Raw genomic sequence first — 144,179 nt, forward strand, 5'->3', positions numbered from 1 at the left:
AATGTCCTGTTTTAGCATGGAAGCAGTATTTTGCCGTGGAAAGAATAATGGATTAAGATTTAAATCTGGGGTCTGCTCTGATTTTTCTTACCAATTTATCTTGTCATCTTGGACAAGATACTCACCTCTCAGCCTTCATTTTCCCCACCTTTAAAATGGGGGAATAATTCTGTCCCTGTCTCTGTTGGAGGTGGAGAGGGATCAGGGGAAATAGTGTTTGTGAAAGTGCTTTGGAAACTTAAAGAAGTACCATACAAATGTACGATAATGGTTTATAAGATCAGCATGCGTATTTTCCTCCTTCCTCTTCTTCTTGGCCCAAGGGAAGGGACATGTCTGACCGGTGAGCCACGTCCGTCATCCCAACCAGTGAGATGTGTGTGTGTGTGTGTGTGTGTGTGTGTGTGTGTGTGTTTGGGGAGGACGGCAGTAAAGTCCCTGGATGGATGGATGGAGGAGGGGGCAAGTAGTGACTCCTCTTTATAGGACGGTACCCCAGCAGAAAGGCTAGGTGGGACCTGATTTAAATATTCCCGAGCAGGGGGTCTGTTGTGAAGCGTGAAGAGGGGTCAGCTGTCCGGACAGGGAAAGACTGGGACAGGGTGGAGGGCTGGTGATGAGGACAGCATCTCCCTCCCTCCCTCCCTCCCTCCTTCTCCCCCCTCCCCTACTGGCCGCAGCTCGGCTCCCTCCGCCCCGCGGGGAGTCCGGCCCCCGCCAGTCTCCGCCCCCCTCCCCATTCCGGGCTCCTCTTTGATGCACCGCCGCGGCCCAATGGGCGCGCGGAGGAGGCGTCGGACTGGGGGCTTAGCGCAAGGAGGCGTCAATCAGGCAGCCGCGGGGCTGGAGGGAGCTCGTCCTGGTACCGCCTCTATCTTTGGGAGAAAGAGGGAGAGAGAGGGAGAGGAGAAGAGAGGAGAGGAGAGGGCAGGAGAGGAGAGGACAGGAGAGGAGAAGCCGGGCGGGGAGACTGGGCCAAGGGCCGGGACACATGGATTAACCAGGCGCCCTCTCGGGCCGGTGTCCGCCCAGCCGCACCATGGGCAAACTTCACTCCAAACACGGTCAGTGTCTCCCGCAACCCCCGGCCCCCGGCCCCGGGTACTGGGCTCGGGCTCGGGCTGGGGCTCCCTCTCCTCCTCCTTCTCCTCCTCCTCCACCTCCTTTTCCTTCTCCTTCTCTTCTTCCTCCTCTTCCTCTTCTCCCTGCCCTGCCCTGCCCTGCCCTGCCCAGCCCTGCCCAGCCCAGCCCAGCCCGCCGAGCCGCGATCGCTAACTCTCTCCCTCTCCCTTTCTTTCCTGCTCCCGCCCGCCGCCTCGGATCTGCCCAGCTGCCGTGTGTAAGCGCAGGGAGAGCCCCGAAGGTAGGGATGATGGCTCCCCGCCCTGGGGCAAACTTTCTGACCCACCTCCTTTCTCTGGGTCTTTCCCCTCCCGCCCCCCTTCCCTGCTCTTCTCTCAGCCCACCCTCCTCCCCTCCTCCTGCTCCGCCACCACCGCCTCCGCCGCCTTCAGCTTTCAGCTCCCGGGGCCGCTCCGGCCTCAGCCCCTCTCCGCGCTGTCCTCCAACCTGTCCCAGCTCTCGTCCCGGACCCTGCAGTCTAGTTGTCTATTACTCTGCCTTTCTCTGACTTCGATTCCTTTCTTTTTTCTGCTTGTCAACTCTGGTCTTTCGCCCCATCTTTCCCCTTTCCTCCAGGTCATCCCTGTTCCTCCCTCTGCACTCCTCTTGCTGCTAAGCTACTCTCATCTCTCATCTTCTTGTCAGTTTTTTTTCCCCTGTATCCCTTTCTCTTTCTCCCTCTTCTCCTTGTTCTTACTCTCTTCTCTCCTGTTCTTTCTTCTGTCCTTTCTCCTTTTGCCCTCGTTTTCTTTTCTCGATTTCTTACTTCTCTTTTCTTCACATTCTCCTTGTTCTTCTCTTTCTCTTAGTCCCCTTTACCTTTTCCCTCTCCCCGACTCCTGCTCCCTGCCTCCCTGAATAACTTTAGGGGTCATGTTCTGCTTTGGGGGTTGGGAGAGGGTGGAGGGAGATGTTGGGGTTAGGGTCTCAAAAACGGACTGTGCTATGTCCTAGGTGACAGCTTCGCAGTGAACGCCTCCTGGGCTAGGAAGGGAATCGAGGACTGGATCGGGAAGCAACGCTACCCCAGCAGTGGCCCAGGATCCCGGCAGCCCCGGGTGGTGGGCGGCTTCTCCGGCAGCACCCGGGTACGGACCCCTTCCCCCCCCCCCCCTCGGTGTCCTAGAATCCTTGCTGCTCTGCTGAATCTTTTCTTTCTTTCTTCCGCTTCTTCCTTCTGTCTAATTAAGTAGTGTGATGCCCATTCCTAGCTCACCTCCTTTCTGTTTCGTTAGTCTTCAAAAGGGGATTCTGGTTTCATAAATGTGCCCAGGATCCATCTCTTCCTTTCCACTGCCCCCACCCCACCCAAGCATATATTCTCTCTCTCTCTCTCTCTCTCTCTCTCTCTCTCTCTCTCTCTCTCTCTCTCTCTCTCTCTCTTCCCTCCCTTTTCTCTGTCTCTCTGTCTCTCTCACCCTCTCCCTGCTTCTAACTGTGGGGAGTGATGCTGATTGTCATGGGAAATGGTAACTAGCTCCAACCCCTTCAGCTCCCCGGGACAGTTGAGTTGGCACTAAGTCTCCCTTCTTGAGATGGCATACAGAGGGGGCCCAGAAAAAGCAAGGAGGAAAACATATTTCTCAAATTTTAAGTTATCTGGGGACAAGAATGACTTCCTATTTCTCTTCTGGAGATACCTCAGAGACATCCTCCCCCTCCTTGCTGAAGAGAAGGAGTCTCAGTCTTGGTCATGGGCTAGACAGAAGAAACAGAGTAGAGCCAGGGGGTTATTCCTGAAGGAGTCCAGGTCAAGAGTCAGGGGGCCACATTAGACCCTGCTTTTGTGCTTGGTATGCATGGAGAGGGATGGGGGTGGTGGTTGTCTGTTTCACCTGCTATAATATGTATGCATGAAGGAGGGGGAAGAGTTCAGAAATAGGATTGGAGAGGAGTTGGGGCAGTTTCCCAATGGCAACAGCTGTTGGTGCAGAGGTCAAGGCTGGGCTGGTGGACTCTGGGGCTCCTGGTGAAGAAAGCACTGTGGGGCTGCTTACTGTAGTGGGAGGAGGCTAAAGAAGAAGAAAGCTTCATCCCAGTCCCCCTGGGGGGATCTGACTCTCCCACACTTTTCTGTTTTATAAAGCAGCATGGAGTCACATTTGTGTTCTCTGGGTTTTTCCTTTCTTTTTGGTCTTGGTTAAAGCTGCCATTTGGAACTGTTTAGACACTACAGCAGTGAGTTACTGGTCATTTTGGGCAGCATTTCACAGAGTCCTTTTTTCCAGGGAGATTCCTAGTGGGTAAAGGAAGGTTTCCTGGTTTCTTCTTTAAGGTTAATAGGGCATGTGCCAGGTCATACATCTAGTTAACTGAGAAATGACTGTCTTCTGGAATACTCTTGCTTTTGTTCTAGGCCCTGGGGAGTTAGAGCTCCTTCTGTGAGATTTACTGGTAAAGTCATTCTTCTCCCTTGTGGATGAATTTCTAAGGTTTCTTGGTGAAGGATCATTCCTAGCTGAGTAAGTGGTTTTGTGGAGTTGTCTGCTAGGGAGAGACAGTGTAGTTCGGGGTCTGGTAGTGACTGGAGTTCATGGATGTCCTGCAAGTTATATGACTCCACATGTGGGTTTCAAATGATCTGCGTGCAACTCAGGCAGCCCAGAGGATCAAAAGATGAATGAAGTTTTTGATGTGACATTTAATTTTTTTCCCTCTTTCTTAAAGGGGGAACAATCAAACTGGCAGGTTGGATTTGCCATCCTTACCAGCTGGTAGGGAGGCTTGTCCAGGTGGTTGAGGAGGGGAAAGGGAAAGAATTATTCTTTGTAAGTGGTAGGGTTTTTTTTGTGTGTGTGTGGTGGTGATGAGGAAGGGTTGGTCAGATGTGGCCATAATGGACAAGTAGAACTTCAAGGGGAGGAAGCTTAACTTGGGAAGAGATTTGTGCACTGACCTTCAGGTCTCCAGGAGGAGCTGCTGCCTTTTCATTAAACTACTGACACCCATCTGCCCACTAGGGAACTATCCTGATCTTAGATATTTCATTAGCCTATATGCTGTGCTGGGATTAGTGATATTAACAAAAGGATATCCCAGGCCCTCCTCATCCTAGTATTTAAGCCACTTAAAAACAACAACAACAACAACAAATTAAAATGACTTGGTGTGTCTTTATGAATGAATTCATTTTACAATCCAAGACAAAGAAATATACTTATCATCTAACTAGGTACACTGCTGGTTCCTTTTTTTTTTTTTTAAACAAAGTGTCATGTATTTAGAATTAAAAAAAAAAAGACAGCAAGCTACACTCTCCTAGAATGGGAAATTTAAAAGTAGTAATAGCTTAATTCATTTGAAATTTATCTTCAAAGCCATAATAAATATTATCCCTCCTTTAAAATATCTGGGTCCCTCTGGTTTCCAAATTGAGACTGATGGGGTAGTTAGGAAGTGAGACAAAGGAAAAAAATCTGTAATTATGAATTAAATAATTGAGTTCTCCACAAAGGGAGTGTAAGCCTTTTTAAAAAACTGTCATTGGGAAAAGTGGAAAAGAGTCTGCTGGAGGCCCCTGCTTAACTCCAACTCTGCCTGTGGCTTTTGGCAAGTTCACTTAACCTTTTTGCCTTTTTATCCCTCCCAGATGAAGAATGGGGAAGGATGGTACTTACCTCCCTCTCTTGGGAGCATTGTGAGGAGTAATTAATGTTTGTTCAAAGCACTTTTGAAGATGAAAAGCACTAAGATACCAGTAGCAAATGTTATGAAGCAGGCTGCCCTTGATTCCAGGATGAGGGCTCCTACCATCAAAGAGAGATGATGGGAAGAGAACAGGAGTCTTTCCTAAGGGGTATTTTGCCTGTTCTAAGGATACTATTTAGTGGAGAGAGTCAGGATTGAATTCTAATCTAGGAATTGTTACTCATTTACTGAGTTTGAGTGAATCTACTTTAACCTCTTGGAGCCTCAGTTTCTATATCTGTAAAATGGGCTTAATAATGTTTTTTTTTTTCCCATTTATAGGGTTGCCTTGAGGATCAAATAAGAGAGTAGAGAATGTGAACATCCTCTGTTAATATGGATTTTTGGTATTGTTTTAAACCAGAATTTACTTTGAATTTCTTACCACCTAAATGTCTTTCATTTAATTATTGGAATACAAATAAGTGTGGGGTTTAAAGAGTGATGGTTGAGCTGATTATTTTATCTGTGATCATGGGCCAGAGGGAGGTCTTTGTACTTTAGGATTCAAATTGTCTTTGTAGTGAGAATGGTGTCATGAGGTACACGAGAAGATGTAGTGAGCTCATTCACTGAGTCTTTTCCCCATTGTCACCCTTCTTTGGACACTCTGGAGAGCTTGTCTGTCTGCCCTTCTTGGATGGAGTCAATACTTAAAGCAATACATATGTCAGCTAGTTGGTCAATAAACATTTATTAAGCACCTGTCATGTGCTAAGAACTGTGCAAAGTTCTAAGATATAAAGGTAGGCAAATGATATATGCTATTTTCCAAGAGTTAACAATCTGGTAGAGAAATCCATATGGGAAGAATATAACTAAACAAGCTCTGTAGAGGACAAATTGGAAATAATCAACAGAGAAGATAATAGAATTAAAAAAAATTAATAAAAGTATGGCAGGTTCCTGAAATATAGCCTCTGGGCATGTTACTGAGCATGCAGTAAATATGTTGAATCCAAAGAATATTTCTCTGCCTTCAACTAACTTGCAACTGAAGGAGGTTGTGTATTGTGAAAGAAACAGCCTAGAGAGGAATCAGGAGACCTAGGCTTTTGGTCTTGGTCCTGCCATTTATTTGTCTAAAGTGACTTTGGATGAGTCATTTATCCTCTAAGAAATGACTTATCATTTGAAATTGTATGCTTCTTGAGGATAGAAACTACTTATAATCCACCATTGTATCCTTCTCAGTGCCTTCTACTTAGTAGATGCTCAGTAATTGTTTGAAAAAAATGTACCTGAGTTTTTCTAACTATAGAATGGGAATAACCTGTTTTGCTAACTTGATGGGTTGTGAGGATAATTTTTAAAAATCCCTTATACTTTTATAACACTTAGTCATTTACAAAGGACTTTCATGTCTATGATCTCATTTGGTCCTTGCAACAATCCCATGGACTAGCCAGGGCAGGGATTATTACCTGCCTTTTACAGATGTAGAAACTGAAGTTCAGAGAAGGACCAAAAGTTACTCAGTCACATGATTAATAGGTGGCAGAGCCAAGGCTAGAAATTAAGTTTTTTGCCCTCCTAGGTTAGTGTTTTTATTCACTGCTTCTACTTTGATCTTTGAAAGGTTAAAAGGTGAGAGAAACAAAAATATAAGAAGCTCTAGAAGGCCTTGGTAATTTTTCATTATAAGTAAAATTAATAAATATTTGCTAAACATGAAGAAAAAAAATGATTTTTTCCCTTTATGAAATCTCAGCCAAGTTGGAGAAGACTTTGTGCATATGCATCTTTATGCTTCTTAAATTGCACATTTTGAAGGTGTTACTTTCTGCTGTCATTTGGTCTGACAAGGGAAAGGTATACACACTGGCTGAAAGTATAGACTAAGAAAAGTCTAAGCAGGGAGTTCAAACTTTGATGCCAGGAAGGCAGGGTAATTTAATTAGTGGTATACCTAGCACATTTTGACAGTTCTGGTTTGGGGAGATTATAGTGTGCTCATTCCCAATCAGAGTGTCTATGGAAGTATTAGTGCCATAGTGATGAGATTAGAGAGTTGGCTGGGACTGCTGCTGAGAGCTGGATTCCTGGGGAATTATGTTTGAATGATACCAGTTGGTACAATTAAAAGCTACAATGTAGTTGCCATATGGAAAGTGTTAGGTGTCCTTATGTGGTTTCAAAGCAGTGTGCTGGAGGTGGACTTGACATTTGAAGAAAAGCATAAATTGACTATTTGGTGTCATGAAAAAAAAAAAAGTTGATTTGTTTGGTGCTGATGGAAGATTCAGGAGTGAATAGCTCAGGGCCCAGATACATGGCATCTTTTTCTGAGCCAGCTAGGTGTGTTTCCTGCTACTCCCAAGGGACCTCAGCTTGGTCTTCTCACCCAACCCAGTAATTCATTCCATCTCTGGAAATAGTCTGACCAGGCAGTTTGGAAGTGGAGAAAAAACTGTATTTAGAGGTAAAAGACCTAGGTTCAAATATTGATGCTGATTGTTGTTAACTGTATTGTGAGCCTGGGTGAGTAGTTTCTCCTCTCTGAGCCTCAGTTTCTTGACCTGTAAAATGAAGAGGTTGAAGTAGAATCTGTAGCATCCCTTTAAGATTTAATATTTCTTTGGCTGGAATGAAAGGAAAGTGGAGAGAGGAGATTTTTAAAACAGGAGACTGAGCTGGGGGTGAGGGTGGGGGATAGGTGATGGTTATGTTATCCAGCTGTTTGTTTTCTTAAGAAGGTAAAATCGCTCTGCATAGGTGATTTACTTTTACAGTAGGAGGAGGAGTAGAGGAAGGGGAAGACAGATGTCAAATTTTTTCTGTTTCCTTTTTGAGATGTTCTGGCCACATGTTCTCTGGTGATTTCTGATTCAGTCTGAAAGAGAGTATCTCTTCCAGCCTTTGAAATATTTCCTTTTCCAAGATGGAACCTCCCTTCTTGGTGGATTTGGACATATGGAATGTTCTTCAATAACAGAATTTTCCTCTGTAATTTTTTTTTAAAGTGAGACCTATAATAAGACCCAAGAAGAACAAAGCAAGTAGGTATTTTTCAAAAACTTCAGATATCACTCATTACCCTGGAAGTAACTTGGGTGATTTTTGTTTTGCCCAATTGAGGTTGGTAAAGTGGGACAGCAGGAAGAATTAATAATCAGGGACATTGTAAAAATATATAATTTCTCAAATTTTAGTTTTAGAAGAAATATTCAGGGAAAAAAGGAACATTTGCACACTGGGAGCTTTAAAAGAAAAGAAATCTGTTCTCTAGGTTCTGTACTGTGGGACTATGTCCACCTAAGGTTAAAGGCAGTAAAAGACATGGCTAGGGTAGGAAACTAAATAGCAAATACCTGCTCTGATAGGGTCTCTGCCTTCTTTATTTTGATTTTCTTTTAAAATAATCATTTACAACAAAAGTATAATTATCTTTCCTTTCAGAGGGATCACCTTATATTCAGAAGAGTTTAGAAATTCTGCTTGAGACAGCAGGTGGTTAGAAAGATGACCAGTGAAACCTTCTCTTCCCATCAAAAAATTACAGTTCTTGGAACTTGGATATGAAGAAGAGATCAATATGGAACACTTAAATCCTCTCCCAAATTCATAGACCTATGTTAGAAGCTTAGTCCAATCCCAAAGGCCAGAAAAGTTAACTATCCTGACTAACATCTCACAGAGAGCAAATCCAAGAGGTGAAACTTGAATCCAGCTCCCTCCACTAAAAACCTAGAGCCTTTCTATACTACTGCTGTACTATATTTCCTCCGCTCTTTTCCCTCCTCACCCCCATACAATCTCTTGCTCAATGTCTATGTTTCTCTTACATTCCTACTCACTCTGAATTACATATCTCTTAAGACCTATTTATTCATTCATTAGACATTCATTCAGGATAGTGCAAGACATCAGTTAATATTTCCTATTATTGCAGAATGATGGATAACACAGGGGTTCCTGCTTTTCAGTAGAGGAGGAGAATTAGGTTTGCGAGTGTGGAGGGGACTTGAGTGACTTTGTAAAAGAGTAAGGGGATGACAAGAACAATGTATGTTTTTTTAAAAAAAAGTTTTTCTGAAAAATAGTCTGAGCTTCCCTTCTGTCAAGTACATGCTCTGAACTTTGAGCTTTTTTTTTTTTTTTTTTTTTTTTTAAAGCTTTGGTAGTGATGACATTAATATATTAACAGGCTTCCAAAGGTGCACCTCTCTGATGGGTGATTGTGATACAGTGCCCTGTATTTGTGAATATTAACCAGACAATTTCAGTTTTTACAAGAAATTTATATATGTATGTGTGCATATATATATATATTTATAATCTGACCTTCCTGCTACCTCCCTCAATTGAGCAAAAAAATTAAAAGATAAAACCCTCATCATAAACAAAACAAATTCCCACATGGGTCATCCTCCCCAGTGTATATTTTCTTCTGTATTTTAATTTGTCACCTTTCTGACATGAGGTGGGCTGGCATGTTTCATCTTTAGACTAATGGATTTGTGATTGATCATTGTACTGACTAGAGTTCCAAAATCTTTCAAAGTTGTTTGTCTCTGTAATATTATTGTCACTTATAAATTGTTCTTCCATGCACTTTATTTTACATCAATTAATAGACTCCCAGTTTCCTCTGAAACTGACTATATCATCATTTTGGATGTCACAATTTATTTAGTCATTCCCTGATAGGAGGACAGCCCTTTAGTGTCCAGTTTTAGGCTACTATAAGTAATTTTATACATGTAGGTTCTTTTCTCTTTCCATGATCTTTTTGTAACATAGTTCTGATAGTGGTATTACCAGGCTAAAGAATATACACAATTCAATGACTTTTGGGGCAAGTTGCTTTCTAGGATTTAAAACCAGATGATTTCCAAGAATCAACCATGATATAGTTCTGGCTGATATCACTTTATTCTCCCTCATATGAGACCATTGAGGCAGTCAACTCTTGGATGCCCATTGCCCACAGCAATGTAATAGGAATAGAAAGATTTCTGAATGAAATAATAGGTATCCATTGCTTTCTGGGGAGCTACTTCTGATCTCCCTTATGTTTAAAAGTATGGGAAAAACAGTTTGTTTCTTAGGGGGCTACTGACCCAGGGGAATGGAATGGACCACAATACTTTGGCTGATTACTCCCAAGGGCAGCTCTATGTTTAATGCCGAAGCTCACTATGATCTGTCTTGCCCTTAGGTTGATTTTCTATACCCATTTGTGGGAGGGGAAAAGAAAGAGAAAGACATATTCAACTGTATCAATGTAGCAGTATCAAGAATACTGATTATATATAGGAAGTCTGTGATCGCAAAAGAAAATCATCAGTTTCAGAACATGGTCTTGACTTAAGCATTTCTATTCCCACTCAGAATATTGTAGTTTTAGTTTTGTAGTTTTGTAGTTTTAGAGAGTGCTTTTGTTTTGGAACTTTTCAAGTTGCTTGGAATTTTGCTCTCATTTTGCCTGCTTTCCAACACAGGCTTTGCCTCCTTTCCTCCCCCTCTTTTTCTCCTCCTCCCTCCCTTCTTTCTTCATCCATCTTTCTCTTAAGAAGGGAAAAATTCAGAATCTTGCAAACAGAATATCTATCATTCCAGCCAAAGGAGAACTGAGGCAATAACCCAAAATATCCTGGAAGAAATTCTAAAAAGCACTGAAGAATTCAGTCGTTTAATCTAGAGGAAGGTCTTTGATGTCATCCTGTTAAGTTTATGCTGGGACCTGGCCTGTTTCTTTATGATTAGCTTCTGACTCTCTGTATGAAAAGTGGATCAAGTCATTTCAGAGGTTTGAGGAAAAAGTCTGATCACTCCCCAAAGTGCGTGCCTGGAGGCTGTGGCTTCTCAGCCAAGCTTAGGTGGGGTGGAGAGCCCTTTCAAAACATGCCCTTCTAGAAACATAAATAATTCTTTGATAATTTCCTGGGAAAAGTGGAGGGGGCTGTTTATTCACAGCTCCTTTAATTTTGCTTTGCTAATAAACCCTGAAGGTTGTCTCTACTTAAGCCATCTTTATTTTCAGAAAGACAGCTTACAAAACTCCTCAACTCTGGATGGGCTTGGAGTGGGGGGGGGGGGAGGAGGGTGGCCTGCAATGGTGCTTTGGCTGTTGTTTGTTATTAAGAGAACTTTGGGGGATTGGCCTGAGTTACATTTGCGTAATTGGAAGACAGTCAAAACTCACAGGCTTTTCCTACATGCTTTGCCATGTGGGCCAGGGAGTGTATGAGGGGCACTGTAAGGGTGGTCCCTCCCTAAGAATCTACCTCATGGACTTGAAACCTGGATCCTGGGAAATGGATAAATTCTTCATGTGATCATCTTAAAGCCAAGCCAGTCCTTTCTCGGGACCTCAATTTTTCCATCTGTAAAATGGGGATAATGCTTGAATTAGTGTTGGGATAAGAAACTTTAGTTTTTTAATGTTGTCCCGTATTATTCTTGTCCATATTTCCCTATACACTACGCACATAGTATTTAGGGAATGAAATAATAAATATGAAAATCCTTTGGAAGAAGAAAAAAAAAACACTGGATAAATAATGGATTTAAGATTCCAATGCCTGCTTGTCCACTTGACTCCAGTGAACGTGTCAGTCGAGAATATCAGTGTCTGTGTGCCTTAGGGCAGATAGGTCAAGTCACTTCCCTTCTCTGGGCCTCCATTCCCCCATTTGCAACACCACGGGCTTGCCCTGGATAATCTGAGATGCATTCCAGTGCTCAAGTTATGTGATTCTAGGAATGGTTTCAGCCCTGCCATGGGAGTCCCACAGATGGGGTCGGCTCCCCCTGCTGGTCTCTCAGAAGTACTGCTCAGTTCTGGAGAGGACCAAGGGACCGGGGACCAACTGAGAATTGGAGGAGACCTTAGAGCCCCTTCATTTTAGAGTGGGAGATTTGAGGCTCCCAGAGGTTGTGATTTGCTGCAGTTAGACAGGATGTGTATGCGAGTGCCAAAGCCAGGATTTGGACCAACAGCCTCAGACTTCACATCCAACATTCTTTCCACTGCTTTGCAGCGAAATGAGACTTCTTGAGGGTCATTTTCATCCATTCCAGTAATAGTTCCTGAAAGACTGTGTGAGAGAGCCCTTAGAATTTAATCAGGTCCCCCCTAACTTGGTTAGCCATTCAGTTATTTTTTATGTATGGGGAAGCAGCATAGTTTGGTGGAAAGAGAACTAACTGGACTCAGAGAACCTAAGTTCATGTCCCACCTTTGACAGCATGTGCTTTTTTGGGCAAGTGACTTAGTTTGCCTCAGTTTCTTTATCTGTAACATGAAGGGGTGAGCAGAGTGATTTTTAAGGTCCCTTTCAGCTTTAGCTCTTCTGTTCCTATGAGCTACCAGGGTGCTAAGTTGCCTGGTATTCAAGTTATGCATTAAAGTTTAGAGCCATAATAACTACTGTTCTTTATAGGAGAGAAAAAAAAATAAATTGAATGTTATAAAACTGGAGTTAGCCAAATCCTTCAGCGTCTTATCAAAAGAACAAAACAAAAACAAACAAACCAACCTGAAAGATTAGATAATTTAATGCTAGAAAGGGATGTTAGAAGTCATCAAGTTCAATTTTCTTATCTTATAGATGAAGAAACTGAGACCCTGAGAGAGTACATGACTTAAATAGCCATGCTGGGATTTGAAGCCAGGTCTCCCAATTCCAAATCCTGTGTTCTTTCTACACTCCATGTGGCCTTGTCGATTTGAACCTTTGAGGTTCTAATTTTTGAGTATTTAGGGGAGAAGAAAGTATCACAGAGACGGCTTGTCCACATGGATTCATGGAACACTGAAACCTCATTCACACAGGGCGATTCTTTCTCGGACGTTTCATTGAAGTAGGGATGACTCCTGCTTCTGGGCTTTTGTGGCAAAGAAACTACCCCACACATGAGAAAAGTGTTAAGTAAGCAGTTCCCTGGCTCCATTTGGCCAGGCGCTGTGCACGGGGAATCCCTCTGTTCCTCTTTCACTGAGTTCCATTACTGGGATGGAAAGAGAGAATATAAAGGCTCACCTTGTTAGCTCTTGCAGTGGGCCCCCATCCACCAGCACACCACAGGTGAGTGCAGAGGGAGTGGTGCAGAAAGCGTCTCATCCCACAGCCTCACAAATGTGCTCAGACCAGAGGATGTTTTTGTAACTTCAAAGGTCTGGGAGGGCTGGCTAGGTGCCTTGCAGGCTAAGCTCAGGAGCCCTGATGCCTCTCAGCTCACGGTGTGTTCAAACCATGTGTGATTTGGAGCTATGTGGCATTTTCTTTAAACAACGCAGACTTGGTTTCAAACAGGAACTGGATCTTTGGCCAGTAAGCACCACATTTTAGATGGGCAGTCAATTTTCATTTGACCCTGAAGAAGTCTGGTCTCCACTTTTTCTCAAAATCATTTAAAAGAGACATCAAAAGCAACAGATGATTTAAGAAAACAACAAATTTATGCCAAACACAAAACAAAACAGCCTTTTAGATCTCCATTCTCTGATGCTTTCTCCCAGCCTTGGCCACTCCTTCTGAAGCTTAAGCTGAAAGGCAAATTTATGCTGATGATTTCTCTTAGATTATCATTGTTCTTTTTATCTTAACTTATAATATCTGTTCTGTTTTATATATATAATCTTAGATATACATGTAATATAATATATATAATAATAATATAATAATTTGCTCTATTGTTACATATTTTAAAGGATCTCTATCTCTCCTGGGCTAGAAAGGCAGGGATTATTAATGGGCCCAGTCCCAGCACTGATAACCATGGGAGCATTTACTTTTTTGTTTCTGAGCTGGGCTGATTCACCCTTTCTTAGGTACCCTGGAAGACTGCTGTTCTCTGGGGGCTTACTGTTTTAATGCCAAAAAATAAGCATATACCTTATCAACATAGCCCATTGCAGCTGAAAACTCTTCAACGCAAGATATTTTCCACCCTTAGTCTTCCTGGAAAGTGAGATCATAGGTATGTGCCATCACTCCTGTCCTTGTCAACTTTAGCTCTGCCCAGTTTCTCATTACTTATAGTGTGACTTCATTCAGGCAATCATTTTTCTGGGTCTTAGTTTATTCATCTTCACAATGAAAAGTTAAACAAAACGATCACTAGGATTTTTTACAACTTGAACAGACTATGATTTGACTCATTTGTTGAATACCTAGGGTATTCATCATAGGTGGTTTATGGTATCAAAGGCATTACCAGAATTAAGCAAATGGAAAATTTTCAAGGATACTTAGAGGAAAATAGGCCCAGATGTGTACTACATTATTTTTTTGCAGGTGGTTCTGTAGCCTTGTGAATAAGCTTATCATCTACCAACACACATTAATTCCTAACCATTCTCTTTTTCTCTAAGAAATATCATTTTAAATTTTTTGACAAGCATTTATTAAGGGCCTACTGTCTGCTATGCATTATACTCAGGGACTTGTATCCTGAATGCATGGTTTGAGATTGGAGAGAGCAAGTATGAGGATGAGGATGACAATCTATATGTAGTTAAGCAAATACAAAGTAATTTTTTTGTGGGGAAGATCATTAAATGATGGGAGGGAATAACTCAAGGATTGTAAGGTTGTATGAGTACTCTTATGAGAAAACAGGGCTAGAAAGATAAAGGTAAAAATATTTAGGAGCCATTTATTATTAACATGAATAATTGAGTTTATGTATGTGTGTGTGTATGTGTATTAATAAGTATGTACATGTGAAAGCAGGGGAATATGGATTAGGTCTGACTAATATTCCATGTAGCTGCATAGCTAATAAATGTCACATCTGAGTCTCTTGAATACAACAAAATCTGGTTGCATGAATTTGGATAGAATGAAGAATGTAATTTTGAGGAGACTTGACATGATTTAAGTGATATGAGGAACTCCCAATGTGGATATTTCCTTCCTTTTTTACATATCAGTAACTTGTCTATAATTTATTATTTTAGAGGATTTTCTGGAACATTGAGAAGGCAAGTGATTTGAACCCAGTACTGTTGTTCCTAATGCCGGCTCTCTCTCTCCAAAACTCCATTGTTTCTTATGTTTTCAACATGTCTGCTAACTCCTCAAAGTCTTAAACAACCAGATACTTAACATTTGCTGCATTTTAATAGAGTCAGGCTTGGGCAAGTTTGGGAGACTTTTAAGTTTCCTAGTGAATAGCCACAGTCTTACTTTCCTGTTATAGCATGGGTTTGTCTAATGCACGGCCACCAACATCTTAGTGCATAGAAAGACCTCAATTCTCTCCCTTTTCTACTTCGAATCTTAAGTGAATATTTAGGTGCCATTTATTATTAACATGAATAATTTAGTTTATGTGTATGTGTGTGTGTGTATACATATATGAATAAATATGTACACGTGAAAGCAGGGAAATATGGATTAGGTTTAACTAATATTCCAGTTGAAGTCTTTGACTTTGAATCCCAGCAGGCATAATTTCATTCAGTGATATAACATGTTGAACTCATTGAACCATGTTGTTTTGTAGTGCAAAGGGTGGTTGCTGCATCTGCATTGAGACTAGTCAAAGAAACTGGATTCAAATCCTGACTCCAACACTTAACTGAGTGTGTATGGACAAATCATTTTACTTCTCAGAAACTCAGTTTCCTCATCTGTAAAATATAGACAATACTCCTTATGCACCATACATCAAATGGTTGTTGTGAGGAAATTGCTTTGCATGCTTTAAATTTTATAGAAACAGCCTGGACACCACATTTTTAGGAAAGAAGCTGTAAGAAAGCCATTGATGTCCAGAGGTGGGCATGATGAATTTCTTTTGATGATGAAGTCCTTTGAGTTTATGTCATGAAGATTGGATGGAAGGATCTGGAAATATTTAGCCTTAATTTCTGAGGGCAGAGAATAATTTTAAAGCAATTTTATTTTTCTATTGTTTCCATTTATATTGTTATATTCATTAAGTATTATTGTTTTCCTATTTCTGTTTAATTTAATTTGTGTCTTATGCTTCTTTGTGTTCATACTATTACTTCAGTTACATTCCGTTCTATTCACTACTTGTTTCACCATTCCCCATTCAGTCATCATCTACCTCCCTGCCCCACCCCTTAGTTTTTTACTTCTATAAAAAGTAGTTCTATTAATATTTTGGTGTACATGGGGCCTTTCATCATGTCTTTGACTTTCTTACTTCCTTGGGTGTGTTGTGTGTGTATGTATGCTTATGACAGACATTTTAGTCACTTTCTTAGCATAATTTCAAATTACTTCCAGAATGGTTGAATCAATTCACAATTCCACCAACAAGGCACTTTTAAAAAGGATTTCTATTGAGGTATATGTTGAACTATATAGTCACTGAGTTACTTTTCCTCTCTGAAATTGTTTTAATAATAGGAGACATTATTAATGAATGTTTAAATGGAATATATCTTATTTAAAAGTCAAACAACAGATACCTCATTTAAAAGTCAAAGTGTTAAAATTTATTAGAAGTTTGGCTCATCTTATAGAAAAGGCAATCAATGTCATGGATCTCTTTTTCTTTTGGGAGATGGATGCTCCTTTGAATGCTCTGTCAACTGAGGACCCAAAAGGCATAGACAGGAATGTAGTGAGAAATCATGTCAGCTGTAAAGTGATGTAAGGGAAATGATTCAATTCAGAGTATGTAGCCTGAGTTCTCCAGTCTTTAAGGTGTTTCACTTTGAAATTTCAAGTTTCTATTCTTAAATCAACGTCATTTACTTCTAAAAAGAGAGTAATTGAGTCATAATGTAGATGAGCCATTTTCTCTCAATCTACTAGAGTCTAACATTGATGAGGTGAGGGGCAGTGTTTATCTGAACTTTTTATCTTCTTTATATTGAATGAATGAATAAATGAGTCAGGTGGACAATTTCATTGACTAGGTGTTTGAAGTGACCTGTACAGAGATCACCTGTGGGAATGATCTCAAGGAAAGATGAGATACTATTCACTCCCTTCTGTGAGTTAGTCAATCAGAAGAAATATTTGTATTTTTTCTTGGAGGGGTAGGGTGGAATGGGGGAAGCCTCCTAGACTAAATCACGCTGCATTTAAGCTTTGTTGTGGCACTCACTAAATTAGCTTTTTTTAATTTCTAGAAATTAGGGTGAATTCACATTTCTCAAAGATAATGAAAAAGAAATGGCAAAATATTCTTATTGGTTTGATTATCTGACTTTTTAGTCTGAGTTACTGGAATGAAGGGTATCACTATGAAATATTTTTTTTTCTTGTCATGTTAGAGGAAGTAGATGAATCTGTTGTATTGAAACCAGCAACAGATGTGAAACAGCTGTGTTGCCATGTAGCTGCTAGTCAAATAACATGGCATATTTGGTCCATGTGGACACAGCCCACAAGATTAATTGCTTTAGAAGAGTTGTTGAAAGCATTCATCTTTGTCTTCTTGGTAAGATTGACTTAGTTTTAAACTAAGGTATTTGCTAATCCCTGCACCTGTGCTCTTGATCCAGTTCCTCTCCTGCATCCTCTGGGAATTTGCCTTCTTAAATCATGCCTTCTCTCACTTAGCATCTTCAGTTTTCTCTTTTTTGTAAATGTCTTCCTCTTTAACTTCAAACAATGCACAGGTTCCTTATCCTTTGAAGACCTTTGCTTAATACTGCTATTATTACAAGCTACTGTCCTTTTTTCTTCTTTTTGTATAAATTGCCAAACTCCTTGAAGTGGTCCATACTAGAGGTTTCAAACAGATGGCCACCTATGTAACTATACTCAGCAACACTCCTGAGTGTGGCCAGGACCAAATTAAAATGTAATGGGAAATGTTAAATAAAATAAATAAGAATATATATAAAACAGAAATAACATTACATTTTAAAAGTAAGTCATGGAGATCTTTATATGTAAGTTCGTGCCCATTTCTATTATGTTTGACATCACTGGTCTATACTATCCCTACTGTCTTCATTTTCATTGGCCTCCACAGATTCACTTTTCACCTGCTTCAATCTGGCATCCATCCTCTGCTCTTTACTCAAATTGTTCTCTCAAATGCCCCTCTAGTTGCTGCTGAATATTTTATATTTTCCATTTTCTTTTCTTTTTAAAATTTTGTCTACAGGTTTTTATCAAAGCTTTTTAATTTTAATTTTTTAAAATTAAAATTAAAAGTTTTTAATTTTAATTTTCCTAAAACATTACCATTATTATGTTGTTTCTGCTCCAAGACCTTCAGTGACTTCCCATGAATCACACATAAAGGCCAAACTCCTTAGCTTGATATTCAAGGCTTTTGGCAGTCTTGTTCCATGACTTATCTTAATTAGCCAATCCTTTTTATAATTTTCCTTCTCATCCTTCACCTCAAGATTGACTTTATTTTTCTACTTCTGTGCTGTTTTCCTCTGGTTAGAATGACTTTTCCTGTCTTTTCTATTTGTCCAAATTCTAACCATTCTTTGATGCTCAACTCAAGTCTTGTCTTCTCTGTGACTTTCTCAGACCACCGCAACTGTGGTCTTACCCTTGTTGGTAATGACTTAGGCATGTTTCTATGTGGCTATTTTACATGTATATCTTGTCTTCCCAGTAGGGCTGTAGAGTCCTTGAGATTGAAGATGGGTCTCATAACTAATCTTATGTTCCACCCATTGCTTGGGCCAGGACTGGACACAAAGCATATGCTTAACGGTTGCTTGTTAAATGAATCCTTTATTTGTAATCATCCATCATAGACCCATAGAATGCCAGAACTGAAGGAGAATTTAAATATTTTGGAGCTGAACTTTCTTGTTTTTGGAAAGTCTCAGAGACTCTTTTTCTCTCATGTGGTAAATTCTATTGTCAGAAACTCCTTATAACTTGGGACCATAAAGCTTTTCTTTGTGTTTTTTTCCCTTGAAGAATGAATTTACATTTTCAGAGATTCAATTCACATTGTCATTCTTTACCTTGTGTGTACTTATTTGTGTCTATTTTATATTCCTATGATAGAAGGTACACTTCTTGAAGGCAGGGGCTGTTACATTGTTTTCTTTTTGAACCTCTACAATTTAAAACAGTATCATGCAGATAGTGAGTCCTTAAATGTTTGTTGAATTGACTTGCCCTATTGACTACTTAATCTAATCTAAATCCAATTAAAACTTCTTAAGTGCTTATTACAAGATAACTATGCTAAGCATTAGAGATACTTAGCTCCTTTTCCCTCATTAGTACCTTGAAGTTGGGGCTTTTAGGTCTCAGAAATTGGTAGTTTCAGAAATTAGTATTGTACATATGTATCTTTTTTCCATAATCATTGACAAGATCAGAAGAGAATTTGGACTTTAATGTTCATTAGGATCTTTCTGCAATTATGAGTTGTTTGATCCTAGTAATATTATACACACATATAAGAAGTTGTTGGTTAGGCAAGTTGATATAAGGGAAAAGACATACTTCAGTGTACTCCTCAATGGTTAAGCACCATTTCTGTGTTGTTAGTCAATCAGTAAACATTTATTATTATGTACCAGACCCTGCGGTTACCAAGAAAGATCAAAGACAGCCCCTGCTCTCATAGGGTTCAGATTCTAATGGAGAAGATAGTGTAAAAACAATTTCCAAACAAGCTGTCTATGGGATAAATCTGAAATCAATAGAGGGAAGGCACCAGAATTAAGGGGGAATCAGGAAAGTCTTGTAGAATCTAAGATTTTAGCTGTCATTATTGAAACCCACTTTTCGGAAGAAAATTGGGTTTTAGGTGTGGTTTGTCCTAAGCACTATGTGGTTTTTGCAAGCAACCTGGTTGGCGGTAGTCATTGCTTGAGGATGGGATGAAATTTCTCCATAGTGAGGCCAGATTAGAAGGTCTGTTTGATGAAAAAGGTTCCAGAAGAGCCTGGGAGTTTTCAACTTTTTAATTTATTACTTTGCCCTTGAAACTCCAGGTCCAGCAAATGCTTCTTGTAAATGATAGTCCTTAAGGCAGGTACACCCCATCTAGGTCACTGGCTCTCTTCAGAAAATGAAGACAAACAAAATCAGGAGTGAATTTTGAAATGGGAGACATTTGTCCTGAGCCACATAATGGGCAAACATTCCCCTTAGTTTGTTCAGGATCCTCAGAGTTCTTCCCCATTATGTAGCCCAGAATCTGCATAGCCAACAAAATACTCTGACCTGGATATTTTTGTAGTAGATGGTTTTTAGAGCAGAGCTCTGGGACACTTTCCCCTTTCACTTCCTGCTGCCCTCTTCCCCCACCCCCCTCTCAGCATTTGCTAAATATCTCCTCTGAGCAGTCCTTAGATTGAGGGTGACATCCAGCCAGGAAAGAGATGAGTCCTTTCTACTTTCCATACCCAGCTGTTCTTTAAAGGAAACCCCTTCAGAAGAAATGTTAGGGTAAATTAATAGGTGAATGAAAGCTTGTATTTGTTCTCCATCTCCCAAATTCACACAATAAAGTAGGAGGGGGAGAAGGGGCAGGTAAAATAAGAGCAATCTTGCAGGTAAGTTAGATTTAAAGGATCACAGTTCTTAGATATTGGACTAGTTTCAAGGTACACTGTCTAAAATAAAAATACTTCATGGCACTATTCTTATCAAATCCTCATGTGCTCTCTTTTCTTTGAACTCATATAAAGCTCTCATTGCCTGTACCATTCAGGTTGTTACTAAAATATGTCTGATTCATCTGATATTTAACTTGTGTTTTTTGTTTTTTTTAGATTTTTATATTTGTGTATCTCATCTTCCAACTGTAATTATATTCATTAACATTGGGACGACCAACAAACATTTAGTTAGGCACCTGTTACTAATGCAAGGTATTGTGCTGGCAATACTTAGACAAAACAAGACATCCCCTATTTATCACTGAGCTATACTTTTTTCTCTTCTCCATATGCTCCAACATTTAGTAAATGTTCTAGGAGGTTGGTTGAATAGATAGAATAACGAAAGTGTCTCTTTGGCTTTCATAAAATAAGGAGGGATTAATTTTGCCCACTTTATAGATGGAGAAATTGAGACCTGGGGACATTTAGTAGACTGAGCTCCTTGGAGATTTAAAAAAATATATTATTATTATTATTTTTAATGTACTAAAGGCTCAATACAATAACTGGCAGTAATAATAGAGATTCAACCAATGGGGTCATTGGCAGGAAGAAACTCCCTTTGCAGATCAGCTACAACTTACAGTCTTGGAGATTTGCTTGGAGCACGAAGAAGTTAGGTGATTTGTACATGGTTCTAAAGCTAGCATGTATCTGAACCTGAGGCTAGCTCTTTGTCCGATGGCCAAGATTGCCTCTGAGAAATAATAGGTGCTTAATAGGTGGTTGTTGTGTGGACTTAAATCCAATGTGGCAGTTTTATAACTGGAGGGTTGGGACTCTTGGGAATCCTATCATCTCCAGCTTTGATATCATGGCACCAGGACCACATTTCAGGGAACAAACGGTGGTGATGTGGTTCATTCTGACCAGGGCAGTGGCCAGAACCTGATCTGGTCACACCTAGAACGAAGTTGGCTTAGCCAGTGCCCAAGCTAGACATTGCTTGACTGCCGCAGTGGCCAGATACTAAATCTGTGGTGGTAAGTATTGTTTTAGTGTAAGCGAGAAGCAGTGGCTTATTTTAAGCTTATTACAACATTAGCCCCCAGTGGGTAACAGTAAATTAATCATGGCATTAAGAGGGGAATGTCTGGGGTAGACATGACTTCATGAGCTTGTCATAAAGTCTGAGCCTGCCATATTTCACTTTCTAAGGTTTTCAATTCTGAGAAAGGGGACCGCAGATAGAGTTATTAAGTTTTATTAGAAATATTTTTACTGAGAAGAAGGTAGCTTTACGGTGAGGCTAGGAAAGCCAGTAGCTTCCAGAGAAGAGCAAAGGATTCTTTAGTTTCCTATTTTGTGGGATAAAAATATTATTTTATGGTACCTATTTCTTATTGAATGGTTTAAGAAATTGTATCCATTTTTCTGGACCTAGAAGAATGGTTTACCCTGCTTTGAATCTATTCTGACATGGGTGATGGGATGCTTTCTGGCCCCATACCTTCCTGAGAAAATTAGAACCAGCAGTAATAATAATCTTTTACATTTTCATGATGCTTTGGAGTTTACAAAGTAGTTTTATATTCATTATGTCACTTTTGACCCTCAGTATGATGAAACAGGCAAATCAGGGATTATTTTCCCCATTTTATGGGCGAGAAAAATCAAACCTAGATAAAGTGACTTTACACAAGATCATAATACTAGTAAATGATGGAGTTAAGGTCAGGATCCAAACCATATTGTTAGCGCATGGAATTACCTTTATTTCTCTCCATGTTCTTCAGTCTTGGAGGGGTAATAGAGTGGCAGTTAAGTATCAAAGAAAAGATTGCTTTCAGTGTGTACCCAGTGGATAATTTGAACTAAACACTAAGTGTAATACAATTTGCAATTCAAATTCAATAAACACTTATTGAGTCCATACTACATTTAAGGCACCATGCTCTGTGCTAGGAAGGAGAAATGAGTGTACTGTATTTCATGAATACACTTTTAAAAATGCAAAGGGCTAGATAAATGTAAATTGCAAGGTATTATTATCACTTTGTGTGGTGTCTAAGGAGCTGGACTCTTTCCCCCATCTTCACCTTCTTTGCACAATTCAGGTCCTACCATTTGGCTTTAGGTTGTTTCCATTCTAACAAATCCCTAGGCTCACATTGGCTCACATTCAGAGGTGTGCTAGTAAATGTTTAATAACCAGCACACACACCACACACACACACACACACACACACACAGTTGGTAAGAAACACTTTTAAGTTTAGCCTGAAAATTATTGACATTTTCCCTATCACTTTTTTAAGTTGAGACAATAACAAAATAGTAAATCAAACCCCTGATTTACTGATTTTCAAGGTGAAAATGCTCTTCTGAAAATTCTACCTTGGCTTAGCTGGTATGAGCTGGCTCTAGCCCAACACTGCCACATTCTGTTAGGAGGTTATGGTTGCACATAGACAAGTAAAAAGAGAATTTGAGAAGGGAAGCAGTGACAACCCCTGGTGGGGCAGCAGTCTGAAGGAGGAGATCCCACCACTGCCGAAGGTTGTTGGGAGTTAAGAGTTTTAAGAGATGGAGATGTGGCTGGAGGGTGCACTGGGCTAGAATGGAATGTTCAAAGGCAAAGAGGTGGGAAATTGCTACATTTAGGAAAAAAAAAAAAAAAGCTAATAAGCCAGTTTGGTTGAAACATTAAGTGTATAAAGTGAGTGAGAGAGGGTACATGGTTTTGTAACTAGTTAGCATGTTCTGGAGTTTCTGCCAAGTCCTTAGATTAGTTTGGAGGCAAAAAAAAATTATAGAATCTGTGTGACTCTGTCTCTATCTCTCTGTGTCTCTCTCTGCCTGTCTCTTTGTTTCTTTCCCTGTTTCCCTGTCTCTTTCTCCTGGTCTTCCTGTGTCCCCTCTCTTTCTGTCTTTCTGTCTCTATATTTCTCTATCCCTGTCTCTGTCTCGCTGTGTGTTTGTCTGTCTCATTCTCTGTCTCTCTCTCTCTCCTTTCATCTTTTGGCAACTTCTTTGCCTCTCAAGATGCTCTGTCATCTTTCTTTTAAATTGTTCTTTGAGCCTATATTGAGGGCTAGAAACTAGAGACAGTATGTAGAAGGGATGGACTGAAGGCCTTTGTTCTTCTGGAAATTAGTGGGGAATTTGTGGGGGGAAGGCCTTGTTCATATGCAAGGAGGGCTGCTTTGACTCCTTTCTGATTAAGACTGTTCTCTGCTCCACTCTCTCCCGCCTGGGATGGAGAATGCTTGCCAAAAGTTTTGTTTGTGTCTGTTAGCAGAAATCCGCCTGATAAGGCTAAGTCATTATTGCTGTCTTTTTTGCTTTTGACCATAAACCCTTTCAAGTTGGGCAGTTGGAGACAGCTGATTTATTTGGTTCTTTTTTCCTCCATTATTTAGAATGTGAATAAGAGTTTATCTTGTGCCTTTGAGATCCATAGCATTAGCTTTGGACTGTCATCCAAGTTTATAGAACAGTCTAGAGCCCAGACCCTTCTGGTAAACACTTTGCAAAGCTGGATTCCTCCGGTGTTATGGTTTGTGGGTTTGGCATCCGATGCTTTTAATAATGAAGATAGATTGGACTCTTCCAAGAAGACTAGTGCAGATGGGCCTTATTTTAGACATCTTAGTATGCAAAAATTGGATAGAACTCACTGCCACAAATAAATTGGGGAGCAGTTGCTTATATGACAGGTTTCTTCACTTTCCAAAAAAGAATTATTTTTATGCTTTAAATGGATGACATACAACTTCTCACGACTTCATCAGTGGTGTTTATTAGGCACCTAATGTGTGCCCAGTACCATATGATTTTGATGTCCCATGAAGCTGGATTTTGCCTGGCAGTTTCTTTTTTGAATGAGGAATAGTTCTTCCTCTACTCCCCCCTGAGCTCTGCTGGGATTTAAGGATAACTTTTGTTCCCAGGAGCAAGCTGGTTTCCAAGGCTTGAGTTTAGCTCTGAATTTCCTGGTGGTACACTGATACTCTTCTCCTCTTTGCTCCTATCAAAGAAAACCAAGTTTTGTATTGGGGGTAAACTCTGGGAGCTTCCTATTTATTATGATTTGGCCAGGTTGAGACAATTGTATTCACGCTATCTTTTAGCCCCTTTGAAGTTTCCCAATTCTTTGACTCTGCTTAGAGACTCCCGACCACAGTCTTCTAATAATAATAATAAGAAAATTTCCTGTTTGGAAACCTTGGCCAGGAAGACTAAAAAATTAAGACTTCTTCAGTTGGGGAGAAAGGAAAAAGAGAGAGAAAGCTGGGGGAAGAAGTATACTGGGGTTAACCGAAAAATAGAATCAAATTGTTAAGAGTTGGGAAGGATCAAGGAGACAAAGATGATGATGGTAATGATCATAGTTCATTTTTCTGTTTTTCTTTAAGGCTTATTTTAAAGTAATTCTCAGAATGACCGCATGTCATTTCTATAATAACGATTGTTATATTCAAAGTTTCCTTCCCTTTTCTTTTGATTTCTAGAACCAGACTTTACCTTTTTGCATTAATGGCTGCCCATGACAAGAGTAAGTGATTTGTTATGGTCTTCCTTGGTTTACTCTAAACACCTTCAAAAACGTCCCCCAAGTTCAAGAGCTCATTTATCTAAGACAGGAGGCTGTTTGCAACTATTTGGGAAGAACTCTGGACAAGGCCTTTAGCTCCCTGCTTCTTCAGCAAGTTGTATGGAATGGAAAAGCAACTCTGTAACTCAGTTTCCCCACCTGTAAACTTGGATCTGCCAATCATCAAGTATGGAGATCCTCCTTTCATCCTTCCCTGGAAGTTATGAGGAAAAAACGTTGCAAAGAAATTGTAATTTTAGAAGGCCCCATTGATGGGACGCTCGAACATTCCTGGTTGCCTTGGAATGCCCCCCAAATCTAACCAACAATCTCTGCCAAACTTTCTTGCCACAGGCCACGGCCCCTGAAGAAATTTGGCCATAGGAGGAAAGCCTAGCTCTAAATATGTCTTTTCAGAATACCCATCATCTGTAAGAAATGGCTGGATTTCACTTCCTACCCCATAACACCTGTTGTCATTAAAGCTTTGGACTACAGGCAGAGAACTTGTATCTTAGTTTCTTCTTCAATAGAATAAGGGACTTAGGCTGATGATCTCTAGTTTTAAATTTCAGGTCCCTACCAAATGTAGTCTCTCAGTGTTTCCAGGTAGCTTCTGGTTTATCCCAAACTGAGTGGGTTACCTAGGATACCTGCTGCCAGTAATTAATTCTTCTGAGGGCCTGGGCTGGAGTGTTTCTGGGTGGGGCTGGATCTGTCTAAGGCTTTGTTCCGGCCTAATTTGGGCTGACTTGACCTAGACTCTTTATCATTAAAATCCAGATGAACTGAGGCTTTAAAGTGCCGAAGGAGGGGGAGTTTGAGGTTTGTTGTTATTGTCTTCTTCCTGGTCCCTTTGATCTGCTTGTCTTTTGGAGTGTGTTGGCTCCTTCCTAGTACTTATCTCTTGTTCTTGCAAAAAGCATAAATACCGGATGCCCAGACTATTATGCTTGAATTTGATGTGCTTTGGCTGTGTTTAGGAAGAGATAGCTTAGAGGCTCTCAACTGGCCGCTCCCAGGCCCTTTTCCCCTCCCTGGGACTCTGATTTTGTGATTCTTTCTCCTGGCCTAAGACTTCTCAAAGGTCACAATATTCAGGGGTTGCTAAGTAGTCCCTGGACTCTATTTTGTTTCCTTCAGGAGTACGACCCTTAAAAGAAAGAGAAATGCAAGTTTTCCTTCAAAAGTATTCCAATAGGCTATCTAGAAACCTCTATTTACATTTAGAAGCCTGGAGTTGTGAACTGGCTGGGGCTTTAGAGATCATCAGCTTAAGTAAGTCCCTTCTGCTGTTGAAAAGAAACTAAGATACATAGAAACAAGTTCTTTGCTTGTGGTCCAAAGGCAAGTAATTCAGCCAAGATTCAAATCTGGGTCTGTTGACTCTGGATCTCCTTGACTATACTATCTTCCTAACAATACAATTATTAGCAGATTAAGTCTAATTCCCAGTCTCACCCGACCTGTTTCTTTTTTATGTCTTAAAACTCCAGGCTAGCTGATACTTAAAAGGATCATGTGAGTTAGAAAAATCTTGGAAATAGTCTATAGTTCAATCCTATCCTTCTACAGATGGGGAAATTGAGACCAGGAGAAAAGTAATGAATTGCTTACATCTGGCAGAGGTGACTGTTTAACACCTTCACTTCCAACGAATTTTTAGGACTTTTGGACTGAGTCGTGGGTTACTTGATCCCTAAAAAGATTAAGTGATTGACTTCTTTGTCCCTACACATTCACGACTGAGACCTCAGGATCTCAGATTTAGTTCTTCCTCCATGCTAGACCTAATTTATGTATTATTATTTATTCTCAGGAATTTGGTTATCACTGATCAGCGGATTATCTCTCTGATAGTCAGCAATATTTGTAGAACTATCCTAAGGCCAGAAGGCTTTAGAATCTTTGACAGAGATTGTTAGAACAAAAACATTGTAAGGTCTGGAGACATCATCATTGCTATTTTTCCCCTAGAAGCTGTATCCCATCATTACTACAGGATGACCCATAACCTCCTTCATCTTTTTGGCTTTTAAAGCTTCCTACCTATGTGATTTTTGTCCTCTCCAGTGTCCTAAAGGTCACCCTTTGCTCCAACTTTGGCTGGTTTCTTTGCTTTTCTTGGTCATGTTTATTCCAGTTTTAGACTTTTCTCCTTTCTATTTATTCTCTCTTCCTTGATACTCAAATTCTGTTCATTCTTCAGTCCTTATAGCTCTGGCCTCGATTGTGAGACATTGGGCAAATCACTTAATTTCCCTGAGTTTCAGTCCCTCCTCTGTGAAGAGATAGGTTCAGGTTGGATGTTCTGTGCCCAAAGTATCTGTTATTTTTAAATCCTGCTCTTGTCTTGAAGCCTTCCCTGACCCATAGGCTCTGCTGATTTTTCTTTTCCATAGATCCCTTTTGTACTACCATGTATAGTACATGTTTTACTTTTGGTTACAAAGTACTTTGTGTTTTTTTTTTTTATTATTCATAGAAACAAAAGATAATTTGATTTAGAGCTGAAGAGACCTGATTTGTAAGTGAGAAAACCTGAGACTTTACTCATGCTTCCACAGATAATAAGTGTCAGAGGCAGGTTTCAAACTTTAGTCTTGCTTGTATCTTCTTGGTCAAATCACTATCTATTAGATCTTGCTACTTTAATATTGACCTAAAGTTCTGGTCAAAAAGCTAAGTCAACAAGCATTTATTAACCATATACTGGGTATGGGGCCTTGGGCTTAAGATTGGAGATACAAGAAAAAGCAAAAACAGTCCTATTCTTAAAAACCTCACTTTCTAATTGGGGGAGACAACAGGCAAATGATTATTTATGTAAAATATGTAGGTGGAGTGAATTGGAGGCAGTCAAAGATGGAAGGCAAGAAGGTCTTTTTGCAGAAGGCAAAAATTTGGGTTGAAATTAGAAGTAAGCCAGGAGGAAGAGGGTGGAGTTCCAGGGATGGAGCTGCAGGTTCTACTAGGGAAGAAACCCTGAGGTAGGAGATGTTCAAGGAACTGTGGGAAGGCCAAAATCTGTGGAGGACTCCAAAGTGTAAAAAGGCTGGGCTGGAATGGTAGGAATAGGCTGTCTGCCCTTAACTTGTTTTGCATGAATAGGCTTTGGTTTCCATGCTAAAATAGCGGCAGTAGCAATACTATTCTACCAGCCTCTTTGGTTTGTTTTGAGAATCAAATTCTGGGAGAAAATGGGCTTTTAAAAAGCGAAAATGTGTTGGAGGGATGGAAGGTGGTGGTTATAAATTGGTCAGAGCCTTTCACTATTGGACCTTTTTCTAATGTGTCAAAATGGCTTGGAGGGGATTCCCGAGACTCTCGGTTATGCTTGGAGGGGACCCCCGAGGCTCTCAATTACCATCTGTGGAGTTAAATGCGCCACCCAAAAGATTAAGTAAGAGTCTTGAGATAGATCTGCTGAGGTTGGAAAGCTCCTCACAAAAATTCTGAGTTTTGGGGTCAGTTTTTGAAACCATTTATCCAGGTGTTTATGAGAATTCATCCCATATTGATGAAATCACCCACCTTCAGAAGCTTTCACGCCTTCCCCTTGCCTCCTCAACTGGATTGCCGGCACAGAATGGGCAGGATTGGGTGGAGACTTCTTCAGGCTTCTCCACAGCGTATTTAGCAGAGACATATGCTTTGTTAAAGACTTGTTGAATTTTTATTGAATTTCTCTGCACAGCATCTAGCAAAAGCCTGAGGAGGCGAAAACTTGGCTGAGCTTGATTCAGTGGCTAAGCAAAGCTTGTTCATCTATCCCCAGGAACGGAATTTATTTTTCCTCGGCTCTTTGGTTGTGGGGTTGTCCCTTTGGGGGTGAGGGGGGCGGTTAGGGCAAGCTGGAGGTAAGGGAGAGGAGAAAAAAAAAGGTCTTGGTTTCTTCTCTTCCCCACTGCTGATGGCAGGAGGCCCAGACACATAGTCAACTGACAGTCCAGTTTAGAGGCCTCTCTGCAGCCCTGGCCTTAATTGATCTTGTCTGAGTTAATTAACTGATGTGTTTGTAGGCTTACTTTGGAAGAGAGCAGACTGGAAAGGCCTGTGATGGTGTGGGCCAGCAATGAGGGCTTCCTCCCTCCCAGCCTGCCCCTCTCGGTGCAGAACCCTCCACTTTGGAGACTGCTGGATTTTTTTTTTTTGGCACTTACTGAGCAAATGGCTTTTTTGCCGCCTTTTCTTCTAGGATCTGTTGGGGGTGGGGGGGAGGGGAAAGAGTTAAAAAGCACCAAAGTTTGAACAGTAAGAACGTATACATAAAACCAAGCTATTTCCACGTGGAGAACATGAAATGCAATTTAAGAACACCCAAGTTTTAAACTTCCTTTCCTTAGAATTTATGGGTGCTTCGGAAACTTTTTTTTCTCTTTTCCTTTATATATCAGAATGTGTTCGGGGCATTCTTTAAAAGCATAACCCTGGTGCTTTTCACAGCTTGATTTAATGCAGCTTCCATGTGTCTTGAATACAATAGTAACTTCTGAAAGCAATATTTCTTCAGAGAGCAGTAAAGTTGTTTCTTCACGACACCAGTAAGTTGATTTTTTTTTTTTGCCAAGAAGTATATTGTAAGATTTATTACATTCTCCATTGCCCTCCCCCCAATAACCTAGATTTTAACTAGAGGTAAAGGAAGCTTGCTCAGAAAATGCTCTTTAACTAGGGGTCAGGCAGATACAAAGGAAAAAAAAATCCTTTGGGAGAATATTGGGACGGAGATTCACAGGCCCTAGGGAAAGCCTATTTCCCCCACCTCCTACCCCCCAGCAGGCATTTCTTAAGTATTTGTTTCATAGATTTGGAACATGCTTCAGGCTTTGAGTTTCTGGAGAATTTAAAAACGAACCATGTGGTAAGTTAACTGTATTTTTTTTCAGGGGGTGAAGAGGTATGAGAAATTAACTTTTCTGCAAGAGGAATATTTTCCCCATTCCCCTTTAAATTCTAGCCAAGCTGGCTAAACTCAACCTTTCTTCTGTCTTTGTGCATTTGCACACTAGAAATACTCTTCCTTTGCCCTGCTCCTCTTCCAGTTTTTGACTTCCTTTTACACCTGGTCCAGGATATATTTCCTTTAACAAACCTTTCCCAATTCCCCTTGTGTTTATATTTTTTCTCTCTTCAAAATATCTTGTATTTCCTTCAGTTTCCAATCTCCCAGTAGAATGTAAGCTTCCTGGGGGTAGGGCATTATTTACTGGTTTGGATTTTTTTTTTTTTTCCTTCCTAATGGCCTCCTACCACATCTTCCTTGTAGGAAGCATTAGGCAAATACTTTGATAGTGATTTCTCTGTATTTGGCATCTCTGTTCTATTTACCCAGAAGTGTTAATTTTGTATTAACAAATATTGCTGCAGCAATATTTTCTGCCTATGAATAGCATAGATATATATCCACTGTTCTTTCTTTGCTGTATGGTAATGGTAAACAACATGGAACAGTAGAAGAGTACTGGTTCTAAGGTCACAAGACTTGAGTTCAAATGCCACCTCTGGAATTTATTGCCTGTATGATCTCGATATTCAGTCATTTCAGTCATGTCTGGCTTCACAACTCCATGTGGGATTTTCTTGGCAAAAGATAATGGAGTAGTTCACTATTTCCTTTTTTCTCCAGCTCATTTGACATTTGAGGAAACAGAGGCAAACAAGGTTAAGTGACTTGCCTAGGATCACATGGCTAATAAATGTTGGCGTTCAGATTTCAACTCAGGAAGATAAGTTTTCCTGATTCCAGGCCCCATACTCTATCCACTGTACACATGTAGCCTTGTGACCTTAAGAAATCATTTATCTGCTTTGGAACTCAATTTTCTCATTTATAAAATAAATGAGTTGAATTAGTTAGCCTAAAATATTTATTAAGGTACCTTTCTACATGATTGCTAAAGTCCTTTCTCAGTCTAGAGCTGAAATCTTATGGTGTGAGTCATAGCAAAGAATCTCTGCAAAGGACTAGGGGAGCAGAATTTGTCTCAGGAACATTCAGAACCCTACAATGCCCACAGTGCAGGTAAGGGTGAGTTGGGAGAGTTTAAGTCATTGACTATTATGTCATTCGGGTTTACTTCAGAATGGCTTATAGATTTCCTAGCCACCTTTTCCAAAAGATGGAATGGACACATGTCCAGAATGTGGCCCTCACCCCTTTTCAGGGAGCTCTCCCCTGCAAGGCTAAAACTCCATGACTAGCAGTATTGTTTTCATTTCTTAGCAACGTCTATGAAAAAGCACCCATTGATAACAGCAACAATCAACAATCTTCTAGACAATTTATATTGAGACATGAAGCCCCCATTCTGCTTCTCCTACTCCTCCAAAAAAAGGCCTAAAACACTTAAAGAATAACAATATCTGTTTCTAATATTAATAATTTATGACTAAGAAAGAGGTCAGGGACAAAGTTGGGTTTCTTATAAGAGTCTTCCCATGTAGATTGTAAAAACACTGCTTTTAGTCATGAGTAAATAGCTTGATTTAAACAGGGGGAGACCCAGTCAGGATAAAGAGAACTAGATTTGGGGCTAGATCCATAAAAAAGATGTTCATTTATGTGTCACTCACAATGGGACTTGGTTTACAAGGCAGCTTCTGTCTGCGGTCTGCATCGTGGGTGATCTCCTCATTCAACTGATTGGTTTCTTGAAGGCCCATTTTTACTGCACTGTGTCCCTATCTCTAACTGCTATTTTTTGTGGGAGAGGAGTGGGAATAGGGGATAGATTCTTCTTGTCCTCTGGAGGATCTGTTATTGCCTATGATTATTTGTTAGAAGGGTCTGGCTTTGAGGTAGGAGGACCTATGTTCCAAATCCTGCCTTAGACACTTACAAACTGTGGACAAGTCACTTAACCCCTGTTTACCTCAGTTTTCTCATATGTCAAATGAAATGGAGGAAATAACAAACTACTCTAGTGTCTTTGCAAAAAAAAAAAAAAAAGAAAAGAAATAAAAACCAAACAAACCCCAAATGGGATCACAGAGAGTCAGCCATGACTAAATAACAACAAATTATAGCTTCCCCTTACTTTTGCCATCTCTGGCTTCCCTAAGAATGTCTATTAAAGAGCAGGTTCTATTTTTTTTTCCATTTTGAGAAATGGGTAGGGCCCTCTGGAGAGAGAGAGAAAATTCATTTGGTTGTTTTCTACTTTGTTGAGAACTCTCTCTGTCCCAGGGCAGAACTGGGCATGTGTTCTATGGAATAATAACTCTGCCCTCTGGATTCTAGAAGCCTTGCATCAAATGGATGTATTGATCCCTTTCATGAGTTTGAAAATGCCTGTAAAGCCTCCTGCAGGCCTCTAGTCTTCTAGGATAACTTTCGAACCAAGAGAGCTTTGGGGATGGTAGATAAATGTGTATTTCCAGGCAGACAGGATGAAAACAGACCTTGCAAGGTTTAAGAACCCTTCCTTATACAATGTGCTTTGTATGCATTCCTCATTTAAAATAAGATAGCTTCATGGTAGGTCCCAGGAAGAGATAAGCAAAATAAAGGATGCACGGCCTCAGAGAGGAATACAGATGGTGTATCGGAGAGAGTGCTCTTTGTGTATGTAAGTAGGTGTGCATGTGTCTGTCTGTGTATGGATGTACTACCGGGCTATATGAGACCACGTCGGCATTTCTAGTTTCACCCCTGTGCCTCAGTTTCCTCATTTGTAAACTGAAGTTAATACATTTCCTACCTTCTCTGTTCACTGGCTTCTTATCTAATAAGAGAATGGCCATGAATAGAAATCACTTTGAAAAGTAAATTTTTTTTAAAAATCAGGAATTATTTTTTGTTCACTGTCCACAGCTTTTCCATCATATTGAATTGTATTCCTTCTTGGAAGTCCAGGGATCAAGGACTGGAGATTTTTCTAGTCCAACCCTCTGATGGGGCAATAGACCTAGTGAGGGAAAGGCACTGATTTGCTAAATGCAAGACTAGAATCCAGAACCCCATTGTTTTCACCGCATCCGCGAATTCCTTTCTTCTCTTGGGCATTTTGTGTGTCATATTCCACTGACTTCTTTCTTTCTCCCCTGTCTCTCTGTGTCTGTCTGCCTCTTCCTCTTGGTCTCTCTTTTCAAGTATTTATTGCGTGACCCCGTGCTAGTGCCATGGGGAGTGCCAGGATGAACAAGAGAGGAAACTTTAATCCCATGGGAGTTCAGGCTTCTGTGAGCTCCCAGTAACCATTCCCCTTGATGCCGTGGGGCTCCTGTGGACCATTATAAAGATACTTGGAATGAGGCAGTTGGTTAACCAGTGTAATCGGTTGCTATCAACTGGGGCTGTGATCATATGTACTTTGTGGGTTTCCGCAGAACTGAGAATTTACTTTCCTGACCAGGAGGGCGATCCTGATACGGTGGAGCAGATGTGGTCAATAATCTGCGCGCAGCCTTCGGGAGCCCGGTGTGGGCAGCCTGGCGATGTGTGTGTCAGCGTGGGCTTTATAAATATTATCCTTAATGTGCGAAGTACACCAGGATCCCGGGCACTAAGTGAATGCGAGGTCCTGAGAGGGTTATTACTGTGTTCTAATTACCTTAATGTGTGGACACACATTTGAATAACTTGTTAGAAGCTCACTTTGAGCTGGCTTTGTTGATAACTATAAGCTGTGTTTACAGTAAAGTTTATTTATTGCACAACATAATTAGACACTGGGTAACTTTTATGCCCAGCCTCATTACTGTGACATAATACTGCACATTGACCACATGATGGCTTTGATGTGAGGAGTTCTATTGGATCCCTCAGAGAAGACCTAAGCTGCCTCTGTGTTGAAGGATGTCTTAGCTAATTAGTCTATTAGAGCTTATGGGCTACAGATTGTGAATTCAGAGCCATCTGCTAATTAAGTCTTGAATGTGATTTTAGTTAAACTATTAAGGCTTTGTCCCAGGGCTGTCCTTGTTACACAGATCCCCCAGGCCCTTGTGGGCAATTTCAGCCAGGAAAAAATTTGATCTTCGTCCTGGGGGAGTGCTGAATTTCTGGCACCGGGGGGATGAGAGCGGGGAGTTGGTGACAGCAGGTAAGGCTGAGCCTTGGAAGCTGTTGTTCGGGGTCTGGGAGGGCTACATCTCCAGCGTGTGTGCACTTTATCTCTCTGTACATAAGCAGACACCTCACAGTTAATCCAGGTCTGCTGGTGGTCTGCAAATGTCTTCCAGGCGACCCAAAGCTGGCCTCTTATATTAGGCTTATAACTTGATGGTGTCTGTACTTTGTCGGTGGAGGTAGTGTCATTTTTGGATAATTCAGCTGCTTAATGCCTTGCTGGTATCCCATCAGAAGCAGCCTCTTGTTTCTGGTGAGTGTTTTGTTTTTCAGGGGGTTTTGGGTCAAATAAGAATGGGAAAGATAGCTGGTGGTGGTGTCTTTTCTCTTATCCAAGGGGTTAATGGGCAGAAAATCTTTTTCAAGAATTACTATATAAATATGATAAAAGTTGGATTTGTTGGGAGAGAGGAACTCTTTGCCCTCATATTTGACTAATGTGTTCTAGAGCCTCCTCCTAAAGCGAATTCATCAGAAAAATGAATCCGGAAAATGTCTGAGTGTTTACTTGGATACGATGCACCAGCCTGGGGGAACATCAATATGGGATGAGATCCTTGCCCTCAGTGAGTCTGGAAGTTAGCTTCATGACAGCACAGTTCTCCCAAACATTCATGATGAGGATTTGGGGGAGTACTTTAGAACCGTGGTCAGGATTAGAACTTAGATCTCCTGACTATACAATGCTCTTTGCAGTACAGATATTTTGCGGATATTGCAGGTTTGGTTCTAGACCACCGCAATAAAGGGATATTGCAATAAAGCAAGTCACACCAATTTTTTGGTTTTCCAGTACATAAAATAGTTAACACTATATTGTAGTCTTTTAAGCATGCTTTAGTATTATGCCTAAAAAATGTGCATACTTTAATTAAAAATACTGTCTTGCTGAAAAAAACAATGCTAACCATCATCTGGGTCCTAATCTTTTTGCTTAATGAAAGCTCTTTCCTCAATATTTGTGGCTGCTGATCGGTTGCAGAGATGGCTGCTGAAGGTGGGGCAGCTGTTTCAGTTTCTTAAAATAAGATACAAGTGAAGTTTGCCACATCACTTGATTCTTCTTTTCACTTGAACTCTTAAGAGTCCTTCGTAGAGTTGTTAACTAGCTTAACTTCAACATTGTTGTGTCTCAAGGAATAGGAGGGAGAGAGATGAGGAGCAGTCTTCTCAATTAAGTTCATCATCTTATATGGCTTCAGTTTGTGGAGCCCCAAAATAGTAAGATCAGAGATCACCAATCACAGATCATCTTATCAAAGAGAAAGTTGGAAAGATTAGCAAAATTATCAAAATGTGACACAGAGACACAGTGTGAGCATGTAATGTTGCAAAAATGGTGCCAGTAGATTTCAGGGTGACTACAAACCTTCCATTTATTAAAAACACAGTATCTGTGAAGTGTCATCAAGTGAATCACAATGAAATGAGGTAAACCTGTATGTTATATTGTGTTATTATCCTATGTCAGGAGTTCTTAACCTATGAACTATGAACCTGTTTTCTTAATATTTTGATAACTATTTCAATATTATTAGCTTCATTTGTGCTCCTGTGTTAATTATTTAATTATTCTTAGACGGGGTCTGTAGATAGCACCAGACAGCTAGAGAAGTTGATAACTATCCTACGTATTTATGTGGGATTGCTTCTCCAGGATCTCCACAGTGTCCTTGGACAAAGGTATGGAAAGCTAGAAAGATGGAGTGCTGGCTTGTATTATTCTGTGGAAGAGAAGCAGTTGTCATTCCTACAGACTTAATAGCTTTCGGTCCTTAGGAGCAGAAGATTACAGGCAGAATGGGTTGGATATGAGATCTCTGTTGTGATGGTATGGCCTAAGACTGGGCCTTTCAAAGAAGGGCTTTGAGTACTCATTGTTCTGCAAGTACATTTTTTTTTTTTAATGGTTTCTGTATTTCATGCCCACTGAAAGTAATTGGGAAATAAAGTTCTCGTTAACTGTGTTGTTCCCTTGCAAACCAGCCAAGTCCACGGGGAATTAGAGGTTTAGAAGTGGGAGATGGGACGTGCTCAGAGTGGTTACCCACATCGCAGCGAGTGGCTATCCACAGTGGAGGGGCTCGCCAACATGGGATGCGGGCATTTTCCCCACATCCTGAGAGATACCACGGACATGGGGAAGTAGTCCCAACTTCTGCTCGGTTACAGTGGGTGGATAGAAGGATCTTGACCCCAAATTCCACAGGTGATAAGGACGGGAGTCTGGTGCTGCTTCCAACTCCACTTTCTTCTTCCCTACATTCTTGGGGGATAACCTTGCCCCCAGCCTTATCTTTCATTTCTTTTTGTCCTGTTGCTCTCTGCGTATTCAGTCCCAGGAATCTGCTGTGTTCTCTTCCATTCAGAATCTCTGACGTGGGCTAAATTGAGAAAAGCTGCGTACAGAATGATAGCTTTAAATCTACAGGGACGTTAGAATTCATCTCTTCCCCTTGCTCCATCTTTGGAGTAAGGTAGTACAGAAAATAAGAGTTTAGGGCTCAGGAAGATGAGTCTTAGATACTTACTAGCTGTGTTTTCCTGGGCAGGTTATTCAATCTCTCTGCCTCAGGTTTCTCAACTGTAAAATGGGAATAATAATATCATTGTGAGTTATAAATGAGATACAGTAGCAGGCGCATAGTAGGCTGTTAATAAGTTCTTGTTTCCTTTGTTAATTTATTGAGGAAAATTTGTTATTGTTCGATCATTTCAGTTATACTTGACTGTGAATCCATTTGAGATTTTTTTTTGGCAAAGATACTGGAGTGATTTGCCATTTCTTTCTCTATGTCATTTGACATGGGAAGAAATTGAGGCAAATAGGATTAAGTGATTAGCCCAGGGTCACCCAGCTAATAAATGTTTGAGGCCAGATTTAAATTCAAGAAGGTGTTTTCCTAACTCCAGACTTAGTGCTCTAGCCATTGCACCATTTAGTTGCTCAACTGAGGAAGAAAGGGAGGACATAAAAGGCTTTTTCTCACATAGGATTGATCACACAAATAGAACTGGAATATAGATGTGTTTAGTTTTAAGACAAAAGTTATCTACCTTCAAAAAATGTGAACTTAGCAAAAAAAAAAATCAGAGGAGGATGATTTTTCAAACATTAAACACCTTTTGTAGTTTTGGAAGGAGCCCCATCTGGAATTATCTCCCTCCAAAGTTGATTTCCCCTTGATAATATCAGTAAAAGATGGTTTTCCAGGTTTAAGGTAATTGTTTTAATGATATGACTCACTAGGTCATGAGACAATCCATTTCATTGGTGGTAATTGTGCTTAGCAATGATTTTCCTTCTATTAGTCAAAACTGGTCTTAATATCAGCTATTTAGAGGCATCTAGGTGGTAATAATACTGGTGAAGCACTGCGTACAATACCTGGCACATAGTAGAAATGCTTGTTTCTTTTGGTATTAATAAAGATAATCTCTACTTCTTATGGGTACATCTAGAGGGATAGTAGTTATGAAAAGTTGGATGAATAATTTTGTAGCAAAGCAAATTGTACTTTAGGAGTAATAAATCTCTAAAAAATAAATTCTGTTAGGAATATTTTTATAAAATAAAGGAACCATAGAGAAGGTGGGTCAGACCAGATATGATTTTTGTCTTCAAATGTAGAAGAAGTAGGTTTATTCTGTGAAACTCCCAGAAGATAAAACCAGGATTAGTGAGCAAGTAAGTAAAAATAATATTTATATAGTGCTTACTATGTGCTAGGTACTATACCAAGCACTTTAAAAATATTATGTAAAATATTTGCAAATATTATCTTATTTCATCTTACAACAACTCCAGGAGGTGGGTACTATTACTCACTATTACCCATTTTACAGTTGAGGAAACAGAGGCAAACAAGGTCATATATCTAGTAAGTATCTGAGGCTAAATTTATACTTTCAATCTTCCTGATTCCAGGTCTGGTGTTCTATCCCCACATCCCTAGAGGCTTCAAAAGACACAGTTGCATTTTAGCACTTCAAGAAGAGGATTGTAATAAGAGATATAAAAAAAAACCAGTGTTTTGACAGCAATTTTGTTGGATTGTAAACTTTATTCCTGTTTTCTCCCTACTCGCTATTATTTTTCATTTAAATATGTACTGGTTCCCCAGTTTATGTAAATGCAGAAGGTGACTTAAGCAGGGTAGCAAGAAATCTTTCTCTCTATATAATCTTGTTTATAAATGGTTGCTACTTTCATTAATCTTTGAAAAGATGAAAATCCATACCTTCTTCTGGAGAAATAAAAAGTTCAAAATCTATGTCTTAGTACTTTTCCATCAGTGTTTCCCAGCTACAGTCTCCTGGATAGACCAGCATTGATTCATTGACCCACCACCATAGCACTAAACTTTTCCTACTCAAAGTTTTAAAGAGTAAAGAATTTGCAGGCAGAAGACCAGGAAATGGAAAACAAGATATACATATCATATACATACATGCATATTTATATATAAGAGGGGATGAGGAAAAGGTGTTGAAATCAAAACTGGACAGAAGTATGCCCTAATTTTGCGTTTAATTTATTCATATTAGAGGTGTTTGCTCAGTCAGGATGGAGGAAGTATTTTAAAAGTAGTATAAGAGGGAAAATTCTTCAGGCTCTTTGAGAACTTGGGGTTGCTTTTTAAAATAGTCTTGAATATTGGTATGGGACTGGCAGCGAGCCAGCAAGAAGAAGAGGACTTGAAAGTTATCCCCACTCCCAACTTCACTGCTCTTTGCCTTCCCAAAGACAATCTAGCTTCATCTTCAACAGTGAGGGCTCTAAGACAGAATTCTGCTGTATTCTTCAGTGTACAGAATTTCAGAGCTGAAAGATCTTAGGATGTAGAGAGAACACAAAATACCAGACATGGAAAGCACCTTAGAGGTCATCGGGTCAAAGCTTTTCATTTTAGAGAGCCTCAGAGGTCCAGTGGTTTGCCTAAGATCACACAGCAAGTCAGTAGCAAAGCCTGGACTTCCAATGTAGTTTAAAGTTCAAAGTTGTAAGGGAAGTGCTTTGTAAACTTTAATGTGCCATGTAAATGTGAATAATGATTATTATAATTATTAGTTAATTTTATTGAGTAAAATATTTAAGAGAGAGAAAGAGAGAGAGAGACAGACAGAGACAGACATTAAAATTGAATGTTTGTGGTTGGGAGAGAGTCAAGGGACTGAGAGTCAGAGTCAGAGAAAAGGGTGTCCAGGATGAAAGAAGCAGGTTGAAATGTTTTAAGTTTATAAACTTTTTTTTTTTTTAAGGCAATTAGGGTTAAGTGTCTTGCTCAGCTAGTACATATTTGAAGCTAGATTTGAACTCAGATTTTTCTGACTCCAGGACCTGTGCTACACCTGCTGGGCCACCTAGCTGCCCCAAGTTTATACACCTTTAAGAAATAAACAGACTAGTAGATCATTGAAATTTAGAGCTAGAAAGGCATCTTGGGTTCAAGACTCTTACTTTATGGAGAAGGCAGGAAAGAAAGAATTGAGCAGGAACAGTTTAATGGTGTGGTGGTGGGTTAGTGAACTAATGCTGGTCTGTCTAGGAGACCAGGGGCTGGGAAACACTGATGGAAAAGGATCAAGACATAAATTCTGAACTTTTTATATTCTCCTGGGGAAAGTGTGGCCTTTCATCTTTTCAAGGGTTAATGAAAATAGAAACCATTTATAAATAAGTTATTTAAGTCCCGATGCCAGCTCCTTTTCGTATAAATAAGGACTGCTCTTTCTTCTACGAAGTTTAATTTAGTCTGTCCAGATCTGCCCAAACTCCATCTGATATTGTATGGTAAGGCTAAAAGAAGCAAGGGAGAAATTGAAGGGAGCTGCTTATGTATTTTGGTCCAGCTGAAGGCTACTGGATTTATTATTAGGATTAAGAGAGGGGCTGGACTTCTTCAGATTAACTGAATTGGCCCAGAGTGCATGAGAAGAGAGATGGAGATTTTAGAACCATTTTAGGAGATGCTGTTAGGCTGGATTGAGTCATAGATAAGACCCCTCTATCCCTTTCCTCTTAGGAGTGGAAGGTTGGCAAATTCTAAGATGGCTAAGGAAGGGTTTTTGTGTTTTAGGATGACCTTCTCTGAGTCGAAGATTCAAATTTTTTTGTTCCCTTGGGGTGTTAAGTCTTTGTGGACTCCTGCTGTGTACTTCAGTAAGAAAAAAGTTGCATTTGATGCCTGAGAGCCTGGGTTCAGATGCTGGAGCTGGTCTTTTATTTGACTCTCAGTTCTACTATTTAACTGCTTTTGTGTTCTGGGACAAAATTGTTTCCATGCCAGTGCTACAGCTTCCTTCCACATCTGTGAAATGGAAACTTCGATTAGATGTCTTTGAAAGTTTTGCTTAGCTATAAATCCTAAGATGCTAGCATCTTAAAACTTCCATGGCACTTAACTATGTGTGCTATTTATTTTGGCATTTGTTGCTGCATTACTTTGCTTTCATTTCTCTTTTGTCTCTCCAAAATCTCTCTTGGATATTTTAGAATCGCCAAGATTCTAAAATCTTGAGGACCAAAATCTTGTCTTATATCTCCTACAGGTCCTTATCCAGGAATTTGTATCTAATAGGTAAATCAGGATGGAGGTTCCTTCTATGCCCCTGGTATTCTGACTAACTATCCTACACTTTGGATGCAAAGATGTAATGACTTAGGAAAGGGAGAAATCAAATTGAGAATCCTTTAACTCTCCACCCTTATCTAAAACTTATGGTGAAAGAGCTCTGGGGTACTTAGAATCAGGAGTATTCTCTCTGCTTACCACAGATTGGACTTAGGGGAACCCCACAATCAATGGTAGGAATGTGTTAATGAACAGATTAAGAAATTGTGGCATTTTTAAAAATACCTTTTACATTCTTTTCATTTAAAATTTTGAATTCCAAATTCCCTTCTTCCCAGCCCCTTTCCCACCCACTGAGAAGGTAGGTAATATGATATCCACTATACATGTGAAATTATGCAAAACATATTTTCATTTTAGCCATATTTTAAAAAAGAAGAAAAACAAGGTGAGAAAATATAATTCAATTTGTACTTAGAATTCATCAGTTCTCTCTCTGGAGGTAGGTAGCATTTTTTTCCATCACGAATTGTTTGTAATTATCATTATTACCACCTTGCTATTATTGTGCACAATGATTTCCCAGTTCTTCTCACTTCACTTTGTGTGTTGATGACATTTTGAGGTAGTGTACTTAGAAGGAAGATTCTTGTGTGTTTCTAAGTGTCCTTGTGATGCAGGGAGAAAGTGAAGAAAACCACCCAGCATAATAGGAGAACCCCAGTGACAAGCTTCTGGGAAGGTGTAAGTTGCTCAGGACTGGTGGATTGGTGGGCATGGATGACTAAAGCCTGCATCCTTGAGGGCGAATGACCACATTGATGAAATAAACGATTAGTTTGAGTATTTAAACACTGAATTTGGAATCAGGAGCCTTGATTTGGAATCCTCTTTGCTTTTTTACTATTCCCTCTGACCTTGGATTTGCCTACTAGGGACTACACTTGCAATTTCACGGGTATCAGGGAAAAATCCTCATCAGGAAACATTCTCTCCCTATTCAGGTTGGCACCTTCTCTGCAAGTTCTAGTCTTAGAGGGTGTCTAGAGCAGGACTTTTAAAACTGTTTCCACTTAAAGTGACCCCTTTTTACCTGAGAAATATTTACATGACCCCTGGTATCTAAGTAGATTAAATAGGTATACAAATGCAATACTTACTAATAATAAATCATAATTTCGTGACTCTTACCTTCAGTTACATGACCCCATGTGGCGTGTCAGCCCACAGTTTAAGAGCTCTGAGAGCAAAGTGACCTGAACCGCATAACCAGTGTGTGTCAGAGCTGGGAAGGGAAGGCAGATTATGTTGGCTGGGAGCCTGACTGGCCCTTCTGCCAAGCTGCTTTTTAAACTGAGAAGGCTGGATTAGACAATCCTGAGAAGGCTGGATTAGACAATCTCTAGTATTCCGAATCACAAGATGTGATGACTTTACCCTGCAGGGAAACCTTTTAGAATCTTAGAATGTTCAAACTGGAAGGGCTTTCTGAGGGCATCTTAGAGATGAGGGATGAGGCTTCTGTCTGAGAGGCGAGCTGATCACTGGAATCTCCCTTCGTCTTTATCTTGTATGGCTGGCTAGCCACATCACTTTTTTGGGACTCGGTTCCCACACGTCTAGGTTTGGACTAGCGACTCTCTAAGGTCCCTGCCTGCTAGGACTAGGACTGTTGGTAAATCATCTGTTTGTCTCGATTTCCTTCACTATAAAATGGGGATAATAATAGCACCTGCCTCTAGGGTGGTTATGAGGGGATAATAATTATAAAATGCCTGGTCAGGAGTAGGTGCTATATAAAGGCTTATTTCCTCCTCCCTTTGGTGTCATGTAGAAATAATAATTGACAAGTGGGACTTCTTGACTGTCCACCTCAGCTTCTCTGCTGGACCTCTTGTTGTTGGGTTCCCAGCTGCCTTTCTCTTCCCTTTTAGTAGGTGTGCCTCCTACTATGTCCACAAGGCAGCCATGCTATTAATTAGAATGGCCCATAACCACAGAATGCCATATGCTCGGGGCTTCAGACTTGGGGGAAACTTAGGGAGGGCTGTTAAAAATAGCCCCCACCATCTGATCTGCCCCTTTGAAGACAGTCTGAAGCTTTTTAGCCTCTTGTTGGCTATATATAGCTAGAATTAGTTTTCTTCCCTCAGCATTCCCATCAGTGTGGATTAAAGGAGAGGGACAGGAATCCAGTTCTCAACCAACCAGACTGCCCTTAGGGTAGGTGTGGAGAAAGCAGCAGCAAAAGACGGTGAGGATAGAAAAAAGGGGAAAGGTGATGTGCCCTCTCTCTATTATTAAAGCAGATCAGAGGGATGAGGAGGAGTGTGAGAGACAGAAACAGAGGTTCCACCCTTACCTTCCTAGCCTGATATTGTCAAAATGAAAATGGAATTCAGCCAAGACAACAAGTATTTATTAAGCACTTATTAGTATCAGGCTTTGTGTTAAATAAGGTTACAAATATAAGCCCTCCTTCCCCCCCTCTCCCCCCCCCCCCAAAAAAAAAAAGAACAATTCCTTTCTTCAAGGAGCTTATATTTTACTGGAGAAAGACATATTTAAGGGAACTGAAAAACATGGAGTGGAAGGAAGGAAGTAACCTTGTTAAAGACTGGGAAATCAAAAGTAGAGTTGGGAGAGGAATGAAGGCTGGCTGACCTGGTTCCCTCCCTTAAAATGAAGTCCTTAAGAAGAATTCACCAATGGCAATGGGGGCTGGAATATCCAAGGAATGTCCCAGGGTGAGAAGGCTATAATGGAGGTTGGATGATCCAGGGCAGAGGAGGTCGTAGATACTGAGACATTGTGACTATCTACAGAAAATTAGGAGAGCCAAGAGGAAAGAGGAGAGGAAGAATTTCCTGGATTGGGCTGGGACTCAAGGCATTGTTTAGTCAAACTTTCAGCCAGACAGCCTCTGCTTAAACACCTTCAGTGATGGATTTATATCTCAGCTCTGCTGTTGACAGTGGGCAAGTTGCTTTATTTTTCTGAGATTTCATTATCTCATGAGGAAATTGAATTAGATGATCTGTGTTGTTCCTTCCAGTTCTAACCCTAGTAGCCCATGTGCTTGGTCTTCATGAATTGCCATGAGCAAAATATTTCACCACTTGATGATCATTTTTCTGATGTTTCTCTAAACTCTTCAAATTGAATTAGGCGGGGTAATGGGCAGATAGTGTAGCCTATTGTCCTGCCCCCACTTTCCAGATTGCTGGGGACTGCCAGAGCTCGGGGATATTGCCATAGCTTCCGAGAGCCCCAGGGTCTCCTTCACTCCTTGGTGAAGCATCTTGATGGTGCACATAGGTAAATATGAGCGGATCAATTGAATGGTAGTGGGATGGAGAGAAGCAAGCTGAGCCCTGTGAGGGAGGGATCCCGGTATTCTGGGAAGTCTCTTGGGAAAATCAAAAGGGTGTTATGGAGTCTGATGGCCAAATACGCCCTGTGATAAGTTTCAAGCAGTGCAGATTGAGGAGCAACTCTAATTTGTCTAGGTTTAGAGCCCTGTCTCCATAGCCAGATGTGATACTGTGGGAGTCTGTCTGACAGGTTCGATTACCCAGCTTTGCTCTCTGCCTGGGGTTTTGTACTGACACTGCCCCCAGCCTATGGGCTTTTAGCCACCTCTTCAGAGCAGGAATGAAGCCTTGGAAGGGAATGTTGGCCACAGATGTTCTGGTCAGGGAGGAGGCATTCAAATGCCCCATAAATTCATTCCTTTCTCTGAAGTATTCTTATCTTTGAAAATATGGAGACCACAGAAAGTCCCCCAGGTTTCCCTGTCAGGCTCTGAAGGTAGATGCCAGCTGTCTTGAGTGGACACAGCTAAAGGCAGCTAAAATGTCCGGCTTCTTAGATACTTGCTCCAGGTTTAGAAGCCTCTCAGGAGAAATTTTCTGTGGGGCCTGGTGGAAACTTGGTTTTGCCTGGAGAGGATGCTCAGTAGATAGCTGACTGACTAAAAGTGGGACTGTCCTTATCCTTGTCCCCCAAACTGCCCTCATTAGAAACTGATGTGGAGAAGACTTCTGGAAATCTTGAGAAATTTACTTTCATTTTTCTTTCTGTTGATCAGATTAACAACTATTTACTGAGTCTTTTCCATCTAATCTACTTCAAGGCACTGAATGGGAGATGGTAATAATGGTGATGGCTAATATTTATTTAGCACTTTAAAATTTGTGAAGCACTTTACAAATATTATCTCATTTGATTCTCACAACCGCTCTGGGAGATAAATGCTGTTATTATTCCCTTTTCACAGATGAGAAAAATAAGGCCACAAAGGGTAAGGGTAAGCCCAAAGGTACACAGTAAGTATCTGGGCTGGGATTCATTTTAACTTCAATTGTAGTATTTTATCCACTATATCACCAAAGAATGCCTTGATATGTAGGAATAATCATTGTTTTTATTCAGCGGAGCTCCCTGTCTAGTTGGGGAGTTTAATTCAAAATATATTTGTTAAAAGTTCCTGTTATATTTAAGTTATTATATACTAGATGCTGAAAATGTATAGATTTTTTTTTTTTTTTAAAGGGAACACTCCTTCTCAAAGAGGTTATATTTTATGGTGAAATAACACAGTGAATCCAGATAAATATAATGCACACCAAATTGCAATAAACTGAAAGGAGGGATTGAAATAAAATGCTCTAGGAAAATTGAGAAGGAAAAACACTTTTGGCCAGCAGTGGAAAGGAATTACAGAAGATTCATGGAGGAGGTGATTCCTGAGCTGAGTCCTGGATTCTCTAAATAGTTCACATAGTATAGGAATTAATTGTTCTTTACATGTTTGGTAGAATTCACTTGTGAATCCATCTGGCCTTGGGGATTTTTTTTTTTTTCTTACAGAATTCATTGATGGCTTGTTCAACTTCTTTTTCTAAGCTGGGATAATTTCAGTTCTATTTCTTCTTCTGTTAAGCTGGACAATTTATATTTTTTTTAATAAATGTTCATTCATTTTGCTTAGACTGTCGGATTTATTGGTATGTAGTTGGGCAAAATAGCTCCTAATAATTGCTTTGATTTCCTATAAATTGGTGGGAAATTCACTCTTAATTTTTGATACTGATTATTTATTTTTCTTCTTTCTTTTTTAAAACAAATTAGCCAATGAGTTATATATATATTTTCTCCCATAAACCAACTCCTTATTTTATTAATTCAATATTTTTTTCCTTTAAATTTTTTCAATCTCTCCTTTAATTTTTCAAGCTTTCCAATTTGGTGTTTAATTGAGGATTTAAAATTTGTTCTTTTTCTAAGTTTTTTAGTTTTATCTCCAGTTTGCTGATCTATTCTTTCTCTATTTTAATGATGTGAATGTTTAGAGATATACATTTTTTCCCCAAAGCTTTGGCTATATCCCCTAAATTTTAGTATGTTGTCTCATTATTGTAATTCTCTTTATTGAAGATATTGATTGTTTGTGTGATTTATTCATTGGACCATGCATTCTTTAGAATTAGATTATTTAGTTTCCAAGTAATTTTTAATTTCTTTCCATTGAATTGAATATTGAATTTTTATTTGCATTGAATTGAATATAATTTTTATTGCATTATGATCTGAAAAGGATGCATTAAATATTTCTGCCTTTCTGCATTTGATTATGAAGTTTTTATACCCTAATACATAGTCAATTTTTGTGTAGATGCTGTATACCACTAAGAAAAGGTATATTCCTTTCTATCCTCATTTAATTTCTCCAGAGGTTTATCATATCTACATTTTCTAAAATTCTATTTATATCCTTAACTTCTTTTTTTCTTGTTTATTTTTATTGCTTATAGTTTATTTTTTTATTAGATTATCTTGTTCTGAAAGGAGAAAGTTGAGGTCCCCCACTAGTAAAGTTTCACTGTCTATTTCCTCTTGTAGCTCATTTAATATCTTTAAAAATTTGGGTACTATGCCATTTGGTACATATATGTTTAGTATTGCTATTACTTCACTGTCTGTAGTATCTTGACAAATGACTTGTCAAAGAAGTAAGGAAGAAGCGTGTTCCAGTCATAGCTGCCTTAGACGTGAGTGATAAGGCAAAGAATTTGATGGAACAGCTAATGGTTCACCTTGAGTAGAATGTTAAGTATTTAGGGCATAATATAAAATAAGTCTGGAAAAGGTAGATTTAGAGCAAGACTATGGAGGATCCTAATTGCTAGTCTAAGGAGGGTATATATTTTATCCTGGGAGCAGCAGAAAGTTTTGGGTTTTGTTTTGTTTTGTTTTTTGACGGTGAGAAGCTCAGACTTTTGCTTTAAGAAAATTATTTTGACATCTGATTGGATGATGATTAGAGAGGGAAGAGACTAGGAGTACAATTAGGAAAATTGTTCCTAATTGCAATTGAACTAATTGGTCTAATTGTAATAACCAGGCAAGAAGTGATGAGGGGCGAAATTAGTATAGCAAGTGAGTAAAAAGAGGGAAAGAAATGTCAGAGATGTTATGAAGCTAGAATTGATAGGACCTGATGGCAGATTAGAAGGAAAGGGAATAATCAGAGATACTCCTGTTGTAGTAAGCTTCAAGCAAGTGTGACTACTATGGCACTCTGAAGAAATATGGAATTTGGAAGAGAAAAAGAGTTAATGGGGAAGAGGATGGATTGTGGGACTTTTTGTGTTGACATTTATACATAGAAAACAACCAGAAAACAATTCATAAGAGAATAAAATTGAGGCCTAAAATGTATGGCCTGGACTATAACCTATAAGTCTGTAGGAAAAGGGAGATAATTAAGGAGTGAGATATTTGAGGAGGACATTTAATTCAATCTAGCAAGCATTTATGAAGCATACACAATATGTAGAAAACTGTATTAGGGATGAAGATCCCCAAACAAAGCAGCTCCTGTTCTCATTCTACTATGGGTAGGAGGATAAGGGAGAGACACAACATGTTCACAAGTAAATGACTACAAAATCTATTAAAACAAGTAAATCTGTTTACTCACCAGAATCTGACCCAGAGTCTATTGTTGGCAATTTCGAGAAATTCATTTCCATTTTTCTTCTCATTAGATTGCCAACTGTTTACTAGATCTTTTTTTTTTTTTTTAAATTAAATCTACCCCAAAGCACTCAATGGGAGATAATGCTGTTTATGATAAGTAATATTTACTTAGCACTTTAAAATTTGTGGAATACAAAAGAGGTCAGAAACACAACTAGAAGAATCAGGAAAGCATCTTAAGGGAAGTGACATTTCACTTCAGTTTTGATGGACTAGAGGTACTGGGAAGTAGAGGTAAAGTAGGAGACCGTTTCAGGGACCTGTGTATTAGTTTGAGGCAGGAGCTAAAATATGTATAAAAGCAGGAAGTAGATCAGTTTGTCAGGAATGTAGAAGGCTTGGGGGAGTAACAGGAAGTCAACTTAGAAAGCTAGTTTGGAGCCAAACTATGAAGAAGAATTTGTATTTTAGCTTAGCAACAGTAGGAAGCCACTCAACTCCTTGAGCCAGAGGAATGGCCTGGCGGGCCCTGTGCTTTAGGAATAATAATTTGGTGGCTACGCAGAAGATGCCCGAGAATGAGGGGTGGGGAGGTCAGAGGTAAGGAGGTCATTCTGACTGCTGTGGCAGGACTTGAACAAGGACAGGTTGGGGGACTTGCTCAGATTCGTTTCTGCACTTGGACTAGGAGGCTCACATTTGTGATTTTTATCATGAAGAGATCACTCTGGTGAGGAGATTCTCTCTGCTAAGGCTGATCAGCAACCATAGTGCAATTTGCCCTTGGAGAACTGCCCAAAGAGCTGAGATGAGTATATGACTTGTACAGGGTCATTTAACAGTCTTGCTCTGAGACTGGAAGTGAATAAGGGCATTTCGACATCCTAGATGGTTCTCTATTTGCCACCCAGCCTAGCTCTTCGTAGAATGGGAACCTAATAAGTGATAAATGAAGGAGGGATGAGATTTTGTGGTATGATGCAACAAATGCAGGAAGTATAGAGGACTGCTGGCTCTCACATGGTATTACCAGCCGTGTGGCCAAAGACAAATCACAGCCTTTCTGAGCCCCCATTTCCTCACCTATAAAATGGAGATAATAATGTTTTCATGATTTTCCTCTTAGGGTTGTTGTGAAGAATGGGTGTCTTAAACTTTAATATCTCTCAAGAACAGAATGGGTTGTCATTAGGGATTTTGTAGTCATGAATGATTGACAAGTTTGTGTTTTATTTGATTGGAATGAGGGAGCCATTGTGGGTTCCTGAACAAGAGGAAGGAAGAAACAGTTCAGGGGGAAAATCATTCAGGCAGTTCATAGAGCATGGATTAGAATAGAAAGAAAGTGGAGGCAGCTTTGACTACTGACATTTAGTGGGTGGGTCTTTTGCCTACAATATGGCTCTGGGATAGTACAAGTCTGTGTGTGTGTGTGTGTGTGTGTGTGTGTGTGTGTGTGTGTATGTGTGCCTTAGCCACTGGTGTGCCCCCTTCCACCTGCTGCATCTGCATATTGGGCAGTGGCTTGGCATAAACCCCATGGACAGAGTTGGCAGGGGCCAGTGTTTTGAGGTCAAGCCAGAACTCAATACTGAAATAGACAGTAGGCTCCCATCCAGTCATTGTTGGCCCCGGATCAATGAAAACTGTCCTTCGTCCAGTAAATCAGTGGTATGTGGGTTTAGTTCTGTATATTGTCCTGGTGTCACGGTGACTCAGAGAAGAGAACATTATCAACATGTCATCAAGTCTGCTGGGAGCAGACTTTAAAATGATTTTCTCACTTCTCTCTCTTTCTTCCTCCTCCTGGATTCTTAGTCATCTTCTTAAGTTTCCCTCAGATCAGATTTGTGAGACAGAACAGAAAGAATTTTTGTGGGTTTTTCGTTTTTGTTTTTTTATTTTTTTTTTTTTTGCTATGTTGTTCAATTCAAAACTTCTCAGCTTGCTTTCTGTGCCCAGCCCTATGCTGTGAGGAAGACAGAAAAAGGAGCTCATAGTATGTTTAGGGGAGAAGAGACAAATAATTAAAGTCACAGTTAAATAATAGTAGCAATTATTATTGTATTTAATTCAGATAACTCCTGGATTTGTTAAGTGCTTAATAAAGTTTGCTTGACTCAGACCTTCACATATTAGGAAGGACTTTGCAAAATTGTAATAAGTGTGAAAAAATTAGAAAGGGAATGGAGACCATGCCATATGAGTATTGATTGAAGAAGTTTTGCCTTTATGGCTTTAACCAAAGCAAGTTACACATAGCCCATGCCTTCTAAAGTAGACTAGACTGATGTGAGAGAAAACATTTTGTGTGAAAAAGACCTGGTGATTTCCATGGAATGCAGGCTCAATATAAGTCAACTTATGGGATAGTAACTAAAAAAGAAATGTAATGCTATCATAAGCTGTTCTGAGAGACACTGTGTTCAGAATGAGGACATGGGTAGTTCTATTGCTTGTCTTTGTCACACCTTATCTGGAATATCATGTTCAATTTGGGGTATCATGTTTTGAAGATGTTAACAAATAGGAATACACATTGGAGGGCAGCTTGGATGGTGATATAAGGATCTCTGTGAAAAACTTTCTTTTAAGTATTTAAAAGGGCTTCCAGATGGAAGGATTAGCTTCAGATGCCTTGGCTCCAAAGATTAAATGAAAGTTGCTGAGAAGGTAGATCTAGCCAAGCTATTGAGAAAGACTTGCTAACAATTAGAGTTGTCCACAAGCAAAGTGGAGTGATTCAGGAAGAAACGAGTTTCCCCATCCTGGAAAGTCTTTAAGCAAAAGTTAAAGAGGTACTGTGGAGGAGAATCTTCTTTAGGAACAGGTTGCATTAGATGGCCTCTGGAGGGTCCTTCCATCTCTGAAAGTTTGATATTCTGTGGAGCTGTCCAAAAGTTGAAGGTGCTGCCTCTGGAGATGAGAAGTTCCTGGTCCCTGGAAGTGTTCAAACTGAGACCAGAGATTATTTGTCAGGAGTGTTGTAAAGGAAATATCTGTTTAGTGCCTTGTTATATAAGATGACTTTCAAATGGTCTTCTAAGTCCCAGAATCTGTGATTTGTGTGGTTCTTCTAGTAAAATGACAAAATGAATCTATACAAATAATAACTTTTAAGAGAGAAGATCAGATCAAAATGGATTAGGATTATTGGAAATGATTTCTTTGATAAATTAATTTTTAGTTGTTCCTTGAAGCATGTAGTGTTTGGTTAGGTGGAAAGTAAGGAGGATAGCAGCTCAGGTTGGGAAATAGTTGTTAAAAATGATTAAAGGGAAACATTTTGGTCCCTGACTTCCTGCCAAATGTGACTCATCTGGTATCTGGCTTGAAAAAATAAAGAGATATTGAAAATTTACTATGTAACAGGCACTGTGTAAAATACTAGGGGGCAGAAATTCAAGTAATCAATACTGCCCTTACTCTTAAGGAGTTTATGTTCAAAAAGGGTAAACAAGATGTAAAAGACAACTGGAAGTGGTGGTAAGGGGGATAGCATTGTGTAGTAGATATAAGTGAAGAAAACTCACCTGTCAGAGACCTGGACAGTTCAGATGGAGGGATGGGAGACCAAGGTTCCTTGGGGCAAGAGAGAGAAGGATCACTAGAGGGGGACCAGCAAAGTGAAGAAGATAATCCTTTACTCTCTATTTTCAGGGATTGGCTCCTACCTGAAAAATTTTCATTCTGTTGTCAAGCTTATGATTCTGATTTTTGACACCAAAGCAGCTAAGTGACAGAATGGATAGGGCGCTAGGACTGGAGTCAGGAAGACCCTAAATCTGGCCTCAGAGACTTGCTAGCTATGTGACCCTGGACAATCCACTTGTCCAGTGTGTGCCTCAGTTTCCTTAACTGTAAAATGAGGATAATAATAGTGCCTATCTCCAAAGTGCCTCGTAGTAGACAGTATATGAATGTGAGCAGGCACACTCACATATATTATACATACATGATAAATTTATACACATACACCCACACATGTATGTATATGCACATGTATGTATATATGCACATACATGCATAATAAACATTTATATGAAAGCTATTATTATCATGGGAGTTGGGTGGAAATCCACTGGAGCAGGTAGGAGGCCCAGTGCTTTTATTCATTGGATTCTCTGGAATCAGAGACATCTGAGTTCAAATCTGATATTCACTAACTATATGACCCCTGGACATGTCACTGTTTGCCCCAATTTCATCATTTGTAAAATAGGGGTAATAGTACTCACCTCCCAGGATGGTTGTGAGGCTCAAATGAGATAATTGTGTAATTACATAGGAAAGTACCTGATCCATAGTAACCGCCATATTAAGTGTAGTTATTTTTAATAGTAGTAGCTTTGCTTTTTATTTTTGCTCATTTTCCTTGAGTTACTGCGGACAAGGAATTCATCACTTAGTGGGTGGTGGGCTGTTGCTGAGTCCCTTCACACTTAGTAAGAATGGCTTTTGGTCTGTTATTGAGACCTCACAAGAGGTTCGTGGGGTTCTTTAGCTTGCTGGAATCTGCCTGAGGTTGTGTTCTAAGGCACAATCTTTAAGAATCTGGGATCTCACTTCCATTCCATTATGAGGTATCAAAGCAGGAGATCTGTGGCCAATCACATAGTGAGATCAAGGGATGGAAGAGAGCATGAATGTTATATTAAAATAGTAAAAGTCCCAGAAAAAACTGGGTAGATCCTTAAGTGTCTTGAATTTAGAGTTGACTTGGTCCTTAGAGATCTCTTAATCCAACAGATCTTAAACTGAGGCCAGTGAACTTGTTTCCGTAATATTTTCATAGCTCTATTTCAATATTATTGATTTCCTTAGTAATCCTATGTATATCATTTTACGCATTTAAAAGCATTCTGAGGAGGGGTTCCCTAGACTTCACCAGTCTGGCAAAGAGGTCCATAGATCCCCCCAAAATTAAGAATCCCTGAGCTTGTCAACCGCCCTCATTTTATAGCTAAGGGAACTGAAGCCCAGAAAAGCTAAATTGCCCAAGAACACACAGCTAATAAGTGGTTGAATTTATAGAGTGATAGGGTCAGTCTTTGACTCCCAAATCAGTGCTTTTTCCACTGCCTTACAAGGATTTGTGAAAGAACATGACCAAGAATCACATAGGATAAGAAGGTGTGGACAGGTTTGCTATCTGTATTGATGGAGAGAGTGCCCACATGGATGAGGTCACCAAACTGTTGAATTATGTTTTCCTTGGGATGGGGAAGACATTGAGTCATTTGTTCCTTGTCTGTGGGCAAAAGCTTTGAGGCAGGCTTTTTGGACCATTCACCATCCATCAGCTCTCATGTGCACTCCTATTGGTACGCCCTCTCCAAACTCTATCTGGATCTCTTCCGTTGCACGCTTAGTAACTTGATTGAGTAAGCTCCCCCACTGACCTACGAAGGTTGATTGGACTTCTTGTGCCCACTAACGGCCAGGGAAGCAGTTGGGGGTGCCAGCAGTGCCAGCTTCCTTCGGCTGAGCACGTGCGGTGTATTAGATTTCTCCAAAGACTGGTTGGCGCACAGGGATGGTGAGCCAAGGACCAGGACTGAGACAGGCTCAGTGGGGAATAGACAGCTGGCTCCAAAGGCCCCCAACAGCCTCTGTGGAGCCTTTTTTTAATCTCTGGTACAAATTCCCAGCCAGTGCTTCGACTACTTGGAAAGGGGGGGGATGGTCTGATTGTGTGACTGGCACATCTTTAGGACTTTCTGACTCTCCCCATTTGGAGGTATATTTCTCTGAAATAAACTTCTTTTTGGAAGGTGCACTTTGGAGACACATGCCTCCCCTGGGGTGCCCTAAGTGACTTTCTTGCTTTGGAGCCCCATGCTTGCCAGATGGGGTTTCTGGAATCAAAGCTATGTCTGAGTTACATGACCACAAAAAAGGATCCCGCCAACTCTCAGGCTTCCTGTGTGTTTACAACTGGAAGAAATGAGAAGCAGACCTGACTTTTGGCAGCAGCCAGGAGCAAGGTCCCCTTTCTTGGCCATTGCTGTAGGTTTGGTAAAGGAAGCAGTTTGAGGGTGCAATGACATTTAGGAACTTTTGACCACTTAGTCCCAGGATCTGAGAACAATTCAAACAATTTGTTATGTTTGTGTGATGCAGGAGATCACCTGCATCACACATGTCAGAGGCAGCCCCTTGGCTCAACATAATTTCTAGTTACCAATCCCCCTCTTTGTGGCATAAACAAAGATTAATTCACCAGTATGGTACCTCACTCTCAAAGGGTTGCTAATCCCGAGTGTATATGGTGTCTTTATAACTTTCAAAAAGGTGAACAACATTGTAAAATTAATGCCATTTGTTCCTCTAGATATCCCTTTGGGACAGGTAGGAGCAAATATGATTCAATCCTAGTAAAGGGAAGTTATTTCAAGACTAGAGCTACAATTAGAACCCTACATCTTAAGGGCCCTTACTTATTACTCTATTAAAAACAAAACAAAACAAAACAGTATACAGGCCTTATTAAACTTTCTACTTGTGACCCATTTTCACCTGAGAAACTTTTACATGACCCCCAGGTACATAGGCATATGAAATAGATATACAAATCAAACATTTACTGATAATAAATCATTATTTCATAACCCCCACATTCAGTTACAGGACCCCATATAGAATTGCAAACCACAGTTTAAGAATTTGGGCTATATCATACTGCTTCAGTCCCAGACCCCAATTTTCCTTAATTTTTTTTAAAAAAAGAGATTTATAAATAACTAAACTCTTTATATATGTAAACTGTTTATTTTCTTAATCTAGATAAAGTTTCATTTTGGTTAGTCGGGGTACATTTGGGTCAGTGTGAAGTTTTCAAGGAATGTCTCTTTTAACTCCCATTTCACAATTTCGCTTTCCCCCATTCTCCACTGTTCTTTTGCTTACCCAGAAAATGATCCTGGTCAACTCATTCACACCAAAGTGTTAGTAATATAATATTTTACCCTGAGAGTTTGTTTTAAAAAAGGATCTTACTGGATGAAGTGTTCATTCCAGAGAAATATATCTCTAACAGTGGAATTTCAAGAACTAGAACAGGCTGCTAGGAGAACTATTTGGAGGACATTGTAAGGGTGGATTTCTTCACAACACCAATGTGAAGTTGTCTAAATATTATTATATCCATTTTACATATGAGGAACTATAGTTTCAGAGAGGTAAGTGGTCACACAGCTAGTAAGGGAAGCAACTTGGACCTGCTGTATTTGGCATCAGAGGTCGCAAGTTCCAAAGCTAATTCTTCCACTATATAACCCTAGGCAAACCACTTAAATGCTAAAGCCTCAGGTTCTTCATCTATAAAATAAGGGAATGGGAACTCTTGATTCCTTATTCAGGGTTCTTTCCACTTGACTGCTGCTCCAGCTCTATCTTGCTGTAGTCTTTAAAAATTTTCTTTTTTATGATGATAGGATCATAGATTTAAAGCCACAGGAGAACTTAAAGATCTTCTAGGCTACAGAGATATCAGATTCTAGCTGAGTGTCTATTCAGGTTTAAAATGTAATTGGGAATGTTTAATCAAATAAATGAAAACACAATACAACATAGACAATATTAATTTGTGTTTTATGTGGCCAGCGGGGGTCCATTTCTATTTGAATTTGATCTAGTCCCACTTCCTTATTTTGCAGATAAGGAAATTGGGAAGTTAAGGCAATGGCCCAAGTCATCAATGGCAGAGGTGGAGTGATTCTTAGCACTTCTGACTCTAAGTAGTGTGTCTTTTCCAGATTACCATGCTGTCTCCTAAATTTGTTCTAATTCACAGAGTACTGTGGCAATGATGGATGAGAGAAATGTCTCAAGGTGGGAGGAAGCTGTGGTGAGGGTAGAGAGGTCCATAGAGATACCATTCCTCATGGGCAGCTGGTAAGCTCCTAACTTTCACAAAAGGTGGTAAAAGCTGGGAGTGGAAGGAGCAACCCTGGATGAGGCAGGGCCAAAACTTTTCAGTCTGGTACATCTTGTCTTTGTTAACATTGTCTACCATCCCAGTATTTCCCTCAGAAAGTGAGAACTCCAAAATAGAGGGCTGGAGTTTCCTATTACATCAATTTATTTAAGTTAGAGAAAGCAGCCCAAACCCAAAACTTTTGAAGTTTGAGTTTTATAAACAAATGGAAAAACAGAGCTTAAGTCAAGTATATCAGGCTTGTGGGAGGCAGCCAGTTAAGCCATCCCTCTGTATCCATACAGGACCAAAAGGCACTCTTTCCTCAGCTCAGGATTATATTTGGACTATAGAGGCTCTTGAGTTGAGCCAGGGGCTTCAAGATGGAGGAGAAGAAATGTTTTCCATTTCTCTAGATTAGTGATTCTTTGAATTATGTTCTCTGCCTGAGAGTCTTCAGAGGCCTGTCACTTTCCTCTGGGTCTAGTTTTCTCTTGCAAAATGAGGGGGTTTGAGGGGACATCTTGATGAGAAGAACACTGTGTTCAGATTCAGAGGGCCAGGCCCAGAGTGACCTCAGAGGCCTCTAATCTACCTCTTCTCCCAGCCACTCAGATCTTATCTTGTGCAAATCATCTCACCTCCCTAGATCTCCATTCTCTCCTCTGTAAAATAAACAGCCAGATGATACAGTGGATAGATGAAATCAGGAAGGTCTGAGTTTAAATCCAGCCTCAAACTTTTATATAGCTGCCATGTCATTTAATTTCTGTCTACCTCAGTTTCTCCATCTGAGGGAGAGGGGAGGGATAAAAGAATAGCATCTACCTCCCTGGGCTTTTGTCAGAATAAAATGAGATAAATATTTGGGAAATATTCTGCAAACCTTGAAGTGCTAAATGAATGCAATGTATTACTACAACTACTATTACTACCACTACCACTACTACTATTATTACTACTTCTACTACTACTAGTTCTACCAGTACTACTACTATCACTACTACCCTACCTTACCACCACCACCATGTAACCCTAGGAAAGCTACTTGATATCTAAGGGCCTCAGGTTCTTCATCTATAAAATGGGGGAATGGGCACTTGATTTCTAGTCCAGGGTTCTTTCCATTTGACTTCTGTCCCAGATCTTTATCTTGCTCTAATCTTTAATTTTTTTTTTCTTGTGATAATAGGGTCATAGAATTAAAGGCACAGGGAACCTTAGTGATCTTCTGGTCTAGAGATGTCAAATTCTGACATCAGAATCTGGTTTAAACCACCATCACTCCTACTCCAGCTGTCCCTTCTACATTGCAGGGGTTAAGGGCATGGCACCCCTGCCATCTAGAAAATCTGTGTAAAATTTTCTTTCCATCATACCAGAGAAGAAGTCTGAATGTTTTCTTTTTCTTTTATTGTATTTACCTTATTGTAAAATTTGGGTTAAGCATTTGGTCATAGACTCTGTATTACCTGCTAGCTTTCATGCATTGTCTATGGATTCCCCAAAATTCCTCCTCAGTTCCTATTTAATTTCTTATGTCAACCCACAATATAATGAAACTGCAATGGGGAAAGTTGCAATGTGGAAGAGTTAAAATGAGGGAATTAGACTAGGCAGGAAGAAGAGGGGAAGGGAAGGGAGCAAGCATTTATTAAGTGCTTGCTATGTTTCAGGCACTGAATTGAGTGCTTTACAGATATAATCTCATGTCGTCCTCACAACAACATCCTCACAACACCTGGGAAGTGGGTCCTTTTATGATTCCCATATTACATTTGAAGAAACTAAGATAGTGAATAAGTGATTTATGCAGGGTCATGAAGCTAGTTAGTTAGTATCTTAGGCCACATTTGTCTTCCTGACTGCAAGCCCAATGTTCTATCTACTGCAGCCTGAGTTGCCAGGATGAATTCTAAGTCTATCACCCTAATTTCTAAGGTTATTTCCAAATCTTTGTTTGGAGATCCCATAACCATATGATTTTCCTGCAGCTCTAAGATCCAGTACTTTGTGTGTTAGATTCTCTTGGGAATTCAGGCTTCCTTCTTTATCCTCCCTGGGCCCATACTGGCCCTTTTGAAATGCAGAGACAGTATATCACAGGGTACAGGGATTTAATATCACCAGAAGGGAGGCAGAATGCATATCCTGTTATTCTAATGGCAGATTTGGGACCTGTCCTGAGGCAGCCTCCTCAGTGACAGGGACAGCTGATAGAAGCCTTGCTTGCCTCGGTGATCAAAGTCACATAAAAAGCACTTCTGTCTCCTTATGTTATCAGGAATTCCTTCTCTGGGGCTTTGTTTCTTGCACAAGGGGAAACCAGCCCCCTAGGAGAATACTTTTTTTTTTTTTTTTTGATGAGGGGGGAGAAACTCCAGAAGGTGCACACATCAGGCAGCTGGTTGTTGATCAGCTCACTTGAACACTTAATCGGGTTGGTTAGGCTAATATAGTGCAAACAGAAGTGCCCCTGGCCTTTGATCAGTGAAGTGGTCCTGGCCACAGCCTTGTCTTTGGAGAGGACTCATCCCCTGCTTCCTTTCATCAGTAGCCGGTGTTTGCTGTGACTGTTGAGCTGATGAGAAACACAGATGCTCATCTTGGATGAAGGGTGGGAGCGGTATGTGAGGAGGAAAGAAAATATGAGAGAGAGTAGGAAAAAAGAGAATGCAGGAGAGGAAAGGGAAGAAGGATGGAGAGAATGTGAGAGAGGGGAGACAGGAAGGAGAGAATGTGAGAGGAGAGGGAGGAAGGAAAGAGAATGTAAGAGGGGGAGATAGAAGGGAGAGAATGTGAGAAGAGAAAGTGGGAGAATGATCATAGGAAAAGAAGAGAGAAGGAGAAGGAGGAAGGAAGAAGAGAATGTGAGAGAGGGAAGATATAACATTTATTAAGGATCTGCTGTGTGTCAGGTCCTGTACTAGGTGGTGGGAATACACACACACATTTCTTCCTATTTTACTGGGGGAGACAATGTGCATATATATATGTAAATATGAAACACATATAAGCAGACACAAGGTACCTTGTAGAAACAGGAGAGGGTGAGAGGAAGAAAAACCTCCTGCAGAAGGTAGATCTTGAGCAGAATCCTGAAGGAGATCAGGTATTCTAAGAGGTAGAGGCTAGGGGAGGGGAGACTCATTTGAGACATAGGGGATAGCCACTACAGAGGTATGGAAGAAAAGATGGAACATCATGTATGAGGAGCAACAAGGAAGCCACTATGTCTGGACATAAAGTGAGAGGAGGCGGAGCAATGTGTAAGAAGACTAGAAAGGCAGAAAGGATTTGGGTTGTGAAGACCTTTAAATGCCAAGGGAACAGTTTATATTTGACCACTGAGGACATACAGGAATCCTGGAATTTATTGGGTAGAAACATATGATCTTGTAATCTCTCACATTCTCTCCTTCCCTCTTTCCTCTCCTCTGACATTCTCTTTTCTTGTGATCAGAGGCCATCTGTCTAACCCTGAACAAGTATGGCTGTCAAATGTCAAACAGCCTTTGCTTTAAAACTTATAATGTAGTGCCGTCCACTTGGGAAACACTTGAATATGTTAGGAGACTTTTCTTGTATTAAGCCTAAATCTTCCTCTTTCCCTCTTCTCCAAATGGCTTGGAGTGTTACCTTTTGGGAAGTTGGGGGAGAAATAAAACAAATCTAATAACTCTTCTATAGAACAGCCTTTCAATGCTTTAAGACAGTTTTCATGCCTATCCCAAGTCTTCTCCAGGATGTTGTGTTCTTTCAACTGATGCTCCTGGTGAATGGTCTCTAGTTCTTTGACTTTCCTGATGATCTTTCTCTGGACACATTGAGGCCTCTTTATGTCCAACCTACGAGGTGGTACTGAGAACTGAATGCAGTTCTCTAGGTGGAATTTAACAGAAGACAGGGGATCTCAGCTGTACCTCAAGAGCTATCATGTTATGGGAAAGGCCACAAGATTGATGTTTTGCTGGGAACTGATTCTCTTATGGTACCAACTCATCCTCTAGCTTGTATTATAGTTGTATATTAGTATAAATTTTATTTTCCCTTCTGGATTGTAAGATTCCCTGAGGGGATAGGACTATGGGAGCCAAAAGCCATCTAGTTCAACCAATGAGGAAATTGAGACTGAGAGAGAGAAAATGATGTGTCAAATGACACATAGATAGTAAATGGCATAAGTGGGATTTGTACTCACTTTCTCTGACTATAGAGCCAATGCTTTTTTTTTTTAATAATAGTTTTTTATTTTAAAAAATATATGCAGAGATCATTTTCAACATTCACCCCTACAAAACTTTGTGTTCCAAATTTTTCTTCCTCCCTTTTCCCTCTCCCCTCCCCTACATAGCAGATATCCCAATATAGGTTAAACTTGTGTAATTCTTCTATACATTATAATTCCACATTTATCATACTGCACAAGAAAAATTAGATCAAAAAGGAAAAAAGTGAGCAAGAAAACAAAAAATAAGCAAACAACAGAAAAGGTGAAAATATTATGTTGTGATCCACATTCATTTCCCCAGTCCTCTTTCTGAACGTGGATGAGCCAATGCCTTTTCTAAATGATATCATGATAAATCAGATAAGGAAAGTGAGTGTTATAGAGAGAAAAGGACTTGTCCAATTTCACGCAATTAGCATCAGAGCCATGATTTGCCCAAGTGGTCTTCACTGAAGCCTTACTGCTATTCTACTGGTCAGTACTTGTAGAGTTCCATTATGTACTCTCTTAATAATGGTTCCCTTATGGAAGATAGAAATACCTTTGGATGCTTTGCTCTTTTTAATGCTGAGGAATAAATGTTTATCTTAACAAGGAAACTCTTTACCATATGAGACTTTTGGATATGGGTTCATTCACAACAGGGGACATTTCTTCCAGCATCATCCTGTCTTCTAATAAATACTTTTTGATGGTGATCTAGGATATCTTATTCACAGCTATCAGTGGTTTTTCTTTAGTGTACTTCTGAGCATTAGGGGCAGGCAGTGGATATCGTGCTAGACCTGAAGTCAGAAATTCTCTTTGGGAGTTTGAATCCAGCCTCAGACACTTATTAGCTGTGTGACTCTGGGTTAAGTCACTTCACCCTGCTTGCCTCAGTTTTCTCATCGTAAAATGAATAGAAGACAAACCACTCCAATATCTCTGCCAAGAAAATCCCAAATGGGGTCACCAAAAATCAGCTGTGGCTGAAAAAATGACTCAACAAGAACTTTAGAGCATGTCATTTTCTTATTCAATAAATCCAAATGGGATTTATATAATTTTCTCCTTTTGGGATAAAATATAAACTCCTTTTTGGCTTGTAAAGTTCTTTACAGGTTTACCAATTAGTCTTCCCCCTCCCCCCTTTTTTCTTTCTAGCTTCACTGTACATCACTCTCCTTTCTGCACTCCAGGTTTACACTGGCGTTCTCCTTGTTCTTTATTAATGACACTCTTCTATGCCCTTGCCCAGGCTGTGCCCATGCCTGGAATGCTCTCCCTTTGCTTCCCAGCTTCCCTGGCTCCCTTCAGGGTCCTTCTACAGAAATCTTTTCCTAATCCTCTGAATTCTAGTTCCTCTAGTGACTATTGTTGATTATCTCCAATTTATTAGGTCTATAGTTATTTGTACATGGTTTGTTTATTCATGGTTGTTTGCATGTGATCTCCCCTTTGGACTGGAACTCCTTGAAAGCAAAGACTGTGCTTATCTTTTTGTGTGTTCCCAGAACTTAGGAGAGTAGATGGCACATAGACAGCACTTAAATATTTATAGGCTGATGGACTCTTTTTTGTCTTTGGGATACCTGACAGATTGTTCTTCCTGGTTACATCATGTCTATACATCATGTCATTCTGGATCTCTCCCTCTCTCTTTGGATTTGTTTTCACAATCCTCTTTTGCAGGTCAGCCAGATGATACTTTGATTTCTTACTCTTCCCATCTTGTTTGTACCCATTACTTTGACCTTCCTGAGGACTGGCTAGCCCATTAAGAATTTCTTTCTTTTGAAAATGGACTTTGCTTTTCTCCTGTAGACTTTGAAGTGACTGGATGCCTTTCTAGCGAAAGACAAAGGAAAAGAATGTAGAGAGGACCTTCTTTTAGCAGGGTATTAACATGGGGCTGAGAGAGCCTGGCTTTGGGGTTTAGCCCCTGTGGGGTCTGAGTCCTGAGACCCCGGGCTGGGGGGTGGATTGTTTTGTTTCTTTGATAGGTGGGGAGGAGGCTGATGGAGGGGGGTCTTTTGTTCCTGAGGTCTGACTTTGAAGCATTTGAGAGAAGTTTTCACCATCCAGAGTTTCCTCTCCTTTCCCCCTCCCCCAGATCCCCATCCGCCTACCTAATTAACAAATACTTGAGCACCAGAAGGTTAGCTACGGCTGAAATCTCAGAGACATTGGAAGCAGAGAGGCCGGGGATGTACAGTTAGGAACATGTTGATTATATCTCTGGCAGATAAAAATAGTCAAGGAGAAATCTGAGGAATTTTAATTGCCGCTAAAATGTCTTTGGAAGCTTGAAAGGGGCTGGGCACCGAAGGCCTGCAGTGAGGAGGCCCTTGTGGGCAGAGCATGAAGGAGGAATAGCCAAGACTGAATGGCTTTGTGTCTTGCTTTTCCTTCCCCTTTTATTCTATACAAATCTCAGTGGTAACTAACTGGAGTCTGAGCTGGGAGGAGACTTGTGAAGCATCAGACCTGGTGGAGACGGCCTCATACAGAGCACTGGACATAATCTTCTTTTCAAGCCCTATAGTTCAAATATAATCTCAGATTTAGAGAGTTTGTTTTGGTTTATGGTTTGGGGTGAAACTTAACTGTGGTTAGAATTTAATACCTTGAAACCCCTACCTTGAAGAGATGCTGAGGGACTCCTTCCCATGCTTCTTTATTTATATATATATGTGGATGCATATTTTTTTCTCAAAATTATTTATTTTTAACATCCTTTAAATTTTTTTTTGAATTCCAAATTCTCTCCCTCTTTCCAGCCCTTTCCCATCCATTGAGAAGGTAAGCAATATGGTATCAGTTATACATGTGAAAACATGCAGAGCCTGTCCGTATTAGTCATTTTATAAAAGAAAAATGAAGAAAGTGCAAAAAATTATACTTCAATGTACACTGAAGAGTTCATCAGTTTCCTCTCTGAATGTGGATAGTATTTTTCCTCATGGGAACTTAGAAATTAATTGTTTTGGATCATTTCATTGATCGGAGTAATTAAATTTTTCACAGTTAGTTCTTCTTAGAATTTTGTTGTTACTGTGCACAAATGATCCCTTGGTTCTGCTCACTTAACTCTGCATCAGTTCACATAAGTCTTCCCATTTTTTTTTTTTTTTTGGAAATCATCCTGCTCATTATTTCTTAAAGTATGATAGGGTTCCATATGGTGTTCCAATTATATACTACCTACCCCCTTTATTCTTTAAGCTCTTTTGGTGGGAAGAAGTATCTGTAAGAAACTTTTCAGTAATACCTTTCAGAACACTAAGTGCATTTCCAGGTAGTAAAAAATTTATCCTTCTCCATGTGCTTCACTGCAGACTCCCTGATGTGCCTTTGGTGAGAACAGAGAGGTCAAGGAACTAATTCAGTCACCCAATGGTAGTGTCCAAATAATGATCCCTGCTTTTGTCTAGTGCTCCTAATTTGGGAACCCTCCTTCCAATGCAATGCTAAGAATAGGAATATAATTAAATGGTAGGCCACAGAGTGACAGGTGGAGGATGGAAGATTTGTTCAGAAAGTTTGTTCAGCAATGATCTTGTTTTTTTCCTCCTCTCTCCATTTCTGTTTTATGAGGGAGGGGATGGCAGAGTGCTATTGCTATTCTGCAGTTATTCCATCTAATGAGAGCTATCACAACACAGAATCTTAGAGCTGGAGGGGTCTTTTGGGACTATCTAGAGTAGGAGTTCTTAACTTTTGTGTATTCTGGACACAGTCTAGCGGTCTGAGGAATCCTATGGATCCTTTTTCAAAACTGTTTTTAAATACATAAAATAAGTTATTTCGGATTACAAAAAAAATCAAGTATATTTACATGAAGATATGTTTTTAACCCATTCAAGTATGATATGGTACAAAGAAGTCTGGCATTGATTTGATGCTCAAATCAAATCCTAAGAGCTTCTGGGTGACTTTTGTCACTTTCTCTTAGTTTTTAGTTGGTCTCTGTGACTTCCAAGTTATTCTTTAGTTCTAAATCATATGAGATTACCTAAAGAAAGAATATGACATACTTCCAGGGCTTTGCAAATCTTAAAACAGTATATAAATAAGAATAGGAATTGGACCTGTGACTTTGTTGTAGAAACTCCAGTGAGAAAATCCACAAGTACTCTTACAGTCGTAGACTTGCCCAGAGTTCAGATAATTTAAGAGATTTGTCTAGAATCACAGCAATTATTTCACAAGTAGAATGGGGGATGAAGATTCCCCTCTTTATCCATTATATCCTGCTGCCTTTCCTTCTTTAAAAATAAAATTATTTAATTAAATATTTACCAATTATGCGTATGATTTTCTTTAACATTCATTTAAAAATTTTTGAGTTCCAAATTCTCTCTTATCCTCCTCTTTAAGAGGTCAACCAATATGTTATTATATTATGATATTATACATATGAGATCATATAAAACTGCAAAAGAAAATACGCAAAAATGAAGTTTTAAAAAATGCTTCAATCTGCATTCAGTTCATTAATTTTCTGTCTGGAAAAGGATAGCATTTTTCATCATGGATCCTTTGCAATTGTAATGGAACATTATCTTGATCAGAGTCTGCCACCTCTCAATATATGCAAAGTGCTCTTAAATCTTAAAGCATTCTATAAATGTTGACTATTATTATTAGTAATATTTTATAATGAATGACAACTCAGAGCTTATTCAGTGACACCAAATTGCCTGTTGTTAAAATATTAAACTATCTATAAATTGTGTAGTTAAAATTAATAGCTTTTAAGAACTACAAATATATATACACACACACATACACACTATATGTGTGTATGTATATAGGTATACATACATACAAACATATAGTATTTTATTTTTCACCAATTACACATAAAGAAAAATTTTAACATTCATTTTTCAGAAACTTTGAATTCCAAATTTTCTTTCTTCCTCTCTCACCTCCCCCCTCCTTGAAACAGTAAGTAATTTGATATGGGTTATATATGTGGAGTCATATAAAACATTTCCATAGTTGTCATGTTGTAAAAAGAAACAGACCAAAAGAAAAAAAAAACATGAAAAAAATAAAGAAAATGAAAAATAGTATGAGTCATTCTGCATTCAGATCCTAGCAGTTCTTTCTTTTGAGGTAGATAGCATTTTTCATCATGAGTCCTTTGGAATTGACTTGGATTGCTGAGGATAGCTAAGTCATTTATCGTTATGTTACAGTTCTATGTACAATGTTCTCTTGATTCTGCTCATTTTACTTTATAGCAGCTCATGTAAGTTCATGTTTTTCTGAAAGCAGCCTTTGGGATTTATCATTTATCAATTGGGGAATGACTTATATCCTTATAAATTTGACTTAGTTCCTATACATTTGAAAAATGAGCTCTTTATTAGAATTAGAGATACTTGCTTTAAAAATTGTTTCCCAACTTTCTGTTTTCCATCTAATCTGGTTCCATTGAATTTGTTAATGCAAACCTTTTTAAATTTAAATTTTAAATTTTAAATAACTAAAATCACTCATTTTATATTTCATAATGCTCTCCATTTCTTGTTTGGTCATAAAGTCTTCCCTTTTCCATAGATCTGACAAGTAAACTTGTCCTTGCTGTCCTTATTTGGTTATAGTAGGACCCTTTATGTCTAAATCATGTACCTATTTTGACCTTATCCAGGTATATGGTGTAAGATGTTGTCTGTAACTAGTTTCTGCCATACTATTTTCCAGTTTTCCCAGCAGTTTTTGTCAAATAATGAGTTCTCTTCCTAGAAGTTGGTGTCTTTGAATGCATGAATACGTGGCTTTAATGAATAGGAGGAAAAGCTCATGGATGATCTAATGTTACTGTATCTTTCATCCCGTAAATGAAGGCATACTCTCAGGTCTGTTTGGCCTAAACCTAGCAAGCAGTGTAAAATGTTTTTGTTATTTTTAAAGGAAAAGTGTTACAGTAACATGCCTGTAGAGAGACTATCTAGTCTGATGTCCCCACCTCTCATTTTACAGGAGAGAGAGAGAGAAAAGGGGAAAGAGGGATGGGGAGAGCAGAGAGGAAAAAGAGCCTGTGAGTGTGCTCATGTGCACAAACAAATGTCTTCCAAATGCCTTGCTGGAAGAAACCATGCTGTCTTCTCTCATAACCCCCACAGCATGGGACTGAGCATATAGAAGGTGCTTAGTAAAGACTTGTTGACTCGACTTGAATCTGAAAAATGTTTCAAATGCAAAGTCTGATGGTTGAAAAGAGTTTGGTAGAAAAGAACAGAGAATGAATGGTAAATATAGATTCTTCTGGGGGCAGACTTTTTTGAAGAGAAAAACAAGCTCACAGACCAGAACTTTTTAGTTACTGAAAAACAGTACCCACTGTTTGATGCTAAAACCTACTGGTATGTTTCCTGTGACCCTAGTCCTAGGAAATGGTCAATGGCAAAGACCAGGAAATTTGGCCAGCGCTGTTTTGCCAGTTGGGGAGAATCCCATCATGTTCATTCCTTCTATGTGCCACATCTGTGCTAAGCATTTTACAAATATCATCTCATTTGATACTCACGACAACTTTACAGGGTAGGTTCTGTTATTATCCCCATTTTATAGTAGTGGAAACTGAGACAAAGATTTGAACTCAGTTCTTCCTGACTTTGGATCCAGCATTCTGTCTACCAGCTGTCCCTGAAAGAAATTCAGAGGCCCTTGATGGACCCATCCATTCCAACCTCTTCAATTGACAGATGAGAAGACTATTGCTTAGAGAAGTTATGTATCTTGTCCAGAATCCTCTGGGGATTAAGTGGCAGAGCTGGGATTCAAACTCTGGAGTCCTATTTGTATGAGAAAAAGCCTGTGGTGGGATGGAATTCTAGTCAAACCCCCCCATTTTACACCCAGAGAAAGGAAGGAAATGTGCTAAGGCCATGTAGAGTTGTTCTTTAACAATGTTCAGAAGCAGAAGCCAGGCTGGGCCTTCAGATTCCACATCCTGAGCACTTTTCAGTATATCGTGTGCTTGAGGGAGATGGGGCTCCAGCCCCACAGGTCTTGTCAACAATTGTCTTGTTTCCTCCGGGAATACTTGGCCTAGCTGACTTTGCCCAGTATTCTGAGAAGAAAGAGCTCACTGAGGAATTTTCCCCGGGCGGCCCTGGAGAGAAGTATTTGGTTTCTGTCTAAAGGTTATGCACAGAGCAGCCCTGGCTCCCTCCTCTCTGCCCGCTCTGTTTTTCACCCCGGCCTGTCCCAAGTCATGAGCATTCTTAGAATCCATTAAGTATAATGAGTTATGTGGGCACCCGTGGCACTGACATCTGTTAGCTTTTAGAGAACACAGCAACTGACAAAGAGCTGGTGGGGAGGGCCGGGGAAGGAGTAAATTCAGGAGGATGAAGTCTCAAAGACAGAAGGAAAAAAAAATCCAAACCAACCATCCTCTCTCCAAGCCCTCTCCCAAATTCCTGGGCTTTGATGTGGGCCTGCGGCCCAGGAGACCTTATAAGGTGATTTGTCTGGGGAGACACTCTCCTTCTGCTGTGTTCTGCTTTGCTACCCGGCCACAGACGGGGCAACTCTTCCCACAGGTACTGAGTTTGCTTTGGCAAGTGAGAGTAGTCGGGAGCCAGGCTTTCTTTTTGGATTCCGCAGGGTAGGAGCCCTACTCCTTCCTTCTCCATGATGTCTGCCCCTCTTAACCATCTCACAACCTCCCCAGGAAGCTCTAGGGTAGTCTGTCACAATCTTAGATTTGTAGTCAGAGAACTCGAGTTCTCTGGGCTCCTGCTTAGACCCGTACCATCCTGGCAGCCTTTTTAATCTCCCATGGCTCTGTTAGAGTGGGATCATAAGATCTAGGGCTAGGCTATAGCTTTAGATATGGAAAAGACTTTAGAGAACATCTAGTCTCTCAATATTTTTTTTTAGCTGAGGCAATTGGGGTTAAGTGACTTGCCCAGGGTCACACAGCCAGGACGTGTTAAGTGTCTGAGGCCAGATTTGAACTCAGATCCTCCTGACTTCAGGGCTGGTGCTCTATCTACACCCCACCTACTTGTCCCCAGAATCCTCATTTTATGGGTGAGGAAACAGACTTAAGCAAGCTGAGACTTACCTCAGATATCACAGCTAGCTAATGACACAACTCTGCTGCTGTTTCTCCTCCTCCTCCTGCTACTACTACCACTATTACTACTACCACCACTCCTACTACTACCACTACTACAACAATTACCAGTACCACTATTGCTACTACTACTATTCCATTACTGCTACTACTGCTACAACAATACTACTACTGTTATAACTACTACTACTACTACTACTACTACTACTACTACTAGAAATAATAATTAGTAATAATGATTTGAAGAGATCCAGAGTTCCCCCCTTTCTAATGCTCTTATTTCAAAAGGACCATCTCTAACAAGGATATTACTGGTAATGAGGTTAGAGTAACTTATTAACAATCTTGTTCAGACCCCACAGGGGTAGATTAGCCATTATGCTCTACTCAGGTTTCGGTGGGGATAAATTCTTTGAATAGATGACCCAAAGTTTAAGGTAAGGTAGAAGTTCATTTGAATAGGTTCAGCCTCTTACTGTAATATTCACTCTTTCATTGATTGTTAACCAATAAGATTTGGCTGCCACTCTCAGGAACACCCCTCTTCCAATGGACTGTGGGCTTGTTACAATGATGTTCTTTGATCTAAGAGAGAGATGCCCAAATGACTATCATTTTCTTAAAATGCTGGCATTATTTAATAAAATTATCCAGAAATTATGTCTTTGAGCTTTTAAAATACTACTAACAGTAGTTAACTTTTATATACTGCTTATGTATGCTTTATGATTATTTCATTTGATTCTCCCAACAATCCTAAGAAGTGGGTGCTATTGTTAGCCCTATTTTATAGATGTCCTCCAGATCACTGCCTTGTTGGCTTGTGTATGAGCTATATCACACAGGTGGACATAGTCATGGTGAAGTCCAAGATGGCCAGGTTATAGTGAAGAGTTCTGACAAAAAATGACCATTGAAGAAGGAAATGTCTTTGCAGAGAAAACCCCATAAACAGTACTAAAAAGATAAAAGTGATGACATTCGAAGACAAGCTCCTTAGGTTAGAAGGTGTCCAACATGCTACTGGGGAAAGAGCAAAAGACAGTTATAAGTAACTCTAGTACTAATGAAGAATTTTACGGATAAGGAAACTGGGGTACAGAATGGGGAATACCTTGAACAAGGTCACAAAAAATAGTAAATAATAGACCTGGAATTTGAAACTAAGTCCTATAGTTTCAATTCCAATGTTCTTTTCACTGCACATTTATTCTCATTTAGGCAGGTTGCCCAACCCTGTAACAAAGAATTGTCTGCTTTTCAGAGATAGGTGTCATAATAACTGTGCATGAAAGAGTAACCTTAATTGGTGGCTAATGAATTCAAGCTGTCTTACTATGTCACCAGAACATGGAAGTGTCAGTGTCATCGACTTTCCAGATCTAGTGCTGATTCATAACTTAATAATACAAATAACCAGTCCTCAAGCCAACAACAAATGCTGCTGGGAAGTGACTGGGGATTATGATAATGGATAGCAATAAGGATGGAAATCATTATTGACAGGAAATCAAAGAGAAAATCAATGCAATCATATTGAAGTAATTGGGAGCAAAAAGGTTTTATCCCTCTAAGAAAACATTTATAACAACTGCTATAGTGATTCAGAAAAAGGAAGAAATCCCAAAGAAAAATGAGAACTTAATTCCTAAAATGTTAACTATTTGTCTTTAAAAAGAAAAAAAAAAGTCTTTCCTACTTCCATCCTATTGATAAACATCAGTAGTAAAAAGCAGCAGATTTTTGTTATTGTTCTTGTTTAAAATCAGTGTGAGTCCTGAATTTTCTTTGATTGTGGAGGTTGGGGGAGGTGAAATTTTTCTCTTTTCAAAAGAAGTATTTCAACTTGAGGCAGTCTGACTGTTAATGAGAATGTGAAATATAGCATCTCTAGTAATTTTGCTGTTTGAGAAAGTCAGACAGTAGAGCCTTTCTGGGGCTGGTGTAAGCTGGGACAACCTGTGGTCACTCTTCCAGGAAGGCCTTGATTCAAATCATGCCCAGAGTCGAGGTCAAGAACATTGGATTCTGGTGGACTGGCGTGGCTGTTTCAAAGATGACATTAAACTTGACCATTTCATAAGAACATCCAGGTCTATTGCTTCAGCCAAAGAAATAAACTTAAATCCTCCCACTAAGCAGAGAGAGGAAGGGCAGTTTTGGATGAGACCCTATAGCAAGAGACATAGGAAAGGAATCTTGAATCCACACTAATCAGAAACAATCACCAGGCAGGCCTTGAATGCCTTCTTTATATATGAAAGGTCCTCTGTTTAGCCACAGGGAGGATGCAGAGCTGATGTGTTAAGGCTTGGCTCCCCTCCTAGAGTTCACAGAGTTAGAAACAGGTAATACGTGTTCTAACACGTCAACAAGATAAGGGAATAGGGTGGCCTAGTTTGTGGTGGAGGAGTCCAAAAAGGACAGGATTGATGTGGGCTGGGACATTCTCTAAGGGCTGAGGTGGGGCCTAAACTGGCCCTCATTGAAGACTAGGTGGAAGTCAGAAAGGTGGGGAGAAGGGGGCAGGTGACTGAGGGGGAAGGATGCTGAACGTGTAGTAAGGAGATCTGAGTGTGAAGTCATGCTCTGCTGCTTTCTCTCTCTGCTATCCTCATTTCAGGCCTCTTATTCCTAATCTATAAAATGAAGGGGTGTAGAGAGATGGTCTCTAAGGTTCTTTCCTTTTATCTATAAATTGAGACTAGATAACTTCTGAGGTCCTTTTCTGCTCTAGATTTATAATCTTATGTTCCATGTAGGGAAAGATATGAAGAAAAGGAACAAAAAATAAAAACAAAAACAAAAACTTGAAAAGTTTGCTCAGAAAGAGAAAAAAGAAGGTAACAAGCATTTAAGCATCTACTATGTGCCCAAAATATGACAAGTTCTTTACAAATCTCAACTGATATTTATAACAACCATGTGAGGTTTTATTATCTCTGTTTTATGAATGAGAAAATAGAGGCAGACAGATTATTTTATGACTTGCACATGGTCACACAGTGTCTGAAAGTGGATTTGAACTCTTCTCTTCCTGACTCCAGGCCCAGAACATTATCCACTGAACCACCTAACTGCCTTTCACCTATCTCTGCTGTAGCCACATAGGAGTGCTCTCTCCTTTTCCTCTTCATCTGCTGAAACCCCACCTTTCCAGAAATTGGGAGAGGTGGGAACTGATATTAGAATGGTATGTTTGTAGGTTATTTGCCAGCATAGGGTATTCATATCCCCAAATGCTTTTGGGTGAATCATTAGCATTCAGATTTCTATTGTTTGAAATATCCTGATAGAATGAAAAATAAATAAATAAAATGGCTGGCTTTAACCTGTGAGGAAGGTCCAGTGTATTTATTCAGTGGAATCAACACTTTTTCTTGAATGAGAGAATTGAGTTAAAATTCCACATCTGATGCTTACTATCCATTTCAGTATATGAATAAATCACTAGTTGGACAAGTCACTAGTTTCCTCATTTATAAAATGAGAATGGGATCAACATCAAACAGATGGAATCCATATAAAACTGCAGGCTGTATGTTGATTCTGTTTGAAAATATAATACCAACTGTTTTATTGTATTTTTATTTATTTTGTTAAATATTTCCCAATTCCATTTTAATCTGGTTTGGGAAGCCTTGGAGAGTGTTGTGGACTGCATGTTTGGCCCCTCTATTTTGTGGTACCTTCCAAGTCTGAAGCCAAAATACTTTACTCCAATGACAGGAAATAGGGATTTGAGAACCACAAATATGTTATAATTTGTGGAAGTACATCAGAGAGATACAGTCAGTGCTAGGCGAAATCCAAGAGGGGGGTGATCTTAGAAGAAGGTGCCAGGGGAAGGTTTCATGGGTGGGCATCTTCTCTGTAGCTTATAGAATTACCCTAACCTCGAGGTTAAGTAATATGCCCCAAATCATTGTATTTGAACGCGGTCCTTTATCTTCACTTTAAGAATTTTGGGTGGGGTCAGTAGATGAAGAGGAAGAGGAGACAGCAGAGAGCAGTCCTATTTAGCCGGAGTAGAATTAGATGAAGCGGAGTAGTAGGAAATAAGGCTGAGGAAGTATCACTGAAAGGACTTTTTCAGTATTGTCATAGCAATTCCAGAATTAAGGGGTGAGATGATGATGGGAAGAGTGCCCTTTTTCTGGGAATAAGCCTGCTTTGCTGTGGCTTTCTTGATGGATAGGTCTCTTGGTAGGGATGAATGTTATTGCCCCCTCTCCTCCCCCCCAAGAAATTTGCATATTAACTTTCCAAGGGCCCGTGTTTCCATGGAATTAAAGGCAGAAAGAGTTGGGGTCCCCGTTCTTCCCTCCCTTCTAGTCTCCCCTTCCCAGTCCCATTCGACAAGTGACTAACCAGACTGGGGATCTTGGAACAAAAGTGATTAAGTACTTTCTGGGACACCTTTAACCTCCCAAAGCTCTTTTCATAATTAACTCTGGCAGCTCAATGTGTGTCTCATTAACATTTCAATATTCTGTAATCACTGCGAGGCTGGTGGTTAAGGTGGACGTGTTTTTGCTTTGTCTCTCCACAGGATCCGGCTGGTGAAGTTTACCGAGAAACAATCAGTGAGGAACATTTTCGTCTAGAAGGTACTTGAACTAGAATGCTTCCTTAATCAGAGGCGGGGAGGGGACAATAAAGCTTCCTTAATCAGAGGCTGGGAGGGGACAATAATGCTTCCTTAATCAGAGGCTGGGAGGCGACAATAATGCTTCCTTAATCAAAGGCTGGGAAGGGGAGGCTCTGGTCTGCCAGCAGCCCTGCAGGATTCCCAGAAAGTCTTAAGTAGTGATTTAGAACCATGTTTGCTGACTGGCTGTTCAGTCCATGACACACCTGGGAACTTGTCCTTTCACACTGAGATGGTATGGGGATGGAGGGGGTGGGAGTGGTTAGGGGGAGGAGGAAGAAAGGGAAGTTGCAAGGTTCTGTCTAAGGAAGGGCTTGGGGAAATCAAGATTCAGTAGACCTGGATTCTACTGGCTCCTGGCATAGAACATTGGACATGCACCTAATTTTTTTCATTTCCCAGACATCTACTGGTTGTATGACTTTGAGTAAGTCAGGAACCTCTAGTCTGCCTTGTTTCTTCATCTGTAAAATGGGAATAATAATAGTACCTACCTCCCAGGGTTGTGAGAATTAAGAAAGCTAATGAATGTAAAGTGCTTTAAGCATTGTAAAGTACTTTGTATTCATTATCTTATTTAACATAGATATATAATATATATTATGCATACATAATATATATTATAGATAAATCTATTATTATTAATAAAGTTTTAGTTCCATTTTGTTACTAGCTCTGTAAGTTTTATCAAGTAACTTCACTGTTTTAACTTTCAACTTTTTCCTAAAGATTTTGCACCCATTGGACCTGTCATTATCCTTCCATGCCAGCCCACCTGCTACCACATACACCGTGATCCCTCCTTTTTTCCATAGGATTGTAGATTCACAGTTACAGAGGGAATTAGAAATCTTTGAATCCAACTCATTCACTTTCCAGATGAGGAAACCCAAACTCAGAGAGCTTAAATGATTTGCCCATGCTCTCACAGTAAATGTCTGAATCACAATTCAAATGCAGGACTTCCTGATTCCAAATTCAGGATTCTCAACCTTTTGTTCTTTGATTTCAAAATTGAGGGAAACCTAGCACGCAATAAATCCTCACTGCAACCCATTGATTGGGAAACAGGGATCTCAAGGATCCTGAATCTTAAAGAACCCTTTTTGACTCTTCTTCTAAGGCCATGGAGAGAAGGGTGATTTTAGAGAAAAAGGGGAAAGAGAATGAAGTCCATCTAGAAGTTCTAGCTCATATATGCTCTAAATCTGATAACTCTTTTGGAAAAAAAGCTGATTTTGATCCCTGGAGGATTCATAGGATTTAGAATAGGAAGGGATCTTAAGCAGTCATCTAATTAATCCATTCTCCTTCCCTATTTTATAGGTGAAAAAGCTTTAGGAATAGGAAAGTTACAAAAATTGTCCCAGGTCCTTTAAGTCTTTCTATTATACCCTATTATCTTTTATCTCGAAAGATCTAAAGGGTCATGTGTCAGCTATAGCAACTCTGAACTCTACAGTCTGGACCTCAAGATTCAGTTTTATAGGATTAAGGGAGCCGGGTCCCATTTTCTGGGGTATGAACAGAGATTATGTTCTGGGACTAGATGGTGTCTGGAATCTAGAAATTAGAATCTCCTGGATAGGCAGTAATGTTCTATTTTAACTGGAAAAAAGTAGCTGTTAGAAGGGGGAAGGGGAAGGGCAGAGTGGGGTTATCGATAGATGACAGAGGGAGATGAACTAGATGATAATCTATACTTTTTAATGGGAGGGGAGGAGACCACAGAGCAGCAGGGAACTGAGGCCCTAAATATTCTCTCTGCCCAGTGGTCATTTCATCCTGACACCTGGGGAGTCCCTAGATCTATTTGTGGAATAAGGAAACTGAGGCAGAGTAATGAATTGACAATGAGCCTAGGATTTAGGATAAGCAAAGATTTAGGATAAGACTCTTATGTTCTGATTGGACTGTTTCCCCCATGTACTTATTCTTCAGTGCTCCTGGCATGGTCTAGACACTTAGGGAGAACAAATCATGAAATAGTTGGGCAGCTTGAGAACAGAAAATTGCCTGTCCGGGATGAGAATTGGTTTTGCCTCTTTTCCACTGCCTGTATTTATACAAAGAATTGGAAGCTGCGCCTGGATGAGTAGGGGCTCTGATGGCCGGGCTATTTCCTGGGACCCCCCCTTTTGGTACATTGCCATTTCCTTTCTGAATGGGGGCAATGTAGCGTGTTCCAGAGAAAGCCTGATGAGCTGCCTCTGACTGCCTGAGTTGAGAAATGCCAATACTGTGAATCATTCTGTTCAGGTTGTCAAGCCCTCTCCTGTCAACGTCAATTAGTTGTAGCATTTCTGATAGAAAGTAGGCTTTTCCATTAAGAGATTCTGCCTTTGGAGAGTGGGTAGGGACCAAACCAAGTGGAATTACTTTGTTTGGAATATTTAGGTATGACCAGCAAAATTTATCTTTTTCACTTCATTTTTCATCTTTGAATTCTTGAAGCCAGTAAACCAAAGGGAAAACAGGTGAAGAATCCAAGTTCACAGAGGAAACTTCATAAATCTCAATGATGATAATAATTAACAATAATAATAATAGTTCTTACATAATGCTTTAAATGACTTCCTTTTAATAATCCTATGAGTTAAGTAGTGGAACAGCTTGTGAATATTTTGCAGATGAAAAATACAAGGTTCACAGTGGGGAAGCTCACAAGATCACAGAGCTAGTAAGTGTCAGAGCCAGTGCCTGTGCTCAATACCAGGTATTGTTTCTGAATCTGTGCTTCAGGGATCTTTGATTTTGTTAATGCTGGTATGCCTTGTCCTAAAATAGATTGTAGTCCCTCTACAATTCCCTAGATAGATGATGATATTACAGAAGAGACCCAGGTAGCAACATTCATCACCCAACTGATGAGAAACTTCTCTGAACTTAACTCTGCTGGTGCTCTGAAAGTACCTCTGTGATCTAGGATTGGGCTAATTCTATGATAAAAAGGAAGATCAGTCAGTCAACAGGCACTTACTAGGTACCTAATATCGATCAATCAACAAATACTAAGCACCTAATATGTGTCAGGTACTGTACTAAGTGCTAGAGATACAAAAAGAGAAGTAATGACAGTGCCTCCAGGAGCTCTCAGTCTAAAGAAGGTGTCCTTGGGTCACAAATATAATGACTTCATTTATGTTGAAGAACAAAAATAGATCATTTGATCTCAAATACCATTTGACCTATAGCAAAATGGTTTGGCAGACCACACTCCAGGTTATATTCTACGGGAAGTTAAATTCCATTCATTTTAGGGGACATAACATCCATCTTCATGACTGCTTGGTTCCCAGTACAGAAAACTGCATATGCACTAACAGTGCTGTGGGTGATGAGAATGCTATTCTCTACAATGTCGTTAGCCCTTTCAAGAATAAGAAACTTTAATGTCTGAAAGGACCCTGAGTTAGGTTAGGAGTAGCTGGCAAACAGCAATGGGAAATGGCCATTTCTGAAGCTTCTTGGAGATCAACCCATTGTGGCTGTTTGCTTCTTGCCTCTTCAAAAGGACCAAGCAAGCCTTTAGCCCCACAGCAGAACTGGCCAAGAAGGGGTGGGGGAAGAAATAATTGACTCTTCATTTGGGGTTTTTCTCTTGGCCAAGTTCATTGCCCTTTGGAGGGCTTGAGGGGTGTTTAAAGGGGAAAAAAGGCCATCTGAGGCGTAAAGATAAAAAGAAGGCTTCTAGCCATCCATAAAGAAGCAGGATTTAACTCCTGTGTTGTTATGGAAAGCTGGATCAAATCCCCTCCTCTTAACAGACTTAACTAGCCCACTGCAAAAGCTCAAAATCCTAAGATTAAGATTGTATTTGGTAAGAGGGCTAGAGCATTAGTGCTTCCTTTTGAACTATAGAAAGAACAAAGTAAACATCAAAAGCATTAGAGCCGTGAGAGCCGGATTGTTGACTTAGTGTTCCTACTTCACTGGAGGTTAGGCTTGGAGAGTGGCCACTCTTATTTACTCAGCATCCTGGCCTGGTCTGGCCTGGCCACAGGAGACGAGGAGGACCTTACCTGAGCTTTTCTCATCCCTGTCACCTGCCTGAGGCCCCACAAATACCCTACCTCTTCCAGGACTGTCTGCCTCCTCAGGGCTTTCCCGGGGTTCACCGAAAGCAAAGTGGGGAAGGAGAGGTATGGAATCCTTGCTCAAAGTTTTTGGCTTCCCTTCAGCTCTTTATTCTCTATTCAGGAACTAGCAACCTGTGTTGGGCAGGTGGAGATTTTTATTAGCATATATCCTCAACCATGGCAGTCGATGAAGCAATAATTTGTATTTATGTGGCAATTTATGTTTAGAAGACTCATCACAGCAACCCTATCGGTTGGTTGTTTCAGTTACCCCCCCTGCCAATATAGGTAGGAGACCCAGTATTCAGTGTGGTCTGCTTCTGGCCAACAGTTCACTTGGGTCTTCCCAACCCTCCCCATCAGACACCAAATGAAGGGGATTGGAAACTTGGGTAGGTTTCCTGAGTATAAACAGTAGAATAGAGGTACATGACCTATTTGTAAAAATCTCCATTATTTGCAAATCTTAGGGCCATTGATTAGAATTAGAAGAGAACTTCAAGGTCATTAGACTTAATTCCCTCATTTTTAGTTGAAGAATCTAGCTTGAGAGGCAGGAGGCAAGCCCTTGCCTTCCCTACTCTGGGTACCCGCACTACTCCATCCATTGCTTTCTCTCTCTTTCTGGCTGCCTCCTTGTCTCCCCGGTAAGGGTCTGTGTGCCCTTCTCTTCCTGACTTGGGGTCTGTCTGTTTCTGGGTTTCTCCATCTATCTTGTATCCGAGACTTTAGAGATAAAAGTTGCAGAGTCATTTCTGTATGGGAGTCTCTAACACAGTACTGTGTCTCTGACACTCCCTTTTTCAAGTTTGCCAGTCACATCAGTCCACTGAAGTCAAGTTTAAAAGCAAATTCCTCTTTGATCAAAAGACTAATTCCACCCCTCCTGCTCTGAAAGGACCATCTGGGTTCTCTCTCTGTCTTTCTCTCTCCCCTAGGCATCACCTCCAGGTTTGTAGGAGGTCCTGGCCTCCTGCTTAAAACAGGCATTGGAGGAGTTAGCTTTGTCGGGCTGTTGTGATGTGTGTGGTTGGAAAGGCTTCAAGAAGAGAGAATCCCCAGTCCTTGTCACTAGTGTCTCTCTACTCAGTGGGCCCTCCTTTCACCAAATTAGGAATTAATGAAATGGAGCCATTGGAAAGTAGCTGAGAAGGGGACAAAATAAGCACAGCAGCTGCAGGCACTGAAGTTAGAGCGTTGCCCGTTGCTTTGGGTCAAATTTCAAAACTTTCAGATCAGAAACCTTGGCTAGTATCAATATCTTATGCCAAGTAGATTAATGTGTGTTAGGGAGTCAGTATGTTACTGCCTGACTGAGTGGTCTGGAGCTAGTCACTTCAATTTGCCAAGCCTCAGTTTCCCCATCTGTAAAATGAGGGGGGATCCACTAGGTAGTTTCAGAGATTCCTTCCAGCTCAAGGTCTGTGGTTCTATAATAGTCAACTTTCCTTCCTGGTGGCTGGAGAACTAGCTTTGGGGCCAGGAGGACCTGGATTCCAGTCCTGCAGCTCACACTGCTTCTCACCTTCCAATGTTCTTAGCATCTCTCTTAAGCTCAAAGTTGTCAGAAAGGTGCCAGCCTTCCTTTTTTTTTCATGGTGTCCTTGGTGTTCCCTGTACCAATGAAATCACCTCCTGGCCTTATCCCTATCTTAACATTTCAGGTTTTTAGCATTGGAGGCAACCCTCTCATTTTATAGAGCAAGATACTGAGGCACAGAAAAGTGAAATAACTTGCCTTGAGATATTCAAGCAATACCAGAGGCTGGATTCAAACGTAGATCCCAAGGCTCTTTCCCTGAGATGCAAAGACACTACTTTTATACTGCTAGAGGTTATTTCTAGGTAATTCAAGCCTTTCTCTGGTGTGTGTTCTCCATTAATCCATCAGTATTGATTAATCACATTGTGTGTTAGGCACTGTGCTAAGCACTAGAGATATAAAAAGAGGCAAAAGACACAAAGCTTGTGATCCAGTGGACAACAAAGCAAACTACATATGAAATAAATAGGAAATTATTAATAGAGGGAAGAAATTGGAATTAAAGAAAGGTTGGAGATAGCTTCCTATAAAAGGGACACTATTTTCTTTCTTATATCATTATTTTCATATTGTTTTCAACATATTCCACTCTGAGAGGTTCTAAAATGCCCAGCAGGATTATTTGGGCGATTTTTACAAGCTTTTTGTTTTCTGTCTTTGTCTTCTACCAAGGTAATGGACTTCCTGCCTCTCCTTCTGCCTTTTAGTCTATAGAGATCTCTGGGGATCTAAGTAAAAGTGTGACCATACTGAGAAGGCCTGTGTGAATTCAGTCCTATGTTACTTGGTCATAATCTTTTATTCGGAGTGATCTTCATTGGCCCAGGACTCTAAACACTTAAGTTTTAGGTTTCTTTTCTCTCTTCCTTTTCCTTTTACTCCTCTTTCTCTTCCCTTTATCAGCCAACTGACCTATCAAACAAATAAGCAACTTTCCTATTTAAAGAAACAGTGGGGTATTAAAACAACAACAACGTCTTCTTATAATGATTTCAACATCACCCTTTCTCTTCAAAATGTTATTTTTTTTTAAGTTCTGGTTTCAAGTATCAAAGTAGAATCTACATGAAAATGAAGTTAGTCCTCTTCCTCTCCTCCTCTTCCTCTTCTTCTCACTTCCATGGCTGATGGTCATTTTCCCTCAGTAGGTACTTGTATTTTCAAGATGCTCTTAGTAATAGAGCAAACAATTTTTGGAATCTCTGAATTTTCTCATAAGATCATGGGCCATGCTAGAAGGAGACCTTAAAAATATCTAGCCCCACTCCCATAATTAATCGAAGAGGAAACCGATTCCCAAAAATAGAGAGTGATTTGCCCAACGTCGCAGTTTAGAATGGGGACGAGGTTTTGAGACCCTTGATTTCTAGTCCAGCACTCAGTAAATCAATCCAGCACTTGGTAGGTACTCCTGCTGTATTATTCATTGGCTAAATCCCTGAGGCACCTTTGGTCAATATTGTAAGGTTCCGCAGATGGCAGGAAGGTGAGTTTTGTCTGTAGAGCCGCAGGAAGGAGGAGAGTGCCAGCCATCTTAGGAGCCCATGAGTGCAGCAGGCCGCGGGCAGGCCCAGCCATGTCGGCATTGTTCTGGCCAGCTTGCTGTCCTCCATTCAGAGAGCTTTTGTCGGCTCTGACTCCACTGTGACTACAGTAGCTGCAGAAACCCAAAGTTTTACCGCAATGGAGAGAGAACAAGTGCCCTTTCTCTAAAGTCTGCTGTTCATAAAAGCGCAGCTTGAACAGTGGAAATTCTGACTTGTCTCAGATACTAAGGAGACTTTTATAGTTTCAAGTAGCTCGGGGGTTATATTTTAAAAGTTGAATTTCATCACATGTTTTAAGTTTTGGGGGAAAAAGAGACATGATATTTTTAGCTAAAAAAAAGCTTTTTTTTGGTCCTTTTTCCACTTTTTTTTTTCTTTTTGCTTCCTTCTCTTCCTCCCTCCCCCCCCCCAACTCCCCTTCCCAAAACAGATGTTTCATCTCAATCTTACCCAAATCTCAAAGCAGAAAATGGCCATCAACCCTGTATTTTCAAGGAGGGGAAAAAATTGAAATTCATTTGTCTGAAAAATATTATTTCCCCCTCCCCCCGGTCTTTTGCTTTGCTCCTCTACACCTGGTCTATGTGTAAAAGCTGCTGACAGAAAATGCACTTAGATAGGGAAGAAATGGAAGTAGAGAGGGAACCACTGGATTTGAACTGTTCTTAGAGAGGTGGACACCTTGCTTCTAAACAGAGGAAGAAGTCTGGATTATTTTGGTTTTAGAAGAGGCAAGAAAACTTGACTTTTGTATGGGAGGGAGTGCCTCCAGTATTCTCTTTGTCTGTTTCTCTCATTCTCTCTCTCTCTTTCTCTCCTACTCCCTCATTCTCATACCCTTCCTTTCTTCATTTTCTTTTCCTCCTTTCTCTTACCCAGGCTAGTGGTTGTTTGAGGTCTGCAAAGCAGGGAAGTTTTGACCTGTTCCATTTTGGACCTTGGCCAGTTGACCCATGCTTAAGCAGCTTGATGGCCCACCACATATATAGAGGCTCACCATATTAGTGCTAGAATTAGTCCCAAGGGCAATTTACTTAATTCTATTGCAGCTCAGAAATAAGCTCAAGCCATTCACCAACCTTAGTCTTCCCAGCACCAAGGATTACAGGTATGTACTGCCACACCTGCTTGAGTGCCTTAATTTTCAGTTAAGATTCAAGTTCTATGTGGGATTTTATCTGGAGGATGGTATTAGCAGTGGCAAGGTCACCTGAACAAAAAATATTTATATTTTTGTCTAATATCTGAAGATATTAGAAGAGAGAGGGATTGGAAGAGAAGAGGGAGAGTGAGAAAAGGAGAAAGACCAAGAACCTTTTCTATTGTATAATCCTAAGGGGTAAAAAGAGCATGTCAAGAGAGAGAGTCAAAAAATCCTCTGTCTTGAAGTCCTATTTGCTAAGAGTCAAATTAAGTAGCGTGATTCAGTCATGTCTTTTTTCCCTAGGATCCAAGCCTCCGTCTTAGCTTTGCCTCCATTAATGAGGCAGTGTCTCAATTCCTCTCTGCCAAGCTCTGTCATCCCTGATGGTCCGTCATCCCTAATGGTCAATCAAAGGAGTATCTTTTCTGTTTTTAAGGAGGTTTGGAAGGAAGGAACATAACCCATTAATCAACAGAAAGTTGGTTCCACCATCCAAATAATATAACCTATTGGATACCATTATTTTGAAACAAAGGGGTCCTGCCCTGTTAAACAGAAACCCGATCCCTTGGTATGTTGGCCCATTGGGAACTACTTTTATACAAGACTATGTTGAGGGAGTGTGGGTGATGTCATTCTTTGCTCTGCCCATTTATGAATATTCTGTGTGTAACTCAGTTACATTGGTTCTACCTACTGTACCATTCTGCCTCCCATGATCTTTGCCATCCCTGCTATGAGGGGCTAATGTTGGCTGCTTACATGCAGAACCTCTGGCTTGGGAGTTCAATATCCTATTCTTTGGGTTCCAGACCATTTCATACCTTTTTTAGGTCTGTTTCCTCATTTTCATAATGATAGAATTGGACTATATTAGTGAACTCTTTATTATCTAGAAAAGTAGGTTAAAACAGGAGTGAAATAGTCCAAAGTAGCGTATGATCCCAGAGTCCGTTCTGTTCTGGTTGGCGTGTGTTGTAAGCTTTTAGTCATTGTTGGCAACAGACTTACCTTCCTAATTATGTTTGGCTCAGGCAGATGTTAAAATTAGTCTTTATTTGCTATGCCAGCCGATAATGGAAGGTAGTTATCCAGAAGTGTTCTGAAAGGCAGGGCCATGTCAGCCTAAGACTACAAAATTTTTAGCTGATAATAAGCCACGTGCCCTGTACATGTGATGGCTAGCATCCAGACATTGGACCCAAAAACCTAACTCACATTATATCTCACAGAGAGCTTGCTAGCTAATTAACTGGGCTGAGAAGAGGTGTTGCCTGTGCACTAACCTCCCTGACTTCTTTTAAGTCCCAACTAAAATCCCTCCTTTTATAGGAATACTTGCCCAACTCCTGTTGATTCCAGTGTTTATATATTTCCTATACATCTTGTGTGTAGGGTGTTTGGTATATGTTTGTTCGCATGATGTTCCCTCCAATAGACTGTAAATTCTTTATGGGCAGGAATTATATTTTGCCTCTTTTTGCCCTCTCAGTGTCTGGCACATAGTAGGTGCTTAATGTTTATTGATTGATGCAGTTGAGATATAGTTCTTGGTGTTTGTAAGTGGTGCTAAGTTGCTAATAACTATTTCCAAAATGTAGACTGTTCTCTCTAGGATGATACTAATTGGCCAGTCCTAGTCAGACAATATTGAGATAAGCTTGTTAATGTTGACATTAGCCAGTTTTTGGACTTTATACCACAAATGTTTCATGTTGATTGAAAAATGGACCAGATTCTTCTTCAGCCTCAGAGAATCATAAATTGATTGGATTCTATGATGTGCTCAGCACAATGCTATAGGGGATATTCAAGAGAAGACTTTTTCTTCCACAGTACAGCTGGGGAGAGGCAACATTCAAGAACTATAAGGAAGAATAAACAAAATCAGAATATGCGACATAGATTTTAAGTGCCTTTGGAGGTCAAGGAATGGAGAGAGCTATGGCCCTCAGGATCACTGGAGAAGATTTCATGAGTGAGACAGGGCTCAGACTAGACCTGAACCCCAAAGAATGTTTGGGGGGGTGTCCATGGGGGTAATCTCCCCCTTGGGATTTACTTTACTGGAGGGAATTGCAGGAGTGTGGTGGAAGGAAAGGCCACGGAGGCTGTTTGAGTAGCACTGTTCCCTGTTGAGGTTGGTAGCCATCTGGAGCAAGGGGGGGTGGGGGTGGGGGAGAGGAGGTGGGGGGCTAGGAGTCTGTTTTATTTCAACTCACCTCTTTTTCTTCTGGTGCTGTTTGGGTGGCGCCAGCTGTCAACAGCTTGAGGCCTGGGTGGGCTTTGTGCCATCCCAGTCTCAAACTCCTAGGGCAGATAATGCTATTAGACAGGCTGAATGGTCCATGTGAAGGTGACAATTTACACTCAAATTGTGCTCTCTTCAGAATTAAGTGATAATGTCTCGAATAGCCTATTGCTTCCCTATAATGTGTCTTCTGTTGTGTCTGATGATTAAAGTAACAGCCCACCACTACAGGTATTTGTTTTTAACTCTCCGTAACTGAAGCTTACACTTTTTCTTCTTTTCTTTCTTTCCCCTTTTCTTTCCTTCCTTCCTTCTTCCTTTAAAGAAAGAACTGGGGGAGGGGAGAGGGAAGAGACTGTCTTTGATCTTGCTGAAAGAAAAAAAAAGTCTGTTCTGTTCAGGCTTTTGGCTAACACAACAAACAGTGTTTAAAATTTAACTTTGCTTAATTAATTAGTAATTCTGTTTAATGCCGTCTGATCTTCATCCAAAAGGTATTTTGAAGCATGAGAACCGAACATCAAAGTGATCTGGGTGAAGATGGTCAAGTAATGCGTTTAATCTGGCAGTTGCTGGGGGTGGAATGGAGCCAGATTGGGAGCTAATGGGAAATAGAGCCCATAATCTGGTCAGTGTGCATGGTACTCCTTTCTTCATGGCTTGAGTGTGAAAAATGACAAAGGGGAGGTTGGACAAGGGGAGCATGGATGGGGGTGGAGAACTTTATAGACTGCAGTAATCATCTCTCTCTCCTGTAACACCTTTCATACCCTTAATTTGGTTGAACAAACAAACCAACTTGATTATTCTGCCCTTCTTTCTGTGTGTAAGTGTTTTTAAAGAATTAAATAAATAAACTCTGCCATGGCATCCACTGTTTATAGTAATTCCCAAATAGCTGCATCAAGATGTGACCTCCTGGGACTGGGACATGGGAAGGGGAACATGTGGCAAGGGACTAAAGGAACAGGCAGATAATTGGATCTTCCCCTGGCACCAAACTGTGGATCTGAATGTTATTGTTCCTTGGAAATAATTTGACCTTGTTGGCACCACAGTGAGCTCCAATTAGCAATTTCCAACAGTCTAATGGATGACTTGTCACTCAGCATTGCTGTCTTATGACTGATGGAGCAAGATTAATTCTGTTTCAGGAATGGTGGGGATTTTTGGGGGGGAGGGGGCAGAAGGGTAGTGTTGGTATAGGATTTCTTGTTTTGTTTTCATTTGGAATTTGTTGTGGGTAGGTGGGAGACTGGAGGCATCAGGAATATATCCTTCCTATATATATTTTTGAAACCTCTGTATCTTTTGAACCTGATCAAAATGTTATTTTAATTAATAAACAGTTCCCGAAAGGGACCAAAATAAATGTCTGGGAAGGTTTCAGGATGTTTTCTGTGCCATTTCTGTCAGACACAATTAAGCAATGTAACTTGCTAAGGGAAAAAGTGAGAGAGTGAAGTTTCTTCTGGACACTGTCAAGAGCAGCTTGGTCTCCATTTTTGCTCCTGTAGTCAGTGGGAAAGACTGGACCAGTTCCTTCATTACCAATCAATCAAAAAGCATTTATGAAGCATTTATTTACTCTGTTCTAAGGTACTGAAATGAGTATTAAGATTGGAAAGACAAAGTTCCTGCCCTCAAAGAGTTTATCATCCATCGCTAACTGTAAATAAATAGGTACATGCAAATTAAATGTAGAGTAGAGGTAGCCTTAGGGAGGGCAACAGGCAGATCTCTTAGAAGACAGCACTTGACCTGTATCTTGGCCATGGGAAGCCAGGGATTCAGAGAGCTGGGGGTGGGGAGGAAGATTGGGCACAACTGCTGTGTATGAGGATAATTAAGTAGGTTCATGTAGGTAAATCAGTGCGTGAAGGGGAGTAAATTGTAAGGATTTACAGATGAGATAGGAGGTGGCCAGATTGTGAAGAAGGTCCTGTTGGCTAGTAATAATTTAAGGATGTTCATCCCAGTAGGGACTGCAGAGGTACCTAGGGGAGGCACACTGCCTGCTTCAGTGGATTCAGTTCAAGTCAGGTTAGTTATCAATTAAGGCATGGAAACAGAGACAGAAAGGACGTTTCATATCTTCAAATAAAAAAAGAAGAAAACCAGGATTATCTTATCTCTTCTCCTCTTTCCTTCTCCTTATTCTCTCATTCTCTCTCTTTTTTCTGACTTTCTCTTTTTCTCTGACTTGCTCTCTTCTCTTTCTCTCTTTTTCTGACTCTGTCTCTCTCTCCTCTCTCTTTTTCTCTGACTTGCTCTCTTCTCTTTCTCTCTCTTTTTCTGACTCTTTCTGTCTCCCTGTCTCTCTCTCTCTTTTTCTGACTCTTTCTCTCTCTCCTCTCTCTTTTTCTTTGACTTGCTCTCTCTTCTCTCTTTCGCTCTCTTTTTCTGACTCTGTTTCTCTCTGTCTCTCTGTCTCTCTCTCTCTCTGTCTTTCTCATAGGAAGAAGAGAAGAGTGTAGGAGTAAGGAAAGAGCAGTGATAGGGGTTTCTTTCTTTGGGTTTTATCAAAGACAAGTTGAAAGGAGATATTGAACCTGAAGGTAGTTTGCTGATAACTTTCTTTTGAACTTTGGGTTTGGTTTAGATAAGCATGAGAGGCTTGCATCTCTAGCCAGGACCTCTTCTGAGTTAAGCTAAGCGGAGTGCTTTGAAGACTGAGCCCTCATCTAATTTTTTAAAGGATGGGGATTGTTGAGGGAGGGGACTTTGAAGCTAAAAAAAAAATTGTTTGTATTTAAACTTGTGGCTTGTCAAGATGGAGCCAGTGTCTCTGTGTAATATTCACTTAAGGATATTAAAACATGTAGAGTCCTTCCCTCCCTTATCCTGTTTCCTGCATTCAGAATACAAATTTGTGGTTTATTATGAGATCTCCCTACTCTCAGTTTCCAGAATGAGCGCACCCCGAAGAATTATTGAACACTTGAAGATAGCTGGTGGATGGTCACCAGGTTTGTCAGAATTCAACAAGTTTAGAAAAGTTAGCTTTTGAGGAGGAGGGAGCAGTCTAGGCTTCAGCTTCTAGAAGATGGAGTCACCATGAAGTAGGGTAAGCAGCTTTATTTAGGCAGAGTGTGCTGATTAATTCCAGGTCATAACAGAATTATTTAGCTCTTCTATAACTTGGGACTTTAAAAACTTAGCCCAGTGACATGCATCCTTTCCTAGGTTTCCACCTTTGCTGAAAAAATTTGGTCCTGAGTGGGATATTAAATGGAGAAGTAGATGAATGTAACTGGATGAGGGCTAGGGAAGGTATAATTTTACAGCTCAGAAAAACTGACATCAGACAGGTCCTCTGAAAAATGAGCCACCTCACAGGGTTGAAGGGTTCAGATAACATGGAAATGAGTGAAATTGTTAACATTTTATGCCATTTTCTCCATGAAGTGATCCCTGTTCCTATCCTGGTTCCCTTCTCCCTCCCTCTAGTGAGTAGTGACAGTTTGTTCTTTATTTCCTTTCCTCCTTTCCTTAAAATACACCTAGGACTTTTAGGTACTTTTTTGGTATCTGGACCAATGATTTCATTGGAATTGGAAATTCCCAAGAAAAGAAATTTTCTCTACTAATTTATTTTGATAAAGAAAATCCCCAAGGAAGATATTTCATCTGCCAATGTATTTTGACCTGCTCTGCAACTTAATTTCTTGTAGAGTTACATGGGGACTATGAGAGATCAAATGATCTGCCCACGGTTATCTCATCATTTGGGGTCAATAAGAATTTGAACCCATGTCTTCCTCAGTCATCTCTCTATCCAGTTTAATGTGATACTTTTGCCTATGCTTTCAGCATCTATATATTATTGTAGCTATTTGTAAACCATACCCTTTTATTAGAATGTAGTCTTATTGAAGTAAAGAATTAGATTTTGTTTATTTTGTCTTCCTACCTATTGACAGAATGTTAAACACCTTGAATCTTCAGTATGATGAAATCCTGTTGGGACAAATTTAGCATAAAGTGTGACAATTTCTTTCTCCAATCATTGTTAGACTTGTAATTTGCATCATCCAATCAATAAATTTCTATTAAGTTTTTAGGAAGAGTTGGGATTCACAGATGGGGTTAGGATCTCCTGGTGGGACCTTGCTTTGGCCTGTTTTTTGGGATTTGTTGCTTTTGAACACTTAAGGAATTAAGACCTTCCCCCCATTGTCTCTTCCCCAAGGGTGAAGAGAAGAGAAGGATGCTTCATGTCACATCTGCCTTCCTGTTTTTCCCCTACCCTCCCACTACATTATTAAATTCAACAATATTATGTTTCTGCTATAAATATTCTCACATGTATATCTGTGAACTGCCCAAATCAATTAAGAACCAGGGTACCAGATCCTGTCTCCAACCTGTTTGAACTTGCATATAGGAAATACCATCTCTAACATCTTCTTGTTCTTTACCCTTTTCATGACTTTAGTTAAACTCAGCTTTAAATTAATCTAATCTCAAACTCTAGATTCATATTAATTATAAGGTGAAAAATGTTGACTTACTGAAGGATTTCTGTAAATCACAGGAGGAAATCTCTTTTTTTCTATGAAAAATTACTAATTTACAGGAAAAAAATTGAGGTCACCTAATTAACTTGATTTAGTTTTCTTTTTAAGAAAAGTATAGGGACAGCTACATGGCAGTGGATAAAGTTCTAGCCCTGGATTCAGAAGGACCTGAGTTTAAATATGGCCTTAGATATTTAATATTTACTAGTGTGTGATTCTGGGCAAGTCACTTAACCCCAATTGCCTCAGGAAAAAAAAAAGGCATAAAATTTCCTTTTACCTGCTTTTAAAATTTTCAACAAAAATGTATTTTATTAGTTAGAAAACATATACTATAACTTTGTATTTTGGCAAGTTAAGTAAAATGGAGACAATGCCAAATGTTAAGAGAAAAGGAGAGAGAGAATAAGACACAGAGGCAGAGGAAGGTGTAGAAAGTTATGCAAGTAGATATTTGAAAGGAAAACACAAGACATATCAACCCTTTCTTCATATATATACAGTGAAAAAAGGAGGAATAACATACATAGCAATAGACAGAAACAGACACAAAGAATAAACTTCTATGAAGGACATTCCTTTTTTGTGGACTTTGAAACTATTGCCTGTGAAAAACTGAAGCTATGCTGGTGCACACAGGATAATTATCTCTTTATATTTCTCTTGGGGGTAAATTAATTTATATGAAAGATTGGAAATTCTTTCCCTAAATATTTTATTTCCAGGTAACTTTTTAGAAATATAACTATTGTATAATTTACACTGGTACATTTTCTTCCCTTTATTTGTGTGTTAATGTCTGTCATTGATTATAAACTCTTAAAGGGCAGAAAGAGCATCTATGCTAATGTCTTTGTGCATGACCACCTCCACCCCACCATGTTCAGAAATTCTTCCTAAAAACTTTTTGATGATTAAAACAAAAGGTGACAATTTTGAGGTTTTTTTTTTCCATCAAAAAGGAAGGAAAGCGAGGATTTATTATGTCTCCTATAATTTTATTAATATAACTTCATTTTATCCTAACATCCTGAGAAGTAGGTGCTGTTATTATCCTTATTTTTTAGGAAACTGAGGCAGACAGAGGTTAAATGATTTGCCTTGGGTCACACCACTAGTAAGTATCTGAGGGTGAATTTGAATTTCTTGATTCCAGACCTGGTTCGCTAAAGACAGGTATTGTCCTCCCCACAACTTCTAAAATTATTTCACATTCATTATGTCATCACTTATTATGATTTAGGCCAGCTCTCTGGATCTGTTTCCATATTTTATCCAATCATTAGACTGGTTGTCACAACCAAGTTATCAGTATCCCTGTGGGATCCAGTTTATTAAGGAGTTGGTCTATGTGTTTTCTACAATCATCATGATATAATTCACAGTCTCAGCAGGATATAGTGCCTCTAATACCTCTATACCTTCTGCAGAAAGTAGTCCCTGTTTGGCATGAGAATTCATGAAAGCAGTTTACATTATTCTTTCCATTGCACAGACACAATTTCTTCTGACAAAATTCAATTCTCTCTCTCTCTGTTTCTCTGTCACTGTCTTTCTCTCTGTCTCTCTTTCTCTCTGTGTCTCTCCTCTCCCTTCTCTCTCCCCCCCCCTTTTTCCCTTTCTCCTTCCCTCCCCCCAAATATATATGTACATCTGCATATAAATATATGTATATATGTGCACATGCATACACATACGTGCACGTGCAAGATATACATACATAGTTTGCATATTGTTGCTCCCATTAAAATGTGAGTAACTTGGAGACAGGAACTACATTGGCTTTTCTTTGTATCTTTAGTTCTTAGCATAGCATTTATTACATGGTACTAATGGTACAAAACACCATTTATGAATGCTTGGCACACCAGGCATTTAGAAATGCTTATTGACAGCATCACTTTTTCTGTTTTGTCAAGAAAAAGCAGGGATGTGCCAGCCATTGTGGGCAGCCCTGTGGGGCTTCATGGACCCTTCAGGTATATAACGAAAAGAGTTCTAGGCAGGGAGACAAGAAACCAAGATAAAAGAAATAGCAGTTCAGCTCCAAGAGGCAGAGTGGTATGGAAAAGAGCACGCTGACCAGTCAGAAAGCTTGGCTCCTGGTGTGATCTTGGGCGGGTTATTTTCCCTCCTTAGGCTAATCTATAAAATGAGGGGATAGGATTAGCTAATAATAAAATTCCTTCAAAGCCTAAAGTCCGTTTTATCTTCCTTTCTTTGTGACCATAAGAGTTACTTTACCTTTTGAGCTTGTGTCTTTTTTGTTTCTCACTGGGTTGTTATGAGGAAGGTAAATTTTAACCTAAAAGCTCTATCTGGATATGAATTTAATTCATCACCATCATGACAAAATTGTGCTTTTGTGGTTAATCTAGGCAGTCTGACATTGTCTAAGTTTCCCAAACATACTGAACTTCCCTTAGAAACCCAAGGGAGATGTGCCTGTGTGACCTTTGGCAGGTCATACAGGTATGATACACAATGCCATGTGGCTTACTAAGGGAACTTAGACATGAGCTTGAAGCTTTGACTGAAGAGTTTGGATCAGCTTATCTTTAATGTCCCTTCCAGCTCTAAACCTCATGTTCCCATAATCCACAAACTCTCCAAAACCCTCCTTAAACTTCTTTGTCTCTTGACACCTGTGCCATCTCCCTGCTTTATTTGACTTGCTCTGAAAGTGCTCCCTCTTCCTAATGGTTCTGGGCTTCATTCTCTTCATTCTAGGCGTGATTTTGTAGATTTTAACCATGTCTCTTTCCACTTGTGTCAACCCTTCTGTCTGCTCAGGAGCAGAGTCTGTTCATGGGCTTCAGCCTTGGGGAAGTTGGACAGAATCACGGAAGCTTTCCGCTTGTTTCCAGGGCTTAGGTAGCAATAATGTAAAAGCAAGGCTGCCTGGTTTGCGTTCATTGCTTGAGGATCTTGGATGTCTTTGCATGTGTTAGCTCTCAAAGCTATCCAAGTTACTCGACCTTGGGCTTTCTCCGGATGGGGAGCATCAGCTAAATCAAGAGAGGCAGCAGCATGTAGTGGGATCTCGGCCTGGGGATCAGAAGACTTGAGTTTTACTACAGATGTGGCTGCTAACTTTTTGTGTGACAGTTCATTTGCTACTTTTCTGCATCCAGTTTCCTTATCCACCTGTCTCTTTGAGATAGTAAGGAGGAAAGGAGATGACCTTTTTTGGGGGGAAAGTATTTTTCAAATGTAATGTATTGCTTCTAGATGAGCCAGATGATTGGTTATATTATTATAATATAAATAATATTTTATTATAGTAAGTACTTGTTAAGGGTCTATCTACTATGTTCCAGATAACTGTGCTAAGTACTGGGGGTACAAAGAAAGGCAAAGATGAGTTTCTGCTTTCAAGGAGCTCACAGTCTAGTGGGAGAGGCAACATGAAAATAAATATTCCAAGACTAGTCTGAGAGGGAAAGCACAAAGATTAAGGGAAATCAGATGGCAGGAATAACAGTATTTGGCACTTTGTGCTACAATGAGCAGCATTTTAGATGTGCTGGAAACCAGAACCTGCTGTGACCACTGTGATTTTGGAGTAGAAAAGATGAAAGAATGGCGTGGCGTCTGAGATGGGTGATTGTGGGAGAAAGCTTTGAGGTCCTCTTGCGACCTCATTTGGATCGGTCATATGTACAATGACATCAATATGAGGTCATCTGGCCCTCCCACTCCTCCTCTTACTCAGTCTTAAAAGGAGCTATGTACGCACAGAGGGAAAGGATGGTCTTTAGCAGAAAGGACAGCCGGAGCCTTGGGTGAAGGCGAATCAATGACAAGTCTCTTCCAGCTCACTCAAGACTGGCATTGTGTGTTATGGGTATCTGTGTTCACATGCGCCCACATTTTCCCCGAACACTGTAGAACTCTGTCAGTCCCAGCCCTCTCTCATGGACATGAATTATACATATATGCATGAAGAGGCTATGTATTTTGTAAAGCCCTTCCTTTTTGCAGGCCTTAGGCAGCTGTAAGTGGGCTATTTCCTGGTGCCTCTGGGCTGAGGAGGCTACTCTCCTTTCCCTCCCTCCTCCTAGTCCCTTCTCTTCCTGGATGGGTGCTGCCTCAGTAAACCGAGATCTGAGGAAGAGCTTAGCTTAAAAAGACCACGGTCTCCCGTGGCCTCTGGGACCCTCTCCAGTTGTCCTTGCCATTGGACTCTAATCACCCTGGAGGAGAGAATGAAGCTGGTGACTTTGCACAGGCCTGCTTCATTTAAATCCAGTTCACTTGAAAGTCAAGAAAGTTCACGTTCTGGATGTCGTTGGTCCTCCGAGAACAAAAGACAAATAATAATCTTACTATATTTAAGGGATCCACCCTGTTCTAGATTTTCTTGTGACTCCAAATCAAGTCTATCAAAAAAACTCCAGAGGACAGTTGGAAAAAACATGGGGAAAGAGATTATTCAAAATGAAATATTTTTGGATAAGATATTAAGATAACAATTTTCTTAGCAAAATGGGAATGACAGAAGCAATTTCATAAGTTTACCTTCACTAAAGTAGAGATGAGCTTCCTGAAAGTCCAAAAAAATCACTACAAGGTATAGTATAAAAAGCTATATATGGGCCTGGCTCTACAACTTAGTAGTTAATACATCTATAAACATTTATTAAGACATTGTGCTAAGCCTTGAGGTACAAAGAAACATGAAAAAATAGTCCCTTGAGGAAGTTATAATCAAATGGAGATAGAGAATATGCAAATAACTATGCTCAAACAAGTTATAAGATAAACTGGAAATAATTAACAGAGGGAAGGTATTGAAATTAAAGGAATCAGGGAAGGCTTCCTGTAGAAATGTGAGAATTTATCTAGGACTTGAAGGAAGTCAGAGATGCCAGAAAACAAAGAGGGGGAGGGAGAACATAGCTCAAGAAAATGCCCAGAGTAGAAAGATGGAGTGTCTTGTTTGAAGAACTGCAAGGAGACCAGTATCACCAGATCTCAGAGTATATGTAGTCTTAGACTCATTTTTCTGGGTCTAGGCTTTTTGCTTTGCAGAATGAGTGTTGGACTAAGTGATTTTTAAGGCCTTTCCACCTAAAAAATACTATGATCTTATGAATTTGCAGTAGAGATAGGAAGGTCCCAACACTTGAGCAGGAATCAGTATATAATACCTTTGGCATAATTAGCTAGTCCTGGACTGTGAATTTACAGAATCCAGCTTCCCTCTTAGTCACCAGTCAGTGTATGGTTTTTGCAGTGTACACAAATCTGAGAGTCTTCTCATTAACTTTTCCCTCTTACCAATACTTTTGCAGTGTCTTTGCCTCCTGAGAAGACAGATGGGCCAGGGAGTGGAGATGAAAAGAAGGCGGAGAAAGACAGTGAATCTTGCCCCAGCTCCAAGAAACAGCTGAAATTTGAAGTAAGTTTCCTCTTCCCTGGGGATTGGGCTGAAGTTTAGGCTTTGGCCTCAGGGGAAAAAACCTTATTTATGCTTTGACATGCTTGTGAAAGGGAAACTTTTGCCGATCCAAACCATTAGAAAAACCAGGACTGTTACCTCTGCTGTTACCCTTTTAAATTGGTTCCTCAAAGATCTCTCATATTATTAGAGGTCTTTCAGTAGTTTATGAGAGCTTTCTAACATGGTTTAAACTCACCAAATGAAAAAAAAATCCAACTTCTTACCCTACCTACTCTTGGCTCTAGCTACCATTGGACAATTAAAAGGTATTTCCTGATTAGATAAATGCTAGAGGGGATCTCATAGGCAGAAGACACAAAATCATATTTGGAAAGGACTTCAGAATCCATCTGGTCTAACCTATACTTTAACAAGAATTCCTTTCTTCAACCCATCCACAAATGATAACCCATCCTTTGTTTAAGATGGGTGACCTATTAACTATTATGTGTTTATGCAGGTAGCTGCCAATTTCAATGTATAATACAAATGCTTTTCCTGAACTCTAGTTCTATATAGCCAGTTATGTGCTGGACAGCTCCACTATTGTATCTCTTAGCCATCTCAAACTCAATTTGTCTAGAAAAAAGAATTCTATCTTCTAACTCCTCTAAATTGTATTTCTATTAAGAGTGCTACTATTCTTGTTATCCAGGATTTGAATTTTGAAAATAATCTTCAACTCCTCCTAACCCTTTATTTCAATCCTTCATATCCAATTAGTTGCAAAGTCTTGTCCATTTTGCCTCCATGTTATTCTTATCTATCCTCATTTTCTTCTTAGAGAGTTGCTCCTTTGATTCATACCCTTCCCACTTCCCATCTCTTTTTTTAGTCTACTAATTGTTATCCCTGCTTTCAAACTCCCTCTTTTTCTAATCCATCTTCTGTACTACAGCCAAATTCATCTTCCTAAAGCACATTCCCCTTTTCAGAAATCTAGTAACTTCCCAGGGTCTCTAGAAAAAATACAAACTCCTTCCTGACCAACTCAACATAGAGGTACTTATTTCAATTTAGGGCAAGAGGTCAAGAGATCTGGGTTTTTTATTGTCATACTGGTTGACTGTGTGACCATAGACAAATAATCTCTTTGGTTCTCAGTTTCCTCTTTTGCAAAAATGGAGTGGCCATACCTACTTTCCAGTCCCTTTTTATGGTATATAAACAATCTTAGCTTCTCAAGGGCTATGGCAGCCAAGTAAGCTCTGTCAAATTCTGTTTAGTTGAAAAGATTTCTTGTTTGGGCTCAATGGGTTATATAAGTAGCAGTCTGACTGAGTTTGGACAGACTCTTTATGAGGGTGGTCACAAGGTGATCAAATTCTTTACTATAGCAAATCACAAAGATGTATATTCATGTGGTACTGGATTTGGAGTCTGAGGATTTGGGTCCAGTTTTGATTGTGATACTCTATTACACTGGGCAAATTACTGCCCCTTTCCAAGTCTCAGTTTGTTCTCTTTTGGGAATGGAGGGGATGGAATTTAATGATCTTTGAGATTGCTTGCTGTTTAGAAGTTCTGCGATTCTTTGAAATGAGATAATGAAAGATAAGAATAAACAATTCTTGAGAAAAGCCTGCCTTTTCATATAAATCAATTATTTATTATTACACTGATTTTATTTTAAGTGGAGATGAGTTTTCATCATGTTGGCAGATTGAATCCTACAAGAAAAAGAGAACAGATTCTCACTCTGTAAAATGAACACTTTTTCCTTTCTATTGTCATCAGTTAATTTGATACTAATGCAAATCTTATTTCTTATGGGCCCTCTGATTTTAGTACTATCTAATTTGCTTTGAGCTTGTGGATGATATGAGACTTAATGGAGGGTAACTGGAAGTAAGATTCTTGGTGTTTTATCTCCTCTGGATGCCAGAGTAAATGACCGCACTTCAGTGTTTTAATGGCTGTCCAGGTGACAGCTTCATAGCTTTAGAGATATAAGGAAACTTGAAGGTCATTTGGTTCAGCCCTCTCATTTTACAGTTGGGGAAATCAAGCAATTAAATGATTTACCCAAGTTCCTAGAGGTAGTGAGTGACAGAGCTAAGATTTGAATTCTCTGACTCCAAATCTATCACTCTTTTTACTGTATCACACTGAACCTTAAGGCCTGGGTTCTGGTTTGGGTAGTAGTAATGCATCTAGAGGTGCTTTATAAACCTTCTATATCAGGGGTCCTCAAACTTTTTTAAATAGGGGGCCAGTTCACTGTCCCTCAGACTGCTGGAGGGCCAGACTATAGTAAAAACAAAAACTTTGTTTTGTGGGCCTTTAAATAAAGAAACTTTATAGCCCTGGGTGAGGGGGATAAACATCCTCAGCTGCCGCATCTGGCCTGTGGGCTGTAGTTTGAGGACCCCTGTTCGATATTCTACATCTTGGGTTCCTCTGTTTCCCTCACTGCCTTCTCTCACCCCCAATCAATTATCAAGCCTTGTCCATTGACCAAGGATTTTAGGAGTTGTTAACTGGGATGTGGATTAATCATCTAGTTAATCAAATGAGAAAATATTTGTAAAGTGCGTAGCTCAGTGCCGGACACACATAGTAGGTGCTGTTGAAATGCTTAGTCTCTTCCTTTCCTTTCCATTGCCTGTGCCTATTGACCCACCCCAAGGTCAGCCAGGCTGCCCCTGCAGACTCCCACATTATTCACCAGGCACAGTGTGCGGTCACTGGGAAGGGGACGCTCCCTCGGCTGGCTGGGGCACGCTGGCTCTTCCCACGTGCTGAGAAACCGAGCACAGATAAGTAGGTATTCTGCACCTGCACCCCTTCTTTCTGCTCCCTCACATCAAAGCGTGCTCGGCACATGGGCTCAGAGGGGCTGGGAAAACAGGTAAACGGATTCACTTTACACAGAGATATAAAGGAAGAAGCAAATGGCAAGTGTGTACGTGGTGCAAGGGGGGTAGAATGGGCGGGGGTCTCTTAGAGGGGTGTGTGTGCACAGACCGTGTTGTGTAACATGAAACGCCGCATCTGGGAGCAGAGCTGGGACACTCAGCACTTATCAGATGGGCTCGTTACAACTGAGGGAAAGCTGCCTTTGAACTCAGCATGGGATGGGGGGACCGCTAACTGCTGTAGGGAATTGGTTTCAAGTCAGCGGGAGAAGCCAGGTATTCGAGAGTCTGCTTTCTTTTGCGCATTCTCTCAGAAGCTGTTTGAAGCTGTTTATTTTACCCACCGTTGGGTAGTTTTGCCTGTTGATTCTGCTGTGCTTGGAGAGAGCTGGGGTGACAAAGGTTTGGGGTTTCATTTGGGGTAGAAGAGGGAAGCCGGTGGGAAGAAGGAGGCAGACATAGAGTGGTTTCCATTCATGTAACTAGAGTCATTCATTCATCTTCATTTGTTCATTCAACCAATCTGTGCATTTGACGCCAGGAAGATACAAAAATGAATAGGGCATGGTCCTTGCCTCATGGAGCTTTTAAGAGAGGAGGAAACTGAAGGGACTTTTTGTTTTTTAGTTTGGGTATGATATGAATTGGAAAGGATCGCTGTGGTCATCTAGTCTAACATCCCTCCTATTATAGGGATCTCCTCCAACAAATCCCTGGCAGGATTCAGCTGCTCCATGAAAACATCTAGTCAGGGGAACTCACTGCAAGACAAGATAACCCATTCCATTGTTAGACATTTCTTCATTCTAGGTATTAAGCCTTTCTCTTTATCACCAACTCACTGGTCTTAGTTCTATCCCAGTGCTCCACAGGATGAGTTGGATTCTTTTTCTACAGGGAAACTTCTCAGGTATTTGAAGACACAATTTCCTCATTTATAAAATGATGATCTCTAAATACAGTGCTTCAAAAGTCTTGCAGTGCACTAAGACTTTTGGGACATCACCTTGCCTCCCTTCCCTCTGCCCGCCATTACTCCTCAGTCTTATATTATCTCATAGACCAGGGATCCTCAAACTATGGCCCGTGGGCCAGATGCGGCAGCTGAGGACGTTTATCCTCCTCACCCAGGGCTATGAAATTTCTTTATTTAAAGGCCCACAAAACAAAGTTTTTGTTTTTATATAGTCTGGCCCTCCAACAGTCTGAGGTTCAGTGAACTGGCCCCCTATTTAAAAAGTTTGATGACCCCTGTCATAGACCATACTTTTCGAAGTCCAAATCTCACCTCAGACATTTAACAGGTGATCTTGGCAAGTTATTGGGGCAAATAACAATATCTGCCTCAAAGGAGTATTGCAAGGATTGAATGAGGTAAGATATTTTAAAGGGTAGGAATAGAGACTGAACTTGTAATCTTATTCCTGTAGAGAAATTCTGAGAGAGGAAATACTTTTTTTTTAAGCCAATGCAACCAGGTCAGCATTTCTCTGTCATTTATTGTCTTAATGAATTGCCTAGAGCCCCAAGAGAGTAAGTAGCATGCTCACATGATCCCAGCCAATATGGTTCAGAAGAATAATGAGTAAATTCAGATTTTCTTGGTTCTCACTGTCCTGCTATCTCTTCTAAGGTATGCAAAATGCTTTATAAACCTTAAAGCACTATGTAAATGTAAGCTGTTATGATTATCATCATCATCATTATTATTATTATTGTTACCTAGATTGATCATCCCCAGTTTGCTATCCCCAGTTTTCTCTTTTAAAAATTATTTCTCCAAGTTGAAACCAAAGGGTTTGGTTGTAGTGGAAATGATGGGCAAAGTTCTAATTAAGAGATAAATGATGGTGTCCCTGCCATCCTAGCTCATATCCTGGGGCTTCGAATGGCTCAGGGTTGTGTAACCACTTTCTGTATTTCTCTCAGGAGTTACAGTGTGATGTCTCAGTAGAGGAAGACAACCGGCAAGAATGGACCTTCACGCTATATGACTTTGATAATAATGGCAAAGTCACTCGAGAGGTAAGAGGGATGTTACACTCTGTCCTCCCCTAGATCTTTTGTGTCACTCCTACCTTTCAAGACAGGCCTTGACTCCTGCTCTGTGAATCAAAACAATGCTTCCTTCCTATGGAGCTGGTCCTTCTTCTAACTTGTCTCTGCTCCTAAGACTCCCACTAGAGCTCTGAATTTCCAATCCTCTTGACAGGAAGAGAGTCAAGTATGGGGGTGGAGAAGAGGGCTTTCTTGGAACCTTAGGGAAACCTGGAAGCAGTGGCCCTTCCAATCTGCTCAAGAGTTAAGACTATTAGACCTGTCTTCTTTAATATTTTAGGGATCTACATAAACTACAGGTTCACATTGCATTAATGCATATGGCAGCCCTTTCTTTCCTTTAGTAGACAATTTTTATGAGCTGTGCCTCAAAGCATTTGTCATCTGACAGCCAACCGTCAGCAATAAGCCTCCCAAATTTAATTACAATCAGTATTCAGTTTTGATATTTTTGAGCAGAGGTATCAAACACACAGCTTGTGGTCTACATGTGATCTCCAACACTCATGTGCAGGCTGAAATAGATTAAACTGCAATTGGGAAGTATTTTTTAAAAAATAAATAAAAATACCACACAGCAGATAATATGACATTTTAAAGCTAGGTCAACATGTAGCCCACAGAAATTCTTATGTAGAGATTAATGCTCCCCCTGTTTCTATTTGAGTTTGTTAAAGCTTCTCTGGAAAACTCAAGAGTTCTTACCATGTTTGGAAGAGTGCACTTGATAGTGAGTGCTCAGTAATTGTTGATCAAACTGAGGAAAACTAAAGCTAAGAGAAGTTTTAGGTCTCATCTAGATAACCTAATAAGGGACGCACACATGTATAGAATAGTGGTCTCTTGATTCAAGTCCAGAACTTTTTCCATTATACCAGTATCACAGATAATACTGATTAGAGCCAAATTGTGATAATCACATCTGAATTTCTGAGTGGCTTTTCCATCTTCATCTCTAATGTACCTGAATGAAGAGGTACTACCATGGCTTCCTGCTGTTCCCTAAAAGATCATAAGGGTTGCAGCTTGAAATTTTCAGAGGGGGAAAGTGAGGTCCTCAGAGCTCAAATCCTTTGCCTCATGTCATACAGTAAAGAGCAGGACTGGTATCCGACCTCTAGGCTTCTGACTCCGATCCAGCCCTCTCTCCTCGTATGCTTTATCCTTTAGAGATCTGAAGGATAGCCACACTTCGAGCCCTCAGATCATGGGAGTGCCTTGCAGGGAAAGCCCTGGGCCCTTCGCCAGGAAGAACTGGTGAGCTGCTCCAGGTACAGGCTAAAAGCAGTCTTTTCTCAACCCCAAGCCCTTACCCTGGAGCACCACAAAGACCATATGGTCTCCGTATCCATTTATATATGCACAAACACACACGGAGCTATATATGGACAACTATATATGCACAACTTGGGGCTTTGTGGCTCCCCAAGTGGTTAATTTGACTATATTTATAGAAGCATAATGGCCACATCCTCTTCGGATTTAGTGAGATGAGCAAGCCTAGGCTTACAAGTCAGTAGACTTGCGTGTAGGCCCAGAGAGTAATTTGTTTTGTAACCTTGGGAACTCGTATTGATTGAATAATTGAGATTGTTAAAGTCACTCTGAACGCCATCCAACTTTAACATTGGTTCCCTTTGAGTCCATTTCGATTTATTGATTGGCCATTCATCACTCGACAGCTGACCCTTTGCCATGGCACTTTGGAGGATGGGGGCTAATTTGTGCTGAAACAAAGTATTCTGCATCTCCCAAATGCTTTTATATCCTCATTTTTTTCCTAGTCTTACCCACTTGAATAAATTATTCACACTTAACCAACCAACCAGCATTTTTCAAGTCCCTACTCTGTGCCTAGAAGTATAATAGGGATACCAAGAAGAGCAAAAATCGTTTAAGGAGCTCACACTCTACTGGGAGAGGGAGGGTAATTCATTAGAAAAAATGATTAAGTTAGGAAGCAGAAAAACCTAGATTCTAGTTTCAGTTAAATGGTAGAACTGATATGACTCCCCCCATGAGCAGACACAATCTTCGTTGTTGGAAGTGGTACCTGATGAAACCCTGGATCCGTTGAATGTTCACCCAGGTGCATCCTTAGCTAGGGTTAAGAGAAGGTCATCATCAGGTTGACCACAAGGTGATGAATGTATTCATCGACAACCACCCAGAAGAATATCTACTAAGAGATATAGAAGAGCCCAGGGTTTTCCTTCTCAGCCACAGAAATTCAGGAATGCTGTCTACTAAGTCAGGAAAGGGTTTTGACCTGCACTGATGGAGGGAGGGTTTCCATGCCAATGGAGTCATGGATCCTGTAAGTCTTACCATAAATGATGTTGACAAGTCACTTAACCTCTTAGTGAATATTTCCTTTAAAATAGGAATGATAGTCCTTGGCCTGCCTGCCTACCCAGAGGGTTGTCATGAGAATCAAATGGGATGATAGATGTAAATACACTTTGAAAATATAAAACATTACTAATATAAAGGATTATTATTTCACAGAGAGAAGGACCCATTTTCTCTGACAGCCTGTTTTGAGAACTGACAGCTGTGCCATAATTATCTTCACAGGGAGGTTTGTCATTGGACTTTAAATTCCAGATAATTGAGCTGATGTGTCTTGAATGTTTGTGCCAAAGGTTTAGATAGTGACCCTGCTTCTTGGAGGGCATTCTTGTCCCTCCACCGTTCATTTTGTTTCAAAGACTGCTGTTCTCCTCTCCATCTTTCTCCCTGTTGCTGGTTTAAAACATAAAGAGTCCCACTTTTCAACATTTCAGCACTGAAAGATTTTTCTTTTTATTCTTTTTTTCTGAGCAGACCCTAGGGAAACCTACCAACTGGTGTTGCTTTCCAATTCTAACTGTAAATTCTTTAAAATATCCTAGGTGATTTTTAAAAAATGAAAAAAGAAAGGGTTAAAAAAAAAAAAAAGAGGAGCATCCTTCAGAGTGGACTTGGAAAAAGATTGTTTCCTTTTCCTACTGAAGAGAAGGAGGGTGGAAGATTAGTGTCAAGGGAGAACTGGGGCTGGCGTTTCCCTTCATCTATTTTTAGCCCTAAATCCACTCCTCAAATCTGGTTATAAATATACAGTTTCCCTCTATGCCTTTTTGGCTGTCCCCACACACATTCCTCTGTGTGGGAAGAGAAGGGCTCACACTTTTTTGTTTCAGTCAAATTTCAGATCAAGACTTCTTTTGGTCAGGGCTGATTCTCTAGGTTATGAGTTCCTCTTCGTTTGTCATGTGAACTACATCCTCTAATTGTGATTACTGAATTTGAGCTTCTCATTCAAGTTCTGATAATAGTGCCTGAGTTAAAATAAAATCAATTTTTTTCATCTATTTAATTTTTTAAAAATAAGAATAATCTATACCAGTGATTTCCATCTCAAATGAACATAGGCCACTAAACTACACATGAGGATACTTGTAGACCACACATTAAATTAGAAAATCACAAATTAACATTATTTTTGATCTATTGTATTTAAATTTTTTGTTAAATATTTCCCAACTGCATTTTAATCTGGTTTGGGTATATTGTGGCCGATATTAGGAGGTACTTGACCTCTAATCTGAGCATGTATATTAAGACCATCTTCATTGAATTTCATAAGGGAATTTGATAGACTTTCACAAATGATATTCCACAATAGATCACATTTTTCTAATCTTTTAGCTGATGCAAAAATATAGATTAGGGAACAGTAAATCATTACCCATGGACCAAATCTGGTACCCTGCAAACTAAGAATGGTAACTTGTAGACCATATTAAAATAGACATGAACTGCAGGCCATACTTTGTGCATTCCAGGTATAAATAATATTAAATATTATACTGGGTTTATTATCTTTTTCTTGTAACAGTATTTTATTTTTCCCCAATCACGTGTAAAAACTATTTTTAACATTCATTCCTAAAAATTTTGAGTTCCAAATTCTCTCCTTCCCTCTTTTCCCTCCCCCAAGAGAATAAGCAATTTGATACAATACATTCATGTGCAATCAGGCAAAACTTATTTCTATATTAAAAAAAAAAAGTAAAATAAGATGCAGACCCCCAAAAAAGTAAGAAAAAAGTGAAAAATAATATGCTTGGATCTGTATTCAGATGCCATAAATTCTTTCTCTGGAGGTAGACAGCATTTTTTTTTATCATGAATCCTTTGTGATTGTCTTAGGTTATTGTATTGCTGAGAATAGCTAAGTCATTCACAGTTGATCATTGTACAGTGTTGCTGTTACTGTATACAATGTTCTCCTGGTTCAACTCACTTCACTTTGTATCAGTTTATATAAGTCTTCCAGATTTTTTTGAAATCACTCTGTTCATCATTTCATATAGCACAATAATACTCCATTACAATCATATACCACAACTTGTTCAGCCATCCCTAATTGATGGGCATCCCCTCATTCCCAATTCTTTGCTTCCACAAAAAGAGCTGCTATAAATATTTTTGTACAAGTAGGTCCTTTTCCTTTTTTAAAAAAATCTCTTTTAAATTCAGACCTAAAAGTGGTATTGCTAGATCAAAGAGTATGCACAGTTTTATATAGGCTTATTATTTGTTAAATATAAAAAGCATTTGGTTCAGTTATACAAAATGTGACTTCAATGGTTCTCTCCATCTACAAAGTAGTGAATATAGAATCTAGGTCTTTAAGGAATTTTAGAGACTTTCTAACCCTTCATTTCACAAATGAAAAAACTGAGGCCCAGGGAATTAATTGTCTTGTCCAAGGTTATACAAGTAACTTTAGAGGAGAACTTTGAAAACAGGCTTCTAACTCCAGATTCAACCATAAATATAATAAAATGGGATAAATAAGATATGAAAGTGCTTTGAAAATTTAATAAATTCTATAATAAAACACAAGGGATGGTGTTTATTAGGGAAATTAAATTCGGTAAACATTAATGATCACCTCCTATATACAAGGCTTTTTACTGGGGTTCTGGAAGTACAAAGATATATATTACACAGACTCTGTTATCAAGATGTTCAGAGTAAAATGGCAAAGAAAAATGAATTTATTGAAGCAATTAGAGTATTTAGGTGAAATTTAGGTAAAAGAAATCCCTTTGATCTGGATGGAGTCAGGAAAGCTTCATGAAGGTGGTCACGCTTGGACTTTGAAGGAAGAGGAAGAAGGATCTTAACATTGTAGGGCATCCTGTTTAGATAACCAGGAGTGTGCCCAGAAGAAGGTAGACAAGATAGGAAAGAACCATAAATCCATGTAAGTAAGGATTGCTTAAAGGAAGCAGGGATGTTTATCCTGAGGAAGAGAAGGCTTAGATGTGGGATATGATACTTGTGCTCAAGTATTTGAAGGGCTGTGTTGACTAAGAGGATTTAAATTTATTTTGCTTGACCTGGGAGACAGAACTAGACACCATGGGTAGATGTTAGAGACAATTTAGGCCTCATGTAAGGGAAAACTTCCCAAGCATTAGAGCTATCTTAAAGTGGACTACGCTGCCTTGGTATGTTGCCTCTCACTTGAGGTCTTTAAGCAAAGGATAGATGACCAGTTGTCAGGTATATTGTAGGGGATGTATTTTCTTACTTGTTAGCTGGGTGATCTTGGGCAAGTCATTTAACCCTGTGTGCCTCAGTTTCCTCACCTATAAAATAAGTTGGAGAAGGAAATGTCAAACCATTTCTGTATCTTGCTAAGAAAACCCCAGATGGAGTCATGAAGAGTCAGCCATGAATGAAAAACAACTCAATAACATTCTTTTGGGAGACACAGATTGGACTAAAAGGCCTCCAAGGTGCATATCAACTTTGAGATTCTACGAAGAGGTATAAATAGGGCAGGGGAAGTCTGTTCCAGACGTGTGGGACCGTATGAACCACAGCACAGGAAGAGAAAGATACCCAGAGAAACTGGTTGATGTTGTTCAGTATTAAGAACACTTTCTTTTCACTTGAGCTTCTTCAAGAGGAACATTTGTTGTCCAGTTAGGCTCCCAAATCTCATCTTGACAAGCTGACTGGCAGGGCTAATTTTAGGGGAGAGAAGCAGCCCATCCCAGTGCAGGCTCTCACGAACATCCCTGAGAATTCGAGCATTCTAGAGCAACTGGGTCACATTGGTACAGCCTCAGTGACCCAGGAACAGGTGTGATAGAAATGAACAAAGAGCTAACCCTGGCTCTGAGGTAGAACAAGGGTGAGAATGGGAGAAGAGGCAGGAGAAAATGCTTATTAATAATGTTATTAAGAACAATAATATTATTATTAGATATCCCCACAGTGTTTGGCAGTAACTTTGGAGAGAGTTGTAAGAACATGACCCTCAGTCACAGAATCATAGATCTGTAACTGGAGAATAAAAATAACAGGCCTTCTAGTCCAACCTTTGTATTTTCCAGATGAAGAAGCCAGAAAGCGAAAATGATTTGTTCAAAGCCTGCATGAACGCAGTACCTCTGACAATCTTTCTATTAATTGTTGTCATTCGGTCATTTTTCATTCAGGTCTGACTAAATTATTGTTATCCTAAGGTTTTCTTGGCAAGAATGCTGGAATGGTTTACCATTTCCTCCTCCAGCTCATCTCACAGAGAAGGAAACAGAGACAAACAACATCAAGTGACTAACCTAGGCTCACACAGCTAGTAAGTGTTTGAGGCTGGATTGGAACTTAGGAAAATCAGTCTTTCCAAGTCCAACACTCTATTCACTAACCCACCTAGCTTAATTGGTAGCAGGCTATTAATTTTGTCTCTACTTTTTTCCTAACTTTATTTTTCTTAGTATATATGAAAATTCTTGGTTAAAACCCAGTGTGAAATTTTTCTTGAATCTCCCATCCAGGATATCACTAGCTTGCTCCATACTATCTATGAAGTAGTCGATTCCTCAGTCAACCATTCCCCTACATCCAGCAAGACTCTGCGGGTGAAACTCACAGTGGCTCCAGATGGGAGTCAGAAGAGGAAGAGTATTTTGCTCAATCATGCTGGTAAGAATCAATGGTAAACTGTAGAAGGGAAGAAAACAAGAGTACAAATAAATTAACCCCCCCTTTTTTGTGAGGTTCACCTCTGCAGAGAGGGTTGGGGTGGGGGGATGGCAAGTGAATTTCTTCATAGAGGAATTACAGAAATCAATTGCCATACAAGAAAAGGAAAGAAATTGCTGACTCTCGAGTTTAAAAGGCAAAGGCTTCTGACTTGAAGGGTAAGACTTGAACTGAGACCTGAAGAATTTGGATCAATGGAATGGTAAAAGGAAAGGCTTTTATTTTAGAATGACAAAAACAAAGGCAGGAAGAGATGTGACATTTCAGTTCTGAAACAATTACAGGGTCTGTCTCAGGAAGGAGAGAGATTCTGGAACTAGATTATAGAATATTGGACTGGGAAATCAATAGGTGGAAGAATTATTAAGGGAAAATGGAGTATCCACCAAGTGTTTTGTGTTTAGATCATATTGGATAAGAGGTTCCTTTTTACCACACCAACTTAACCCTGGGTCCTATGCTAGTTTCTTATTAGCTTTCGTAGCCTTATTTTTGGGAAGTTGTGATTCACAAATACCTTTTTTAAAAATGTCTCTTGAGGCAAAAACTTGGACCAATGCATAACTGACTGACTTTGGATTCCAGAAACTTAAGAAATGTCTGTAGAGTACAAAATAGTATTAGGAGAAATACAAAGCCAAATATGATATGTTCTCCTGCCTTTCAGGAGCTTAGATCTAGGGGAGAATGATCAGACATATACAAACAGATAAATGTAACACAAAATAAAGTACATTGAGGGTGCAAATGAAGGACAAAGTACTATGACATCAAATGAAGTTGGATGAAAATTAGACCCTCATTGGACATTGTTTCTGTGCTTTCCTGGGTATGGGGGACAGACCTACCAAGCTTGAGGCGCAGAGCAGAGAGCAAGACCAATGAAGAGCTGAGGAGCTTGGAGAAGAAACAACGTGCTCCTCTCAGGTAAGGAATATCCTCATTGGGGACTGGCAAAAATTGAGGCTGTTCAAGATAATTGTATAACTATGTATACATATATTGGATTTAACATGTATTTTAACATGTATTGGATTACCTGCCATCTCTGGGAGGGAAGGAGATGGGAAAGGAGGGGAAAATTTGAAACACAAAGTTTTGCAAGGGTCAATGTTGAAAAGTTACCCATGCATGTGATTTGTAAATAAAAAGCTTTAATGAAAAAAAAAAAAAAAAAGATTGAGGCTGCTCTTTGAAAGGACCTCATGGGAAAGGGCTCCAAAGGTTTCAGCTGATCAGCAAGAATTTGGGGCATGGTTACTTCTGGGGGAAGCTTGAAAAGAAAGAAAAGTGGTTCTTGCCCTTAAAGAGCCTACAGTCTAGTAACAGAAACAAACAAACAAAAAGAAACAGTTAAGGGGTGACCATTTTTTAGTATAATTCCCTCTTGGATAAGGAAGCTGAGACCCAGAAAGGTAAAAATCTGCAATTGTACAATTGTTTATTGGTCTCTTACTATGTGTAAGACAAAGATTTGAGAATACTAGAAGGCTGCATTTGTAGGTGTCAGGCTGGGTAATCATGACTACTCGCGCTATAGGAGGTGAAAAGAACGAGATAGATGTGGGTCAGCCTGATGAGGGAAGGTATGGGGCAAGCAGGACCTTGAAGGATGGAGTGGGATTGGAATGAGAAGAGGGAATTCTGGGAATTAGGGAACAATTCCGGTAGCATGAGCAAAGGTTCAGGATGGGGGATATGAATAGTATTTTGGGGGAACAACAAAAAGTCTGACCTGACTAAATTGGAAAGTTGATTAAAGAAAAGGATTGAGATATTATAAAGTAGATGATTTGGAATGAGAAGGCTTGGGTTCCAATCCTAGTTCTATTACTTAGTAACTTTAATTTATAGACCAAACAAGGTAAAGTGACTGTCACTTTACCTCTTTTGGTCGGGGTTCATCAGGAAATCTCTGGGTTCCTTCCCACTCTAATTTCTCTAAAATGGAGGATTGTGGAGGACCTCAAATATCATCAGAAAGGGGAAACCTCTTACTCTGTAGATAAACCTTACCTGTCCTCCTGCCCTCAGGCTGGCCCACTTGCTGCTGCTGAGACTATGAAGCACTATTTTGAAGCTGCACTTCCAGGAATTTAATAATTCCTCTCTGGGTTCTTTCCATTGTATCGTACCCACTTTATTTCCTGTAACCTATCTCCCCTACTTATTTGTGAAGTTGCTCAGATGCCTCTCTGTTCCCTTCCAGGTACCATGGAGATGCCCACTTGGAGCAATCTGGGCGCTACCACCATTGTGTGGATGAGAACATTGAAAGAAGAAACCACTATTTAGATCTTGCAGGGATAGAAAACTACACATCCAAGTTTGGACCAGGTAAAGAAATCCCTCGAGGGTAGGGCAAGTTTGATTGCTGCTTAATAATTCATCCGAATGAGCATCCCTGTGCTAGTTGAAGAAGTCCCTTATGTTGACTTCTGGGATCATTTAAAACCAGTCATTTCATAATGAATTCAATAAGCATTTATCTCATGTATACTGTGTATAGCTTGTTGTACTAGGTAAGAGAAAAATACAAGTTTACCTGGGAAAGAAAGGTCCTGCTTTCATGGAGTACAGGGTTTAGCACAGTGATAAGACATTGAAAGAGAGAACTGTAACCATTATATGAAAAGTATATTTGAAAAGTTACAAATCAGAGTATCAAGGGAGGTCCCAGGAGATTATTACTGACCAGGAGAATCACAGAAGACTTCATGAAGAAAGTGGCATTTGAGTTTAATTTGAGGGACGAATAAAAATCCAGGAGGTAAAGAAGTGGGATGGGGGCAAGGGTAAGAAAAGACACTCTAGACTTGGGGGACACTGTAAACCAAGACTGTTAAAGTGCAGAGCACGCTCAGAAAGCAGAGGTTTGTCCAGTTTGACTGGAGCATGGAATACACAGAAGGGACTGTATTAAATAAGCTGGAAGGTGGTTTGAGCGGCATCCTACTTTGTGAACGTCAATAATACGTATATATATATATATATATATATATATATTTTTTTTTTTTTTGAGCTGGTAGACAGTAAGGGTGCATGGGAGTTGAGTTCAAGAATGAGAAAGAGAAGGCAGTGGGAAAGCTAGCACAGGCGCCAGAGAAATTATTACTTCATGTCCGATAGTTCAGAAAGGACAATTGAGGTAGATGACACTGTGGGGTGAGAGAAAATCAGCCTTGTGATCAGTTATATAGCAGGGTCTTGTAGCTCTATGCTGTTCCAGGGTGTGGGGAGTACCGGAGAAATGGGAAAATTCTCTTTCTGTGAAATCTGTCTCTGTTCAGGGCTGTGAGCTCATGCTCAGAGGTATTAGAGAACTGACTCTGCTTGTTGCTTCCTAGGCTCTCCTTCCCAGAAGCCTGAGCTGCCCACCAGAGTCCCCATCCAGACTCGATCTCGCTCCCACGAACCCGAAACCATCCATGTGCACCACAGGAAGTCCCAGGGGGCAGAACCGGGCCCCTTTCACTTCATGGACATTCCATACGCCAAGATTGCAGAAGTCCAGCAGCGCCTCCGGGGTGGTCAGGATCTGAGCAAGCACTTTGTAAAGTCCCCCAAAGCCCAGAGCAAAAACGTGGGGTCAGCCCACCCGGGGAGGGGAGCAAGAAGCAAATCGATCCTGGGACCTACCATCCCCTTGGCTTCCCCAACGGCCCGCCCTGTCCCACCCTACCTCCTTGGCCCGGCCCCGCCAGGGCACAAGAAACACAAGCAGAGAGCCAAGGAAAGCCAGCAGATGTGCAAAAGCCTGCAGCCCCCTGGGAGCACAGTGGTGGAGAAGGAACATGTGCGAGATCTGCCCGCGGTTGTGCTGTACGAGGGCCAGGTGGGGCAAATGGTCCAGAGACACGAACATCACCACCACCACGAACATCACCACCATTACCACCACTTCTACCAGACATAGAGCAGCCCCACCCACACTCAAGAGACCCCCACCCCCACCGCAGTATGAAGGAACCCCTCTCCCAAGATGTCCAACTCCCAAGGCATTATTATTCTTATTCATAATTATTCTTCTTGTTGTTGTTACTTCACTAATATCCAACTAGTCTCCATTTTAGAAACTATATGGAAACACAGAAACTTACCTTAATTTATATATTGTGGAAACTGCATAGCTTACTTAATTAACAACTTGTGAATTTTTGTAGCGGCTTGTGAGGATGGCAGAGGCAGTCCCTGGCTGTCAGAACTGGGCTCTCCCTGCAGATGGTCATTGCACAGGGAGGGAGGGGGCGCAGGGCCACCACCATAAGCCAGTGGTTCCTTGGCTTCCATTTCCCCTCCTGTACTCCAGCCTTCCCCCGGCAAACTTGGCTGCCTGGTCCTGCTTCCAGAGACCTTTAGAATTGCTGAGACGACAAACTGTTGCTACCTCTTAGTATTACTTAGATTTTAATTTGCCCCTTAATTGATTGTAATGTGCTCCGGGGGGGTTTTGATGGACTCTGGTTACATGGCCTGTTTGGTGTCTGGTAGGCCTAATTCCTATCCCTGGGAATGTTAGCTGTGCTTGTCATTGGAGTTACCCCAAACAGCAACCTCCTCGTCTGAATCCCAGATTCTTTTCTGAAGGCAATCCTGACTGTTCTATGATGGAAAAATCAGGAAACCCCCTTCTCTCCTCTTCTCCTTCGCTCTTAAGGGAAGTACATGTACATACATGTAGCTGAAGTCTGTCTCTGAAACCACACTTGTTTTGGAAAACCACTGGAAAAGGGAGTGACCACAGGAACATGGGCGCAGGACCGTTGTTTTGGTTTTTTTGAGTCCTGCCTTCAACAAAATTGGGCCTGTTCCCAGCTGTTGTGTGTTGGCTTTTCCTTCTGAAATCGTTGTTGTGACTGAGAATGTTAAAAACCCTTTCCCCTTATAGTGCTGGCAAATATATTGTACATACCTACATAATTATATAAATATAGCTATTTATAGAGACAGATATTATTTTGTCTCTATATATATTTATATAAATATACACACTCAGGTACATTTTCTTGTGTTGTAGAAATCTGTGATTTGATTCTCTGAAATATAATTATTGTCCCAGGAGATGGGTTTTCACGTGTAAGTGGCTGTGGTCGGGGATATGTGGTTTAATTTTACCCCCTAGTGGGGTCTGCCCCTGTGTTCTTTTAAGCAAGCATACCACACTTTCTCCTCTCCCGCCTTCTCTTTAAGAGGGACAGGATCAGGCAGACCTGAAGGAGAGAGGCTGGGGAAATAGGGTCAGAGGGCACTGGCAGCATTGGGCAGAACTGAACATTGGGCCTGGGCGGCCAATCCACAGGAAGGGTTGCAGTCTGGCTGCGTGGTGAAGGCTGGACGTGGCCAGAAAGAAGGAGAAAAGGGGCACGCTGAGCATTTCATGTGTGTGTGTGTGAGTTTCAACTCCTACCTTTTCCTGCTCTCTCTGGTGAGGGTACTTTTGGCTTCAGGTTGTCATGGAGTGGGAGAGGGGGTCTGTGGAATATTTTGGAGGATGCTGGGTCCGTTTTGGAATGCTTTCCTTTTTATGTAGTGGGTTCCCAGCATCCTATAGCTTTGAGAATAGAATATGGATGTCTGGCTCTCCTGGGCCTCTGGAGAACAGGGATGGTTTTCCAAAGGAACATTTTCAGAGACATTTCAGAGAAGATCTTCTTTTTTCTCCCCCTTCAATCTTAGAGGAGGAATCCGAGCCTTTCCCCCATATGCTTATTTGGATCAAAACAGTAGCTTTGGGGACTTAAACCAGGGAGAACTCCAAAACCCTTCCACTATTACAGCCTGCCTTTCTTTTCCTTTTCCTACTCCCGAAGCTGCATGTCTCTCAAGATCTTCTCTGTCCCTCTATAATTGAAGTTTCTTTAAAAAGAAAAAAAAGCGAGAGGAGAAAAAACAATCTAGAAACTTGTCAGTTCTCTATTCTGTTTTATTTAGGGATTTCTCATCTTGGTCTACAGGCGCTTAGATGGATTTTCCAGTTTCCAAACAACTGTCCCCCCTCACCCCCCACCACCCGCATCTCCCCACTCACATAATTACACAGAAGACTGAATTATCTGTACATGGTGGTTCCGGCTTTTCTGCCCCCGGAATTGTTCCAGGAAGCCCCTCCGACTCTCTTTATATTGTCTTTTTACTCTGTGTGTGGGGATGTGTGTATACACACGCACACACAATATGCCTATTATATATGTACGCACACATATATAATTACGGACTGGAGAGAGAAGGCATCTCCACGTTGAGCAGAAGGAATAAGCTTATTTATATTCTCGTGTTAATGAAGTCTGGTGTGTTGGAGTGACTCGTGTTGTGAAGCATGCAAACACCAGAATGTACATTCCAGCTGTCAGCGGCGTCACGCCATTGTTCTCGGAGAGGCGGAGGGGGCTCCCCCCGCGACAGAGGATTGCCAATTAGGGTTTTTGGCAAAGGGGAGCAGACAGGAGCTGCCGCTGTTACTTTCTTCCTTGTTTCTTTCTTTTCAAATATCCTTTTTTAAATCACAAATCATTACAGGGCCAAAGGGATCGGGGGAATTTTTAAAATGCCAAGAACATCCCTTGAATGTGTTTCGGGGAGGGGAGGCGGGGCGGGGCAGGTGGGAGGCGGGGGGCGGCGGAGGAGCCGCTTGAAGTCCCCCCAAAGAGCAGCTTGTCAGAGACGCTAACAGCGGCAATCACGCCCGCCCTTGCATCTCATCGCTGACTCCCAACTCCCCTGTCAGCATTCCCGCTAATGAAAGTGGACTCCTGGAATATGCTCTCGCGATTGATCGAATCTTTGAAATTCATTTTCCTGCCTCGCCTCGCCGCCTCCTCCCCCTCCCTCCCACCAGCCCCCCCACCTCTACCCCCGGATCCAAAAGACAAGCTCTGTCATGGGGTGATCATGTGAAAGGTCCCATGAATATTAATACTGTCACAGACCTACTTGCAGACACGGGCAGGGTTTAGCTCCTGTGGCAGGGGGAGGCTTTAGTTTGGAACTTTCTATCCACGCCATCCCCTCTCCCCATCCGCCCCCTCCCCCCAACCTATGTTTCCTGATGTTTGCTTTTCAGTATTTTGTATAGTAACTAGAGATGGTTTTGACTAAATGCTTTATTTATTTAATAGCAAAAAAAAAAAATGTGCTGAGAGGAATTCTCCTTAATTAAAGTTTTACTAGTTCAGAAAGTCTTGCATCTTTCCTTGTTGTGGTGGGGTTTTGGGGTCCCTCTCTCACAAACTTTTCCAAAAACATTCAATTAAACTCATCCTCTGGATGCCTGTTTTCCTGCTTGCCTCTGAATTTTGGAATGCTTAATCAGTTAATCAATAAGCATTTATGAATTGCTTACTAATATGCTATACTCTCTCTGCCAGAGGATACAAACAGAATTAATAAACCCCAACTTTGACTTTTACCTCTTCATCTCTATTTTGGTATGAGGGAGTCCTTCCTGGGAGAACTAGGGTTCAATTATTGACTTTTGGGGGTGGCTAGATGGCTCAGTGGATAGAGTAAGGGATCTGGGGTCAGGAAGGACCAAAGTTCAAATTTGGCCTCAGGCACTTCTTATCTATGTGACTCTGTGCAAGTCATTTAATTTCTATTTACCTTAATCCTCCAGAGAAGGAAATGGCAAACCACTTTAGTATTTTTGCCAAGAAAGCCTCATTTGAGAAACACTGGTTCTCAAAGTCAAGTCCAGAGATTCTCTGGTGGTCTCTGAAACCCTTTCAGAAGGTCTGCAAATTCAAATTAGTTTTTTTTCTAATATGGTAAATATCAATATAACCACATAAACAAAAATTCTTTAGACAGATCCTCAATAGTTTTTAAAATAGTATAAAGATAGAACAAAAGTTTGAGAACCACTGGAGAGGTTGTGAAGTATAAGATACAACTGAATGACTGAACAACAAATGGGCCCTTCATTTCTAGGGCTGTGCTCACAGTGCCCATATGCCCCATCTTAGGTGCACCTGTCAAACGGGAAAGTCTCAACCCTGATTTGTAACAATGACTTCTTTTTATCTCTGTGTCCAGGTGATGCTATTCTTCCAATTGCCTGGGTGAGGAAATTGAGGAACAGGACAAAATGACCTTTCTAAAGTCTTTCAGCTGGATAGTAAAAGAACTCAAGATTCCTGATTTGTGACCTAGTAGTCTTTTCTGGTTCATACATGGTCAGAATTCATATTGCTTCCCTTCCCATAGGTCAGGGAAGAAGGGCATAGAATGCCAGCAGGCCTGAATGAAATAGTCAATAAACATTTATTAAGGATTTCAAATGGGCCAGGCACCATGTTAAGAGATAGGGAAACAAAAGGAAACAAAAGACTGTTCCTGTCCTTAGGAAATTTACAATCTAATGGGAACAATAAACAAATATATGAAAAGCTAACAAAGAGTACATATAAAAAAACCTGATTATAAAGAACTTTAAGTGACAGAGAAGTTTATATTCTATTCCAGGAGCAATGTGGAGCCCATGAAGCTGCTTGAAGAAGGGAATGGCACTCCATTGCCTTCTCTTTCTCAAGGCACTGACATTGGGAATCTGCCCTGCAGAAAAATAGCAGAAATGCCCATTGGGGTTACACATAGGCTGAATCTTGAGCAGAAAACCCTGTGTGTTCATGAATTTGATCTCAATTTCCTCCAAGTCAATTCAAATGAAATTTAACCTATACAATGGAAGGAACATTGAATTTAAACATCAGCTGGTGACTGTGAACAATTCATTGACTGTTTTTACATTTCAGCGGCCTCATTAGTCAAATGTTGAGATTGGAATTAATGGCATCTATCTCTCCATCAGTGATTATCAGGAGCTGAAAATAAATGAGCAGAAAAGGCTTAGCTGTCTGTAGTATAGGTTGACTCCAGTTCCTTGATCCCTTCCTGAGAAGAAGTGCACCACAAGGTGTTATTGGGAGATAGAGGAGGGAAAATCATGGAAACCCACGAAATGGTGCAAAAAATGCCAGGAAGCATGGGAACTTGGGCCACAGGCCTCCTGGATGGAGGATTGAAGAATGACAAGATAGTGAGGAGGGAAGATATTCTTTCCTTCTTCAACTCTGAGGAGTAGTTTCCTAAAGGAACTAAGACTTAAGGAAGCTTCCATGAATCCACCTCCAATTCCCCTTCCACTTAGGTATTGCATATGAGAAATCATGGTGCAATAGAGGGTCACAGGATCCTGGTTCAGATCCCAGCACTGCCACTTGTTACCTGTGTCATGTCATTTATTCTATAAAATGAAAGGGTTGGATTCCCCATTCACTAAGGTCTCTTCTAGTTCTAAATCTGAATTAAAGGGATATTCGAGAAGCATAGAGGTTGGGGCTGGATGGGACCCCATAGAACTATTAGTTTAATCTTTTTATTTTGTGGAAAAGGAAAATGAAATCTAGAGAAGCTAAATGATTTTCCTGAGGTCACACAGGAGCAAAAATAGAATTCAAACCTAGGTGCTCTAATCACCAAATTGCAACACTAGGTAAAGCTGAAAATGGAAAAAAGAGGAACATGTTTGGTATGTTCACAACTGCCAATCTCCCTTCAAATGAATGAAATCCCCAAATACCCACTGTGATAGGTAGACGGTTCCCAGCCAAGAGAGGTCTACAATCCAGATACCACTGATATATTTACATTATAATAGTTGTCAATGAAAAGGGAAAGGCATTTGGGAAGGGAGGACTTAAGAGTCATTTTCATGGGATCAAAGGATTTAAACCCACAAGGGACCTTATAGGTAATTTAGTCCAACCCCTTCATTTTACAGAGGAAGAAACTGAAGCCAGAAGATGTAACTTGCCCAAGATTACATAGGTTCTAAGAGTAGTCAAGCTGGGATTGGAACTCCAAATCCAAAATCCAATATCTGTGTCCCAGAAGTATTTGCTCTGCATGGATTCATACTGGGATCACAGAATTTCAGGTTTGGAAGGGACCTCAGAGGCTACTTCATCTACCAATAGCTAAGCAGGTATTTCCTTGAGAGCATCCTCACTTGATGATCTTAGTGACTGGGAGCCGTCTGAGGCAGCTCATTCCCCTTTTGAACAACTCTAAAGGCTAAAGCTTTCTTTCTTATGTAGACCTAATTTCTCTCTCTGGCTCTCTGTGTGTCTTTCTCTCTTGTCTTTGTATGTATGTATGTGTGTCTCTCTCTGTCTCTCTTTTCTCCCTATCTCTGTCTCTTTCATCTTTTTTCTGTTTTCTCCTTCTTCTTCTCTCTGTCTCTCTCTCTTTCTTCTCTCTCTCTCTCTCTCTCTCTTTCTTCTCTCTCTCTCTTCTCTCTCTCTCTCTCTCTCTCTTTCTTTCTCTCTCTGTCTTTATTTTTTCTCTCTTTCTTCTCTCCCCCATCTTTCTTCTCTTTCTTTTGGTCTCTTTCTCTTTATTTATTCTTTGTCACTGTCTTTCCTTCTCCTCCTCTTCTCTCTCCCTCTTCTCTCTGTCTCCATCTCTATGTCCATCTTCTTTTTGCTCCTAGCTTTGAGATAATGAGGTGGTAAAGTAAATGGTATTGGTTTGGAATCAGGAAGACCTTAGTTCAAATATTCCTTTAGACACTTACTGGCTGTATGAATTCTGGACAAATCACTTACCCATTGGCTGCTTTAGTTTCCTCTCTGTGAAATGGGGACAATAATGACACATCTCCCAAAGTTGATGTGACAATAAAATGAAATAATATAAAGTGTTTCTTAAGTCTTAAAGAATCATATTCTTTATATAAAGAATCAAATGCTATCATTACAATTATTGTTAATTTCTATCCTCTCAAGTCAAATACAATAGGTTAGGACTTGTCTCTACTTTGTGATCCTGAAATGATAATAATCAAAATATTAATAATAATGGTTCTCATTTCTATAATTGTGACCAGTTTATCAAATTAGCTTTAATTTCCAGTCCTTAGAGGCAAGTAGGGTGATTGTTATTTTCATTTTATGGATGAGGGAATCAAGGACTAGAAGAGAAGAGTGATGGACTATTTTAGAAGGAAGGAAACCTTAGAAATCAGGTTGTCATTTTACAAAATGAGAAAACTGAAATATCGAGATGGAGAACTGAGTCTTCTAACAAACGCACAGCTCCCATCATATCGTTTCTTAGCCTGAGCCCTCCTGATTGGTATTTATAGAGAGACACGACTCTTCTTTCCCTCATCTGCCTTATTGCACTCTTTCAAAGCCCTATTTTCCCTTTCCTATCTACCTGGACAGCTCTGCGTCCTCTCATCCAGTTTCTGAGGATGCCATGGGAATTTGAATAATTTAAGGGTGCCACTGAACAAAAAAAGGTTGAAAGGGCTCTTAGAAAGCAGTCAATCTATCAACAAATGAATGCCTCATGTACCAGGCCTTTATGCTAGGGGTGAGGGGGTAGGTCTGGAAGACTAGAAGAAAAGAGTCCCAACCCTCAAGGAATTGACAGAGTGGCAGAGGACTTGACAGTTTTTAGGTTGGGGGGAGGAGGCTGACTTGTGCTACCTGGGCAGGGAGAGAGCAACAGAAGCCTGAGCAACCCCAAACCCTTCTTTCTAGGCTGGCCCCAAGCAACTTAAGCCACGGTCTTCAAATCAACCCAACAGTGACCCCCAAATCAGAATAAAGCACAGAAAAGACCTTGGAAATGGTCCAGTGGAACCCTATATACATGTATACACATAGACACACATATGTAGTAGAACCATTATATATATACATATATACATCTGTATTAGCACTTAAAAGTTCATTTCATTTGTTCTCAAGAATTTGGCTTGGGTTAATAGATAAGACCCCTAGAGATAAAGTTTAAGAGATCTACCTTAGACTCTTACGACTACCTGAGCTACCGGAGACCCATCATTTAAATTTTCTTCATTTCATTCTCAACTTTAAAACGAGGGTGCACAGGCTGATGATGAGAAAGCAAAGTGTTAGAGAAGGGTCAGTGGCTATTGTGTTACCGTCCAGTAAAAATGAGGACTGAGCCCCTGGCCCTTTCATCTTTATAGATAAGTAAACTCAGGCTCACAGCTTGCCTGCAGTCACAGAGATGCTCCCCTGACCCCTGACCCCATGGTCTTTGCTATAAAAGTCCCTTCCGCTTTTGACATTGTGGTGTTTTTCTTCTTTAAAATATAATGGTTCTCTCTGGGAGCAGGTTTCTTGGGGAGGTTTTCTGGAGGCAGCCTTAGTTTCAGTTAAAAGTAATAATCACCTCAAATGCAGCCAGCTGATAAAATCCCAAACGTTTATTTCTCCAAGAGCTCTTGCAGCTTTGTCCTTTGCTTCTGCCTCTGTTTTCTTCAGCCTCCAGCCAGCACAAAGGTGGAAGATGGAACGAATCTGACTCTACTTCTGAGAGTGGGTTTGTGGGCTTCCTCCCAGAGTGCTCTGTCAGCTTCAGCTTCTCTTCTTCCAAATATCTCCAGCCAGCACCAAGGTGAAAGTTGGAATGAATCTCTCTTGCCTCCGAGAAAGGGCTTCTGGCTCTCAATCTCTCAGAGTGCTCTGTGTCTATCCCAGAGTGCTCTCTGGCCCTGGGAGCTTCTTGCTTCTATGAGCTCTCTAAAGGTGTGAACATAAGCATTGTTTCTATCGGTTCCACTTAGTACCTTGTTTCAAGTTCTGGCCCATAATATCTCCTTGTAAGATCAGATCAATCATACTGAACCATACTAAATTAGATAATTATTGTCTCTGTCAACTCTAATGAGTTAACAATTGTAAGGATTCTAACAGATATAATGTTCTAAGTCTGTTTGAGGACTAAGATTCTATAAGATTGTGGGGTTTAGAGCTGGGGGAGGCCGTGGAGCCTTCTCCTTCAGCCACCCCATTTTCCTGAGGAGGCGACCAAGGAAATGAATTGCTGAGAATCACCCAGTGGATGACCGGCGGCCAGTGTCTCCCGACTCTCAGTCTGGCATACTTTCCAGAGTATCTACGGAGCTTTTCCTGATGAAATACTGCTTTTCATGGGGGAAATGACTTTGGACTCGTTTCTGTGACCTGTGTCAGAGGCCTATTCCCAGCCTCTGGGCCCAGGCAAGGGACAGGAGGGTGTTGGTCACCAGCCAAGTGCCTCATGATGTGCCCTGAACACTGCTCCCTTGTTGGGCGGGCTGAGCTGCTGATTGGCAAATCCAGAGCTACTTCAGCCTGTTAACATCCCAACTATGTAGACTCAGCCCTGGAGAATTAGCTGAAGACTCCAGAAAATAATCGCCAGCTCCTTACGGGCCTCCTTGGCCTGTGTCTTCAGAGAAACCATTTGTTCTCGCTTGGGACGAGGTCCAACCCCAGAAGGCAGTCCCTTACGTGCAGATCGCCCTCACAAAGGGCCTTCTGTCATGAACATGACTTAATTTCACCAACATTTATTAAATGTTCTCTATATTTGCCATACATGTGGGAGACTCAGTGTGGCACCAGGACTTGAGAGCTGGGCTCGGGGGCTGAATGACTTGGGTCATCTTCTCTGATGTGGGGCCTGTGTGAATCTGGATAAATCACTTAACCTCTCAGTGCACTGGACAACTTTATAAGACCACTCATTTCAGGGCGGTTGATGATCCACATTGGTGGAGGAGTTTTCTCCGAGGGAGCTCCCTACTCTGATCTTATTTTTAAAAAATGTACCAGGCACTGTGCCAGGTCTAGGGGATACAAAGACAAAAATTGAAAGCATCCCTGAGCTCCAAGAGCTTCTATTCTATTGAAAAATTCCGTGTATTATTCAATTTCATTCAATAAGCATTTATTAGTCACTTATTCTGTTCTAGGGACACCCTAGAACAGCTGGGTCATTGTGATGCTGTTATATCTACAATTATGGCATCTATGTCTGAACAGATAATGTTTAGGGACCCAGTCACATTCATGCCCCTCAAGTTTATGTGGAATTCGCAGCTCGTGTGTCATGGTACCAGGCACTGTGCTAGGCTTAGGGGGTACAAAGACAAAAATGGAAAGGATCCCCGAGCTCCAAGAGCTTTTGTTCTATTGAAAAATTCCATGTATTATTCAATTCAATAAGTATTTAATAGTCACTTACTTTGTGACAGGGACACCCAGAACAGCTGGGTCATTATGATGCTGTTATATCCCCAATCACGGCATCCATGCAGCAAAAGATAGTGTTTAGAGACCCAGTCACATTTATGCCCTTCAAGTTTATGGGGAATTCACAGCTCATGTGACATGGGTTATCTGGTTTGGAACTTTCTATTGTGAAGTAAAAAAAAAAAAGTGAATACAGAAGTGATCTGTGACTTTGCAATTATGGGGAGCTCCCAGTGTGGCCACTCCATTCATCAACACAAACTAATAACCCCTATTGTAGATAAATATCAGAGAATAGTCTGAGATTAAATGTCCCTTAGCCACAGTTTCAGCAAATTAGTGTAATGTTTGAACTGTGGTCTTCCTGGGTCCAAAGCCAACACTTTACCCACTGGGTCACGCTGGTTTTTTATTTAGAATGCTATATAAAAGTATACCAGTTGTAGGCCCAATGAACATCATGGTAAGTTTATTAACTCATTTGAGGTGGTTGCTTCCTTCTCAACCTGATCCTATCACATTGGACTCCAAAGCAGACTTAAATATGGTGCAGAAACAACAATATATGCCAAATTCCTAAAGGAGCCGTATCAAAGTCACCCTGAGGCGGGGATGAGGGATGGATAGAAAGTCTTCAGCTCACAAATTAAGAGTTGGAAGGAACCTCTCAGGCCATCCAGCCTAACGCCCTCATTTTATAGCTGAGGAAACCCTATGGGGAGCCCAGAGGTTGGAATTTTCCCAAAGGCACCCAGGAGGATAGAAATGGGTAAATATACAGGGAGGGATTTGAACTGAGGCCCTCTGATTGCAAAATCTTTCCTTCTTTCAATGGTACCAAGCTGGTGCGTTTCTTTGTCAGGACCACTGCAGAGGGGATGGGTGCCCTGTGAGGGGTTGGTCTAGATGTCCTCTCGAGTCCTCCCTCGCACCGTGGTGTGCTGTGACTCTGGAGAAAGGCTGAGCTCCCTATCTAAGCCTTGACAATGGTTCCGGATCCAGTCCCTAGTTTACCGTTAGGGTTCCCTGTCCCTTCTCACCCACCCCTATTTTCCTCCTTCCCTCTTCTTTCATCATGATCCTTCCCCCTGACCTCTTGGTTCGAATGTTCAGTGCCTCATTTAGTAAGATGACTTTCCAGAGCCTCGCCATTCTCCTTTTCTAGCTCTCCTTTCTCTCAGAGCCCTGGATTCCAATCTAGACTGCCGACGCTTACTAACATGGACAAATCATTTCACCATTCAGCCTCAGTTTTCTCTTCTATAAAATGGACATAATCACATTTGTGGCACCCGCTTCAAAACGTTAATGAGAGAAAAGCCCTTTGTAACTCTAAAGGACTGCAGGAAAGGTATGTTATTATTTACACGGATAGCCTGCGTCTGCCCTTATTTGAGCTTCACGCCCTTCCTGTGGGGCCCTGGAAATCCACTTATCTGCCTGTATTCAGGACTGGTCTGTCCCCTCACAGCCCCCAAATTGGAGTTTCCTGAGCTGGGGAATTAAGAAGAAAATAGGGAAGAAACACAACAAATGGGGGAGGCGGGCTGAGGCGGTAATTTTGTGTTTCTCTGCCTGGCGGAGGGGCCGCTGCTGAATTGGCACAAGCCAGCGAGGGAAGCTGGCAGCTCAAAGCGGGGAGGGAATAAACTTCTTATGTCCCCTAGCCAAAGGAGGAGAAAAAAGAGAGAGAAACGATATTGACTTAAATGTGGGGAATTTAAAAGGGCCCCTATGTTCCCGGTTTGTGCTTTGTTTCTAATAGACAGGCCAGGATCTTTGAAGTGTGCACATGCCCGGTGGGGCGCAGGCTTCTGGAGAGAAAAGATGCTAACCAGGGGGGTGTGAAGGAGCAGCCGAAACTCTATTAGCCATGCACCAGCAAAAAGAAAGGCAAATCCAATGATAATGTACATCTGTTTCAGGGAATTTATAAGCTTTGAACATTTTTTATGGGCAGATAAGTGGATCCTTTTCTTACCATAACTTAGAACTTCAAAGCAGATTGTGTGGATAATGCAAATTGCTGAAATATGAGATTTTTCCCTACAAAGAGGTTTCCAAAAAAGACGACAACGAAGAAAAAAAAGAGGGAGAGAGAGAGAGAATGAAGGCTAATTGATGCCACAGTCTTTTATGTACAGTGCAAAAATGCAACAGAAATTGATTTTTATGAAATAAGAAATTGATGAAGAATGTACCGAGCATCTGGCGTGAACCCGTCCCCCGGCTGGAAGGGGACGGACCGTGGGTCAGACGGGGCTCCTTGGAGTAGCGGCGGGCGAGGAGGGGGGACCCCCGAGAACGGGTGCGCCTCCTGTGCCCGTGGCTAGGCCTGTGCTAGGCCTACGGGGCCCTGTCCCCCGGGAACTTGCTGGCTATCTGGTGAGTCAGGACTCGTACCCAAGAGAGCCCGAGTAACCCAACGGGCTTTACACTGAATGTGCGGTTAGAGGTACAGATGGTGAACATGACGAACATTGAGAGAATGAACAATCATCCTGGGCGACCAGGCCGTCAAGGAAGTTCCCTGGAAAAGGTGGAACTTTGGGTCCTTGAACTGGGACTCAGGAGGAGAAGAGTATGGAAAAGGACATTTAGGCAGGGTGAGGAGAGGCGGAGATATTCTATTTCATAATAACACTTAGTATATACACATTTATGTAGCAGGAAAGTGCAAAGCTGCTAATATTTCTATCTCACTTGATCCTTGCTCCCTAGGAAACAGGGACTATTATTATTGCACATGAAGAAACTGAGGCAAACAGAAGTCACACAGCCAGTTAAGCATCTGAGGCAGGATTTAAGTGCATCTTCCTGGTTGTAATTCTAGCAAATAATCTGCTATGTCAACTAGCTGCCTGATCATAATCATCAGTCAGTCAACATTTATTAAGCACTTATTATATATCAGACATTGTTCTAAGGAGGGGAAATCCCTCCAAAAGGGGGGCCCTATGAAAGACAGCCCCTACCCTCAAAGACAATCTAATTAGATTATGATCTAATTACTATTCCGAAGGGAAATAGCCTGACTCCCTCTCCAGGTAATGGTTTTTCTCATAAAAAGGCCAGATGACTATTCGTTAGGAATGTTCTAGAGGGATTTCTTTTTTTAAGACTAGGTTAGACTAGACACCCATTGAGTTACTTTCTGCTAGTGAAATCCTGCGATTCTATTAAGGGATAAAGAATAATGAGTTTGATATAGGGAATGGTACGTGCTGGGAAATATTGAGTGATAAGACTAAATAGATAGGATGGAAACAGATTATGGAAGGGGTTTTGTGTTCTCAATTGGGATGTGTGAATTTTATGTGGTAACTAATAGGGAGACATTGAACAGAGAACTGAAAAGATCAGGGAAAGTAAATTATACTGTGTTCCCTATGCTAGCCAGTATATCCCTAGACTAGAGCCCAAGTCACACTGGTCAGAGGGTCCAAGTGGAACTCTGGCAACTATTGTTCTTTTCCCTCCCTGGAAAAAGCCCTCACTAAATGTTCAGTTGTTCTCTGGGGAAAATCATTCCATTATCCTATTCCTTCCTCTTCACCTTCAAAAGAGAAAAGAATAATGAAGAAGGTGAGAAAAGAGAGATTGACTTAATTAATTTCAATTCTCACTCAGTCCAAACTGAAAGCCTGCTACCTCATAACAAATATCAGACTACTCTTCAGGTTATTTATCCTCCTCTCCCATCCCCCAGCAGGCAGTTCTTCCTTTAGTCTAATCTGGACCAGTTTTGCCCTTCAATTTTCTGTCTCTTTGTCCCATTTCCTTTAGAAAAGAAGAAAATTTGGCAATTATATAATGGTGTATGAACTTGGCTGTTTCTACACCCTTCCTTTCCTAATCTGCCACTGTGACCTTGATGGTAACAACGGCATAGGATTATGCTTGGGGAGTGATGCTCAGCTGGCTTCAAAGTACCTATCAATTACCGGCCTCTCACCACGGTGAAGATCTGGCCAAGATATAGTTCTGTATGTGCCCGCTGACCCATAATGTTATAGTCACTAAGGGCAGCTATATCCCCTCACCTGGACCACAGGTGACCTGATGTGCCTTTGCTCACTAATATGCCGGTGAGGAGATGAAAGAAGGCATTGCCTGAGACGTGTAAGAACACAGCTGCCCTAGAGAAGGTTTTGAGGGAGCTTCGAACATCTTGTGCTTGGTGGGATGAAAGTGGAGAATATTCACTCGAGACTTATCTTTTTCATACTCCTTTGTCTAGGTCTGTCTTACTATTTATTCTGTGAAAATGTCCACTGTGAACATTAAAGATCAATTAAAAATGATGTTTCCAAAACAGCAAATCCATAAAATAAAAATAATCATGACAAAGAATATAAATGTGGGAAAACTTGGGAATATATCATAGATTTAGAATATTAGAGGCTATCTGGTCAAATGTCCTCAGTTTTACAGATGAGGAAACTGAGACCATGTTAGAAACAGCACAACCATGAATTAGAATCCAGAATCCATCACCCTTTTGAATGAATAATGATTCTTTATATGTCCTTCTAATGGATCTTTGGTCACTTGACAGCTGACCCACAACATTCAGTCATTTTTTTCAGTTGTGTCCGACTCTTCATGATTCTATTTGGGGTTTTCTTGGCAAAAATACTGGCTTGCTTTGCCATTTCCTTCTCCAGTTCAAGAAACTCGAGGAAAACTGAGTCACTGAGGCACATAGGGTTAAGTGACTAGTCCAGGGTTACACAGGACAGAATGTAAATGTGCTAGAGCCAGCTCTTAGGGGCCAATTGTTAAATGTTTCATGTAAGCATTTACGCCTCAGAAGAGTTCAGATATAAATCAAGGCTTGATTTATTGTTTTGTGGATTGTCTAGACTTAAGAAAGTGATGGAGAAAATGTCAATAATTCAGCTTAAACTTAAAAGTGTATCATATGTACTTCCCCCCAAGAAAACTGGTTATTAAACATTTACCAGCATACCCTTGGGTGTAAGTATCTCTAATTCATTCTTCCCTTTGCATCAGGAAAGGATGAAGACAAACAGAAACTCCATGGAATTTCTTCTATTTTACCTTAGGGGAGGTAAAGGAAACTTCCTTGCTTTGTAAAGTCCTTTCATAGTTTCAAAACATGCGGATGCATATAATCTCCTTTAATCTCATAATAACAAGATGAGGAAATCAAAGTCAAGAGGTGAGTGACTTACAGAAGTCATGGTAGTGGCAGAGCTGGGACCAGATCTCAGAGATTTTGGTCCCTCTCTGCCGTCTTCTTCTCAATACGCAGTATTGGAAACAGCAACAAATCACATGTCTAGCCCTTTACGATATTTAATATTCTTTATTCACAAACTATCCAGGGATTAGTGCAAGTGTTATTTTATAGAAGAAGAAAGTATTATCTTTAATTTATAGATGAGGAAAAGGAGATTCATGAAGGATATGGTCACAAAGTCAGTCTTTGGAGAAGCTGGGATTTGAATTTAAGTCTACTTCCTAACAGCCTTCCCAGCAAATCCCAGTGCCTTCCTTATCCCAGGATAAAAGAGCATAGGGCAAAACAGAACTACATCTGGTGGCTATAGATCTAATCCTGGGGCTCTGAGGGGCTGAGAAGGGCTCACTTTGTTCATTCCTTTGCGTTGAGCAGGGCCGCACTCTGCCAGAGAGCCAGGAGAACTTCTTGGTGCATTGGAAAAAATGTCGGGTTGGAAGGCAGGAGATGTGCATTTTTGTCCTGGTTCTGCTGCCACTAACCGGCTGTAGGACTGAGCAAGTTACCTCCCTTTCTGGGTCACAGTTTATTTATCTGTAAAATGACAGGAATTGGACCAGAGCAATGGTTCTTAAAAAGCCCATGATAGTACACGAATTTTGCTGATTATGTCATGGCAGTTTAGCTATCATGTTACTGCAGATAAAAGACAACTCCTAAATAATTTTGTTTAAAATAAATTTGCTTGTCTAGTGTATGTGTACTTAAAAAATTAAATAATATTTGCATTTTACTCACACACACACACACACACACACACACACACACACACACTCTTCCAAAGACATGTGATCCTGAACTGAACAGAAATGCCTGTGGAAACTTTGTACACACCAGTCTCTCAATTCTCTGAGGTTACCAATGGAAGCATCCAGGACAGTTGTGACTTTTCATATTGAAGAATGCTGCATCATGAACAAAAATGGTTTCAGAACTCTGGGTGAGACGATTTCAAAATTCTTTTCTAACTCAAAAATTGCCATGATTTTTACACTCTGAGCAGGGAGGAGGGTGTCCGGGAGCCGCTGGTCTGGCTCAGGCAGCCCCAGGAGCACTTAAGCATCTAAAGTTTTCCCCCTGCTCCTGTGGAGCGGCCTCCGTAGTGTCCCTTTAAGGAGAGCTCCTTCCTAGGTGGATATTCTGGTCCTGGCTGGAGGTGGAGGGAGGGCCCAGCTCTGAAACTTCCCATCCATTCTCTGTTGGTAAATCAGTCCAGTCTGAGGCTGGGCAGATCAAAGGCCTCAGCCCAGGGGGGGCCTGTTATTCCTCTGACTGGAATTATCAAGGGCTAAGGCTAGTCTGCTGGCCCTGGGTGGCAGTGACAGTCAGGTGGTGCCCTGAAACTCTCCTCAGGGGGTGGAGGAAGAAGAGGCTGGGGGAGGGGAGCTGGCCCCAGGCTGCCAGCAGTGCGCCAGAGCCAGCTGGTGCCATCTCATAATAATAATCATAATCCCTAACATTTGCATAAGAGCTTTTTACTTCCCTAAGCATTTTCTCATTTGATCCTCACAACAGCCCTGTGAAGTTGGCGGGCCAGATATGATTATCCTTATGTGACAGATAAAGAAACTGAGGTTCAGAGATGGAAAAGGCAAGACCAAGGTTAACTATGAGTTAAAGGCAGAGGCAAGATGGACAGGGGATGGATGAGGGAAGGAGACAGAGGGAGAGGGAGGGAGGGAGAGGGAGAGGAAAAAAGAGGAAGAGGGAGAAAGGAGAGAGAGAGAGACAGAGACAGTGAGAAAGACAGAGAGAAAGACAGAAACAAAGAGAGAGACAGAGAGAGACAGAGAGAGAAGAGAGAGAGAGAGAGAGAGAGAGAGAGAGAAACAGAGAGACACACACACAGACAGAGACAGAGACACAGAAAGAGAGAGAGAGAGAGAGAGAAGAAAGAGAGAAACAGAAGCAGAGAGAGAGGCAGAGAGAAAAAGAAAGAGACAGAGAGACAGAGAAACACAGAGAGAGAGAGAGAGAGAGAGAGAGAGAGACAGAGAGAGAGAGAGAGAGAGAAAGAGAGAGAAAGAGAGAGATAGAGACAGGATCAGAGACAGATAGAAGCAGAGAGATGAGAGAGAGAAGAAGGGAGAGAGAAAGACAGAGTCAGAGAGAGAGAGCAAGAGAGAGTGAGAAAGAGAGAGGGGTAAAGAGGGAGAGAGAAAGAGAGAGGAGGAGCAGGGGGAAGAGAGAGAGAGACACAGACACAGAGAGAGACAGACAGAAAGACAAAAAGATAGCAAGACAGAGCAATAGAGAAAAAGATGAGAGACACAGAAACTGATAGAAGAGAGAAAGACACACACAGAGACAGACAGACACAGAGAGACAGAAAGATAGCAAGACAGAGAGAAAAAAAGATGAGAGAGACACAGAGAGAAACAGAGAAAACAGAGATAAAAGGGATTGATGGAGGAAAGAGGAAGAGAAAAAAAAAAGAGAGAAACAAAAAAATTAAAATGGGCTCTTGCCCATGTAAACTTTTGATCTGGAGTTAATTTTTGAATCCTTTACATACTTCTCAACATAATGGGAAGAGCTCTGCATTTAGAGTTAGGGACTACTGAATCTGAATGCTGGCTTTGTTACTATTACTATGTAAACTTGGCTAATCATTCCTTGTCTCTGGACCTCATTTTCCTGTCTTCAAAATGAGGAGGGGTCAGATTAGGTGATTCTGAAGATTCATTTCAATTCTAAATCCTATAATCCATGATCCAAGTCTTCTGACTCCCACTGCAAGATTCTAAACTCAGAACAGAGATTATGTCTATGATTTCTCATCTTTCTGACTACGCATAGCTTTTAATCATTTAGTAAACATTTATTTATTTTTGGTTACATTTTAAGTTCCAAATTGTCTTTTTCCTTTCCTTCTCTCCCCAGTCCTCACTAAAGAAAGCCACAGAGATATTGACACAGGGTTATATGGATATAGCTATATAGGTATATCTATCTATGAATATAGGTCTATATATTTATGTATAAATGATACTATACATACTTCTATTATTAGTTCTTTCTCTGGAGGTGGAGAGTAAATTCCTTCACAGGTAGTTAATCCGAGTATTTATAATACTTAAAATAACAGTCATTCATAGTTTTTCTGTTATTCTTTTTTCTAAACTATAACAGAAGTAAATTTCCTTCTCATTTGTGGAACAATTAGGAGGCCACTGTCACCAAATCAAAGAATGTATGTTTGGGAGGAAAGTGTAAGAATCCTGGAAAAGTAGAAGGAGACCAGGTTATGAAGGCTTTGATTGTCAAACAGAGCATTGTGTAGTTGATCCTGGAAGAGATAGGGCTCCACTGGAGTTTATTGAGTAGGAGGTTGACATCATGGGACCTGAACTTTAGGAAATTCACTTTAATGGCTGAATGGAGGATGGAGTGGAGTGAGGAGAGACTTGAGGCAAACCTACTAGCAGACTACTGCAATAGCTTGCATATTGCATAGCCTTACTACTAGATAACATTTAGTTTCAACCTGTGCTTTTTTATATCTATAACTTTTTATATTTTCAAAATACATGCAAAGATAGTTTCCAAGATTCACCCTTGTAAAATTTTGTGTTCTATATTTTTCTCCCTTTCTTTTTCCTTTCTCCCTCCCTTAGATAGCAAGTAATTCAATATAGGTTAAACATGTGCAATTCTAAACATATTTCCACATTTATCATTCTGCACAAGAAAAATCAGATCAAAAGGGGAAAAAAATGAGAAAGAAAAAAAAACAAGCAACAACAACAACAACAAAGGTGAGAATACTCTGCTTTGATCCCCATTCAACCCCTATAGCTCTCTCTCTGGATGCAGATGGCTCTTTCCATCCCAAGTCTATTGGAACTGGCCTGAATCACCTCATCACTTTACTTTATCGTGTCTTGCTCTCTTCCTGTTCCGTGTGCATGTGCTTCATCCTATACAGGCTATAGTGGGGAGCAGGGCCAGAGGGCCATCCTGGGGAGGGGTGTGTGTGTTTGTGATGGGAAGGGACTGGAAGGAGACAGCAGATATCAGTCCTGGCCCTGATGGATACACGACACCTCGAGAGTTGGACTGGGGAGGAAACAAGTGCGACACTGCCTTTGCCACTAATGAGTTTATGGACTGTTAGGAAAATAAAATGAATTCAACAATTTAAGGGACTCGATTGTTGTGCTTTTTTGAGCTTTGATCTTGAAGTCAGAGATTTGAGTTCAAATTCTGGTCTTATCACTTTGTGGCTTTATGATTGGTAATCCATTTCAGCTCCAACGGGTCTCAATTGTTTGATCTATAAAGTGGGGACAATAGTACTTGGCCCATCATGCTTTACTTTACAGGGTGGCTGAATGAAAAGTGCTTCCTCACCTATGTACTATGGAAGTGTGGGCTGTTCTTACTACTAACCAACCTTTGTTGAGTACCTAGTGTGGGTGAGGTAACAAGGGATAATGACATGAATAAATAAGACTTGTTTCCGGTACCGAATGCGAAAGATGTGGAACATCAGGTGCCTTCTGAGCCAGCATTTCGGGACAGTCAGTGAGCACTGTGGCAGCTCAGAGAGCAGGGAAATCCAAGGTGAGGAAGGATGGCTTCCTAAGGGAGTGAGGCCCTAACCAAGGCTGCTGCTCCAGCATTCGCATCCCCCCCCGCCTTGGCTTTCTCTCCACCACACACTCTGAGACCCAGGGATGCTCCCCTTGCTGTTCTTCCCAGGATGCCCATCTCCCAGCTGGCTATTTCAATGGCTGTCCCCCATTCCTTGAATGTCCTCCCTTCATCTCTGCCTTCTGGCTTCCCCAACTTCCTTCAAGTCCCAGTTAGAATTCCATTTCTTTTCTCGATCTTCCTTCCCATTAGTTCTTCTCCTCCCTTGATTATCTCCAATTCATTCTGTATATATGCAGTTGTTTGCATGTTGCCTCTCCCATTAAATGTCCATTTCCTTGAAGCAGGACCTCTATCGACCTTTCTCTGTGTCCTCAGTGCTTAATAAATGCTTTTTTGAGCTGCTCCTTGTCCCCATGGGAGCTTGGACTTCTCATGGGCAGCCGGGAGGGGTGGGCAGGCCCTCCTTTGACGTTCTCATTTCCATGACCCAGGTGCCCACTGGAGTTGCCCGGCCTCCTCTCCAGCCTCTGCGGGGCAGACAAACCATCCTCGGCGTCGGTGGTCCAGAGGGTGGGCGAGGACATCCCGGGCCTTCTGCGGCAGCTTTCTGCAGCGAGAAAACCCTCCCCTCTCTTTGGTAAACATGGCAGAGACATTCCCACCTCTGTGGGCTGAGCTCTGGCATGTGCCTGTGTGTTTTCCCTTTAAGGGAAATAGAGAAAACTGGAAGTTCCCCGGGTCTTGGCAAATCAGGAGGCGTTTTTCATTTTGTAACATCAAAGGCAGCTCCTCGCCTTTGATGTGTGAGCATATGCTGTTTAAGGTAAGGCATGAATGAGGAAATGTCGGTCCCCAAGGTGTCCGTGTAGTTTAGGCTGAACACTGAAGAGGACTTGTAGATAAAAGGCAAACATGAGGCCTGATAATGAATGTCCAACAAGGAGGTGTGCATTGCTGAGGGACCAGCTCAGCTGGAGCCTGCTCTCTCTGCTCCGCTCAGCCCAACTTTAGGAGATTAGGCAAAAGTTGAGGGGGAATGAGGAAAGAAAGAAGACCGCCTCTTCCTCTTTCTTTAATGTCCTTGTTATTTTCCTATAAGAGGCCGGGATAATCCTTTTTGTGAACGGCTGGCCAGGGAAGGAACACAGATGGGGATGATTAAGGACCCTGAGAGACCCTCAAGCCCAACATCTCCTCATTGCACAGAACAGGAAACTGAGGCCCAGAGCGGGAAAGGAAGAAGGTCACCCAGCCAGTTAATAGTGGGGCTGAGAGCCAAGACTCAGAGCCGAAAATACTTGGCCCCACCCAGGTGGGACGCAGAAGAACTTTCCACATTACATTCACGCCGATTATCTGACTTGGAACCCAGCGTCCTTTGCTAGAGCCCGCTGTGTGTAGACAGAGTTGTTCCTTGCAGAGAGCCCAAGGCTTTGTTTAGGCCAGAATCTCTTCATCACATCGGTAAATCATAGACCATCACACCTGACGGCACTTGAAGATCATGGAATCCAACCTCCTCACTCTGCATATGGAAACTAAAGCCCAGAGACCACGGGGAACATGGCAAGATCACACAGCAAGCCCACAGTGGATTTGGAGCCAAAACCACGTTTAGTGCCCTTTTTACTACCTAAGGCTAGTGATCAATTTATCAGAAAACACTGATTAGATGTTTTCCTCTAAAAGGTATCCTCAGGATAAATCTGAAAAGGCCCTTCGGAATCCCTCTTGTACTTCCTCTTATCTAAAATTCTTTTCCAAAGTTAGCATTTTAATAGCATGTGAACTCACTTGTTCTTCCCTTGCCCTTTAATACCATGTTGAGGATTATTGATTGACTCAATATCAGTTCATATATCTGGGCCCTACCACTGAATTACTCATTTTTAAAAACTTTTTATTTTCTAAACACATGCATAGAGAGTTTTCAACACTCACTCTTGCAAAACTTTGTGTTCCATTTTTTTCTCCCTTCCTTCCCCCACCCTAGACAGCAAATTTTTCCATGTATATTAATCATGTGTAATGGAATTATTCTTTAAAAGAGGAACAAGTGGGGGGCAGCTGGGTGGCCCAATAGAAAGAGACCAGCCCTGGAGTCAGCAGGACCTGAGTTCAAATTCAGCACTTACTGTGTGACTCTGGGCAAGTCACTCAGCCCTGACTGCCTCCTAAAATAAAATAAAAAGATGAACAGGGAGGTCAGACAGATATAGGAAGAAGTGAACTAAAGTCAAAGGAATACAGAGGAGAACTTTGGTTCTTTGGAGAAGAGACAACTATTTATATGGCTCTTCAGGAAACCATTTATTCTGGGGGCCACATGGCCCCAGAAAAGACAATAGACAGAGACAGCAGCAGAGCAATAGAGAGGTCCTGGACCAAGGGCAGCAAGGACCAAAACCACAATGGGAAGTTTCCTTCCACTGGCTCTGAGAAATACATGACGCGTGAAGTCCAAGGAAAGGTGCTGATTTTCCACCAATACTGAGTGCTCCTCTTCAACAAGAGAAACTCAAAAGTTGTCAGGTCTGGAGTTCTGTGCATTTCCCTGGGGTGGGTGTGACTGCCCAAATTACAGGTGTGCACAAATTATTGGACTCTAGTGATCTCAGGAGATTCCCCAGGAATCTCCTTCCAGCATGCTCTTAAATCCAAGGTGGTAACATTTCTCTGGAAGGCTGTAAAGGTCTTAGGAAAAGTTGGAGCTTTTGAAAGGGACAGGAGTTGCTTGACCCATCTTTAGCAACTTCAAGTTCCTTCTCTCTGTTAGAGGATCCAAATACGTAGTGCTACAATATGAAAGGAGTACTATTATAAGGAGGACTAGACAGGCTCCTAGGTAAGATGGGGCTCAGTGAAGAAGGAAGAAGAGTTGTCCTGACTATTTAAAAACTCAGGTATATGTTCATTTGTCTCTCCCTCTGCCTTTCTCTCTCTCTTCCTCTCTCTTTTCTTCTTCCTCTTCTTCTCCCTGTCCCTTTCCCTCTCCTTCTTTTCTCCCTTCCTCCCTCCTTCCCTTCCTTCCTTCCTTCCTTCCTTCCTTCCTTCCTTCCTTCCTTCCTTCCTTCCTTCCTTCCTTCCTTCCTTCCTTCCTCTCTCCCTCTCTCCCTTCTTTCTTTCTTTTTTTCTCTCTCTCTTTCTTTCTTTTCCTTTCTCTCTCTTTCTTTTTCTCTTTCTTTCTCTCTTTCTCCTTCTCCTCCTCCTCCTCCTCCTTCTCCTCCTCCTCCTCCTTCTTCTTCTTCTTTCTCTCTCTCTCTCTCTCTCTCTCTCTCTCTCTCTCTCTCTCTCAGCACATGTGTGGTTATGGTAGTGATTGTGCTTTTGTTAGATTATGGAAAGCCTTTCCTAAATTAAATTTAACAATAAATTTCTTATTTTTATTAAAATAAAGTTCTAACTGCTTGCATGAAAGCTGAGGTCCTTATTCCTTTTTTTCGGATGAAGTCCTAAATATGAGCCAAATTCTTATATTCCCAGTGAAAATCCTTGTTGGGAGTATGAGACAAGAATAAGTATACAAGGTGGACTCCCCAATTGAATTTGTGTTATGTTAATCCAGATAGACCCTCAGGTTCTGGGCTACTAATCACATAACTATCCTATACAGAGCTTTGTAAAGGGAAGATAAAAAGTTTGGCTAAGACTCAAGCTTTAATCTTCTGGAGTTTATATTCTAATATAATGCACCATTTTGTATACTGGCTGATTAGAATAGGTTTTTGTATATGCCATGGGTTAATTCAGGTGCCACAAAAGCCACAGAAAGAATTGATTAGGATGGGAGTTGGGAAGGAGGAATGAGAACTTAAATTTTTTTTGGAATAATAACTTTATAAGGAAATTATTCATTCTATCCCTCAACTATCCACCATCAAAAGTCAGTGTACTTAGAAAATGAGCAGACTAGAGCCCCTGGACCTTGCTATCCACCTTGCTGCTACTTTATTCTCAGGACCACTATCTTTCTATCCATTTTGTATCCTATATATGTTGACTCTGTCTATTAGAATGTAAGCTCCTTAAGAGCAGAAACCATAGCATTTTCCCATGGTATATCCCTAGGGCTTAGAATAATGGTTGGCAAATAGCAAGTGCTTAATAAATTTTAAAAATTAATCAATTCATATAGTTATTCATTTCAGGGGTCTAATCCCAGCTCTAAAACTACTAAATTATAAGATCACAGGAAGGTTGCTTCCTCCTTCTGGACCTTTGTCTCTTCATGAAAAGTGGGGGAAATCTGATTTAATTCACAAATTTGGCAACTAAATGAGAAGAGCTCTGAAAAGCATCTAGTTCTTCCCACACATTAAGGGATACCAACTCAGTTCTGTGTTTCAATTATATCTAACATTTTGGCCAGAGGAAGACAAAGGCAACGGTTCCAGTAATTACAAGGAAGACAAAGGCAATGATATAGTAGTGTTTTGTGGGAAGAAGTCTCTTGTATCATCCTTGCCATATGCTTAACATGAAGTTATATGGAATAATACAGTGTCAGGCCAGGGAGCGAACTTCAAACACTAAATGGTAGAGAAGGAAGGGGGTCTCAGAAACTTCTAACGTCTTTATTTTTACAAAACAGTAATGGAGATCCAGAGAGGGGAGTCACCTGGCTAGAGTTATACAACTAACAAGTGACAGCGCCAGATCAACAACCCAGGTCTCATTGATACCTAGGACATATTCTTTCCATGTTGCCTTCCTAAAAAGAATAGGGATTTAGTATATCTCATGGGAAGCTAGCCAGCTAAGCTGGGGTCTCAAGTAGAGTTCATCCGTCTCCACCCAAGCCAAAGATCCTAAAAGGAGCCATTATATTCAAATTCCAATAACTCAGTTAGATGTGGTATAGTCAATAATATTGGACTTGGAGTGAGGAAAACCTGAGTTTAAATCCTACTTCAGATGCTGCTACCTGTGTGACCTTAGGAAAGTCACTTAAATCTGGCTTCTAGGTCAATTCTATTTATAATTCTTCTGAGCTCTGTGGGAGTATGAGACATACAAGATCATTGTTCAGAATCCTGGATCTCATGTGTAGAATCCCAAAGTGATGCTCAGGCCACCAGGAGAAGCTGCATCATGGGGGGCTCATAAGGAGCTGCCAGAAAGGGTGTTCTTAGAAGAAGACCTGGAGGTCCATTCTGGGATCTGTAGTGTGGCTGGGGACAGCTGAGGAAACTCCAGCAGCAGATGGGGGTAAGGAAAAGCAAAAAATGTGACTATGAACAAATAGCAACAGAGACCAGAAAAACCAAGGGCACGCTTTTTTGAGGGTATTATATGGAACTGTTGGCTGTCCATTGGTTTTCAGCCACATCACTGCATAATAATTAGTCAATTGAGAAGCTTTTATTAAGTACCTCTGGTTTGCTAAGGGCAGATGATGGAAGGGAAATTTATCACTTGTTTTGGACATGGTCTTTCCCCACAAGGCATTTACAATTTGATTTTGTAAAACAAGATTAACAAATGTGAAATAAAGAGAAGACAATATATGGCAGGTGAGAAGCAGAGGGCCCTGAACAAAGGAAGTGTTCCTTTTTCTGTTCAGAACCAGCATGGGGTTCTGGGTCCAATTCCAGAAGAGCCCATTTTAGGATGCACATTGATAGACTGAACCTGGTCTCAAGTAGGGTACTGACCCAGCAAGGAGAAGGCACTGGAAGCCATGGCATGAGAGAAACAGCTGAAGGAACTGCTTAAAGCCTGGAGAAGATAAAACCTAGAAGGAAATAAGAGTTGTCTTCAAGCTTCTGAAGAGTTGCCCTGTGGAGGAAAGATTAGGTTTAATCCCAAAGGGCATATTTCAATGAAATTAGGTGATTTATTCATCAGATCATAGATTTAGGTCAGGAACAGAACTCAGAAGCCATCTGGTAATTTTGCAAATTAGAAAATTGAGAACCAGGGAGATTAAGCAACAGAGGACAATTAGGTGGCACAGTGGATAGTGCACAGGTTGTAGAGTCTGGGAGCTTCATTTTCCTGAGTTCAAATACCTCAGATATTTATTAGCTGTGTGACACAGGGCAAGTCATTTAATCCTGATTGCCTCAATTTCCTCACCTGTTAAATGAGATGGAGAAGAAAATTGCAAACCGTGTTATTGTCTTTGCCAAGAAAATCATAAATAGGGCCACAAAGAATTGGTCAGAACTGAAACAACTGAATAAGAACACCATCACCCAAGTTAGACGGTTAGAATTTGAATCTAGGGGCAGCTAGTTAGCACAGTGGATAGAGCACTAGCCTTGAAGTCAGAAGGACCTGAGTTCAAATCTGTCTTCAGACACTTCCTGGCTTGGTGACCCTGGGCAAGTCACTTCACACCAATTGCCTCAGGGGAAAAAAAGAATTTGAATCCTGGTCCTAGCCCAGGCATAATGTATGGGTGAAAGGAAGTTGCAAAAATTCAGGTTTCAGCTGAGTAGAATGAAAAGCTTCCTAGTAATGAAAAGTTGTTCAAAAGCAGAGAGATTTTGATAAGTAATGAGTTCCCTATCACTGGAGGTGTTCAAGCATAGTTTGGATAATCTCTTTCATAAGAGATGTTATATGGGGGTATTCTTGTTCAGAGGTAAATTGGATTAACTGATCCCCGAGTATCTTCTGATAAAGAGATTCTGTAAGCACTAAATTTTGTGGAATAGACAGTAAGTGCTAGTCAGAGAAGCCAGTGTGTACTGCTATACACATGGAATGTTTTATGGTAGACATGGAAATTTTCCTTTGGTTGGTGATAGATAAAGGCAAGTAGTAGTACAGTGGATAGAGAACCAGGTCTAGAGTCAGGAAGCTTCATTTTCTTGAGTTCAAACCTAGCATCAGACACTTATTATCTGTGTGACGCAGGGCAAGCCATTTAATCTCTGCCTGCCTCAGTTTCCTCAACTGTAAAAATGAGGATAATTTTCCTCCAAAGGCTATTTTGAGGCTCACATGAGATAATATTTATTAAGTTTTTTGTAGTTCCTGGAACATAGTAGATGCTTACTAAATGCTTTCTTTCTTTTTAGGTTTGGGGGACAGCTTGTACATAGACATGAAGATAGAAGGTGAAGTGCTAAGTGTGAAACACTAAATAGGTCCATTTAGTTTGATGCTATCAGTTGTGAGAATGGAGCTCAACAGAGAGTAGGGCTGACTATATGGTGATGTGAATCATCTACATCAAGATGAAAAATGAATCCATAAGAGCTCATCATATCATTCAGAGGATCGCAAAGAGAGGAGAGAAAAGGGTCCAGGTCAGAGGCTTGGGGACACCTATAGTTAAGAGACAAATATGAGTGATAACCCAACAAAAAAATCCTGGCAAAGAGCTGCTAGATTGGCAAGAGGAGAATCAGATAAGAACAGCATAGTGGAAACTTCAGTTTTGTAGTCGTGTCCAACTCTTTGTGACCCTTTTTGGGGATTACTTAGCAAAGATACTGGAATGGTTTGCAATTTCATTCTCCCATTCTTTTTACAGATAAGGAAATTGAGGCAATTGACTCACCCAGGATAATGCAGTTAGTTAATATCTGAAGCTGAATTTGAACACAGGTTTTCATGAGTTTAGACGCAGTACTCTGTCCACTGGTCTGCCTAGCTCCTAGATGCCCTGAGGGGAGAGAAAACAGATATGAAATACTGCTTATAACGTCAGGTACACTTGATGTGTTGATGTGACTAAATTTTTGTGACAAGGAATAGTTCACTGGATAGGAGAGGAAAAAGATATATTTGGAAATGATGAGATGTAAAAACAAAGCACTGATACTTTTTAAAAAGATCACTGGTAACTGTGGAGAGTGCAGTTTCAGGCTGAGTGATGTGATCAGGTGCCAGATTGCAAAGGACTGAGAACTGAATGAGAGGAAAAGTGGCTGCAGGTCCAGACTTTAATTTTTTTTTTTTGTTTTCTTTTTCAGTTTTGAGGGTGGGACAGTTTAACTGTGCAAAGGAGGACCTAGGGCAATAGCCTGAGAGGGTGTGAGGTCACTTGAGGGATTGTGTGCCTGTGTCAGCAGCAGGGGAGGAGCCAAAAGGTATGAGCATCTTTACCTAGCATTTCTGACAAACCGACTTCTGCCAAGATGGGAAATTAGCATTGCCCCTCATTCCTGTCATGAAGAGCTCCAGAAAGTTTTCCTCAAGCCACAATCTGCCTCTTTGTAATAATTACTCATCGGTCCTTCTCTTCCTCTGTGGAGCCATGTCTGCTCCCTGATCTGATATTTAAAGATAGTGACTCTCTATTACCTTGGCCTTGACAGCAAGCCTAAAACCCAGCTAGTTGGAGGTGCTTTGTAATCATTGTACCTTCTCTTGCTGCCGTGTCAGGGGGCCTTCTGTCACCGACTGTCAGCCCTGACATGTCTCTTGCCCTTGGCCAGGAGGTTGCGAGTCAGGTTGGCCTCCTCCAGCTTTCTTATCATCTTGACTGCCAGGAAGTGACTGCTACCTTCAACTAACTCATAGGGGTCCGGGATGTTGCAGGGCAATCTCACTCCTGAGAGAGAGTGACTTTTAAAAGCACGGCACCTCTCAGATACTGGTGCTATGGAGACAACTGACAGGTAAGAAACATAAGAACTCTTATCACCTGACAGGTCTGGATGGAGCCTCCACTGAGGTGAACAGAGGAAATGATACCAAAGGGAAAATGGCACCTGTCCTCTGCTCACTTGGACCTGGCTCTGTGTAGACAGAGCAGGCAGTTACCTTCATGCTGGATGCCAGGGAATGGTCCCGGGCACTTAGCTCCTTCACACATATACCAACTAATGCTGAAACCCCCTCTGCCCGGTGGTAGAGTTTTTCATTGTACAGTAAGCGATGTGAGACTTGGGTATGGATTCCCTGGAGAAGGCGACATGAGAGAACAGAAGGGCGCTGGAATGTTATTGAATGCTTACCTTGTTTAGGGAGGTGTATCTAAAGATCCACCTTGTGCCAGGGAAAGTTCAAAGGAAGATGGGTGCAGAGCAAGGAATGAAATCTTTCTCTGTAGCTTTGCTAAGATATTGTTGGTTCCTGGGGTCCTCATTTTCAGGATTTATTTTCCCCTCTATGTCTGGCCTCCCCAGCCTTAGACCACCAGGATGATGTTAGGGGAGTCTGTCAAAAGAGAAGAGTTAAGGAGATTAAGACTCTCACCTGTGAGGTGACCTTAGAGTTGCCCTGAGATTGGGCAAGGAGCTCTAGGGTGGCTATCATTTAACAACCCAGATTCTTTCTCTTCTGGGGAAGAGAAAGGCACTATTGTGGAATGATTGGGTTTTTAATGCCCTTGAACCTAAAAACAAGTGATAAATTTTGAATCAGACCAAGGACAGCTGGGGTCATATTTATCTGGAAGAATATCAACCAGGATAAAAACAAAACAAATAAAAAAGTGATGTTTTTATAGTCTATTTAAGGTGTGCCAAGAATTTTGTGTACATTATCTTATCTAATCTTCACAAAAACTTGTGAAGTAGATACTACAGTTGGACTTGTCCCCATTTTTCTACTGAGAAGACTGAGGCTTGCCAGCAGGTTAAATAATTTATCCCGGGTCACAGAGCTAATAAGTCTCTAAGATAGGCTGTGACTAACAAAGACACAAATCTTTTCTAAGTCCAAGTTTGTGCTTATTCCATAATCAGGCTATTTCAAGAAAAGTAGAAGCAAGGTCTGAACCTGGAAAACATCAGGGTGGTCACATAGATTGGCCTGGTCAAGTCCCAGGGGGAGACAAGGGCTATTTTCTTTAGTCATAATATCTATCAGCAGGTGCTAGGGAATGAACAGGACATAGCATAAGGGAATATTGGATTAGGAACCAGAGAATCTGGGTTCAAATGTTAACTCAGCTACTTACCACCTTTATATTTTTCTATTTTGAGAGGAAGAAGTGAGGGTGGTTAGGGTCAAGTGACTTGCTCAGGATCACACAGCTAGTTAAGTATTGAGTGTCTGAGGGACTTGAACTCAGGTTCTCTTAACTTCAGGCACACTTAGCACCTTTATCCAATTCATATCTTCTGTAAAATAAGGGGAATTAGAAACGACTATCCTCTAAAATCCTTTCCACATTAGATTAGCATTCAGAATCCTTATGTAGCCTCCCCCCTCCAATTGGAATCCACTGTGATTTCAGAATGTTGTACCTCAACAGGGCTTTAGATATCTCTTTCTGTCTCTTTCTCAGTTTGTCTCTGTTTGTCTCTTTCCCCCAATCCACCCACATCCCCATTTTGCAGATAAGAAAACTGAAATGCAGAGAAAGAAAGTTCCTAGTGGAAGGTCTCACAAAGCAGCAAAACCAAGATCTGAAACTAGATTTTTGACTTCCTTTTCAAGTCACTCTCACTACTATTTGGTTCCTCTCTCTTCTCTCACTTGGAGTTTGAACCACTATCCTGCATTGTTCTCTCATTGTTTTACACGTGTCAACCTGTGTTCCCAGCAGATAGAGGGCAGGGACTTGGACTCTTTCCCTAGAGCCAGACGGGTTTGAGGCACTAAATCAATACTTATTGACTGTAAGCCTCAAGAGGACCAGAAAAAGGCTCAATGCCATCCATTCTCTGTGCGCAGTTCCCAGAACAGGGGAGTCACATAATGAGCAGTTTAGTCAAAGTTTTTGGACAATGCGAAGGACAGCTCCTGGGAGCCGGGAACCATGCTTTTCCTCTTCATTTCCCGGCCTCTTTCTTTTTTCCCCCCGTGGGCAGACAGATCCCGAGCTCAAGTTTGATCAGGCACAATCGGGGGCAGCTGCCGCCGATCGGACAGCATCTTCCTCTGGAACACGCGGCTCGCTAAAACCGCCGAGCGGAGCCGAATTCTATTTAAAAACCCAGCAGCCAGCAGTGGCTTGGAATCTGAAGGCGGTATGGGGATGGCTGGCGAGCCTTTATATAAACAGCATGCAAAACATCACACACAGGCTCGGAAATGGCTTTAGATGTAGGGATTATGAAAAGAGTGACTACAATTTTGAGATAAAATAGAAGAGGCGATTAAGTTAATGAAGGATAATTTTGCCAGTTTGAAAACTATAATTAATAGGAATTAATTGTATATTTAGAAGTTTAGTGCTGCGATGCTAAAAGCCCAGCATCAAACATAATGATGTTGTAAGCCTGCATAATGAAGAAATGATCCAGATGTTCATAAAAGCTTATAAAGGAAAAATAGAAAAGGGGGCTCCAAGAAGAGGCTCTAATGATAAAAAGATGCCACTTGCTGTTCTGCTCTTCCTTTAACTACATCCTTTCTGAAACGATCATTATCATTTGCACTTTCATCTTAAGTTAAATAGCATATGGCTTTGGCTGATTAAAGCCCCCTCCTGGTATTAATCAGCGTCTCCGGATCGGGTTCCTAATGGCGGCAGCAGTTGCCCTGCTGGTACCGTAAGCTTTTAAACAACATCTAAGTCTGTGGATCGAGGCGGCTGGCGAGAAGCAGGGCTTTGAGCTTCCGATGTACAAGTGTAGTTACTTCCAGGTGCATTTTCTGGGAGCAGGTCTGACGGGAGCAGGTCCAAGTGCCTCTGTTGGAGCGGAAAACCGAGGAAGGGTGGTCTGTTTGTAATTGTGTGTATGTTTTTTTTTTGGAGGGGGGGAGAATTAGAAGGGACCCGGAAGGGACAAACCATAGATTCAATCGTCAGTGGAAGAGGAGGTTGCAAAAACTGCTCGTTCTCTCATGGAGAAAGCTTAAAAGGGAAATACAAGGAGAAAGGGATTCCTTAAATCCACTGGAGAGCAGCTGGCCGGTTTCTTTCCCTGTTCCCCTCTCCCATGCTGCCCTTTGTAGTTAGGAGTTCCCATTTTGTTCTTGTTCTCTCCTCCAGCACGGGTGGTCAGATTCAACAAGGCCGAACTGAGTGAGGCAGAGATTGGGGGCCAAGTAGAGAAATTTCTGGGTTCAGTAACTTCCCTCTCCTCACTCTGCTGCCTCCTGTTTGCCCCACCCGCATCCCGCTAGGTTGCCTGTTCAAAGAGATCAAGTATTTTTTTTTTTTTTTTAAATAATCAGGCTGTTTTCCAGTCATCCCCAGGAAATGTGCTCCTAGTTTAAAAAAAAATCCTCAGCAATTGATTCTGTCTACACATGTGTGTGGGGGGAGCCCCCCCCCCCTCTAATGCGGAGGAAATGCTTGTCTTATGGAACATTTGTATGGGTTAGACTGTTAGACCAGCTGGGGAACTGGAAGTAATCTATCTGGGAATGAAGGAGAACCAGCTCTGGGTTTCTAACCTCCAAACAACTTATTGGTATCCGCAGGCTTCTTCCCTTCACAAGAAAATTAGGAATTCTAAAAAAGAGAGCAAGAATCAGCTCTTAGGGGCCAGTCTCACAATCACTGGACTAGAGATAAAAAGAAGGGGGAAGAGGGAAGAGTTGGTCTTCAAATGCTTGTTGCCAGGACAAAGTACATTGCAATAGCCATACCTTCTGTCACAACTCTGTTTGTGGATCACATTTATAGATATATCATAGTTATATATTCATGTCATACTCCTATAAGACTGGAAACTCCATGACAGGAACTACATATGGCCCTTCCTCATCTCCCTTTCTCATGGAACCCCAGAAAACTAAGCCACTTTGGCGGGATACCACAATGTTAGATAGTATCCACTCAAACCAATGTTCATGAGCCCCCATCAATGTATTGTCTTTTGTTCGGCCAAGTGAAGGACACATTAATTCAAAGCAAAAGACATTTATTTCCACGAAGTAACAAAATAACTGATAACAAAGATTCTTCCCCACCATACACATAAGGCATCCTACCAACAATGGGAAAAGGGATACACAAAGGTAATATGTATGTCTAAAGAACATATATAGAGGGGCACACTTATAGGGAAAAAATGTATAGGCAGGGACTACATGGGAAGGACATACTTAGGTAATACGTGTGGCCAGGGCATAAGAATGGTAATAATTCACGCCTCTGATGCTTCTAAACTGCCAACATCCTCTGGCAACTTCATCAGACAAGCTGGTTCCTTAGCTAAATTGGAGTCTTCTGCCGCCCTGCTTGCTCTGCTCTGCATCTCTTTTCTCTGCTGGGTGCTCCACTGAGCTGCTCTGTACTGCTATCTCCTGGATTGCAGCTGCTATGTGAATTCTTCCCCACCGGGGGAGAATCTCTTTGGTTTATAGTCCTAGTGCTATCCTTAGCTCTTTTGTGATGTAGACCCCAGACAGCTATCTTCAGCCAACTAGTTAGAGAAGTTCTTATGCATTTTAAAGCATGTCCTTTGAACTCTTTTTCTTCTTTCTGGACTCAGGCTCTCTGATCATAGCCTCCCATCTGACTTGGGATTATAAAATTCCTTTCAACTCCTGTCATATCCTTAGTTTAGTCAGCATCCTTTCAAAACATCTCAGGAAACCCAATTAGCAAAATTGCAAAGGAGCTGTGGGGAGCTGAGGTGACAAGGTTCTTTTCAACCCCCATAAGGCCTTTGGTTGCCATGCAAATTAACTTGGGGCAAAACCAAAAGGTCCAGGTTGAGCTCATGGATCTGGAGACCTCTCTTCTGGTTCTTTTGTCCTGCATCCCTACCTTTACAATTCATTACTATAAGCAACAAAAACTAATGGTCTATGTACAGAGATAGTGTTTCAAAAGTTTTGATGTGATTTTAAACTATTAAAGCTATTAAAGTTTAAAATTGCTAAAAGACTTTTTAGCACATCCTATATATGCAGATGAGATTAGACACACTATTGATTTTATAATATTATATATTTATAAAATGGATGTGCCTTATTTAGATTTTATGTCATTTGCACTGTCACAGAGCATTACATGTAGTAGATTCTGGACAAATATTTTTGAAGTAATGAAAGCTAAATATTAACTGCAAGGAAAGAGAGAGAAAGAGAGAGAAAGAGAGAGAGAGAGAGAGAGAGAGAGAGAGAGAGAGAGAGAGAGAGAGAGAAAGAGAGAGAGAGAGAGATTAAATTTCATGATAAGAATAATTCTGTTACTTCTCTATCCTCCTCCTAGGGATTATACAGACTAGCCTCATCTCCAGAAAAATCCATCATTTCCAATTCTTGGAAGTATTTAGAATTAAAATTACGTTATTTCAATCGGCATTTACTGTTTGTCCAAGTGCTAGCACTGTTCTAGGCATCGTGGGAGATATGTGTAACATGTGGCAAGATTTATTCCACTGTTAAATATCATCAGGTCCTCCTTTGTGTCTGCTCTCTAACCTTAATTTCCTTGTTCCATCCTATATTTCAGGGCATAGTGCCAAAGGACATTTTCCTGGTCTTTGAATCCCTGATTTGGGCAGTTTTGTTGACCTACAAATGGAGAAGTCAGAGTTCAAAGCAGCAGTGTCATGCCAAAGGAAGGATCATTTTCTCAAAAGTCCAGTAAAACACTCCTAGCCAAGTCACTGAACCCTCCTCCTTTGAGCTGAACCCTCCTGACTTCCCAACAGATCCCCATGTAATCCAAAACAAATTCTAATCCAAAGCCTTGCTCCCTGACTGCTGCTTGCCAGGGAGCAAAGTTTGACAGCTTGGGTCCAGCTGTCCATCAAATTATCCCGATTTCGCACATAAAAAGAAACCAAATCTGGTGTGACTGGGAGGATAAGGTTGCGAACCCAAAGGCAAATGTACTACAGAAACATAACTCAGTCTTACAAAAACAAGCCTTGCTCACCTCCCCACCAGGGCAAATTCCTTGACCCAAGCCTCAAAATGTTTCTAATTGTTGTTTTTATTAAATGGCACAGAAGGTATCAGATTCTCCCAGGGCCTATTCTCCTACCCCTACCCCTTAACCATCAAACATTACATCTAGATCTGGCTCAGAGATGGTTAGTGACCCAGGATAGCTCCCTGTTGGGTTGGTTAGCCGTGGTTTGGGGTCCCCGCTGTTCAGAGAACCAATGTGGGAATTATCCCATTATCACTGGGGATCAAGGGATAATTTTACTTTGGAAAATGTTTTCCAGAAATCTGGTTTTCCCATGACTCCTCTTATGCCTGTCCTTTATTACTAGTCCCAAATCATCTTATCCTCAGAAAACCTCTTCTCCAAATGATGGGGAAGGTTTTCAGCATGGGCTACAAGGGGCTTATAATCCAAAGGGAATTATAGAGTTGGAAGGTATTTTAAATATTGCTTAGTCCAGTTGATTAGTGGAATAGGTTAGGTTCACAGGACAAAATAGTCAATAACTATAACAATCTAGTGTTTGACAAACCCAAAGACCCCAGCTTTTGGGGTAAGAACTCACTATTTGACAAAAACTGCTGGGAAAATTAGAAACTAGTATGGCAGAAACTAGGCATTGACCCACACTTAACACCATACACCAAGATAAGGTCAGAAT

The 144,179-nt window shown here is 40.8% G+C and overlaps 1 protein-coding gene across 2 annotated transcripts; it reads left to right on the plus strand.

Moving 5' to 3' along the window:
• The first annotated feature begins 845 nt into the window (after positions 1-845).
• NKD1 (NKD inhibitor of WNT signaling pathway 1) lies at positions 846-112,156 on the plus strand. Of its 2 annotated transcripts, XM_051979819.1 has the most exons (10): positions 846-1,064; positions 1,331-1,363; positions 2,077-2,210; positions 72,298-72,355; positions 92,778-92,884; positions 97,714-97,809; positions 104,685-104,832; positions 105,735-105,819; positions 107,102-107,229; positions 108,240-112,156. In XM_051979819.1, exons 1-10 carry the CDS (start codon positions 1,040-1,042, stop codon positions 108,806-108,808), a joined length of 1,383 nt encoding a protein of 460 aa, XP_051835779.1. In that variant the 5' UTR covers positions 846-1,039; the 3' UTR covers positions 108,809-112,156. The 2 variants fall into 2 exon arrangements, with proteins under 2 accessions (XP_051835779.1, XP_051835780.1); XM_051979820.1 differs by lacking the exon at positions 1,331-1,363.
• Positions 112,157-144,179: the final 32,023 nt, after the last annotated feature.

The sequence above is a fragment of the Antechinus flavipes genome, chromosome 2 (assembly GCF_016432865.1).
Source record: "Antechinus flavipes isolate AdamAnt ecotype Samford, QLD, Australia chromosome 2, AdamAnt_v2, whole genome shotgun sequence".
Taxonomy (NCBI): domain Eukaryota; kingdom Metazoa; phylum Chordata; class Mammalia; order Dasyuromorphia; family Dasyuridae; genus Antechinus; species Antechinus flavipes.

Bases quoted from the DNA above. Each gene is read 5' to 3' on its own strand.
- NKD1 (XM_051979819.1), top strand. From the start codon at position 1,040: ATGGGCAAACTTCACTCCAAACACG. The intron at 92,885-97,713 runs GTAAGTTTCCTC...TATTTCTCTCAG, and splicing joins AGAAACAGCTGAAATTTGAA to GAGTTACAGTGTGATGTCTC. The intron at 104,833-105,734 runs GTAAGAATCAAT...TATGGGGGACAG, and splicing joins TATTTTGCTCAATCATGCTG to ACCTACCAAGCTTGAGGCGC.